Here is a 144,179-nt window from a genome sequence, read left to right on the forward strand (position 1 = left end):
GAGGGGAAAACCTCAGGTTGCTTGAGCCAACGTTTCGACAAGGGGACTTGTCTTCGTCTGGGCAAAGCGTTCATCATTGGCAGGGATTAAATAGGGCCTTCGCTCCGAGGAGGAAGGCCCCGGGGGTGGGGAAGGAAAGTGGTGTGAGAGGGGATATGTGTCAGGAAGGGGAGGGAGGTGAATCTTGATTCTTTAAGCTGCAATAGTGGAAAAACTTATATCCAGGGGGTGTGTAATGAACAAAGGCTTTTAAGGGGCTGCGACGGGGGGTTGGCGCTGGATGGACCTGAAAAACTCAGATAAGAGGATTAGTCAGCGTGGTACAGGGAAATGAGAACAAGGCAAACAAAATAGGCTGACCCTGGAAGGAGAAAGAAAAAGGGGGGGGGGGGGGGGGGGCATTTCCAAGGAAGGAAAAGGCAGGGGGGGGGGGGGGGGGGGCTACCAGTGGGTAGGCCTTCCTGCTTTAGCAGATATTTCCCGTTAATATTGCTGCCTGCGACGAACTTCTTTTTGAGGCGGTAGGGCAAAAAATATATAAGCATATAACGCAAGTAATGAGGCGTTAGGGCAAAAAATATATAAGCATATAACGCAAGTAATGAAAGAAGATCATCGCATACGCAAGGTTCACTCAAAATTGGTTAAATGTGTAACGTTTATAAGGAACTTCAAGTATAAACAAAGGCGAGAAACCTTACGTGCGATCGATGAACATGAACACAACATTGTCCGTGACGACCTCTTTCGGGACAGTTGGCCGGCCTCCTGACTTGGCGACTACGATGCTTGAACTCGCTATTAATTTATGTGTATACTTCATCCTTATCATCATCACTGAAGGACAGAGACCTCCAGATTCTATATGCCCTCCGTCAGCTGCGGACACCCAATCCACGCAACTTTCTTGACCCATCTGCCCGCCTCACTGTGGCTTCCTGCTACTTTTTGCCTTCTTTTGAAGTCCACCCTCCGGCTTTGTATAGCCGTGCTCACAATTCCCGTAGAGATAATTACAGGAACAAGTAAGTGATAGTCAAGTTCGCTGTGAGCTCTTAGTCGCACGTAACAATAAGGTTGTGTTACTCCAGGCTTTAAATACACTAGTCAAGCTCGGCTATTGAGCCCTCATGTGGTCCCAGTTCTGACTTCGGTGTTACGTGTGTGGAAGCTCACAGTACTTTGTGGAATACTAGACAGACTGATGCTCAATTAGCGAAACAAAACAAGTACATAGTGTTCAACTGCCCAATAGTCCTACCATATCACTCCGACATTTCACTTGCAGTAAATGAGAACCTTTAACTGTGAACCTTCATTACCACCATTTTTTTTTTGCACATTCCTGTCCTTAAATTCCCCGAGGCTTATTTCGCAGGGTTTTCTGTGCTAACCCGTCTCCTACTCGTCGCGGTGGCTTAGTAGCACGTCGTTAGCCTGATAACACATTTGCGGTTGTGATCCTGGTCAAAGGAGCTGCGTGTTGCTGGAGACAAAATGGAAAACACGCCTGTCGACTGAGATCTGATTGTATGTTGAAGAAACCTACGGCGCAGAAATTATTTCGGCACCCACACCGTCTGCTTCGCTACTCGCGGTGTTGCTCCGTTGTGCTAAATAATAAATGATAAATCGTTACCTCCTAAAAACCTTCTCTACAACTTTGCGCAGCTCGTCGGGGAGCATGTCGACTATTTTCCCAGTCAAGCGAAAGTTTCTGTCCTTTCCTTTTCATGTGCCTCCTAGCTCTGTTTGTTTCTGTTTCCGCTCCTGGCCATAACTGGTCGGGGACAGCGCATATCGAGCAGCTTTCCTTAGCGGAGATAGCGTGGTGGCGCTGGAAGCGTACAGGACAAGGAAAAGCAATCCCCGCAACTCAAACAACGAGCCGTGACTGGCACGCCTGGGCTTTGCGTGTCACCGTGGCTCTAACCATAGGCCTTCAGTCAGGGTGATTGAGGTTGACACGGGGCCAGAGAGACGCGAACCAGTTATTGTCTTCTGCCTCTTTTTTTCGTCTACCTCCCCCATTTCTCTCGTTGCCAGAACGAGGCATACTTGGGCACCCACGGAAGACGGGGAAAGCGGAGAGGGGAGGGGGCGGATAGAGAAGGGCAGGCTGTTCTTTTGGTTCTTCCTTGTAGGCAAATGAAGCGGCGTGCACGGAGCACGCAAAGCGATTTTCATACAATGCGAGGCAAGAACTGCTTCCCTGAGCGTGTGCTCGCCCTTCTTAAAGGAAACGGAAAGGCACAATGATGAAAGCGTGAAGAAAACTACGGTACATGTGGGCGGGAAAAAATACCGTTGGCGCGGGCAGACGGAAATGCGTTCGCAACGCATTCCGCGTGAACGCATCAGTCATTCCATGCTTACAACGTATTGCGGAAAATGATCCAGTGCACACTTAATCGGGCGAGGGCAATTGGAAACCCCGAGTGCGGAACGAAAGGTAGTTAGAGATGATTTCATCAAGAAGCTTATAACTAGTTCTAATGAAACTAAGTGTCAAAGGTGTACTTTATTTCTCAGATCGCCAACGAGAATGGCCGGTTGTGCAGCAGGTTACTCGAGCACTGCAGGACGACATGGCGACGATGTTTCACCCAACGATTCTGCCAGGAAATCTTGCCTCTATTCAAATCTATATTGGCACTAAACGCTATCCCGACGTCATGCTTCACGGCTGTATACTCCAGCAATAGCGGAAGTATTGAACGGTGAACGATGCTGCGATCCATAGAGTCGATATGCCGGTCAGGACGCATGCGCTAACCACAAGCACGGATAAAAAAAATGAACAACGCTATGGTTAAGTATACAATCAAGGCTATTATTAACAGGTCGTTAACATTATCAAAATACATGATTAAGCCATCCTATATGAGAGAAATTAAAGATGTTAGGTCAATGTCCAGGAGCGACCAGTTTTCTTCAAGGTGAAAAGGAGCACCTCGATGTCTTATGAAATCGACAACGTCAAGTCACCGCCGGAAATATTCATTACAGTAACAACAGCAGGATAAAAAATACGCGTAGAAGAAAGAGCGGGGGTATAACCAGCATCCAGGCATGCGAAAAAGTTTTCCCAGCCTGCTCTTATACGGCTGGGAAAGGAAGCATCCTCGTACATCGAAGAATGGACACAATGAGGACACGTGCCAGCTATGAGAGAAATACGGTAGCCGTTCTCGGAAGGAAGAGACTGCCAATATAAAAGCATAAAGCGCCGCGCGAAGGAAGGGGAAATGAGAAGGTCTCTGCCCACCTACACAAGTAAAAATGCGCCACTGTGTCACAGTTGGCTGCTCAGGGCCTGGTGGCTTGGGGAACTGGAGCAGTGCCTACGCTGCTTTTCCCGCTGGTTACGAGTGAGGTCAGCGTCCGTAGATCTTTTTTTAGAAGAGCGGGTGATCGGCGAACTCAGCTTTGTGCGTCCGCCGGCACATGCAGCTTCGCGCCCGCGGCCGTCACTGGACGCCGCCGTCTGTTGCTCGAGGAGCCAGAAGGAACGGCGTGCGACATGGCCACCGCCAGCCTCAGGTGAGTACCGCGCCTCACAAAGCCAGCGGTTTATGCTTCATTAGCAATATGGGTATCCTAGAAACAACGCCCAAGCCTTCTTGAAGTCCTCGTCCGATGCGACATTCTCCTTTCACCACTGTTCTAGGGAGCGTAAGGTAAACAAAGTGCCTATCGGAAATTCTCGGCCGGTGCATGAATAAGAACTCAATCATTCCGTGTTTTTTTTTTTTGTCACGCCGAAGAGCTGGAATGCGCCAGTATATAGCATTTTTCTTCATCAAGAGCAGCAACATGTCCGCTGAAAAGACACCTTAGAAGTTCACTATTCGAAAAGCTCTTAACACCTAATTTCTTCATGCCCCGCCGCGGTGGCTCAATGGTTATGGCGCTCGGCTGCTGACCCGAAAGACGCGGGTTCGATCCCGGCCGCGGCGGCTGAATTTCGATGAAGGCGAAATTCTAGAGACCTGTGTACTGTGCGATGTCAGTGCACGTTAAAGAACCCCAGATGGTCGAAATTTCCGGAGCCCTTCACTACGGCGTCTCTCATAGCCTGAGTTGCTTTGGGACGTTAAACCCCAATAAACCAAACCAAACCTAATGTCTTCAGTTCTCCAACGTGTACCAGTGTTAAAATTTTCGATGTCGCAGGACAGTAGCTTTGGAGCTTGTTACGACGTTCAGAAGTGTGGTGTTGCGCATCATGCAGGTTTTAAGAGGTACAAGGTTAAGGTTGCGTCGAGAGATGATGATAGCCACCAGAGAACTGCATCGTCGTGTTTACAGAGCAAGTGCAATAAAAAGCCCTAATCCGCTGAAGTGAATACGGGGTGTTCGCAGAAAGGCTAAGTAATTTTCAAAAACTGCCTTCTTGCGATACAATTATCTATCCTTTGCGATCATAGTGGCCGCGTTTGGTCAACAACCGAAGTATAGTGACCTTTTTAACCAAGGCACTCGAGCCCGAGGGCAACAGCGAGGGAAGTGTGAAACGTCAGCTCATACGTCTGCCCATAGGCGCGGCTACGCGCGTTCCGTACCTGGCACCAAGGACAATTACATTTGTGCGCATCTAATAAAGTCGAACCTCGTTATAACAAAACTATTTATAACGACGTAATCCATATAACGAAGAAACGCCTATTCCCTTTAGAATCTCCAGAAGCAGACCACGTATCTTATACCTCGTTTTTAAGAAGTAAATTTTCGCCACGAATAAATATAACGAACCCAAAATGACCCTCATTGGCCACTGCGCGCTAAATATGTCAATGTTTAGCGTGACTCAAAACTTTCGCTGCGGTGTGATGCGGCAGATGGAAATTACTGCGCATAACTTCCCTTAAACCGGGGCCCTCATAGAGCGTTTATTCGTACTGTTCGTCGGGGATGGCTTCGCTGGTACAAGATCTTTATGCTGGCACACTCACCTTCACCAAAGCGAGGCTACGCGCCGCCGGCTCCACGATGTCACGCAGCACGATGCGACTGGCGACTTACGTCTCAGTAAATTTAATTGCCAAGAGTTCTCCCGCTCGTCAAACTCCTCGCTGCACACGGGTACCTGCGAACTCGCTAAGCTTCGCAGGGGCCGTGTGCAATTTAGTTTCTGTTTTGACGATGTGATCGCGTGGTTTGACAGTTCCGCAGTCCGCTTAGTACGCTCGACAATATCAACACTTCGCTCGTTTCAAAAGTCCGAGATGAGTGGCTGCGGTGGAGAACGAAAGAGCAAGGCGACTTAGATTTGTCAAATTGTGGTAATCATCAATAGTGGCAGCCTTGGTGCTCGTATTGAGCGCTCCCTTCGAGGAATATTGTTGTAAAAGATAAGAAAGACATCATCCGAAGTGTTACGGCGATTCCTTTTAGGAGAACGCGTATCAGATGGCTTCGGATAAGCACTCAGTTAGGACGCATAAGAACGCTGGCCACAACCGGGGCAGAAAAAATGGTATGTTGTACTTGGAATACACGCTAGAATGCAAGACCACCGGCATGCGGCAGTTGGGGAAAAGATTACCTACGGCCATAACGAAATAATGGCTATAACGAAAACGAAACGGAGCCCCTTCGACTTCTTTGTAAACTGTTTCAGCTCTAATTGATGTTGGCTGTACAGATAAACCGCTACAATTAACAAATTATTTACAATGCTTAAGTGCAAAAATATCAAATTTAATTAACATCTGTTAGTTTTATTACGCTAGCGCTGTACTCATCTCACCCGTTTTATGACAACTGCCAACTACACCAGCTCGATATCGAAGGAGCGAAAATTACTTCCCTCGGCCCACATTTTCGAAGAATCTGCGGTTCAAGAATCTTGTTTTTACCAAATAAGTTCTTTTTGCCCTAATAGGGAATATTTATATATAACGTACTTAAGTGTCGAACAAGCAAAGTGAATATTTTCGCAGTTTTGGGGGTGTGCTTGTTAACGCCCAATGAAGCAATAGCGACTTTTACAGCGATACTTTCTCCGGTTGCTGCTGACCACACACAGAAAAATTTCAGTAGCCAGGAAGCGTAATTCCGTAACAGTTTCAGCCGATAACCGTGAAACTTACGTCATTGTAATTATTTCGCGGTAGAGGGAGGACAGGATGTATGGGACTCTTACAACACAAAACAAAGTGAAAAAGCATTGAGAGAGCGACTCAGTCGAATAAGCAATGTTTCTATAAAAGGACTTCTCATCGCCTGGGCAATGCGTTCATCATTGGCAGAGGTCAAGCAGGGTCTGCGCTCCGAAGAGGAAGCATCGGTGAGGGGGAAGAGGGCGGGAAGTGGAAAGGGCTCAGAGATGACGAACCAAGAGAGGAATTCGACGGGCCAGTTGGTACTTGACAGATAACTAACAGCGCTACGGATGGGACATAGAGGAAGAAGAAGTAGTTCTGTGTGTAGTGAAGCCATTGGTAGCGAGAGAATTTTTTTTATATATATCCTGTGGGAAACAAAAGGAACGCAGTTACAGGAACCTAATTCGCTGAAAAATTCATTCCCAGGTTCGTATGTTCCGGAACGTCTGCAACAGACATAATAAAAGAATGAATCCGTTTCTTTGAATAGCGACGTAACCTTACGGATAAGGTTTCGACGAATGGTGTTAAGGGGGAAGCTGGTGTTGGGGAAAAAAATTTTTGTTAATGAAGTCACAATAATGGAAACTTCACTGAACATCCAGTTTTACGCGCTGATTCCAAAGGTGTAGTTTAATTTCATGTAAAACAGGACCCTATGCAGTTATGTAATTTGTTATTTAACTTTTTGCCGAGAGCTTTCAATAAATTTTGCAGCAGGAAACTTGCTAGGACGCATGCCATTGGCTTGTCTTGACATCAAACTATGCAATAAGGGCAGAATTGTTATCCTGCCTATCATAGAAGTTCAGTTACAGGGTTTTTAATTTGCCACTTCACAGATGGGAAGAAACTGATAATTTCAGAATCCTTTATCTCACCCTCTATAACAGGCAAAATGAAAATTTTACCCTTATTGCATAGCTTGATGCCAAGAGAAACCAATGGCATGCAGTCGAACAAGTTCCCCGCAGTAGAATTTCTTTCAAACTCTCGGCAAAACATATCTAACATATTGTATAAGTGCACAAGGACTTGTTGTACATAAAATTAAATTTGATATTTGAAATCAGCACCCAAAAATGCGTGTTCTCTGAAGATTTCATTATTGTGACTTCATTAAAAAACATTTATTGCGAAGACCCTCTTCCCCCCTTAAGTAACTAAAGGAAGAACCACCGACGTGAATTGTAAGCGCAAGGCTACGTGTATGGGGCCACATAAACCAGTCATATAGCTCCACTGCCAGGCCTCTAACTAGATCTTCAGCGTCAGCTATGAACGGGAGAGGCTACCCGCTCGACCATATGCGCTTCCAGCCGCACTCTCATTGTTCTACGCGGCCAACGCGCTTAAGAAAATTATGGGTCTTAAGTTTTCCTCAAACTGCTCGCATGATTCGGGCCACGTTCCGTGCTGCCCCGTGACGTTTTGTGGGAGTGATATCAGATACGGAGAGAGGGCTCGTTGCTTAGTTTTCACACAATGTCGACAGCCTTCATGCTCTTCGCGACCTCTGCCAGCGACGACAAAGGAAGAGAGAGGCGGTGACGTTTCTTTTCGCGCATACTTTGTGGGGTTTTTTGATGCCGACAGCGCACAACCAAGCATGTAGCACAATGCCGAGAGCATTCATCTGTCTTCAGAGAGCCAAGTCACGCTGAGAAAGTTTATAAATTGGCTAGCTCTTTTTTCAGTGCTTTCTTTTCAAGTGAAGATCACACTGGGGACGCATGTAGTCCAGTAGCTGAGTTTCGTGCGACGGAATTAGAGCAACTTGTTCAGAAGCAACGAAGTTTCAAGTAAGTTTCCTCGTTTCTTTTGCATAGAAGGTTTCCTGTTGGTTGCGAATTTGAATTCTGTTATTAGAACGATAATAGTATAGGTCATTAATTAGGCTCGCAGGCCAGCGCGAACTGAGGATGGATAAGGGCGCTGACATATACACTTAGCGTGATTACAGGTAATAGTCTCCGGAGCGTGCTTAAGATCTGTCTTAAAAATCTGCACACCAATTAACCGATTTTTCGGTTATAAAAGCGGCAACAATTACTATGCCACAGTCTCGTCCCCTCTCCCGACCACGACAGCCATTCCTGATCGTAAGTACCATTCCACCTATGGCCCAGTCCCGAGAGGTTCGACTTTGCAGTGTAGGGGTGTCTTTAATATGATCTGGACAACGCGATATTTTCTTTTTTTCTGAGAAGGAGAGCGCGTCAGATTTCTGCTAGGACTAACGAGGTCCAGCGTGACGTGGTTTACTCTGAAGGCAGCCCTCTGAGAACTAAAAAAAAAGAACGATTTTACCTGGTCAAGTTTTCAACTTTCAATGAAGTCTTGTAATATTTTTTAGGGTCCTTATTTGAGCTGTGAAAAACAAAATTCGATTTGACGATGATTTTATTTTTTGACCTGATAAAGAAGAAAGCTACAAGAAAGATTGGAGGTTACGCGCGTGCCAGTGAAGCAGAAGAGGCGAAATTCGAAAAATTCATTCTCATCACTCTAATTTTGCCTTCACGTGTTTCGCACGTATATTTAAAAACGTTCCCTTTTTCCTGCAAAAGAGGTTTGCATTTTGTGCATATTTTTGATTGTTCTGACGTTTTTCTGGAGCTTCACTTGTATATACGTTCACTTTGAGGCAGCGCAATCCATACTTCCTACAACTTTATTTGGGGCGGGTTTGTAGGTAAATTTGGAACGCCTCGTGTGTGCGGCGCGCAGCGTAAGCGGTCTTTTTTTAAACGGCGTAATTCCTATGCGGCCGAGAGTCCAAGCGGCCATGCAATTAAGCGCCACACTTTTATGCGGTGGAAGAGGTCAATTGTTTCCTCTTTACTAAGCCGTGCGCTCATTCAGCGGCATCACGTTTATGCTGCCCACTAGCGAATTTTTTTAATGAAGAAAATGCAATTTTTTTGCATTTCTGGAACCTCCCGTGGCGAAACATCGCTGTTTAGAGACACAATGCCCATATGCACTCATAAGTAAACAATATCAGCGACATCAAAAACATCAATGCACACAACTCAGATTCGAATCCGAGGCCACACTGTGAGAAGCGACACTTACCACTACACGACAGACCTACACGCCGAAGGAGGGCGTTACTGGTTTTAAATATGCACTCTATGGCAGACAGAGAAATGACACGAATGTGTGAAATAAAAAGTATGAGCACCTCTGATGCGCTAGCCATCATCTGATCCCATGACGCCAATGCCGTAATATACTGCACGCCAGGCTCCATCCGTCGGAATATTTGATTGTATACCCTAGAGTGAAATAGCCTTTCAAGCTCGACGTGCTGCAGTAATGTGCAGGTACACTCTTAGAAAAAAGGGGCGAATAGGGGGCGAGAGGTTAGTCTTTTTGGGGACTAACTGACCTGCCACTGGCAATCGTCCTTTCCGGGACTAACTGCAAAGGGTGTAACTGTTGGTCCCCTTCCAAAGGGTGCAACCGTTAGTCCCCGGGAGCAGACATTAATGAAAAAATGCAAACGACGCGTGATTTCCAGCGTAATTTATAGCGGGATAGTTTCCGACAGAACTTCACACATATAACAACGATAAAGGAAACCGAAATAAACATACATGTAAACACCAGGATTCGAACCGACAACCTTTGGATTATGAGCCGAGCGCGGATATGACTACGCCACCACCGAGGACAGTCCACGGTAGAAAATAAAAGCCTTGTATGCGAAACACACACACGGTCTGTCTGTACCGCTCAAATTGTTATCACAGTGTGGTGGTTTTGGTGTCATATGCTTTTAAAAAACCTGCGGTAAGCTTTAATGCGCACGCACAACGGTCTAAATCACGTTTTTGCCAAAAAAGAAGTGCTGAACTGTGTATACATTACGGCCGGTACTTCACAACCACAACAGTGGTTTTCTGTTTGTTTCTTTTTTTGCGTATAAGGTGGTCTTCTTCCTTGCAATTGGCAGCTGCACATTACAACCTGTTGAAAACAAAGGTAGAAGGCGATGGTTCACTTCGTTTTTTGTTACCGGCGGAGAGCGGTGACAGGGAATTGACTGCTAAGTGTCGCCGATACTTACACAGCATCACATAAGCTCGTAAACAACGGCAACGGTATGAAACTACGTGTACTTGCTCAACCCTAACTTTTACAACTCACATTTGACACGCATTGAAGTTCGTAGTAATTGTTTATGCACTTGCACAGCTGCCAGCCGTTTCGGTGGCACGAAGCCTATTTCTCACGGAAAAGGGTATCTGCCTCGTCACAGGCAGCGGCAGTGCCCTCACTGGCCTTAGACGACATCCATGCGCTTCAAAAATCTAGTACTATTGCAGTCAGGGTCTTCTCGCGCAATTTTCGCGTGCTGCTGTGCTGCGATTCGCCTCCCGTTAGTCTCTTTCTCGGCAGTTAGTCCGTTGAGTTTGCGCACGGCGCGCATTTTTGGCAAGGAGTGTGTCGTGTGCAAATTAAGGGACTAAAGAGCCCTTTTTAGGACTAAAGTTGTCTTTACTCCCCCCTGGGCCGGTTTTTTTCTGAGAGTGTATGGTGGTTTCCACACCCACCATACACACCCAACCTGCAGCCTGCCGTACACAGAAAAAATGATGCGCATAATGCATTGATGCACGTACTGTTCTGCGGCTGTTATGGTTCGCTGTATATCTTGATTAGTAATGCTCCCCATTTCATTGGCTCCGAAGCTCAAAACTACACTTAGTACCCACCGACATTACACCGCCTTGAGGAAGCAGTGCCATTCTATCATATGTAGACTTTTTCCACTGTTTACCCGATGAAACACACGCCTCATTCAGATACGTGGGGTTTCGTTAGAAATATTTTAGTTCAATATACTGTCACCTGTAATTCGTTATGAAAACCCATCCATGTTGAAACACTTGCCCTTTATGCAACTACTGGAATATTTCAGGACATTATCGTGGGTGCCTCCATATTAAAAATGGCGCAACGCTGGATCTGGATTTTAAACTCTGTAGTAAGAATGTATACACAATCTCAGAGAACACTCCATAGAGTTCAAAGCGTAACCTTACTGCTGTCACCGGTGTACACGTATGGAAGCGCAGTTGTGATTAACCGGAGGCACTGCAGGCTTCAATAAATATATTATAATCAGCGTATGGTGGAGGTAGTTTCAGGAGATGCCTTAGTTTATTTATTTTGATCCTTGAAGATAGGTGGAGATGGACAGGATTTTACAACACGCCTCTAATATGAGAAAAACACAAAACCAAGGCGCCAACAAACAGAAATCAATGGGGTTATTCAATGAAGAACTCAGCTGGCTACAAAGTACTGGTAAATGTATTAAATGAACGAAAAGAAGAAAAAAAATCCTGAAAGAAAAAATCCAGGGGGGGGGGGGGGGGGGGGGGGCACTTTGTTGACCTAAGGTGCGGTGAGGCGAAAGCCTTAAGCGCAGTGTTGCTGCTTGTGTCACTGATGAGTGGTTAAGATGTTAAGCTTCGCCTCTAAGAGTGGAATGCGACAGCGTCTTGCAAAGCTGCCAGGGAGTCCACAGAAAGCCGTCGCCCGTTCGGCTCTACGCCTTGCTCGTCGGTAAATTGGTTTTTGAGGAAAGAAAATGTATCTGCCTGGCATATCTCGGCATCAAAGCATGTGGTGCTCAAAATCACATAGGCAACACAATAAAACTAAGCCCCATACAGGTGTACACAAACAACATTGATATCTAAGGCGGCATGAACGTAAAAAATAAATATTTGAGGCGTATTGTCTTCCTATACAAACATTTTGCCGTATAGCTGAAAGGTTAATGGCACATCTCTGGCAACCACATCCCCACTCACCAACAACGCAACAGTACTATCAAATATGATGACATTCTGAGCTTTAAATAAAAACTCAGGCAGCTTGTTTTCCTCAGACGAGCATAGATCTGAATGTGCTTCCTATGTTCGCGTCTTCTTTCAGTAAAAACTCTTGCATATCAAAGGAAGAAAAAACTTCAGTTTTGTGTTGGTATCAGGTGCGTCCTGCGAAGTCAGCTGGTCGCTCCTTCTCCGAACTGCATCAGGAAATGAATCAGTCGTTCTGTCAAGATGTTGCCCAGCAGGAAGATCAGGCGCCTCCGATGCTGCTATTTCTGCACTTTGACAAGGCATCAGCACAATTACGTGTGCAGTGCCAGGCGCTCGTCATGACAACCCAACAGACTTTAAGAAGCTGATATCTATTACACCATAATTTCGCATCAGATCTATTCACTTGGAAGCAAAAAAAAATTTGAAAAATACGTGACTTTAAGAACGCTGGCGGGTAGTTCGTCCTCTCGGGGGCTAAAAAGCGACGACAGCTTTACTACATCCTGCACCCCGTTGACCAGACTGCGCACATGTCAAAGCTCACCTGGAGCAACTAAGAATAGGTAAAAAAACATGCTTGAAGCACCCATCGCTCTACCAGCATGTCTCATATGGCTCAAGCCCACATGGCAAAACATCTCATGCCTGAAATATTTATCTGTGCTCAGGAGGTGAACGCCGGAGTTCTTGCTGCCGACAGAATACGACGTCGTTTAAACCTAGAGAAAGCCTCTCCCGGCCCAACACCGTGAAAAACGCAGAAAAATATAATTAATAAATAAATCACGATGAGATATGGTTCAAGTGATGACTAAAATTTTGGTTATTTGAGCTCCTTTAGAGGCCGTCTGTCAGTAGGAATCTAAAAAAATGGGTGAGGTTCAAAAGCTTGTTAGACAAAACGAAAGCTCCCTTAGCCATTGTCTACAACTCGGCCCCACACACGGTAGACAGCAAATACTCTGACGGCTACAAACACGTTTCTGTGGTCGCTGTAGTAGTTAGTCAATGTATCTCGGCCACACACATGGTAGACCGCATGGACCGCAAGAGTGCAAGGTTCTCGCAGGCGTTCTGGCCTCACTACCTGCCGTGTTCTCATCCATGGCGAAACTAAATGTGAACAGCGGCTTCGTCTTATTAAGCGAGGGGCGAGTCATGTGGTTATTCACGTGGTCGCAGCTGGCGAGGTGGTGATCGATGCCGGTGGTCGACGCAGCGGCGATCGGCGCGGCGTCGGTCACGAGGTATGACGTCATAGTCGCACCTCCGGCGCTCCTCTAGCTTGAAGGTCAAGCGGCAGCACCCGATGACCTTGGCGAAACATGGCGGACCGGAGCTTTCGCTCCAAAATGCCCGTTGCTCGCTTTGCCAGAACACGCCACAAGCATAAGTTTGTGTGGTTGACTGATCTCTCCTTACCAGCGATATATTTAGACATCGATGAGTTTTGGTCGAGTTGGTTGCTCATAGTGGATGGAAATTTTGCGCACACAACAAGCATGTCCCCTTTCTTTTGTTCATGTTTGTTGTGTGCGCAAAATTTCCATCCACTATTTAAACAGGAGTGATCATACATTGAACGCATATGTTCATCTGGTATAAGCTTTCTGTCACGGCTTGAAACCATGCATGGTTTCATTGAAACCTGATGCCCAGCTACCAAGATCATACTCTGGAACGCTACGGGCAACCTTTCAACACATCTTAGTCCAGCAATGTAAGAATATTTGCTGTAAGTGTGAAAGTGAGAGGACATAATGGCACCAGAAGGAAAGAAACCTGCAGCGTTCCCCAATTGTCTATTCATAAAAATAGCAAAAATAAGAAGTTCCTGCCTTAGCACGTTAATGATAACGCAATAAAAGGTTCCCCAGTTGGTTCTAGCTAGCAGAGCCCTCCCCCTTTGTTGCACAGACAGCTGGCCATCCCGGCAGATTACGAAAACTCAGTGCGACTTTTCGTGAAACAGAAACGCTATATCTTTGGAATCTCAGTGGCGTCTGTGACTCCCAGAGGCATTCTATGCACGCGCTCTGGCTCCGGCAAACATACAACAAAGTGCTTGGAAGTAAAGGTTTGGTTTGGTTTAAGGGGTTTAACGTGCCAAAGCGACTAAGGCTATGAGAGACGCCGTAGTGGAGGGATCCGGAAATTTCGACCACCTGGGGTTCTTTAACGTGGACTGACATCGCACAGCACACGAGCCTCTAGAATTTCTCCTCCAAAGAAATTCAACCACCGCGGCCGGGATCGAAGCCGCGTCTTTCGGGTCAGCAGCCGAGCACCATAACCACTGAGCCACCGCGGCGGCTCGCTTGGAAGTAAAATCGAACATCACGAAGAAAATTACGAGGAACTTTAGCAGCTAAAGTGGTGAAAGGCGAAAGCCTGAGTGCTGCATACTGCTACGCGATTGTTCACTTCACATGCCGCCGCGGTGGCTCAGTGGCTATGGTGCTCGGCTGCTGACCCAAAAGACGCGGGTTCGATCCCGGCCGCGGCGGCTAGAATTTCTTTGGAGGAGAAATTCTAGAGGCCCGTGTGCTGTGCGATGTCAGTGCACGTTAAAGAACCCCAGGTGGTCGAAATTTCCGGAGCCCTTCACTACGGCGTCCCCATAGCCTTAGTCGCTTTGGGACGTTAAACCCCACAAAACCAAACCACAAAACCAAACATTCTGTTGGTGCATTAATTAACTGCCAGTTAATGACGCTTAAGCTTCGCCTTTAGGAGTGGAACGCGACAGCGTGTTGTAGCGCTGCCAGGCTGTCCACGGAACGCCACCACCCGTTCGGCGCGATGCGTTGCCCTTTGAATGCAACGCTTTTTGAGGAGAGGTTCTACGCCTTGCTCGTCGGTAAATTGGTTTTTGAGGAAAGGAAGTGTATCTGTCTCTCATATCTCGGTGGACACCTAAACCTCGCCGTAACGGGAAGGGAGGAAGATGGGAGTGAACGAAGACACCGTATTCACTAGACGCGCCTTTGTTCATTCCGAACCATCGAGCTGGCATGTCGGAGTGGTAGCGTGCTCGTCTCGCACACCAGAGACCGGGGTTCGATTCCCGAGCTCGGCCAATTTCCTGCTCGGTTTTATTTATTTATCTGGTCTGACTAGAAAGGTTAATTAGGCTAATTGGTTAAGTAAGTCCAACTAACTTGGAGCATCACTATACGATCCCTTTAATTGGTTGCATGGTTAGTAGACAAAGTATAATTGGCCCCGTTTGAAATTCTCGCACTGTGACGTCACGACCGTTTCGACCAATTGAAAAGCGTGACATTTCTGTCGACAACTTCTGCTTACAACGATGACGCATTAAAGGCTTCCGCCTTAAAACACCCTCACCAGCGTATCTGTGATGCAGAGAGCTCTTTACAATACGCGCACTTTTGTCCGTTGACACGACGATGGTTCAACCGTGTCGCCAGGTCTCACTTTCCCTTGAAATTCTCCGTACCACATACCATCCTTTTGATGTCAAGATAGGAGCACAACGAAGAGGCAGCAGTAATCATAAAAACAGTGACTTAATACCGGCATGCTTTACAAATTCTTAAGCATCGCCGGATCAGCTGTCATGCAACCATCCTCTGCCTCGTGATGAGCACGCGAAGTGTATTCTCCTTGTGCTCACACGATCTTGGAAGCGGAAGGGGAACTGAGGCCGGCCAGCCGTTGCCTCGGCAACCGTCGAGCTCTCCCCCCCCCCCCCCCCAAAAAAAAAAAAAAATGTGTGTTGAAACGACGAGAAAGAAGGAAAAGGCGTCGGCACTGATCGCGCAGCCACAGGTGTCCTGCCGCCAGTGTGGCGCCTTGCCTCCTTCTACTCAACGCTTTCAAAGAACAGCAAAGCGTCAATACGCGCCTAGGCTCGCGGAGCCACGCCGCGTTCTTTCTAGGCGCCGAAGGATAATTACGGCCGGTTAACAGAACGGGTCGTTTATACAGGACGAACGTCAGGCAGTGCTGACGCTTAGCTTCTCGCTCGTAGCCACTTCTAAGCGGGGCTGTAAGCAGGCCGCCGCAGGGAGCTTCCTATATCCACGATGTTAACCAGGAGCACTCCGTGACCAGGACATTACTAAGAGTGCCGTGAGACCGAAATCGCATAATAATAAGAAAAGAGATATGAAGTCACGGCGTTTTTGAATCTCCAGAAAACTCGGCGCTAACCTTGCTAAGCATCGCACCTCCAGCTATAGCTCACCAGAAGTTCTAATTGTAACAAGTTTTCTGTTTCGTATTGAGAAGAATGTTCAAGATGCACCTAGACTCATTTGCTTTCTAGAAAAGAGGTAGCAAGGTATATTCTGTACGTTACGGAGCTGCATTCCCGTATTTCATTCATCACTCGCTTTAAACTTAGCTGTTTGCACTCCTTGGGCATTAATTTCTGGATTGAAACTGGCTTTATCGAAAGTTTTGAAGACACGTACGTACGCGTTGCTGATGTCAGAAGTAAAATCACTCACATGAAATTGGACTGCTTTCACCTATCATAAAAATCGCCCGACTAATGAAGCAAGGCACAAGCAACTGAGGCACGCGACATAGTTCCGCTGTTTATATATATAGCTTTTAGAGGGTGATGGTTTGGTTCACTGCGTCGACATAATTGTTGCTTGTTAAAAGCACCTCCATTTTGTTCGCGCCATTACTGCAATAATGCGCTGCCAATCTCCAGCTTCTGTATTCCCTTGACGATGCCATTTGATGTGTTTTAATAGCGTTGAGAATTTCACAATGAAAATAAAAGCGCAAGAAAAACGCTCCACGAAAGGCCACCTTTCTTACAGGAAGTGTTACAGTGAAAACAATTTTGCACAACTGAACACTCTGTTCATGTTCGCAGGTTGCACCGAACGAGCATGGCGCTCAGCCTGCATCCCAAGCATCTCTTAGAAAGGCTGCACTCGATTTCGGATCCCAGGACCCGTGACTATCCCGTAGTGCTGAACCCTTTCTTCGTGTCCCTGATGCTGCTCGTGTACCTCTACTTCGTCAAGGTGGCCGGGCCGCGGTGGATGAAGAACAGAGAACCATTCCAAATCACGAATATAATTCGCGTCTATAACGTCGCCATGGTAGTCGTGAACATCATAGCCCTTTTCGTGATCCTCATCCCCACGTACCTTCCTGGAGGAACATATAGCCTGTTATGTCAGGGCCTGACCGGTCACTCTCCGGAGCACCACCTCAAGTACTATCGCTACGGCTGGATCCTGGTCGCATGGCGCTACGCCGACCTCCTGGACACCGTCTTCTTCGTCCTCCGCAAGAAGTTCAACCAGGTGACCCAGCTGCACGTCATCCATCACACCATCGTGGTCATCAACATCTGGTTCTACACTCGCTTCGCCCCCGAGGGCCAGCCGGCACTCGGTTTGGCGCTCAACATCTTCGTGCACATCATCATGTACACCTACTACTTCCTGGCTAGCTTCGGAGCCCGGATGCAGAAGTACCTGTGGTGGAAAAAGTACTTGACGACGCTGCAGATCGTGCAGTTCCTCATCATCATCGTGCACATGTCCGTTCCGCTGTTCGTAGAGTGCGGCTTTCCTAGGCGTGTGGTGCACATCGCAAATGCGCAGACGTTCCTCATTCTATGCTTGTTCATAAACTTTTACCTTCGCTCCTATACGCGCTATAGCAGCAATACTACAAATGACTCTAAAGCTACAAAAAACGAAGAGAAAAGCAACAACGCACATGCAAAGAATGGCAAGGTAGAATGATCAGAAACGATGAGGTGCTACGGTTGCTGTTGACAATCAGTACGGAGAGAACTAATTTGAGCAATAAAAACATACAACCACAATTTGTTTCCTACATTTTTCTGATCGGAATGGTCATGAACTACTTGTTTTTGAAGTGTATTGATATTACACCGCGGTCTTTGGGAACCAGCATGTCCCATCTTTGCGGCAATTCAAATATAAAAGTGGGAACAAGAAGGCAATGAAAGGTGAGTAAGCATACATAGCAACATTTCAGTCCTGCAACTTCCTGATAAGCCTTGAAATGATTTGCACTGTTTGAATTATGGAATATCCACTAGAATCTAAACCACGATCACGAATAGAAGGTTAACCTATCTTTGCTGATTTCTATTAATTGGTTTTAAGTTTATAGGTCCATGCTGATCACTCCGATCTTTCGTTCATGACCTTTTGCAAGGAAACTGTTTCAAAACGAATAAGAGGCGCGTCCATGACGCCCTACTCCTTGTTTTTTTGGTCGCTAAAATCCACCTGGTTAATATTCAAGAACTAAAAGCTATAGCAACCAAATGCAGCTAGCAGCGTGCACTCCTCAAGAAATTATCATTCTATCGGTACAACTGCATTTTTTTTCGTTTCCTGTTGCAAGTCAATGAGTAGCTGAGATAGTCCAATATCAAGAACACCTAAGATCCTGCGCTCGCCTTTGCATTTTTTCAGGTGTGAGCCTGTGTGCGGAGATATGAAATGTGCCGGAGTCCATCGTACAGCTCCGCTATAGTTCATGCCGCGCGCCACAGCCCGAGAAGGCCCCCTACTTATTCCCAAGCGTAACACGTTCCACACGACCTGTTTTGGAAGCGACACCCCAAAAATCTTTCACCTCAGCGTTAAGAATGGCACACGGTCCATCACAATTTCATAATGCAGTTGCATGGGCACCGTGTGCTAAGCGCGGCGTAAACAGGAACCCGATCTAAAAAATATACCCGCACCAATATTTCAGACGCAACTGAACCTGACCTGTGGTATTATTCTTGCAAACGCGTATACAGGAACCGACAAAAAATAAATATAATAATCATGTTTGCCTTCCCAAAAAAGAGCTCTCACGGTATATAGAGCGGCTACAAAAATCAAGGAAAGTCTGAGTGCTCTTATATTAACATTTTTTTTTTTTTTTAACAGCGACACAGCGGTTTCCCTGTTTTGCGGCGTTGACGTAACACGACAGTGTGCGAGTGTGAAAGAGAAGAGGGGGAGAAAAAGGAGGTGGAATTCGCCACGCTGAGTGGTCAGCATTCGCTGACGCCATTCATGATGTCACGGCGGCACGCCACGCTGTCTGTCACGCTTGTGCCTGACACGCCATGCGCCTGCCACGCCATACGCCAATCTTATATGGGCCGATGCGCGACAAAGGGTGACAGTATGTGACGCTTGGCTGCAAGCGGACACGTGGCCGTGTGTTAGGCATGCCCGTCATACACCCCAGAATTACCAGAATTATTCAAAATTATCAAATATTCCAAATGGCGCCAGCATTTTTCACCGAAACAGCAGGCGCTGATATTCGCGCTACCGCAAGGGTAAACATCCGATAATTTTCACTTGGTATGATGCGGTCTTTTAGTTAGTGCCGCCTGGTAGCATGTTCACATTTATTTCCTGACCTGGTGCCCCGGTTATGCTGAGTGTTTCTGCTGACTGCTCCTGCGTTCACCTGTTCGTAAGTGAGGTTGTTACCAAGATTGGCTGGAGTGTAGTCACCCTCTGAAATGGGCCCTATGTTCATGGTCACGTGATACAGCTGAGATTTTTAGTCAGCGTTCTCTCGTGACTGAGTTAGAAGGGGAGGGGGGGCAAGGCGACCATTTGAGATTCTTCTCTTTCTGCGTACACCTTGTTTGGAAACCCAGCACCTTGAGCGAGCTCCAAAGCCCCGTTTTGGACGGACGGATGGAATTTGCTTACATGTTATATGACTACTTCTGATGCTTTTAACAACGCTTCCGTGCTGTTTGAACTAAGTTCGTTAATTATCTTATCGGAATTTGCGCTATCCCTGCTGGCTAGAAGAATTTATGCTAAGGACTTCCGAAGAAAAAGAAGTAAAGAAAGGCTTCTGATGAACGAAACCGCATTGATGCGCAAAAGTGCCACAAAGTAACATTCAAGCACAGTTGCTCACGACCGTATATTCATATAGTTGAACAGATAGGCCGACGGAGGTATCGACTTCTGGTGGCCATTAAGTGTGCTTGTGTATCCTTCCTAGACCACAGTGACGTCGAGGCCGCAATGCACTTGCTTAGACTTTGCCTGGGCGAAAGTCATGCAGTTGTGCATAAGATTTCGGTCTCATTGTTAAAACCTACCCAGAGAAGAAAGCTGTTCGTGCAGTTATGTACTGCATATTGCGTCCTTGTTCTGGCGCGGGAAAATTTTAGGTATTCAACGTGGGCATTTGTCCGCTGCATGTATAATTCGTCTGGCTGCCGCCGTAGGCACGCACAGGCTCTGTACCACGGACCCATCCTGTTGGCTCACTCTGCAACCCGAAAAGAAAGCACAGCGAAATGCAATTTCAAGCCCCGAAGAAGATGGGGAAATCTTTTTGCTCAGAGAGCCTTTTCAGATTCTAGAACCATCAAACCCCCTTCCCTAGGCACACACGGCACTGAACTGCAATAGCTGCCCCACTTTTTTTTTTCGCATAGCACGTCTCAAGTTGATTGTTACTTTTAAAACTCCTCTGTCCTTTTTTTTTTGTGAACTACGCTCAGAGAAAACAAAATATAGTGCATTCGTGACACGAAGGCGCCTGAGTTATTTTAGTTGTTCGCATTGTCTCTATAGTCCTTGGTGATGTTTGCGTAAGCAGAGGTGCCTTTTGTGTGAACACCCTTGTATGGAGGCAGGGGTCTAGGTACTTGTATAATGTTGGGACGTCACCCAAATCCTTCAAACCGCCAGCAGAACATAACGTGGGATTGCGGAGAAAGCACGAAGTCAAGGTCGGAAGATAACTTTTTTGTTTACCCTTCGTAAACTGCTGTCTGCGCAAAACAAAGAGCCTGGAGTGAACAAGGAGAGATTTAAACTTCACGAGAGCACACGCTGCGTCTCCTTCCCCTTTGGGCGTTCTCAAAGTTCGCTTCTTGCGCGGCTGACAGAGCTCCGCGTTGCCGTCAGCTTTGGCTACCCATACGCTGGAATCAAGAAGGAGGCATTGAGACAGGTACGTCTTAACGTATAGCCTATCATTTCATTTCCGTTCCATAATGTTTGAGTACCCAGAGTACTCCTTATTCGAAACATCAGCCGAAACTTCTGCCCAGCTTTTGACAGATAAATATTTTTTGATTCCGGTTCACGATAGCTTATCCTAGACAAGAGGCTAGCAAGTTTACACAGATGAACTAGATTACCTGTAGCAGTTGCGACTTGATATTGCTGAAACCAGATGTGAGAAATCGTGGTTATTCCTTAATCAAAGTAAAAAAATCGATCGCTTTGAACTCTTGGCGTTGTTTTCTGATGCAGCGCTCAAATTCGAGAGTGATCAATGTATCTATTCCTCTCGTACGGGCACCAGTTACCTTTCGAAGAATGTGTAGCCTCAGTGAAGGGGTGATTTGTGCCGCTTAGAAGTGCCGCGGAAAAAAAAAACAGCGCCGGGAAGGCATTTAAAACGCGCCCTCACACCAGCGTGCGGAACTCCCCATGGAGCGAAATGCCTTCGAATAACGCGAGAACTTCGCCAAGCGATGCGAACTTCGCGCACGCTTCGCGACAACCGGCTGTTTGCTCCCAGTATAGCTTTGTTAGATATTTTCGCCTGGCTTCCGCCGCTGGCTCGCGCGGCGAGGGTATTTGTTAATCGGCGCGTAGAACTGATTGTCCCCGCACTCCGCAATGAACGCCCCACCGGCCTTCGCACTGATTCGCGCCTAATTTTGCGCACAACTGCTATCAAAACAAGCGGTTTGTTAATCATGAATCTCCTCATTTCTGATAGAACATAACCAGACCAATGAACGAAATGCCGCACTTATTTTTGCAGTGCCATATAGGCGTTGTTTGGAAAAACTGTCGACGCCGAGAGCAGCGTGGCGGCTTCTCACGAGAAGTGAATGCAAGTTTTTTCTCTCTTCAAGTACTCTGGGGCTCGCTAGCTGGAATGCAAATAGAGCAAATAATCCTTACAAAAACTCTTCTCACATTAGTTGCGATGCGGAACCATTTCCAGTATTCAGAAGCAAGGAAATGCGCTCCGACAACCTACGTTACCACGTCTGTTCGCAGTGTCTCGTCTCTCGTAGAAGACGTTTTCTGCCACTGGAGTGGAAACAATATAAAAAAAAGTTTATTTTCTATATATATGTTCCTTCGAGGTGGAGCCTGTAGTCCAAGGCCGCATAGGTGCCGGCCACCAAATCTGTCTGTGCCATCAGCCATTTCTGGCCAGCAGTGATGGGGTCAGTTAGCCGCTCTGCCCAAGAGATTTCAAGTACAGTCTTTGCCAAAAGTAACCAGGCAGAACGGTTTGCTTCTCAGTCGTATATGAGAGCTATTATGCCAGCCCTCAAGCTCTAAATATCTGTATGGTAAGGAGAACCACTGCCCTTGCTTTCAAAAACTTTTTGATCTTTAGGAAAGCCGTAAGGACTCTACTATACGAATGAGAAGAAAACCATGGTTACTTTTGGCGGACTGTACTTCCTAGTTACGTGAAATTGGAGGATGTGGAGAGGGTGTTGGCTGAGCCATCACCGAAGGCCCAGTCGTAGAGTTCTCAGGCCAACGCATGAGCGCGCTCATTACCGGGGATGCCTGCGTGACCAGGCACCCAAAAATGTTTGTAAGTACTGGAAGTGGTGAGAAGAGCACGGTCAAGGAGTGTTGCAGTATGAGAGTGTACGGCGTTGAGAGCATAGTTTCGACAAGCCGACTGTGAATCTGCGACAACATAAATGCGCGTGGTCGAGGTGCTATGTGGCCAGAATGGCAGGGCTATTGCCAGTTTTGCTAACTGAGTGGCTGCGTGAAGGCACAGATCAAAGGAGCAGCGAAGGCGTTCCGGGTCAGGGCTTATTATCGTAAAAACGACACCCCGCCCCATGGCAAGACTTGCATCTGTTTATGAGACAGGCACGTTCTCGGGAGTGATAAGATAGGTGTGACTTAGGTAGCGGACCCGGTGGTCTCGGCGATAATGATGGCGTATGTGTGTATAAATAACATTACGAACCATGCCAGGTACATGGCTCATGGGAAATGATGCCTTGTGAGGCTTACGACAGATACACAAACAAACTCCTGTGACAACAGCCAAGATAGTTAGCGGCTGGTCAGTGCAGTACTTTGTCTCGGCTGATACTCAAACACGCAGGGTACGATCCCGGTGCCCGCCGCGCTTTCTCGTTTTTACTCAGTTTTGTCTCCTATTTAGTCGTATGCTGTAGCCACTACTTTCGCACCCAGCAGTCACTGCGAGTAATAAATGCACCGCTGCAATGGCTGCACACTTCGTCTGGCCCGATGGTAGTGTGCGGCGGCGGCTTTCGCTCCTTCCTCTCCTGGAGAATTCTGCGACAAATTCACGGCAGCGCGCTGCGCAAGACTTTTCGCCGCAAGAATCTCGCAGTGCAACTTCGCCCTTTCGAGCTCGGCTTTTAGAGTGGTGCGCCACAGATGTTATCGTACTTTTATTTGCACCCGCTGAGTAGTGGCTCATCGGCTTTGGCGCATTCGGCTGCTGATCCCAAGGCCGTGGATTCGATTCAGACGCGTCGATCGATTGAGGTGAATGCAAAAACTCCGCACGTAGTCTAAATTAATCCTGAGGCCTCTCCTACGGCGCCCCTCCTAGCTCACGTGTAGCTTCAGGACGTTATACCCAAAAGTTTTACTTTTATGCAGCCAAGACTGTCTTCGCGGGTATGCTGATTTTTTAAACACGAAAGTTAATAAAAAACGTACCTCAGAGCACTCTAGATTTCGCCTGCTTCCCGCAAAACAAGCAATGTTTAAGATTTTAATGTTGATTAAGTAAAGGCCCCGATTTTAAGCCTTGAAACCAGGTTTAGTGCGAGAGAGAGAGACAGAGAGAGGCACCTTTAGATTATTCCGAGGTCTGGTTCACACTGAAAACTACGAAAGGAACACAACTGAAGATTTTGTTCATAATCAACAAACGCAATTCTTTTTAAAGCACTGATATGCTGGTATTGCATCCAGATGTCTCTGCTGCATAAAATGAGATAATAACTTCTATGCAAGTTACCGTATTCTACTGCAGCATCTAACAATACAGGTGTTTATTAATTAATCCTAATTATTCTTTGCGCAGTGCTTGCACCTTCGAGGCTGCCAGACTCAATACATTGCGCCATATGAAGGCAAACACATCAACATACTAACTAAAGAGACTTAAGGGGGATATGAACGTTTACTCAACAATATGAACATTCATAAGTAGTAATTTCAGGTACCACAAGAAATCTTAACGTCTTTAACCCTAACAACTGATTCAGTGCAACGATCTGTTCAGACTGCACGCCTGTTGCTAATGGGACGTCCCAGTAGTAAAAACGTGGTTCCGGACGAGGGTTCCCGGTTTCGTTGATGCACCTTCAACAAAAATTTTGATGAAGAAACTAAACTTGTCGTGTTCGCCTTTTAACTTTGCTGTGTCCGGCGGCAACTTAAAAGCCCTAACAGTGACAGTTCGAACGAACGGGAACAAAAACAAAATGTTTCGTTACGTCCTGCAATTCTACGCTACTTAATACATCCGGTTAGGCATACATGACCATGTAGGCGATTACATATTTTGCTCTCAGTGCATCACCTTCGAAGCGGCTTCTGCAGTTTGAGCACGGTATAGGCATTTTCATGAGCTGCTCGCAAAATGTAAGTAAACTTCTCGCCTGAAAAAACAATAATCCTTCAAGCTATGAATGCAAGGTAAACAGTACTAACGAGAAAGTGCTAGAAATATGTCGCGCTACACGTAGTATACACAAATCTTCCTATGACCATACATTTAGCACTGAGGTCTTTAACATGTATTCCATTCCACGTCATTTGTAAGACCTTCCAGAAGGCTTGTCGGACTCCTTAAAATATAGCTTTCTGTCAGTATTCCGCTATAAGCCCGTCCGTATCTAGCGAAACGAAAAAGCCCTCGCAGATGCTGAAATGGCACCTAGAGCTCGCTGGCTTTGCGACAGTTCGAATCAGAAGCACCCATAAATTAATTCTGGACACCGTTCCGATCATATTTTTACTCTTTCTTTTCAGCCACAAATACTGGTGGTACTATCGTATCTGTAGCCTTTGCAAAAACATGTGGATCAAGACGAGAAAAAAAGAAAAGGCATATGGATTGTTTTGAAGCAACATGACAACCTTGACTAACAGTTTTCGCCTCAAGATGACAAAATAAATGTGTATAATGGCAGGCTCACACGCATAGAAATCCCTGGCTCACTAACCTATAATCGGTGCGAAATCCTTGTAAGAAGCAAATAAAGACGTTTCTATTCTGATGAAGAAAAAAGAAACTTTCACCTGAATGAAAACTGCTCAGTTTTTTTCCTGTGGATGACTGCACGAAATTCATTTATTCGTAGGATCATTGGCAGATTGTTTCCAAAGCAATGCTCAAGAAACGAAGCAAGGTGAAGGTCATTCGACAGTTGAACATCATACACTGAAGTCTGTGCGCCGCAGCCAAAACACTTTTACCGCACTGTCATGCAAATATTTTCCCTCTGAAGTGGCCGCCCAACATATAGAGAACCGGGCGCACGCGTCCGTTAGGTTTCAGTTTAAGGTTGGTATGCTTAATTCACATGCTAAAGCCATACTGCGGGCTCTGCGGGACGCCGTATTGGAGGACTCTGTATTTATTTCGAACATATGGGGTTCTTTATCCTGCGTTGGCACACCGCACGTACAGCACACAGGCGTTTTTCTGCTTTGTCTCCATCGAAATGCGGCCGCTGCGGCCGATCTTATAGACCACGCGTAGATAATTGAGCACAACAGCCAAATGGCAGGCATCGGACCAGTTCTCTCAGAGCTGGTCATCTGTTTCAGCATTGTTACGTTCGTTCAGCAGCTGATTTCAAGTTAATTGGCCTTACTTCACTGAAAACAACTTCTCATTTGGTCGGACGACGTAACAGACTTGCGTTTTCAAAGAACGGTCTAAATTCCTGCGGAGCCCTCCACTTCTGTGCCCGTCGCAGCTCATGTGTCGCTTCGGACCGTTAAATCCTGCCATTTACCACCTACAATTTTTTGGTGAATCCCGAAGGTGATATGCGTAACAGATTTAGATAGAACAAGACGAATTAAGGACCTGCGGTTCTTTAACGTGCACTGACATCGCTCATGCCCGTGTACTGTGCGATGCCAGTGCACGTTAAAGAACCCCAGGCGGTTGAAATTTCCGGAGCCCTCCAATACGGCGTCCCTCATAGCCTGAGTCGCTTTGGGACATTAAACTCCCGTAAACCATAACCAACTCTGGCTTCTTCGATTACCATGTTTGGAAAAATATTCTTGCGTTGAAAAAGCGCGCAAAAATTGCCAGATACATACATCCTAGGGCTCTGCAATAGTTTTAAAAAATTATAATACTCGTGTGTGACGGCTACCAAGTTTCTCTCTTGTCTACCGTAAACATTTTGCTAGCCCTGCAAAAGAACAGACACTGCTTCAGGCTGCATGTCGTTGCTTTATGTGCTCTTAAGCATTGCAGGAATCATCTTCGGATCGGCCGCAAAACATTTAACACGGCCGATATTATTTGCTTTTTCTTCTCTTTCTGCAGGGACAGACCCACAACAAAGCCAAAGATAATGAAGATGACGTTGAACCCCGTCATGCTATCAAAGCAGATCGTCCAAATGGGGGATCCCCGAACGCGTGATTACCCCCTGGTCACCAACCCACTCTTCGTGTTCCCGCTTGTGGCCTTCTACCTCTACTTTGTTAAGGTTGCTGGACCACGCTGGATGAAAAACAGGAAGCCCTTCGAAATCGTTAACGTCGTTCGCGCTTACAACTTGTTCATGGTGGTAATGTCGCTCAGGTTCCTTTACCTGATGCTCAGGTTCACGTACCTGCCTGGAGGCCACTACAACCTGTGGTGTCAGGGCATAACAGGCTACATGGACGAACAAATGCGGCAATACTACAAGCAAGGTTGGATCTTCACCGCCGTGCGCTACGCTGACCTATTGGACACCGTGTTCTTCGTTCTGCGCAAGAAGTTCTCCCACATATCTCACCTGCACGTGATCCACCACACACTGGTCACCGTGAACGTCTGGTTCTACACACTTTTCGCGCCAGAGGGTCAGCCAGCGCTGGGGCTGGCGTTAAACGTGGCCGTCCATGTGGTCATGTACTCGTACTACTTCCTCAGTACCTTTGGGCCGAAGGTGCGCAAATACCTCTGGTGGAAGAAGTACCTCACGGCAGTGCAAATTGTGCAGTTCGTCATCATGATCCTCCATTTTTCTGTCCCTCTGTTCGTTGACTGTGGCTTTCCTAGGCACCTCATCCTGATAGGGAACGCACAAACCTTTCTTGTGCTTTGCCTGTTCGTAAATTTTTACGTCAAGAACTATTCCGAAAGTGAATCCCCGTCTAGCAGAGGGCCTTCCAAACAGCACGAAGAGAAGAAACTGGCCGCAGGCGGGAAAGCGCAGTAGATATTATGTCACGATCGTTCAGAAGAGCGCTACGGCAGCAGGCAGGGCAAAAAAAAAATGAAGAAGCGAAGTGCTTAAAACTACAGTTAAGTGCGATTTGAAGGTTACCACGCTCGTTCCGGCTAAAATTGACCAAATGTTTCCTGGCTCAAAGGTTACTTAGTCCACAAGAAACATGACGATGGAGGATAGAGCAACTCTTGGGCCAGTTAAGCTCGCGTATTTGTCGCAGTCTTGTCGCGAAAAAAAACCGTGGTAAGCAGTTTAGTCCGAGTAGGTTAATAGCGAAATGATCATCTGCAAATCGCGTTAGACCGTGAACACGTAACCTGAAGACGTATGTAGTCGTAATTGCTGCCGGATGCATCACGTCCGAAAATCACGGATATAGCAAGGCCGCCGAAAACGAGATACGTTCACGCATTTTAACACAGACAGATTTGAGGGAAGCTTCCATCGCTGTAGGTGTTACGATCTCAGCACTGGTCCTAACGAAGAAGCCAAGTATACCACATATTCTGGACTTGATTCGTAGATAGCGATGCTACAGCAGGCTTGATTATTTCCGTCCCCTTGCCATCCCAAATGATTAAGACCACCTGCTCCGAAAACACCATTTCTTTTGTCCTCTCGAAGTGATGATCCTTGTTATTGCGATAGCTGGTTCGTTGTTTGAGACTAAAGCAAGAGCCCTAGCGAGACAAAAACATTAAGGACACATACCTATGCAGAAACAGGCGCTGAACTTTCAACGGTTTTCTTCGGAAATTTTCAAACCAAAGAAATGTATTCCAGCACATTATGCTGGCTCTGTCTTCTCGGTCGATGAAGAGCAGCTAACTTTCTACGTTATCTTTCTAAAGCCAACGCATCTTAAATTTGCATCAACATTTATACTTTTCACACACACGCGGGGCACATATTGCCTTGGGCATTCCATTTGAGGCGCTCAGGAGTGAATTCGCGGCAAGAAGAGCGAGAATGTCTGGCTCACGCTGCGTTACAATGAGCACAAAAGTAAAGCTAAAAAACGTGCATGTTCTGTCCTCTAGAATCTTCTTTGCACAAATTTGAACTGTAGTAGAAAAGCCCGTTCTAGTTGCACATCCTACACTGCAGCCAGTTGCACATGCCAAGAGCCCGCCGACCACAGCGGCACAAAAAAATTCCAGGGCCCCACTCGCGCACAGCAAGTCGATCAGCAGGCGTGTGCCCTCGCGACAACGTATGGGTGAAGTGCACACGTGTGGAACGCTATTTATCATTCAGTACTGGTGTACGATAATATCGCAAGAATGATAAACTGCACCCGAAGAAGCAAGACGCAGGAAGCCCGTCGGACCTTCCCTTGTTCAGATCCGCACGCGTTGCATGTTATCTAGATATTTCTAAAGCTAACATATAAATTCATTGGCTTCTTTTTTTCTTATAATCCAAACACAAGCAGAAATAGAAGCCGTCTCACTTGAATGCGACATTCATATTGTGTGCGGAATTCGGTTGCAAACAATTAAGGATCCAAGTCCAGAGGCCGTTTTTATGTTTTATCATAATAAGCCAACACTAGCATTTTTACTGAGCTCTAATCCCAATGAGTACAAACAGGCTAGTCTTGAACGCCAAATACGGAAGCATTTTTGATTGTGTTGGCTTGTCCTTACTTGAACGCCGCACCGCTTATGATTCATAGGTGCGGTAGCCGTCTCTGATCCTTGAAGTGAAACCCTCTTCTTTTACACGTGAGATCAAGGCCACAGAGCAGTCGAAAGAACGTGTTGTGGCATTATATGTAACGATAACTGAATTGCAAGAAACTCAAATCTCAAGCTCTTTTTGAGCAAGAGCCAATTTGCACTGCCGTCAGTGGCAAAAAATACTACGTAAACTCTCATGTTCAGTGCTTTTATATATTTCCTTGTGTTTTGCTATCTAAAGGTAAATTTTTGTATAACTGTCCAGACAGGCAGTACGTCATAACCTGCCTGTCCCCAATTGCTTTCAAATTGATCAAGCGAATAATATCGATAGCTATGTGTTTTTGTTCGGCGCAATTAATACATGCTGTACAAACGCTTTTTTCACTTTATATGCACTGTATGTTGGAAAACAATGCTCATACTGTAATTACCATCACAGCCACCTCCACAACCGTCGTCAGACATGTTTCAACCATCATCGTCATCATCATCGCCAAATACTAATAAAGCATAAATGCAATACATTCAGTGGGCGGCATGCACCTTTACGCAAATCGTTCCCCTTATTGGTATGTTCGTGGGCGTTAGTCGGAATCCCATTACGAGCGGCGCTAGTTTCATGAGCTTGACAGCTGCTTGCAATTCGCTGCGCACACGTGAGCGGCCAACTTGCATCTTTCAATATTTAGACTGAGTGAATTTCCACTGCAAGAACACTTAAACAAAAAGCGACATAACCGAATGAGTATGCGGAAGTACCAAAGACCGGGTTCGAAAGATAAGTTTCTCGAATGAAAAACACTGCCAAAGGAACACCATAACAGTACAACGTGGCACAAAAAGAAAAAAAAAACAAAACAAGGAGAGCTAGTCGTAGAAGCTGACACCACGGAGTATATCCTTTTTGCGTAATTTCTTCAACTATGTACCAGCACGCCCAGATGACTCCACGCTCGAATTCATCTCTTCCCTGCTCCTCTGGCCCTTATCATGCCTCTGTGGGGCACGTTGAAAAAGAACCCCAGCCATTACAGTGGCTTATCAAACCGCTGAGCACGACATATAACGTCGCAGCTTTGGCCGTGCCAGTCCAGCATTCTCATTCATGCGAACAGATCAACCGTGAAAGATAAGTGCCTGTAATTTTAATTAGTAACAACTGGCTTATACATTGGCTCAAGTATGCTAAACACACCTTTAAGTTGTGACGTACACAATATTTACGGGCCGCCGCGGTGGCACAGCGGTTATGGCGCTCGGCTGCTGACCAGAAAGACGCTGGTTCGGTCCCAGCAGCGGCGGTAGAATTTCGATGGAGGCGAAATTCTAGAGGACCGTGTACTATGCGATGTCAGTTAAAAAACTCCCGGTGGTCCATATTTGCGGAACCCTTCACTACGGCGTCCCTCATAGCCTGAGTCGCTTTAGGACCTTAAACCCCTAAAACCAATAAATAAACCCATAATATTTAGGGATCTACTTCAGCGGTCTGTTCGATTTTATACAATTAACTTCTTTGTGCTTTCTGGCACGCAACCCGATATGGTGGCACAATACGACTGCAGGTCGTTCTCAGTAGGAGATACAGTAGGTTCGATTCCCTTCCGGAAATGCTGCTTTTCAGTAGATATGAAGTGAAATCCCGCAGTCGTACACCGACTTTGGTGTGTGCAAAAGAACCCGCAACAGCAGTATATGATCCGAAGTGCTGAACTGTATAGTACATCTTAACCAATCCGCAAGTTTTAGAGCAAGCAAGTTTTAGAGGTCATCAAAATGTTTTCACCGCCGGTTTGGTTTCATTGAGTGCATGCAGATTAGTTGCAAATTAACATTCTGCTCTATACTCCATCTCAAAAGTTGTTCGCAATGGATCGAGTGGAAGCTATGGGCGAGAGGTGACGGCTTCCAGAGTGTGTTTTTTTTATGCATGTATGCGCGAGCCAGTTTAACGAGTCTGAAAGACACCGCCTAACGCTCTTAGCTTACACTCCACTGGAAACAACCTGTGATATGGAGTACAGATCACAAACATTTCTAAGGCTCGAAATGCTTCTAGCCCTTAAAATTTACCCCATGCAGACTGATCTGCTACCTAGCGCATCGTCGTAGAACTTCGAACAAAACGGAGTCCGAAAATTTCCTTAGACTGACGTCACTGAGATGGGCGCCCATTCAAGTTCTTGCGAGATGACGCTCGCTACACGCGTGGGCTCTAGAGCACCGTGCTCTAGAGTTACTATATGCCTACGGGAGCCAGAGGTGGGCGTACGTTCTCTTGGTTTCCACCGAAAGCCTGAAAGTTATGAGGGAAAGGCACTAGTGCAGGACGTTGGAGGTACTTAAGGGCACAGCGGTTATACAGCAGTTGCTCGGTCATGCCGCTCATCTTGCTTTCTTCTTTCACTCTCTCCTTTATCACTCTGCCTTTACGGCTCGGTTAGAGCGTCCACCGAGATGTGAGAGAGTTACTGCGCCATTTCTTTCCCTCAAAAACAAATTTTCAATTTTTGCCTGGCGAACTAATTTTATTCCGAGAAAAATGCTGTTAAAGCCGTGTGAGGTACCGTCTTTGTAGTACGTGGGCTGCACGAAAACTAATCTCAAGAAGCTGTCAGCAAAACACCCGATGCTTTAGCGACGCTGGGTGGGTGGCGCCCTCTGTTGCAGACGGACAAAGTTACAAACGCTGTCTGCAAAAATAAGAGGAAAGGTGTCACTAAACTTGCTGTTCTAGATACAAAAGCAACTTTTCAACGAATATATGCGCGTGGACAGAACAGAAAGCCTTCGAAAGGTGACAATGGTATGCAAACTCTTCGGTTTATGTGTGCAATAGCGAGCCGAATGGAACCGCCACGGTGGCTGAGTGGTTGTGGCTCTCGGCTGCTGATCCGTAAGACGCGGGTTTGACCCCGGCCGCGGCGGTCGAATTTCGATGGAGGCGCAAGCCTAGAGATCCTTGTACTGTGCGATGTCATTGCACGTTAGAGAACCGCAGGTGGTCTAAATTTCCGCAGCCCTTCACAACGGCGCCCCTCATAGCTTAGGTCGCTTTGGTACGTTAAACCGCCATAAACGAAATCATACAAAGCGCGGAAGCTTTGGAGTCGCGCGGTCACGAGCGGTTCAGGGAAAACAAACGCTAAACTCTGACTCCGATAGGGAGCCTACACAGTAACTCCAGTAGGCTCCCCACTGCAAATTGCACAGCTACAGTTGCATCCACAGTTTTGCGCTTGACTACCTAAGTGTTGCTTGAAGGAAAATGGTAAAATTGTGCCGCAATCAGGGAGCTGCTTATTGTTTCCTTATCTGCCGAGAATTATATATGTAATGTACTATCGGGGACAAAAGTGGTATACTCCACGCGGCGGGAGCCGGAGCAACGGAAAACTTCGGCATTTTGGCAAGCTAAAGCACGAAACTTTGAAACGAGCCAAGCTACATGCCTTATGATAATAAAGGTCACACATTGGCTGTCTCGATCCCAGATGCCTCCTTTAGATGGTGCTGCAACGCAGTTTTCAGTTGCTCCTGCTCCCGCCGCGTGGAGTATACCACTTTTGTCCCCGCGAGTACATACTTAAGTTTTTTTCTGAGTGCAGTGCGGAGAAGTATTTCTTCTCTTTTATTTAAAATGCATTAGTATGGAACGCAAAACAGAGAAATCGGCTTTAAGTAATGAAGGGGAGGAGCATGTTTCTTTCCATTTGGCAATGTCAGCTGAGCTGAATGACTTGAGCTGCGACTCCAGTCCGCTCAAACCCCACTTGTTACGCCCGCTTTTGTGGTCGCCAAAAATAATAATAAAGGCATTTGTGCTCAAACATACTGCAGTCGAATACTGCAGCATACACGCGTGACGTTGCACCGAGCTGAAAGTGAGCAGTGTGCCTTGACTTATAGCCGCCATTATGCAAAGGATAAAAGCACACATTCTTAAATCGCGCTGCCACGCTGCCGTGAATAACAGGGCACCCTGAAGCAAGAAGAGTCCAACAAATCAGCCAAGCTTGTATCTGTGCCTCATCCGCGCCTGCATGCATAATATAACGAGTCGCGTGTGCGGAGGCCCACAAGTGTAGAGCGGTGAAGGTGCCGCTCTGTACGTTTACGGGTTCTGTGATACCAAACAAATAAGCAAAAATTATCTAAAATTTGCTGGAACCTCGACAGAGAGGAAGACCATCGAAAGCCTTGCAAAAATCAGTATCGAAAAAACCTTAAAACACAATATTTACAGCAATAAATGTCTTTCGAAGTCCGTCATGTTTATGAGTAAGAGCAGACCTTCAGCAACCTGTAGGGGAGCATGAACTGCCATACTGCGTTAGACTGCACCCTCATCATCAGCCTGACTACGCCCACTGCATGAAAAAGGCCGCTTTTATATCTTTCCAATTTACCCGGTCCTAACGCGCATGAAGCTGGGCTAATTGATTTTCCATTGAAGTTAATTTAGCGCAAAGACCGGAGACAAGAAAGAACAACAAACAACCCGAGCGAAGTGCTTATTCTGCAGAAAAAGTGAACACAACAAATTTCTCGTGTTGGCTCTCTACCTTCTACTTTCCCGTTCTAGCGCTAAACTCCCGTCAATAGTAACCCTGTCCTGTTTAAAATGCTCAGCTGCAGCTAGAGATTAAGGGACGAGGGTGAATTTGTGTATTCATACAGTACGTAGTGGCCAAGTGCTACACTATGGCGGCCAAGTCATGTTCCGATGAAGCAGTGCGTTGTCGGGCCGCATGTTCTGTCGAAGTTCGTTAGTAAAGGCCATTTCCACTCTCGTCACTGTATCCTAGCTTACTTGCGACAACTCCTTGTTTGAATGAGCCGTATACGCAAGCACGCAGGTTGGGAGCATTATTTCCAGAAGATAATGTGTTCTTTCGAATATCCAAAAATGCGAATATTCTTACTTTATCTGTTTCAATAGCTAGGCTGTGCGTAATTGCATCCTGCTGCGTGAAGTACAATAAAAGCAAGAATATTTATTTTGCAGAAAAAAAATGAACCCAACAACGCAATGAAAAACGCATCTGATTCCTCTGCCTAGGAGTAACTTCTGGATTCATTCTTTGAATGCATTTACTGTAATTTACTCTCAGGCTCTCAGAACAAGAAAGCCCCGAACCATAAGTAAATTAAAACTTGGATTTCCGACTTGGCATTTAATATTATTTAGAAAGTCCATTAGATTCACAAAAGATGTCCTTGAGGATGGACAGCCGCATTAGCGAAGCGGACTACTACGGAGTGTCACGCGTCTGAGAGCGCTTGAGGAAAGCTGTTGTTTATGACGCGACATGGCTGAAAAAAAGAGTCCGCTCTGTATTTCCCTTACTTCCCTCTCGTGCGACTGCACGCGGGGAGGAGAGAGTTTGGACAACGCGGCTGCAGACAAATTACACGCACTTACAAAGTGTTTAGGGCGGAGGAAAATAATTAGGCGGTGACAGATGGAGTGGCGTTAATGTAGGACGGTCGACTTTGACAGCACTGACTTGAGCACATATCCTACTCCATGCAGACGCTTTCCGCAGAGCGGAGTATCTTGGTTTAAGACATTATTTCAAACCACACGTTTAACAACATTGAGTACGGCGTTTTCAAACAAATGTGAGCACCGAAGTGTAAAGAGGGTACGGATAGCGTACACACCCAAAAATGTCTTGCGTCGTAAATTACGAGCACGCATGGCCACGTGTATTCCCTTCCATCGTGCAGGCCAATCCAAGCCAGAGCGTACAGTCTTTGTCAAAAGCAACCAGGCTGCACGTTTTTCTTCCCAATCGTATATTAAAGCTATTATGCCAGCACTCAAACTCTGAATCTCTGTAAGGTAAGAAGAATGCGTGTTCTCACCTTCAAAAAACTTTTTGATCTTTAGGGAAGCCGTGAGGGCTCTGTTATACGAATGAGAAGCAAACCATGGAGCCTGGTTGCTTTTGACAAAGACTGTACATCACGGCCCTGCAACGTCGCATGCCGTGGGGTCGCTTCTCGTAACTTGCTACGCTTGCCACCCGATTGTGAAGCCTGACATTGCACATCGAGTGTAGTCGCACTTGATCCTCGTCACACTGAGCTTCGAACAATGCGCGGCGAGGGTTTACTCCGACGGAGGGATTCGTCTACAGAGTAGACGAAAAGAGACCTTAGACTCGACGTGCAGCTTCGTTTCGGAGGCCTCCACAACGAGGCATTATTGAGCCCACATCGTTCTCTAACCCCATGCGGCATCGAGCCATCACCGTTGCATAAAGTCAATTCCTTCCTTCCTTCCTTCCTTCCTTCCTTCCTTCCTTCCTTCCTTCCTTCCTTCCTTCCTTCCTTCCTTCCTTCCTTCCTTCCTTCCTTCCTTCCTTCCTTCCTTCCTTCCTTCCTTCCTTCCTTCCTTCCTTCCTTCCTTCCTTCCTTCCTTCCTTCCTTCCTTCCTTCCTTCCTTCCTTCCTTCCTTCCTTCCTTCCTTCCTTCCTTCCTTCCTTCCTTCCTTCCTTCCTTCCTTCCTTCCTTCCTTCCTTCCTTCCTTCCTTCCTTCCTTCCTTCCTTCCTTCCTTCATTCATTCATTCTTTCCCTCTTTTCTTCTCTCTTTCTCTCCCTTTTCGTTCGTTCCTTCTTCTCTCTTTCTCCCTTTCATCCTTCCGTCACCCTCCCTACCCTGTCCCTCCCAACGTGAGTGTGAATTTGGGAGGAAAACTCACCCTCTGCTAGCCCATTTGCAGGCTATTCGCAGGCACTGCTTCAAAGAACGCATGCCTGGAGCCTTAGCCGGCTTTGCACAGGTCTCGTTGCCTCCTGTCGCACCTGCAGCTGCTACAGTACCGTTTGCCGAGGAGATTTTTCATTAGCAGCGCTTACACCGCCGACTTCTGCTCGTCCGGTGGACGGCTCGGACGGTGGACGGCAGGCCAACCCCGCCCGCCGAGGACGTTTTAACCCATTCGAACGAGTTTTAACACGACAGCGCTAAAGAGCTCGTGTCACAGTAAAGTCGGCGTCGTTCCCCGTGAGCGAAAACTTCACAAACAATTTCCAGAGAAGCAACTTAGGGGGCAGGTGGGCCACCTAGGTCACGTGACCTAGTGGCGTCATCATAACCTGCCCGCCGAATTGTGATGGGTTATAAGGCGAGACGAGATCATGCTCTAAGATGAGAATGATTTCTTTGCTCTTATTGCGTGGATCCATAAGTAGCCTTCGGCTAAGGGTCCAGACAGTAATGTATATTGCCACGCGCCTAACGCGCCGCGCGGCCTCCGCGCTGAGTCGAAGACGACGACGAAGTGGCGGTGGGCTCTCGTGGCGCTGTTCTGTTCTGTGTCGTGGAAGCTGGCTCCATAATTAAAAGAAGGCTCCCGGTCTTGGGTTCTTCTCGACGTCTACCTTCACGGCTCTTCTGGTCGTGACACTGGTGGAGGTGCGGGGCACTGCTGCCGAAGTTGCCCACTTCTTTATGCACGACATCGTGCTTAGACACGGCGCCCCATCGGCCATCATTACTGACCGGGGCAAGGCGTTTACAGCCCGACTCCTACGTGACATCTTAGCGCTTAGCCATACAGCTCATCGACCAACAACTGCGTATCATCCCCAAACCAATGGTCTAACGGAACGGCTCAACAAAACATTGGCGGACATGATCTCGATGTACGTCGACGTTGAACACAAAACCTGGGATGAGGTCTTGCCGTACGTCACCTTCGCATATAATACCGCGACGCAGGAAACCACCCAGTTCACCCCGTTCCGTCTCGTGTATGGCAGAGAGGTCCGCATGATGCTAGACGCCATGCTGCCGTACGGCGACGCAGAGCTTCCCCCTGAAGCAGGCCACTTCGTGGAGCAAGCAGAGCAGGCCCGTCAGCTGGCCCGCTTGCACATCAAGGACCAGCAATCCGCCGATGCCCGACACTATAACATTCGGCACAGGGACGTGCACTACGAGCCGGGCGACCACGTGTGGGTGTGGACACCAGTGCGTCGCAAGGGATTGTGCGAAAAGCTTTTAAATAGGTATTTTGGCCCGTACAAAGTCCTGCGCCGCCTGAACAGCGTCAACTACGAAGTTGTCCCCCATGGAACTGTGGTCGTCGGCCCTCAGCGTCAACGGCCTGAAATCGTGCATGTAGTGCGCTTAAAGCCGTACTTTTCGCGTGACTGAGCGCTGTGTTCACGCTGTTTCGTACCTTTTCCCCTTACCCCACGTGTGAACTTGACTCTCCCTGCATGTCATCTAGCGCGCACTGTATAGTTCACCTCACCCCCAGTCTTTTTTTTTTTGTTCCTCCTCCCCTCACTGTACATATCCCATTCCACATCGAGACGATGTTTCCTTTCGCGGGGGGGAATAATGCCACGCGCCTAACGCGCCGCGCGGCCTCCGCGCTGAGTCGAAGACGACGACGAAGTGGCGGTGGGCTCTCGTGGCGCTGTTCTGTTCTGTGTCGTGGAAGCTGGCTCCATAATTAAAAGAAGGCTCCCGGTCTTGGGTTCTTCTCTACCTTCACGGCTCTTCTGGTCGTGACAATATGTATTGTTGTAAGAACGAACGCAATAAATAAAATCGAATTGAATTTGAATCACGCTCAAGATCTACCCTGCTCTCCGGCATCGTGGCCTTCTACTCCTTCGAGCGGCATGGCAAAGTATCCCTGCGCCTCTCAGGCTCGGGCAAACCACTGGCAGCCCGCCAAAGCGCCAAGCACACCCTGTTACGGGTCGGCGTTTTGTGGTCCTCACCCAGACGCTGAATTTCCGATGCCTTCTGTGAAACTTCGTGCTCCGAGTACACGTCTTCTATGGCAAGCTAACAATAAGAAGGGCGCCACCATTGTGCTCACTGCGAGAGAGGTCGCCGTGTTGGGTGGCGAGACAGCAGTTACTCAAGGGATACGTCCATTGTCGGCCGGTCTGTCACGTACACCACGTCTCGACTCCTTGCGCACCAAGCATTTTCATTGCTACCTTGCACCCCCCCCCCCCCCCCCCATTCTCCTCTTGGCAGTCGTTTTAAGTCCAGCCAGTCCGCACTTATTCGAACTGAGCAAGACACAAGTTTCTCTACAAATACGTAAATGACTCTTACATGAATCCTTACGCATGCCGCTGTGTTTCTCCAATTAAAGATCTGTTTCAATTATAGTGCACGTCGTCCATCTTTCTGTGCCCGTCAATTCTCTTTGCGCAGTTTAGAAGCTGTGATAGAGGTCTTTAAGCAGGCAACCATTAACTACAAATTGTGCCATCTTTCAGTTCGACTGTAGCTTTCATTAGCGCATAGATGGTAAAAGGCTGCAGAAGGTGATAGCGATCCCAACTGTGGATATACATATGAGCAAAGCCATTTTCTTTAATGGATCATGCTATACACTTCAAATCCGCCACTGTACTATCATGTCAAATAAACGCGAACTGTAAAACTCAGATATTACATTAGGGAGCAGAATAACACAGTGGTTCATTTTCGCATCGAAGAGACTGCTCTTCGGAAGTTCTAATGCCTGTATTTACTCTCACCCGGCTAATAAATTTGGGCTCATGTTTCGGTAGTTTCATCCGCGTTTTGTTTGTCACTGATGGTACTTACCTTTATTAGCCCCATCAATTCTGATAGAGTTCAAACAATGTTATACGACAAAAAAGGTAAGCCTCAAGTGCTTGTAGATTATAGGCTTGTGTATTGGTCTCTACCGGAAGCATCGGCTAATGCGGTGTGAGATCTTGGTTGTGCTATCTAATGCATTAGTTGAGATAAATGGGAAGACTTAATCTGGATGAAAGTGATGATCTTCGCAATCTTGGTACTCACACAATTCTATGGATGCGTCTGCTTCGAGGAATCATGCTTACTATATCTAGATGAAAGGCCTAACGGGGCATGAATTTTTCGAAAACCATGAAGATGTAACACTGCATGGCTAGGAACGTTTCTCTAAGAGCTAAATTTCGCGTTTTTCGAGAATCGCATACAATTCGTAAAAAATTGGTGCCTCGAATAATTTTGGTGAGCTGTCGTCATAAAATTACGTAAAATAGGTGGGTCTGAGATCACCATGTTGTCTTTATGAGCAGCTAGAAGTGGAAGATGCGCAGCAACCTCGCGCGGGCGGGTTCTCATCCCGAAGAGAATGCTGTGTCGTTTCTAGAAACGGCTGTCTTCGTTCCTAGGGGCGCGGAATGCACCCTGATGCTGAAAAGAATCTGTAACATGACGCCTATTATCTGTTACTTCGCTCATTACTTCTTTCGGTTTTTTGTTTGGTTTGCATCAGCGGTGGAGGGGGGGGGGGGGGGGTGTAATGGGTGAGCTTACGAAAAAAAGCAATGTCAGGTCCTGTCCTAATTCTAACTGCGTGCAGCCTTGGAATGACTCCAAAAAAATGTCTTCGTTCAGAGATATCAGTAATTAGTGTGTTTTATATTTATCTGCTGCTGAGTTCCTAATGCAGTGAATGCCGTAAGAGTGGGTCGTGATGCATAGCCCTGAGCTGTTGTTGTGGCTAATCCCGGACGAAAAACTAAGGGACCTGCTAACTTTGTGAAATATTCCGTAACTTCCAGTTTATCTTGATGCGCGAATTATTCACCTGGCGAAAAGCAAGTTATTTACAATATATAAGCTTCCGGTCAAACTAATTGGCCCCAAGTTCAATAGAATTTGCGTGTGGTGGTTCGTATATGATTCCTGCAATAGCAACGTGGAGCACCTCAGCAAAAATTTTTCAGCAATTTTCCGTAAAGTGGCAATTCCGTAAGCTCATCTGGCAATAGCAAGATACCTCGTAACCAGCGTTGCCGTTTTTGTTGCGAAAGCAACACTACGCCAGTCGCCGAGCCATCTCGCGGAGCTGACGAAAGGCCATGCTGCGCATGCGCGAGGAGCAGTGACGTCACACGGCGCACAGCTGGCGCGCCGACGCCGTCGCAGCGCGGGTGACTCAGAGGTGCCGCCGCCGCGCTCGCCAGTTGCGGATGCGCAGTAGCGGTGCATAGCTAGCGTGCCGGGGCCGCTGCCGCTGCCGCGCGCTCTCCATCGCCTCTCTCTCTCTCCGCGATGCTTCCGCAATCCTCCAGGTGCAACCAGAGTTAAACCGCTGCCAATATTCTCACTGCCTCAAAACACGGGGGCCTTCTTAACCACATTCTTAAGAAAATGCGACGGCACTTAGTTAAATGCTCTCTTATGTCTAACGGGTGTCTAATGTTCTTATTGCAATTTCCCCCCAAGAACTGCCTCTCTGTGGTGCGCATGAGTCATCACCTTCTACAATTTTCGAGCGCCTTTTATTGCATTATACCACTCTGACCTACTAACCCACCTAAATTGATTTTCACGGGCGGGCCTACTTCCAACATTTTGGTGGTCGTTAGGAATTTTGGTGAGTGCGCCAACTTCCAAATTTTTGAGGGTCCTCCCTTTTTCAAATCTGGCGGTGCCCTATGATTGATCTCCTGGTGGTCACGCGGTGGTCATGATCCTCTCAATCGTACTCATATATCTCAGGCAGTCCACATACCCCTACTGGCGTAGTGGCACCGCTGTTAAGCACCGGAGATGTTCGTGGGACCCAGTTTACTCTTTCCGAGCTCCCAAAAGGCTCACGCGCAGAGCCCTGGTGGGCAGGTGACAACTGGATTAGATTTGGCAATGGTGGGCAGTTTCCCCGCTATCCCGTGGGAAGGTTGCCACCTTCCACGGTGGGCAGGTTGTGAGACGTCACAGGGGCACGAGATCTCTTTCAACCGATCAGGGAATTCTGTGAGAAATTTCAAATTTCACGATGCTTTCTGATTGGTCAGCTGGGTTCACGTGACCCCGTTGACGTCATAAGCGACCTGACCAATCAAGAAACTTCGTTACGGAGAAGACGGAAATTTTCTATGAGTATAATTTAATACAACACGTTGCAGAGCTAGTTGGTGTTGCATTTTCTTTTTTTTTTGACATTAAACAGCCTTACATATCTAGACGAATGCATAGAAAGATATGACAGGACGGGCGCTGTCCTGTCATATCGACAGCCTCAATGCTATCGCAATAACAAGAAAAAAAAATGCGTTTTTTTTTTCTCTTCAGGAGCACCCTTAAAGCACAGGAAAGGCAACAGCACGAAAAAAAAGCGAGTGGGCATTCTTCGTCGAGCTGTTTTAGATGACGTTTATCCTGACTGTCTGCGTTTATGGGGCCGCTCGCATGCAGATGCCAAAAACTGTTTTTACAGCTCTCGCTCTGGCGTATTTTAAATACTTTACGTCACCTTCCAGCGGGATCTGGACACGGCCCAAACGTGAATTATTCCACAGTAGCATAATCACCTGCTCTGCACGTGACAGGCGACCAAAACAACAATACCTTAGTCTTGCCTCGTGTTCCTGTTTCTAGTTTATAAATTCCGCATGACCTTCTCCGCTTCCCATGTAGGAGTAATTTCTCGTCTCCACGTGTGGTAATTGGGGACAAGTCATTAGATTTTCTTCCTTTCGGCAAGTGCCGCACGTGACTGGGCACTCAAATTTCTCAGAAAAAAGAACCTGTGGAGGAAGCATTTTTTTTGGCACAAAGCTAGTGGTCCGTTTGAACATGATCATAACGAAACCGCAACTTTTGAGACAACTTTTGGCAATCTATAGAAACCAGGAGGGGGGACCGAGAGGGGGAGCTTTCAGCCACTGCAGACAGTGGGCTGGGCAGCCAAAGTGATCTGAAATTGAAACGTTCCTCAATTGCAAGAGTTTCCACGTGAGTTGTCAACAGACCCGCGGTCTTGCTAGGTTAGATGCCTGCACAAAAAAAAAAACACCTAGTGATGGTAAAACGCTAGTGTACAAGGTTCCCAGTGGTGCTTTAAGCTATTATAGAGGAGGGAGCCCATGTTAACTGTCGCAAATCTATGCAAAAGATTGGCCAATTACTTTGATGTAGGAAGCATTGCTAACATGTGCAGTCAGCGAAAGCTCCGTTGTGGGTGCTGAAAGTAAGGTTTTGATGTGTTGCAACTACGCCTAAAGGCGTACGTAATTGTGCAATGGCACAAATATCACTTATTTCACCGTTCTGATTTTTTTTTCTTGCGTACAGCTATTCCTTTAAAAACTTCATTTCTCTCCTTCAGTAAGCCTATGACACCCATGTCAGAAGTGGTCCGAGAGATTAGTAAAACCCGGTGGCTGCTGGCTGTCTAAGCCAATGATCTAAATTGGAATAAATGGATTAGGCACAGTATCACTAATTAGTTCAGGAACACCATTAAAGTCACTATCTTGAGCGCAATTCGAAGGTTCAAGTATTTTATCCCCCAGGCAAGCAGTTCCCTAGAAAACCCGCTCACAGCGACGTTTCACACTCAGCTCCCACCTAGGGCAATTAAAAGAATATGGCAAATTTCTTGTCAGCAGTGACAACATGCCCAACAGTGGATATTTTTTCCAGTGGTACTACAGGCAGTGCTGGCCGTTCATGCAACAGTTATTCACAGGCGATGGGAAACAGAGCTAATGCGCTTTCAGCTTGCTTGGTTCTGCAGCAATGACAACTGTTTCGAACCACATCAATGTTCAGTACCACGGTGAAAATAATTTCCTCATCTTTGTATTCAGGCAGCAGGAGAGTTCTGTTGAAACTGCCAGGAGACACTTTTGTGTGTTGTTCAAGGGAACGAAAAAGTGATCGTTTAATTGCTATCAGCAGTGTCGGTCAAATATTTAGGGGTACCCCCAAGGAGGAGTAGACTTGTAATAAGGGAGTAATTAGTCATTGGGATCCACCCAAGCGCAGCAATACAGCCACAAAGGAAAGCTGTGCAGCTTTCTAAGAAACTTCGTAGTTAAAGAAAAATTTTTTCTGGTCCGGGGCTCGAACCCGGGACCACCACTTCACAGGGGGCAGTCGTTCTACCAACTGAGCTAACCCGGACGGTAAGTGGGAACACTGCTCGGTCAAATGTTTAGGGGAATCCTCCAATGTGGAATAGATTTATAGCCCTATGGCTACAAATTGTAGATTTGTAGAAGTGTTGTTGTTGATCGATTCGCTCTCGCCCTACCTTAAGCTTACCGTCCTGGTTAGCTCAGTTGGTTGAGGTGCTGTTCCGGTGAAGCGGTGGATCCCGTACCAGGAAGAATTGTTCTTTAACTACGAAGTTTTTGAGAACGTGTCTAGCTTATCTTTGTAGCCGTAAGGTTGCGCTCCGGTGGAGAAAAAAAGAGTAATTACTCTCTGATTGCCGTCAGCAGCATACAAGCAGCTTCTACCAAAAAAACAGTTGCCAGACATGAAGGTAAGCAACCAAATAAAGCCCTAAATGAACAAGAACGCTCAGGTACTTCGCAGGAAATACTATTGACCAATTAACCCGCCGCAGTGGCAGTGGCTGTGGTATTCGGCCGCTGACCATAGCTTCACGGAACCAGATTGCGACTGTGACAGCCGCATTTTGATGGGGACTAATTGCAGAAACCCCCGTTTGTGGCGCAATGCGAGAGCACATTACACGACCGCAGCAGGAATGAATTTATCTGGAGCCGTAGTCTGCGTCTTCCCTCATTGCCGACATGCAGCTTTGGGACGTTAAATCCCTCCACTCCCCTCCACGCCTCATGTTTTCATTTAAGTGCCACACTTGAGCTTAAATCAGACCACACTGCGAAGTGAAACTCCCCAATTTATTCAAAATTTACAGGTTGTTTCACGTTTAGAGGGAACATGCGAGTATATATGTGTCCGCACTCTTCGAAGCGCCAGTGCGTCCGATGCGGCCACACATCAAAGTAAAATGCTGCCACTTTGCTTCCACGCGTGGCTCCGTCGGACGCACTAGCGATCAGCGGAGCGCGCCGACGCGCTTCCGTGTTCCCTCCAAGTGTGAAAGCACCTCAAGATGTTTCACTGCGCTGTGCATATTGAAGGCACAGAACCGTGACTGCTTCAACACAATTATGGGTTGAAGCAAGGTGATTCTAGTTTTGCGAAACCCCTCTGAATTAGAGGCGTCTTACAATTCTGGTCATGCATGAGGCCTAGTCTATCCCGACATGCCATGACAATTACCATGCTAGTACAGTTTTGATAGCTAAAAAGGTGCTCGACAGCCCCGCAAAACGTCTTGTTGCCAAAAGATTTGCGAATGTAATTTCGGGCATCTTGTTCTAAACAAGAACAAAGGGCAATAGCGGAGTTGCGGCTAGCAACTTCTCATTGATTGTCACAACTGTCATAAGAACACTAATGTTAAGTAATATGTAACGCAGGGAAGCAAACGCACAGAATTTCCTGGGAAACGCTAAGGGGCAGTTTACCTTTGGTTGCATGATTATCGCACACACGTTTTTCGTCGCAAAATTATCATGTTTAACTGCAAGAAAAGAAAACAGGAACATGTAAGCCGGGTAACTCAACTCAAAGAATGTAAGGTTATTCCATTAACGAACGGACATACCTCGTGGTCAGCATATATATACAAACATCTGCACAAGGCTGTACAGCAGTCGCAACTAAATGACACTAGGCATGAATCAAGTGTAACCACTATACCACACGCTCGAATGAGGAGAGTTCACTAGCGTCCCTTTGCCCCTCTTCCTTTTTTCTGCATATGTACGAACTTGCACCTAAAGACGGCCATTTCAATTGAAAAGGGATCGATCATCTAACATATTGTTCATTTATTCCAGTAATTCCCGTAATTGTGAAACAGCGCCGATAGTTTCACAGCCTCTTTGCTTGAACATCACTCAGGCAACCTAGGCTGGAACGTGCTTGGTGATAAACGGGCACTTCCAGAATGCATAAAACCGTAGCAGGGAGTCTGTAAATAGCGCTCAAGGACTTCTTGCTTGCTGCTTATTGCTTGTTTGCTTGTTGACTTGTTGCTTCTGTGGAAGGATCATTGAACGAGAAAAAACCTTGAAACAGCACGTTCTCGTAGGCCAAGTTTTCAGCGCATTGACACGCAGAAGTTATCGAATTGCGTCAAAAAATCATTGAGTTCTCTTCGTGACGCAAGCAGGGGTGCTCCTACCAACACACGCAGAGGCGTCATGGGGATTACGTGCTGACGAAAATCTCGTGCAAGCAACCTGCGCGTACGTCTACCCCTGCCATTTTCATATTTGTTGGGCGATACTGACCGCGCTTTACGGAATGGGTGCCCCCACATAGTGACGTCATAAAAGCGGCTCTTGGTCGCTGAGGTGCGACATTCCGGTCTACGTGTGTCCTTCAGCAGAACCCCGGAGAGAGATCTAGCTTCAAGTTCACACGAAGGGGGCATGGGCAAGCGTTATCAACCAGCGCGACATTTAAGCGATCTCCTTGAATAGGACTTTCCGGGAGTCCACAGCCAGCTATCCGTGTCAAGGCACAGAGAATGTGGGCGCCTTTCTTCCATTGTCTCTAGTGCCTGCCCATTGTAATCTTCGAGAACAAGGAGCAGCAAGGCCACGGGCGCGACGAAACGTGAGCAAGTGCCCGTTGGTAATTGCTTAACACGTCACACGTGCCTAACAAGGCCCAGCTAGAGTCGTTTTAACTGGTTCCTGGAAAAGAATGGGGGGCTGGAACCTTTTTGTGACGTACTTGGATCCCTCTCCAAAGAACCCAAGTTGCAGTTCAGCGGAAAGATGAAAATAAAAAAGTATGAGCGAGAAAGAAAGCGCCAGGGAAAGCTACATACGTCACCCGGTTCAGACTGCTTCTAAGCAGACCACAAACCTGTTCTGATATTAAGAGGAGGCGCAGGAACCGCCACGCATTTCAGCTACTCAGTCGCAGCGCTGCGAATACTAGTGGACCGTGAAAAGAGCCCCGCTTGAGAACTCTGCAACGGTGAGTTAACGGCCACCATTAACTTCGCCGCGAAAGTGAAGGTAGACAAGTGCTCGCGGCAGTACTTTTTGATCACGTAAAAGAGTTGGACAGTTCGATGGGAGACCTCTTCTATGCAAGATACTAAAATAGGATATTTGCTTTGTCTCCTAAAGAGGTAATATCATATGGAACTTTTAATTGAAAATAACGCGCAAGATGTTCGAAAGGACTTATTACCTGAGTCAGGCGCATGCTGGTGCTTATGAATAGCGTCGTTTATTGACTGAACTGAGTAACCAGTCCGGTACTGATGAACTGTGAGAGTTTTAAGTGCAGCGTTTGCAATAAAAATAGACTGAACATTGTTAAGCTGCTTTCTATGGATGCATGAATGACGCACGTGCCAGAAAGACACTTCGAAATAGCTCCAAATCAGAGACTGCGCTTAGTCAAAATCGAAAACTTAGCAGAAATTTCTTCTCTTCCTACATGCCCCCATTCTCTCAACAGAAATAGTATGGCTTTACGCATTGACCTCTTCTTGTTTTTTCGCAGATGACGACATTACTGAACCCGATCAAGCTGCTCGACGACATGGAGCGGCACTGGGACCCTCGAACCCGTCACTACGGCCTAGTCCTCAATCCGTGGTTTGTGTTCCCGCTTATCTTCGTCTACGTGTACTTCGTGCGCTTTGCCGGACCCCGGTGGATGAAGAAACGCGATCCTTTCCCCATCACCAACCTGGTGCGCGCCTACAACATCGCTATGGTAGTGCTGAACGCCACTTTCCTCTACCAGGTACTGCGCATCACGTACCTCCCAGGCGGAAGCTATAGCCTTTGGTGCCAGGGCGTCACCGGCCGCGCGGACGGCGCGTCGGCGGCCGTCTACAACTCCGGCTGGTGGTATCTGCTGGTGCGCTACGCCGACTTTCTGGACACAGTATTTTTCGTGCTTCGCAAGAAGTTCAACCAGGTCTCCCACCTGCACGTGATTCATCACGTCCTGGTGGTGTTCAACGCCTGGTTCTGGGCCATGTTCGCCCCCGAGGGTCAGCCGGCTCTGGGCCTCTGCATCAACACCTTCGTCCATGTTGTCATGTACTCGTACTATTTTCTCTCTACGTTTGGACCCGAAGTCCGCAAGTACCTGTGGTGGAAGCGCTACCTGACCCAACTGCAGATCATCCAGTTTGTTGTCTTCATAATCCACATGTCGATCCCTCTGTTCGTCGACTGCGGATTCCCCAACATGCTGGCGCCGTTCGCCATTGCGCAGGCAGCGTTTGTGTTGGGGATGTTCATCAACTTTTACTACCAGACGTACATAAAGCCAAAACATGCGACAGCGGCGAAGGGCAGTGCGGCTCCCAGCGACAAACCGGTCACGAACGGGTCGACGCACACGCTAAAGACTGACTAGAGACTCATAGTTCTTCAAAACAAGGTGTTACAAGGTTCTCCAGACATGTTTGGGGAACATGAAAAGGGCTAGATTACTTCTTGCGCCTAGGTAAATATTTAAGCATTCTGAGAGCACGATCCGCTAGATTAACAGAACATGCAAGTGCCATTGGAGTTCTACTGCTGGCTTTGTTCTATATCTAAATTACGTTTAAATTTTTATGAGGGGGGGAGGGGTGTAACCTCTGTAGCTGTGTTAATATAGTTCTGTTGTATCCGTGTATGCCGAAAAGCAGTGCTTCAGAGCAAGCTCGTAGACAAAGTGGCAGAGGAATGAGTGCCTGTTACATCCAAATTGTGAAAACTTGGCATAATATATTCAACCGCAGCTGTAGCTCAACAGCGTCTGTTTAGGCATGACAGTATGTCGTAACCAGTATGTGAGTATGTCTTTGATTCTCTATTTTTTAAGACCCTATGTCAATAGACTCTGCCCCATTTTTTTTTTCAGAGATAATGTTTCGTTGCTTTTTTTTAGATATCAGTTTAATGCATTCACGCGTGTTCGAAACCCCCAGCAGTGTTTCTGAGTGTTAAGTCGACGACGTACTGTTACTGTCTCTGTTACTTGTCTTTGTTCGTAAAGCCTTGCTTTAAAAGCAAGAATACAATGAATGAATTCACTTGGTCAGGCACTGCGACGTCTGAATGGGACTTCAATGGCGTTTACGAGGCCAGCATGCACTAAGCGTGCAAGCATACAAAACATCTATCATTGTGTCTCTGTGCATATATCATCATGACATGTCAAAACAAATTTTGGTGGTGTGTTTTCGCGCTTAAAATATATACTTTCTTATTTATGTCTTTGAGTACGCACTAATACTGTGGCAAGCAGCAACTCTTGCGATGCTGAGCAGCATGTCAGGCTTGATGCTCAACGGCTCGCGCCGTGCACGAACCTCAGATTTTCTACACTGCGTTACGTTTCTCGGGCATATATACACGTAATGTGCTAGTCATGATCTTCTGACAAAGAACATGCTCTCCGGCAGCGCTCGCGTAAACCACTGATTTACTTGCGAACAACAGCGGTCAGCTGTCGTCTCTTCTCAATCCGCAAGTGTCATATAGTATTTCGTGGAAAGCAGCCAGGTTTTATATTTAAAAGCAAAGATAAAGCTGTATTAGAAGTTGTAATCCGTGAAACTGTATTAGATTCTACTCAAGTTGCATGTACGTGACATTTCTTTCGTTGTGTGATTTTGTGAACCTGTCTGCGATATTGTCAAAAAATAAATGATGTCATAAGTGTCTCCAGTGTCATTCTTACTAGACTTGAGCCGAGATATAGCTAGGTGGTGCGATGCTAGCTAACTGCAGCGTCAACTAGGTCATTTTAGAACGGCACAAATTGCTAGTCAGTGACTGACTGATGCCGCTGACGCCGCTAGTGAGTCAAGTGAACGTGGCTCTGCGTTTCGGCCTGGGATTCACGCACCGTGATCCGCTGATGCCGAGCCGGCAACCTGAGAACACCGTGCGCTATCGCAGGGTCTCCGCCACGGAGGAAGAGGGCGGGAGGAGGGCGAACGGCGGCGGCTATGCGTTTCGACTTGTGCGTGCGGGAGATATGGCGCCAGGAGCGCGCGCAGCTAGAGCAGCGCGCTGCCCCGGCTGCGGAGCTGCTTATGAGAGACAACGGCGACGCCGCGAAACGCAAGAACAGGCGCCAAAGAGCTGCGCTCTAAAATACAAGATTTACTCTCGAGCTACTCATAAGAGCGAAGTATAGACCCACTTAATTGACGGCAAAATCCAGGTAACTATTGAAGACTTAGACTCTTGAAGTGCCGTATTGTTCAGTCTTCTGACGCCAGATTTTGGTCGCAGAGAGGTGTCCTGATCAGAATCTTTGTGTAATCTCACTGGAGCTTAATAAGCTCTTCTTGAAACAGTAGCAGACGATTACAAAAACGTAATAGACATGCATTGATTGTCAGAGGTATTTTGTACAAGGGCTGAGCTGTTCCTAAGAAATGACAAAAAATTGTTCCACAACGTTCCGCCAAAATACCAGATGCTCTGAGAAATGTCCGCATCGCACTATAAGTAAATGCGTTCCTAAGAAATCTAAACTAAGATTTATCTCGAGGAAAGTTGAAAGTGTTTTCAGGACAGCGTTGACGCGATACATAGGCTTAGAAATGCTCGAACTTGAGCGCAAGAGCGGTGTTTCCCGTAGTACGTTGCCGACACCTGCTTTTAACCTTTGACCACCAGTTGCTGCGCCCTCCACACGATGCCAGAGGCGTGCCGCCGCGGTGGCTCAGTGGTTATGGTGCTCGGCTGCTGACCCGAAAGACGCGGGTTCGATCCCGGCCGCGGCGGTTGAATTTCTTTGGAGGAGAAATTCCAGAGGCCCGTGTACTGTGCGATGTCAGTGCACGTTAAAGAACCCCAGAGGGTCGCAATTTCCGGAGCCTGGGATTCAGCCTCTACGGCGTCTCTCATAGCCTTGCTTTGGGACGTTAAATCCGATAAACCAAAACGAAACCAACGATGCCAGAGGCGCCCTTTGAGAGACAGGCGACGTCCATGCATTCAATTCAGCTCAATTTATTTAGCATTTCTTTCATCACAGAAACAAACGAATGGGCAAGAAAAAAAAGCTTCTGTAGAAGCAGCTCTACTAGGGTTTTTACCTCGTTTCGCGGCAACGGATAGCCCCTGCCTAGAGTAAAAACACAGCTGTAATAAGAACTATTGTAGAACTAGTGCACCCGTCTTGACAACGCGGAAGCTACAAGCGAGCACTAATACGCGCTCATAGGAAGAGCTGCTCTGGATGCGAACAGACAGTGCAGCAACTAGAAGCAACTGGCATGGGGAAAGATAATGCAGAACACTCCGCACGCGCTTATGGCGTATTCCAATCGGCAAACTAGAGTGAGTTTTCTTGCTGTTCGAACCCGAATGGCGTTTAAATGGGCGACTTGGTCTCAGATCCTGATTTCTTAATGGACCACGACGGTACGGTTCCTAGACTCCCTAGACATATTGCTTCTTCACGGATTCGGAGAGCTCCTCCGGAACGCCGATTGGAATCGGCTGTTAGAGACAGCTTATCTTGAACACACAGGCCAATGGGAGATATCGCTAACACGCCGCTCGAGAGCTCTAGTGAATGGATATTTGGACGCCTCTAACACTAGAAACAAAGTTTGAGTAATTATACGTGATGCCCATGTTAAAGCAGTAAACGCGAGCAGTGTCGTTACTCAGGTTAATAGTAACAACATCATGATGATAAAAGCATCAAAAAATAATTGTACAAACATGCCTGACTCCAGCGCTGGTCTGATTTCAGAGCATGCTTTTCGTTTGTGGCAGATGCTTGGTTACAACCGACCATCTCGTTCGGCCATCGACCAATGTTAAATCACAAGCAATGCGACAGGTTCCATGCGAGTGCTTATCGATCGATGCGGGTTGACTGCGCGTAGTGGCGCTTTCATATCGCCAACGCTACAAAGCTGACTGACACAGGCAACTCCGAGAGCTGCTTCGGCACCTACTGCATTTCTTGCGCAACCTGAGGAACATTTCTTGTAGTTTTAGCCCTCTTTAGGATAACAGACACGCACACAGACATGCATGAGGAGTAATTTTAGAAACGTACTTTGTGCACGTTCAGCCCCTGTCGGCGCGAACTCAGGCGTTGAGTTTGACATGGTATGAACTTGTGCACCGATTTAGAACGGGAACAGAAACGGCTAACTTTGTTGACTGGAGCGATGTGCAATAGTTGAGTATCGCTTTGCACAAAAAAAGTGCTGTTTTCGAGCATCGGGCCGTGCTGCTTGACGTGATGAATTCACACTTCAAGACGGATTTAAGCCGCTCACCCGCGAGATGAATCACTGACCTGTCGGCAGAACTTATCGGCCAGCAAGTACTAGTAGTAGTATTGCATGCACTACTACTAATGTGCCAGGAACTTTGGGAATTATGTGAAAGTGACCCCACTTTTTAAGAAGTCTCATGACAGGTGACAAGTCCTGGTTGTTTGAATACCTCTGCGACCCGAAAACATGCAGCACGCTAAACAGCAAAGTGTCGAGTTGCACACCTCGGCGTCCCATCTCCCCAAGAAGGCCAGAATGAGCAAATCAGAGGCCAATAAAATGCTCACTGCGTTGTTTGACACCAGGGGCCTAGGCCACCATGAGCTTGTACCACATGGTAATTCGTCAACCCCATATTCTATGTGGCAGGACTCAACAGACTCAAACCAAGGGCTCATAGCGTACGCCTGACATCGAAGGGGACTGGAAACCACCATGATAACGCGCCAGTGTCCACCGCCTTCCTCTTGGCCCGCTTCTTGGCCCGATACAAACGTGCCAACAGTTCTCCAGCCGCTGTAGAGTTCTGGCATGGCTCCGCCAAACTTTTTTGTTTCCGCGCTTGAAAACTCCCATAAAAGACATCATTTCGGGGCAGCTGTCAAAATCAAAGAGGCTTGCACGACGGCTCTAAAGGACGTTCCGAAGGAAGCTTAAAGTGAGGCCTTCTATGCCCGGAAATGTCGCTGAAAGCGATATACCGACGCAGGAGGAGCCCACTTTCAAAAATTTTAATGTGTTGTGTCAACCTGATTAATAATTTTTTTAATCGACTAATTCAATTTTCGGACTTATATTCTATTTAAGGATTCTCGTGTTATCGCATTACACAATAAGGTGACTTAGTCGTCCTAACAGTATTTTTTTAGTTTGTCTTCCCCTTCTTCATTACCTTAAGCGACACCTCACTTCGCAAAATGCACATGACGGGAATACAGTAAAGTACTTAAATCAGTTAATCAATTTATAAACCATTCAAAAATCAATCAATCAACTGATCAATCAGTGGCTTCTCTGAGCGTGAGCCAATAACAGACAGTGAAATAGGGGCGTGGCGGTGCTTCATGCAATGTCAAATGGCCGGAAATACAAAAATACAATGGAGTTCACCATCGTTATGATGCATCAGCCATGGCTCTTGTCCGCGTAACCCAGGCTGTACTTCAGTACAGCTTAGGTGGGTTTGTGCGCACGTGTAGGCTTTTTAGCTTTTCAGATGGTTCTGAAGACGAAAAACATGCCTGTATAGAATGAGTCAGCAAGTTGGAGGCAAGAAAAACGTGCCTGAACAAATGACACATGCAGTGAGGCAAATGTCAAGTCTTCAAAGAAGTTTTCCTACCTTGGAGTGGTGCTACGTCGATCCGGTGTAGGCCGTTCGAAAAAAGTATCTGCATTGGCCGCCAAACCCATCACCTGGACGAAGTTTTGCCCTGTTTTGATCCAGGGCAGCCTGAGTTGCGGTGCAACTTGGGCGCTCAAGACGGCCGCGTAACTTCCTGTTCCGAACACCACTCGAGGGGCGGGGGCGAAAAAAAAATTTAGTAAACTCTGTACCACCCTCGCACATAGTTGTCGTAGACTTGAAACACGCCTTCGTGAAGGGACTGTCCTTCGTGAAGCGACCGTCCTTCGTGAAGCGACGCCTGGAAGCTCACAACACACATATCTTAAGAAAAGAATGCTGCCCTTCGTTAAAGCTTACGTAGAAACGCGATTAGAAAACGATAATCCTGCACATGCAGTTCAGGAGAGTCACAGAAGCCTTGCAAGGAGCTATAATATCATTGTTGGCTCCGCCGCGGTGACTCAGTGGTTATGGTGCTCGGCTGCTGGCCCGAAAGACGCGGGTTCGATCCCGGCCGCGGAGGTTGAATTTCTTTGGAGGAGAAATTCTAGAGGCCCGTGTACTGTGCGATGTCAGTGCACGTTAAAGATCGCCAGGTGGTCGAAATTTCCGTAGCCCTCCACTACGGCGTCTCTCATAGCCTTAGTCGCTTTGGGACGTTAAACCCCATAAACCAACCAAACCAACCAATATCATCGTTGATGTTGAATGCCTATATACTAGCGTCGCCGAGAAAACTAAAGACAAAAAGTTCTGCCGACCGAATCACAATGTGCGCCGATGATGTTGCACTATATAACGATGTAACGAATTTCCTTGGCACAAAATCATAGGCCGGACTCGTGCAGAGGCCCTCTGGGTGTTCTAACGGAATACTCCAGGGCGGAACAAGTGGTAAAAAATACCTCAAGGAAAACTCAATACATTACCTTTGGAAGGAGTAAAAGCTACTCTTCATTTACCATGAGAGCGTGGCTCACCCTCATTCACGCGGCTCGTTATACTGGCCAACCGACGGCTTCGAATAAAAAGAATTCAAGTACGTAAAATCAGCAATTCAGGACAAAGAATAGATAAAACAGCTGGCACCTAAACGGAAAAAGGCGGTTCGGTTCTCTGGGCGGATGGGACCTCCCTCTGAAGGGGGGTATCAGCGAGATAACCCACACACTCATACTAGCCAGGCTAACGTTAAGGGTCATATACGTACAACCTGCTTCGAACCTACAAAAGCACGGAAAAACAGGAGACTTTGAACCTTGTAAAAATAGCAATGATGAGCGGATTACTGTGGTAAACACCGCTAGAGGAGCTCCTTATATCAGACTGCCTTCCTGGAAGAACATTCTGAAACATAGAATTCAGAACGCAAAGGAACAACGCCTCTGCATTGTGTAGCAGCAGCGACGCCGACGTATGCATGACAGATGCATCCGCAATTTTCTTACATTGTTTACTACCACAGAGGTCCCCACCGTTCTCTCTCGAAATTATGCACAGAGAACTACAGACAAGGTAATTACCCAAGCAGCATCGGTAATCGGCCCAATATTGCGAATGGATGGTTTCTCTCTGTAGTACCGGCCATTGCCAATACGTTTCCAATACTGGGCCGATTACCGGTGGTGCTGAGGTAGGGAACAAAGTACGTTCATCAGCAATGGTCACCAAAGCCTCCGCACTAAACAACAAGCCGGAGCTAGGGAAATCCAGGATCTTTACAAACCCTACGTGGTACACATCGATCAAAACATCAATCGGTCCGCACACAGCGGAACGCACCGAGCACATAAGAAAAAGATAGCTGCGGCGTGAGGAGCCAACCCACGACCGACATCGAACTCGGAGCATCAAGACGAGCTGAGCTTACCCAGTCATTTTGCAGAAGCAAAAGGAACGCAAAGAATATTGCTCCACTCCAATAACACGGATGTCATTGGGAAGCAAAGCAATCCTTCTCTAGTCGCCCCGACCGAAGACGTCGTTGAGCAGTGTTTTAAATCCACCAACGACCTAAACATTCGAATACCAGCTTTCTCCAATTAATTTTCCCTCCACTTTCTTTTCGCCGCAACAGTTCTTTCTGCTGAAACACGAACCGAACGCAAAGCTTTAAAGCTTTTTACAAATGAGAATGAATGCATTTTTTACACATCTGACCGACAATAATCTAGTCCGACCGCGCGTACCTTGTAGTGGACGGGAATTCAACAAACACTCACGGGATTTGACATCACTGATGGAATTCGTCACAAAAGACACCAATTTAACGCTTGAAGATTCAAAACAAGACATACGCTGCACGAACATAAGCCACAGCGAAACGATTGCCTGTCTTGAACGCGACCATTATTCAACTCCGGATTTCTTGGCCATCATATGTGCATCACTTGTACATCAGGCAACCGCCTAATTTTGTAAAATGCTGTTGTAAACATATTGATGGGAATGGTCTAACCTTCCAACGCGTAGCAAAATCTCGGTGTTAAAGTTTGTCCCAGCGCTGGCACAGAGTACTCAAGACTGACATAGAATACCTATGGAGTGCATATTTAACAAAGAATAGGAGAAAACTGCAAGCGTCAGAGGAGGGATGTGAGGATTTATTTATTCTCATGGTGCAATCTTAAGGTATGGGAAAAATTGCCTTGATAACCACCTTCCCTTTGAAAAATTCGTTTGTATAGAATATGTGGGTATTGAGCCATTTAACGTGGGTGTGAAGGGCGCTTCAGTCGGCGCGCGAAAGACACTACCCGCTAAGCAAGTGAAGTGCTTCGAATAGTGGGCTTAGTTTTTCAACAGAAAAAAGGTAATTCTCCTCTGACTACCGGAACGCGGTTTTGAAACGGGTGCAGCGTTACTTGTTTAGTCCTCCCACTTTCTTCCCTCCTCTAGCAGGCTTTCTGAATGGGTTTGCTTATTCATTAAAATTCAACACAGAATGTAGTGTTTCCTTTCAGGGGGAGCGTATCACGCGGCCCTCTGTACCTCAAAAGACACGATGAAAGGCAAACTCAACGCAAAATCAGGACACAAGAAACTCAGTGACATGACCCGTTTTATTACAACAAGGCATAGACTACGGACAAACATAAAACATAACAATCAATCACACATCGAAAACAACATGGTGCTGCAGTCTGGCCTCTTATCACATTTTAATGCAAGAGTAACAAACCAAACCTGCTTAGGTAACTTGTTATAAAGCAAAGAACAATGGTCAGAATATTGCCTAGTAGTTTTCTTTTCAACATTGGCAGGAGGGTCTGACAGTTATCTCTGCCAAATTTCACTGAGGTAGCCACCAGCGTAATTTTGTCATCAGCAGAACCCCATGCTCTGTAAGAATTTAGCAGACAGACATATACAGTGGAAATGAGGAATAGAAAAAGAGAAAGTTCAAAGTAGAAAGCTCTGACGTTGTTCTAGTCTAAAAATGGCTGTAATGACTATAAAAGTATAGAAAAGCGTCGACGACGCGGTACTCACGAGGTTGTGACACTAAGCTAGTCTTCTACAAAATATCCTCGACTGAATGTTTATCCCGACTTCTCACGCCTTCTTAGGCCTGTCGCCTGCAGACCGTGCGCTTGTTTGAGTCTGGCCCGAAGCATCGTTTACGGCCTTAGCAGCGTTCTTGAGTCCTTTTCTCTTGATATACTCGTGGACGTAGAAATTTATGAACAGCACCAAGCCCAGCAGTCCCTGTGCGAAGGCCAAGCCGATCATGATGCGCGGGTAGCCGCAGTCGTAGACGAGCGGGATGCAGATGTGAATAAGCAGCACGACGAACTGCGTGATCTGCATCGTGGTGAGGTATTTCTTCCACCACAGATACGGCTGCAACGCTGGACCCAGACAGGCCAGGAAGTAATAGGAGTACATGATGACGTGCATACCGGCGTTGACGCACATACCCAGCAGCACTTGGCCGTCGCCTCCGAAGGCCATCCAGAGCCAACCACTCCAGACAACAAGGGCGTGATGCGAGACGTGCAGCGCGGAGAGGTGGGAGTACTTCTTGCGGAGCAAGAAGAAGAATGTGTCCAGGAAGTCTCCGATCCTCACGAAAAGGTACCACCACGAATAGTGCAGTAGCATGAGCGAGTGATAGTCCGTCGAGTGCGTCATTCCCTGGCAAAATACACTGTAGCCGCCGTACCAGAAGGAGTGCTGGAAGAATTTGAGCATGAAGAACACGTTCAGCACCACCATCGCAAAGTTGTAGGCCATGATGGCCGGCTTCAGGTTGTATGGCTGCCGGTTTCGCATGAACCGGGGTCCTCCGTGATACACGATATACAGGTAGAGCCCCAGCACGACGACGATGAAGCGGAGGTCACCGATAAAGAGCATGTCCTTGGTCCTGGGGTCCCTCTTGGACATCAGGTAGCGCCATGCCTCGGTGAGAGACGCTGTCACGCCGCTCGGCTCCATGTCTGTGCGCGACAGCTGCCGCCGGTGCTGCACGTCTTCTGCTCCGTACCGCGGAGTGAGCCCGTGTGCGGGGGAGCTAGCTCCGCGAGAGAGAGCGTCGATTCGAGTCGTGTGAGCCACGGCTGAGCAGGAACGACCGACTTCCACGCCGACCACGATTGGGGTCGCGCCAGTCAGGAGACACGGAGAGGAGGAAAAAGGAAGTGAGAGTGCGTTTCCTGACAGATCGGACGTAGCTTCCATGTCGTATGCCTCGCCGCCTAGCAGTCTTGCCCTCTAGACGACAGCTCGGAGAAAGCACGCCAAGAACCGGTTCCGTGTTCCGCGGCGGTGACCACAGAATGCAAAGGAAGCTAGCGGTGGGTGTTAGCTCTCGGTGAACCATGTCGCCTACGTTGAAGCGTCGTCACCTGGAGCATTATTATTCATGTCGATAAAGTGAAGTAAACAAATATGCGGCCAAATCTGTGCTACGCTTGGATTGGCCCACTGCAGGAATACATGCGAGCTTTTCCGTAGTTGCCAAGCATATGCAGCGGGCGCAATCTTACTAAGAAAACTTCATGCATTCGTTCCGTTACGTGAGTAGTGAGCACTCCCGACTCAGCAGCAGTGACGTTTATCTGCGTCTTGTATATTTACAGTCCTAGTCTGCACTCGACTCTTTGGCGCAAACAGTTCATTTTTTTTTTTCCTTTTCAGTGGTGTCACGTGTTCCAGGTGAAACTAGTCAAGCGTATAAGGCAGCTTCAAATCGTGATGTTTTCCACTGAGTGTAATAAGTCAGAGTATCTTTACATTTTGATCATAGGCATGCGCAGAGGAAGCACCCCCCTTCCCCCCCCCCCCCCCCCCCACCCGGCCTTTATCGAGGGATCTGTGCACAACTATAATTATGATCCACCGAATAATATATAAACTTTTACTTTCTAGCCATTCCGTTTTGGCTGCAAATTCTAGAGCCATGTTTTAGAGCGTCCCAAGAAAAGTCTAATTAATGAGTTTTATTTGGCTGTGATATGTATTATTTTGATGCGAATAAAGACCAGCTTATTGCAAGTGCTCTCATGAGTGGAGTTCGTGAGCGCCGCCGCGTTCTAGGGTGCCGGGAATATGATAGGACGAAAAAAATTAAGTGCACGCGGGCGGCAAAATTCCAAGTAAGATACGTGACCTGGTCACTTACAGTGCGGAAAACAGCGGGCGCTGCAGGCCGGAATACCAAAACTGCGCTCCTAGTGGTCGGTCTGGCGTTTCGTCTGTAGGGATGAGAAAATATCGCCAATTCCAAACGACTCCAAAGACGTCAGATGCGACAGACCAGAAGCGAAAAACTGTCCGGCGTGGATTCAAATCCTATTTAAGCTAACACATTTCTACACTGCATTTAATTTGTGGAGCTTTTTGTGATACGTGCGGATAAAAACTTGCGGACAGGAATGGTGAAAATGTCGCCTTAAATCCACTCCTGCATTTAAAAAAAAAAGCTTGCTCGTTCAGCATTCCTTCCTTAACATTCCTTACCCGCGCAGTCAGTGCCGCATCTATGATGCCATTTCTGACTTTTACTCTTTCTTTGTGCACGCAAAGTGAAGGGGGCTCTGTGGTAACCGTGACTTTATGTGAACAGTCAAGAGGAAATCGACGCATTAAAATCTAGCTGCTTTGTCATGTGGAAGCAGCCATGAGTAATACACTAAAATAGTAAGAACGTATTACGTTAACTGTGTCTCATATTGTCACTTGTTTCACATGTTTCATACTATAATATTGTCACTCTGTGGAAAAGCAAACCACATTCTCTGTTTCTGATTTTTTTTTTTGTTACAGAGTATTTTCTTGCTTTAATGGGGCAACTTTAAAGTGGAAGACCACTTTCTAAATCGTCTGGGAGCTCGTAATGCTCGGAAGTTGGCGCATGCGGTTACTTCTTCCTTATCTGAGTTCCTTTCCGCATAAGCGATGTGCAGTGAGGTAAAAAGAAAGAAAGTAAGCAATAGCGTAACAGGAAGCGTTCACGAAGGCGGCGCCAGACAAGGAAGTTCGCCGCCGTTGTGGTCCCACTTCGGGAAGCTGTTGCGGCAGCGGGCTGGGTTTTTGGGTCGTGGTGTTATGCCAGCGGTCGGTAGATAGCCTGCTGATACGTTGCGTAAGAAGATCGGGCAGTGGCCATTGAGCCCAGGGCAAACACGCCTCGGTTCTGGTCGTTGAAGTATTCGTCCTTTTCGCCTCCTAGGCAGGACTTATCTTCCTCGCCATCCCGCTTATCGCCATACGACGAGGGACAAGCCGTAGGCTAATCTGATTGCATATTCAGGTTCAGGGCCATCAGATTTACCGAACCCGCCTTGTCTCTTCATCTCATCGAATAGAGCGGCAGTGAAGTTCCGTGTACGATGCAAATAAGAAGAGTGTTGCTTGTTCAGCGGACAAGCAGGAGCGAATTTTAGAGCACGTCTTCTCAAGGTAGTGCCTGCCGGAGACTTATCAAAGCCTGCGCAAAAACTTTTGGACTAATTTGTTCCTTGCATATAACTTTTCAGCCCGCTTAATAAAGACAAACGTAATATAGCTCTATGAATGCTTTATTTTTCAGGCTACAGCTCGCTCATGACTTACTTTTAAGGGCTAAATTTTTAGTGCGGACTATATACAGGATCAAGACAGAATTTCAATTTCCAAAGCTCTAGGCTAGGTATATGCCTTTTAACATCCCGAAACTGTCCATGGGCTTTGAGAGACGGCGTATGGAGGGTTCTGGAATAGTTTCGGCTCCCGGGTTTCTTTGACGTGCACTGACCCTGCAGTGAGCATTGGCGTTCTTGCATTTCGCCTCCATTAAAATAGGAAGTCTGTATGCGCTTCTAGGGCCCAGCCTTTCCTCAAATACATGCGGATGACAAAGTGGCTTTCAGTACAAGCGTAATTCTTTACTCCCACTTTCCTCGGCAAAAGGGCGTGGACCAGAAAGAGTGGCGCGACGCAGCTAAAAGTTTCGTCAAAGTGCAGGACATCTTATACGATAACTTAAACAGCAAAGTAAACAGCGATGGCAATCTGGGCATGTCGGTGATTCACGATGGAAATGTACAGCGCAAATATAGACGAGGACACAAGGAAGACACACACAACACACAGCGTTCCTGTGTTCTGTGTGTCTTCCCTGTGTGCTCATTTGCGCTGTATAATTCCATCACGAATCGCCAACATGCCCAGACTGCCACCTTAGTGTACTATATTTCTTTTACATTGGGCCAGCGCTCGTGTTCTATGTGTCTTCCTTTTATCCTTGTCTGTATTTGAGCTGTACATTTCCATCGTAAACAGAGAGAGCCCCGCCGCGGTGGCTCAGTGGTTACGGCGCTCGGCTGCTGACCCGAAAGACGCGGGTTCGATCCCAGCCGCGGCGGCTGAATTTCGATGGAGGCGAAATTCTAGAGGCCCGTGTACTGTGCGATGTCAGTGCACGTTAAAGAACCCCAGGTATTCGAAATTTCCGGAGCCCTTCACTACGGCGTCCCTCATAGTCTGAGTTGCTTTGGGACGTTAAACCCCAATAAACCAAACCAAACAGAGAGAAAGTAAAATGAGAGCACGTGCATGAGAGCATGCGTAGAATCCCACGCAGATGCGCATATGCGTTTATGAATTTTCAAGGAATAGCGGCTTATTTTTTTCATGGTAATAGGAGCCTGTCTTACACAATCTTCGGTGCGGATTTGGACATAAAGCTTGCCCTACGCCAAGGATGCGTTGGTTCCTATTCCTCGTGAGAAAGCATGCATTTGCAAACTCAGCGCATGCGTCGTTCCAACTGTGGTCAGGGGAGTAATTACTCATTGACATCCACCCGAGCGCAGCCATACGGCTACAAAGGAAAGCTATACAGCTTTCTCAGAAACTTCGTAGTTAAAGAAAAATTCGTCCTGGTCCGGGGTTCGAACCCGGAACCACTGCTTCACCGGAGCAGTCGCTCTACCAATTGAGCTAACGGGGACGGCAAGCTTATGGTAGGGCGAGAGCGAATTGATCAATAACTCGAAGTGGGAACAGTGTTGGCCAAATGTTTTGGGGAATCCCCCAAGGTGGAGTAGATTTGTAATAAGGGAGTAATTACTCATTGACATCCACCCGAGCGCAGCCATACGGCTACAAAGGAAAGCTATACAGCTTTCTCAGAAACTTCGTAGTTAAAGAAAAATTCGTCCTGGTCCGGGGTTCGAACCCGGAACCACACAAAGGATTTTTCTTTGACTACGAAATTCAAATGGTTGTTCTCCTTACGCACGTATCCTGTTCGCAAGAAGGGTAAGAAGTACGACACAAAATCATCGTAACTGTGACTGCTATTCAGCCAGGATATATTTCCCACACTTTCCTCAGCCTCTTCTTTCCTTTTCCTGTGTTGAAGCAATCTGTCGAGATGTCAATGAATTTTCCTTGTACTACCTGTACAGTCCCCTCTCATTCATTCATTCATTCATTCATTCATTCATTCATTCATTCATTCATTCATTCATTCATTCATTCATTCATTCATTACAGACGCTACCAACTTCAAAAAGATGACCGCGCCAGCTTCTTTCTCGCGTGCGTAACCCCAAATCAAAATACAATGTCACCCGTGCAATCACTAGACAACACGATGCCATCGCCGCCGCCGAGTCCCTGCGCCTCAGGTCATCGTCACTCTCTCTATGCTTATCCCATCACGACCTCGATAGCAGGTCAGTGGCTGTGCAACAGGCCAAGATAAGCGTCTAACTAGTTCTCCGTGTCACTGGCGCCGCGGCCGAGAAAGCGCCGAGGCCGCAGACAAAGCCTGCACCCCACGTGTGCATTGAGATCCATGCCACCTCGATACTCAATACAAGGCAGGCCTCGTGAAGTCCTCGTGGTTGCTGGCTGAACGCCCCCAAGCGTCTCGGCAGTGAAAGCCCTCCGCCGCCGCCGTTCGCGTGCCGGTAACGATGCCAGGCAGTGAAGCAGTGAAGCCTTTCGCTCTCCTCGGACCCGTCCGGGCCTCCTTCCTTCCCGGCGGCTGCCGGCGCGGAGAGGTGCACCCGGAAGTGTGTTGCGCCCTGGAGGAAATTCAGAGCAGTGGCGCAAGGCCTCGAATGGGGACGCCAGAAGGCCGGTGGCCGGAGGTAGCCGGCGCATTACGCAAAGAAAGGACGGCGCGACCTGGAAATTTGCGGCACCAGACACAATGCGGAGGGTAGTGTCTTCGTGAGCTCAGCACCTCGGGAAGGAAGAAACAGTCGTGTTCGTGCTGCGGTTTGCGGAGCCGCGGAGAACGCTGCAGTATTTAAAGCAGGGACTCAAAGCAGCTAGCGAGGGCCATTTTGTAGGTTCGCTGCAGCACGCGGCGACAACGCGCGACAGGAAACGGAAGACGGAAACGACGTTGCGATGTTGTGCGTCGTTGGAGTTGAAAACTCAATCATTTCTCTCGAGACAAAGATTTTCAGAGGTGCTAACGCAAACGCTTTCGCGTGACTGCACATTTTCTCTCAGTATACATTTGCTTGCTCGCTCCCTCGTTCACATTCAGTGACATGCTCAGAGGGCCAGTTATTTGCTGAGACTTTAGAATGTTGTAGCATGGAGAAATATCTCTTGCCACAAAAAAGAAGCAAGCGCGTGGAAGCATACGCCATTAACCTTCAAATGTGTGTCAGCAAATTTTCTACTTTTGACTGCAGTTTCTTTTTTAGTTTGAGTTTGCTTTATTTTATCACAATAAAAAATTTTGCACGCGAGAAACACATGCGACAAAAACGGTGTATAACAAACTGTGAAAAGGAAGGCGAAAAAAAAGCCACGGTTTTGTGGGTTGGCAAGCCCCACCTCGCATAAAACAAAAAAATCTACATCGACAGCATTGAAAGAGGAATATCACCCAAAGCACATCATCATCAAACAGAAATCACTAACGAAATAATATGTAATGGTAGGAAACAAAAAGTCAAGAAAAACAAAATAAAACTTTGGCGTGTGATATGAAAAATTACACTCTCAAAGAAATATCAACCGCACTCTAAGAAAAAAGGGTGTAAGAAGGGTGCATCTTCACGACTTATGCTATCTGAAGGCGCATGGACTAAAGAAGCACTTTGCAGAGTGCATCGTTACACCCGTGTGGAGGTGGTGGAGGCCGTTAGTCTCTTTCAGAAAACTTACCCTCTTTTTTACTCTTCAAACCAGCTGTGTTCCCTCTGCGCGAAGACGCTGTACAGCAAAGTATGCAGCCCTCACCGCCTCCTCTCCCTCTCGAAGATGGCCCTCTCCCGAAAGCGGGGTGGCGGGGTTATTTTGAGGACAATCGTTAAAAGCTATGCTGGCTCACGCTCCCCCACTGCATTGATCCTTTCACCCGCACTGGCGACACTGACCGCGCCTCCTCGCTTCTTCAAGGGACCAGAAGCTATTTCTTCGAAGAACACGTACAGCGATCTTCTGCCCATCTCCGCCTGACATGGTCGGCAATAATGGCGGACGAAGCGGCTTGGCGGATGCACAGAACGTTACTGAAAAAAGGTGTATTGGCCGCGATCGGCCACGACAACCATCACGCATGCAAACATGCTCTTGGTTGCTAACGACCAAAATAATCACTAATATTCGGTGCATGTGCTTTCATACTCATGATTGGATATCATTTTAAAAAAGAAGTAAGTCAGCAAAGACAGACGGCATGATCGGTGCTGTGTTACTCCTCTGACCAATCGCAGCTCTGAACGAAATCAACAGTTTAGCGCTTCAACACACCAGAGGCATGAAAATTATTGCGCTTATAATTTCGGCTTGTGGTTAAGCTTTTATTAAAGAGGTAATAAAAGCTTTAAAAGGAACAGTTTTGCTTCACAGCCAGCGTAAGCTCTATTAGTCCGCGCTGTTCTTCATTTTCTAATAGCGTACGTAAGTACCAGGGCGGTTAATTCCCTCCGTACAATTTCGAATAACGTGCACTGCTTTTCGAATAACCCCTCGTTGTGGCACATGTTCCTGAGCAAATAACAGACGAATAACAGAAAGGGTTCAGGTTAACATGCATACAAGTTAATAAATCAAAATCAGACGAACGAGCGAGATTGTTGACGCTGTAATTTTATGTTAGCTGAAGATGCAATGTAACCCAAATCCCGAATAAATTACACTCTCATATTTCTGCTCCATTTCAACAACAAAAAAGAGCCCTACTCGCTGATAAACGCGTGATCTTCACCACTAATACTGACAACGCTGAAAAACAAAAATGCAAGAAACTAGGGAAGGAATAATTCTGCATCTGAACTGAGTTGTGAACGTGGCCTGACCATTCCATATATATCGGTACATTTTTGTTTAGAGCACTTTTACCAAGACACGAGCCAGGCCTCAGAGTCGCACTTTTGCTGGTCTACTATGAGATCACCAGCATTTGTACATCTGCTCGGAAACTCCTCAACGCAGTGTAAAAGACATTTCTGCGTTTCCTTTCCAACAAGTGTACCGATCCTTTCTCTCGGCACAAGATAGCGAAGCCCATAGTAATCAGTTTTCGAGATAGCTGCATTTCCTGATCATGTTTTGGCGCGTACAAGTGTTTCACATAGAAGCAATTCAATTTCAGCTTATTTTAAATTGATAAACAGGGAGCGAGGTGACCAACGCGATTTAAGTCTATTCGAACTTCTCTTGCGTATGAAATTGTGCTGCACGCCTACAAGAGCAGAAATTAGCTTAAACTCAGTGTACGTGTGCGTAACTTTTAGCTTTTAGGTTGTTCCGCGCAGCTTTAATGCAGTCAAGTATAGTACTGATATTCAGAAATGAAGTTGACTGCCTCCAATTTTTTTTTTTCGAACTGTAGCGCTATGGAAGCATCGAATTCCGCAACAAACCGGGTGCCAGAGGAAACAGTAATCAAGGCGCTTATATTGAGGCAGTGCATTGTGAATTCTTATGGAATGGTTCATGCGTCAGGAAATAACTCTTTCTTTTAGAGGCTAATGATAAGCACTAAACAGTACATTGCACTAGATAGACGCTGCCCGAAGACCCAAGCTCGAAAATAAATGAAACTACGGCGTATAAACCGGCAGGTTTTCCTTCATCATCGTAAGTTGCTTCGAATGACTGAGACTTTTGTCTTGTATGCACAAATAAAACTGAGCTAAAGGACACATTGTATCGCACTGACGAACCAATCTTTAACAAAAGCATAAATTCAGCGGTGGCAACTGCCTATATTGAATAAAATGAAAGCGCGTATAATAGACGGAATCGCCCGAATAACCAGTCGGTTGAAGCGTCTTAACGAATGCTTGCTGGCATAGCGCTGGCAGTGCTCCATTTCTGCTCTGTTGACCCATTTTGAAAATATTTTGAGAACTTCGCGAACACTGGAACGATGAGAGGTGAGAACTGCTGCATCAGCAGTTGTCGACTGTCGTTTGAAGCCCTCTTCTGCGCCATCTTCCTCAAATGTTCAAATGTTGTGAATCCCCTTTGTTTGCCTGACGCTTCTGATCACTCGATGCGGCTTTATTAAATCAATATTTCTACAGCTGTATCTATTTCGATTGAGTTAAACTATTTTTGAACAGAGCGGTTTTTCTTTCTTCGGATTCTCCTCACACGTGCGGCCCCATAAGCACAAAAGAAAGTTGAAATTTCTCGCAGCAATATCACGCGGCAATATCAGTATTTAAAACTGTTACTGTGCCTGACATTGAATCAATAATGCTGCAGCATTTACATCGCTTTTTTAGCCGGTTCTATGACTGATTTAGAAGTACAGGAAGGGCAGTTTATTGATATATATTTCGCAGTGCCTTCTGTACGCGGTAGTAAATGAGAGCTGACGAGAACTTCCGAATGATGCTCGTAACTTTAAGCTGCAGCTGCTCTGAAAACTATTCTGTTGCATACGCCACACATTTACGGCAGCATCTGCGTAATTCATACTGCGTAATAGCTGGCTGCATTAAAAGCTTCAAAGGGATACTGCAAGGACTGACAAGACGAGTCTCGCCGCGCTCGTTGTCTCCGATAACGGAAGAGTTGTGCGCACGCCGAAAGCGCGGAAAAATACGTGCCACAAGGGCAGAGAGGCGCATGCAAAAATAATAAGCTACCAGCACATTGCAACGACCAAAGGTTGTCGCCCGCACGCGGGCGGCTTGACCTTGGGACACTACTGGGAACGCAGACGTTCTTTCAGTCAGCGGAGAAAAGGAAAAGAGGGGAAGCGCGGGGTCCGGCGGAACGAAAGAAAGGCACAAAGCATGGAGGAAGGAAAACCTCCTCTGTAATTCCTCTATGGTGCGAAGCAAGCTTTGGAAGCGATGGCTGGCGATGGGTTGTAGTTTCTCGCGGTTTCTCCCTTCTCTCTCTTCAGGTCACGTGCCTGTCTATTTGGATTGGCCGCTCGCGTAGAGTCGAAGACGAAGCCGCTGTTTACCGCGCCTGGGTCAGGGCTGTGGCATGTTGGAAGTTGCGCGTCCGCGCCGAGGGTGGCGCCACGGTCGAAACGATTGCAGCGATCCTGGTATCGGCGGTAAACGCGGCTGCAGTTAAGCCTAATAAAAGTGAAATTTTTCGACCACTATCAATAATAAAAACATACCTATGAACTAAATTATAACCAGCCATAGGTATTAAAAATAAGATATCAAAGAAATTAGTTCCGAAGATGACGACGTTGATAACGCGGAAGCAGACGACCAGCAGACGACGACCGGTCAGCCGCACAAGCGAAAACGGCGACGTCGGCAACATTCGCACTGCAGCAGCGTCATTGGCGTCATGTCGAGTCACACAGTGAGCTTTTCTTGGAGTCTTTATACGAAGAACTAACACTGCAGCATATTATGTTGTCCCTAGCCCAACGCACTGTGATTTCTTTTACACGAGTCAAAGGTTGAAAATTTTCGCTGCCTTTCTCTGCGTGTGTTCATTCATAGCCACAGACTGATGCGTTTCAATACATATCAGATGTTTTACTTCCCTGCTATTCACCTAAATCTCTTACAAAATCGCGTACAAACCTATATTCAGTCATGTAGCATTTTATTATGTGTACTGTACCTGCCTCGATACCTTTTTTTTATCCCCTATACATTCCCTGTGCGCTCATGTCTTCTAGGTTTACATAATGGCGTTTTTTTATTTTGATTTTTAGGATGCCTGTTACTGATACTGCAATGTCACTGATGTCTAAAATCACTTTTTGAACATCGACTGTCACTGCTGATGTTCTTTTAATAAATTGTTCTTTGTACAAAACCATTTACGCTTTTCGTTCTCGAGCGAGCGCAGCTGCTTAAAAGCAGTCGCGCCGCTCGCCACCATGCACCATGCTACATCAACAGACACATCGAAATACAAAAGCGAGTGAGCAGATTCCGTAAGTACTTAGCAAATCAAGCGTGAATGCAGCGCGGGATCAGTTAATCACTAGTATTTACAAAGCTTGGATCGAGCTAGCGGCCGCCAGCACTAGGAACGCGCGAGTACAGTGCACTGTAGCGCGAGCAACCGGCCACAACCAGCATCCTAAACGCTCGCCGCCATATTGGATTTTTGATGCGTTTACCGCCTCTCCCAGGTGCCGCCACCATCGCCTTCGAAAAAAAACGTCCCCATTGGCTCTATGAGTGTGTCACTCCCTTGCCTGGGTGCCGTCGTGCAAGTCGCGACGCGCATTCCTCTTTTCATCTTGTAGTACGGGCCTGTGTGCGTTTAGGTTCTGTTCAGCGATTACTTCATCGTGCAAGCTTCATCGATGTGTGACGCTGCAGTGGGCGACATCTTCGCGAAAGAGTCAACGTCTGAAAGAAACAGCGCACGCCAGATCGTCGCGGCGCCCTCATCGTACAGATTCTTTGCGCCCAATTTCAACCGTACAAGTAAGTGACATTTTCGTTTGGTCATACGGGTTGTTTCCTGCCATCAAGTTATGGTGTGTTCAGTACAGATTTTTTTATCATGGATTGTGTGCGCGAGCCGCTGCTTGTTGCTATTTTCTTGTTTTGAGCCGGTCGCGTGCGGCCGGAGTACAGTGAACTGTAGCCGGAGGGAGCCTATCGTGTACAACGCACGATCGCAGCGGCGCAATCTGTCTGTACAACACACGATCGCAGCGGCGCAATCTGCCGGCGTCTTTCTCATGCTTTCTTTCGCTGCAGGCCCTGATCCTTCGTCTGCCGTGCGAAAGAACATTGCCGGTCGTCTCTTCAACGCCAAGTATTTGTCCCTGCTCACGACCATTCAGTAAGGTAAGTCCAAGCCGCAGTCTCCGTTCAGAAAGCGGCGAGTAAATTAGGGTGCGCGCTTCTGTGGCACGTACTGCGCGCAGTGCTCACATCTACTGCAGCACTATATATGTGGTTCTTATTGGACCATAATCCCTTTATAATTTTAGCGCTGCAAGGCAACTCCTTCTGCCAGGCCGCTTTTTTTTTTTTTTTTTGCGAATGGACGGCGTCAATTTTTTTTTTCTTTATCACGGACTAGCAAGCAAACGATAAAACAGTAAACGTGAAATTTATTTATGCATAGGCACGAAATTAGCAGCTCATTTGTGCTCTGCGCGTCCTGGCATGCGGCCGTTTTCGCTTACACCTTGCAATATTTTTGCTAACCCAGAATGTGACTTATCATGCCAGCAGTTTTACTGCATTCGAATGGCAAGATGTGCTTGCTAATGGTGTTAAGTTGATATGTAACTGGCTCTTCACTCAGGCTGAGAACTAATAGAGAAAAGTGAACTTGTTTAGTTCTTTTTACTAGTGAAAAGGTGGGGGCTAGTTGGTGGCCAAACATTAGCTCACAAAAGCGTACAGTCTATGTCACCTCTTTTTGTGCTCTTGTATTCTCTTGTGAAAGAGGGAGACTTTAGGTTTGATGTCGCTCTAAGAGGTTGAATAGAAGAATACGCTAGTATCTAAGCTTTTCTGTTTAGAACAATAAGGATTTTGGTTGCACTGCTGTAATCTGTCAACGAAAAAAAAATTCTGTAATGAATACTGTCAATCTCGTAAGCAGTAGCAGTATAGTTCTTTCTTTTTTCTGCAGTGGCTGTTAGAAAATATGTTAATTATGTTAGGCACTTAGTGGCAATTCACTGGTAATAGGCCATTGTGCTGTGGAAGTTTGTGTAGGCTTACTGTGCCAGTGCATTGCGTCAATTATGCCTCTTATAAATATGTGGCAAGTGCTGTAATGGATAAAATTTGGAATAAAAAGTTGTTTGTTATTTTCAAAATATTCCTGTAGTTTTTTGAGCATGTGTGCTGCCATTACGTGGTTTAATGAACATATAAGTTATCACTAACCATTACACTAACGCTATAAATGACGCCTCTATTGCAGTGCACCTGGGAGAAGGAGGGATGCAAAGGTGCACAACCATTGTCACTCCTAGCACCGAAGTTCAGCCTGGATTCTTCAAAACCGTACAAGTGGCCGGGACTAGATGTGTGTGGTATGTATGTTTTTATGTAATTGGGACATTGTTGCAAGTTCATCATCACTTGATGTCCATCCGTGAACATAGTATGCTATGTTGCACAGCTGCAGCCATTCTATTACAGAGATTTTAGAGCTTTTCAATGTTTTCGAGGACTTAGTTCTGGAAGAATTTCTGAATAATGGTTTGATTAATTGTGACCACTTTTTATGGCATGAAGTATAAATGCAGTTTTTTTTCTGCAAAAGTAGGCTGGACTTCAGCAAAGATTTCATATTGAATTAGTTTGAGAGGCGCTGCCTACAATCCATGTTGCTGACGTCAGAAAAAAATGACACAATTATGGTAATGCTTGGCAGGGTGTCATGCTACCAAGCTAATATGACTAGTACCGTTTATGCATGTGAAGCTTAATGTGATATGCAGCTACGTGAGGCTGTTAATCTTTGCACTGTTCACACTTTCTTTTTGAGTAGGAAGGTGCTGTTCACTGATGTGAATAATTTCCAACAACTCACATGAATCCATATTAGTTTTATTTCACATCGGAGTGAACTTAAAATTTAATTAAGCTCACGTTCCCTGCATGTGACAGCAGATATGGAAGGCAACTGTTTTAATAGCCATTCTTGAATGCTGTCAGTCAGTGTTTACAATTTCATTATGCTAAGCATCTGAAAAGATGTGTAAAGGTAACATTCTATTGTGCCAGCAAAATGTAATTCATGAGAATTACTGCTGCTGCATATGCTGCAAGCATTGGATGAAGCAGCACTGTCTAAATAAAAAGACGAGATTTGTAATTTCCTCAAGCAAAAATAGTGCTTTAGAAGGAGACTGTTCTATGCTGCTTGTGTAGTTAATGTAGTCTGTCAGTGAAGGCCAGTCCATAACCAAAGCTTTTTGCACAGGCATAATGTAGAGGTGTAGTATGAAACAGGCTATGAACGTGAATAAAAAGTATCTGTATTATAATGTGGTCCAAATAATTTTTTGGGTATGACGTTACCTCATGCATGGAGACAATTCTTTAGATGTGTAAGTTGCCCTTGCTATTATTTCACATTTAGCCGAAAGCTTTTCTTTGTTTTCCAGGAGTGGTACACTAAGATTTATAGTGCATAGCCTTTGTGCATAGGCCTTTCACCAGGTATTTAAACTGTATCGAAAGGCTGTGACAATGGAATGCACCCAAAAATGCCATCACAGGGACAAGCTTCCTGCTGTTTGCTAATTGGAAACGAATTCACAGGTAATATATGCAGGGAAAATTACAGTTGGAAGTATCACTCATTGATGCTCAGATAATCACCTACACTTCCCTTTTAGGAAGAAAATTCACTGTATGGGCAACAAAACATATATTGGCATCAGAGACCAGAGACATATTGTTAGCAAGGGCTGCATGAAACCTTAACCACTCTAGATACGGAGAAATAAAAACACGAGAATGGAGGGAAGGGTTTGTTAAACGGCATTTCATTTTAGTATCACCTTTTAGTAGCTTCCATTTCATGCACATGTTTTTCTGTTTCTCGATATGACCCTCTTCTTAGTCTGACATCCGGGATGCCTACAGCCTGACCGTGCAGCTGGGCACAATAGTCTGGATTTTTCCTGAGAAGCCAGTGTGCTTGTGATAATGTCAGCATATGTGAGTGATTAAGTAGCTGCCATTTAGGACATGTTTTGTTTTTCCTGCATATCTTTTCTGATTTTGGTTCTCAATAATAAACAGAAGCCTGCACTTGTGGCATTGTTTTCATGCATTTCCATTTATCCCTGCCTTTTGTGTGGTTTACACTTTTAGACCTGAATTAACTAAGCCCATGGTCACGTCGTCTGAGCTTTGTGGTTGCAAAATTCATTATATGTTTTCTTCTCTGTGCAGGTCAAATACATGGTACATACTGCCTCCACCTGTATGAAGAAGACTGCCAGGGTCATTGCTGTAATATGGTGTAGCATGTGGCAAAATAAATATGACGGTATGTTTCTTTCTCCCATTCGTTTATGAATTCTTTGTGTACACTCTGCAGTAGTACCTGCACCTGAACACACAATTACACAGACCATCTCACATGAAAGATTCGTCGCAACATTTTGACACTGCCTGCACTTCCAGAAAGACTCGGGCTTCTACCATATGGGTCAACTTTAGTTCTGCATTCAGTGGGCAGGTTTACGCTACAGAAGGGTAATAATGCTCTCGTGTGGACAGTATAAATACACCACCGAGTAGTGCATAGATACCCCTCGCAGTAGGGCATTACTTTGTACCACTAGAAGGGTAACTTTATCCATCATGTAAGGGTATAAGCTTGCACCACAGGGGTGCAAACTTTGCTCTGTTTATGACGGTATAAGTTTAGTCTTTGACAAAGTAACTTTGCACTTCTATACGTAGCATAAATTTACCTGCTAAAGGTGCAAACTTGCACCTTGCATGCTAGGATATGTTTATGCTTTCCTCAGGCTAACATTTACCCCTTTTAGAAAGGCGTAATGTTATACCTAACTGGTTTAAAGTTACTCTTCTTATGTCAGTGCAAGTTTAGGCTATTAGAGCGTAACATTACTCTATGTGCGAGAGCATAAATACTTAGTCTCCAAGAAACAGCGTAACCTTACCCCCAAAAAGGTGTCAGCTCAGCGACAAGTGTTTTACCCCTCAAAAAGACTAAGATCACACCTTTTTTTCTTAGAGTGCGCAGTTGAAGGCCTTGCGACGCGCGCATGCGCAGTGGCGTCTGCGCTCGTCCGCTCCTCTCCGCTGGCCGTAAAAACGCTCAGCTAAAGCTGTCTAGCATTCGCTGCCGTATAAATGTGGCACTCGCTTGCGGGCATGTCCAGGAATATTTTTGTAGTTGAGTGTTAAAACACTCACGAAGCGCACCGGAGGCGCAATGGTACTTTCTGCCAGCTCGGCCGATAACGCGGCCGCGAATGCAGTCTGGTCGCCATTCTCTGAATTTGCCCTTTATTAGCGCTTTTTATTTTTTCTAATAACCTGAACCCACCATCTCGCACCTATCAATCACGGCAGCATGATACGCGACATGGTGTGGTCCCTGTGTTGCAAAAATAGTCGTTGAAGAAAAATACGGCCGGGCTGGATTCTTTGTGAATAATTTTGAGCATACAGAAATTGAACTCAGATATTCGATTCGCTATACGGCATTCTGAATACTCGCACACTCGTAGGAACAGCGTCAAATGTCTCTGCCGCGTAACCCATGCCTTGAAGGCACTATCTTTTCAAGTTATTTCAATTGTAAGGCCAGTAATCCGGTCATATCTGGCGGCAACATGTGTGGCCGATGGAATACGAAGGGTTAGTACCCTGCAAAATGCATTCTTATGCTTCAAAAGGCAAATTTCTAAACATTACTGGCGGGAGTCGCTGAAACGCCCCCTTTTAAAATTTTAGGTATTGTGAAATGTTAGCTTTTGCCCATTTCATTAATTTATCTTTAATTTATTTGGTTGCGTTCAGGTGCCTAACAGGGTATTATTGTAGGGCGTTTAATTACATAAAAAACAACACAAAAATAATTAATCGAATCAACGAGGGAGAAAACACTGAAAATGCCATTTTAACTGCAGTAATGGTTTATATTAATCGAATGCAAGAAGAAACTTTGAGAACATGAAAAGTCACCAGCAGGGACAAATGGTAACAAACATACAATACTTGCTTTTAGAGCATTATTACATATACAGGTTGTTTCACCTAAGACTTCACACAATTTTTAAGTATAGGCTTTTTGAGTTAGAAGACCGCCTTTTTCGGCATAGCATTGTCAGCGGTGTAGTACATCAGAATACAGCTAAGATGTGCTAACTAGCAGGATGGTTAATTAATATTGAATACCTAATTTTTTAACTATTACAGTTAGGCTTCTTTATTACTGAGAGGCGTATAGCCGACCTTATGTAATATCTATATCCGTTTTTATAATTTCGAAAAAGTGCTCACCCTTGGCGCTGAAGACCAACAAATTTTGGCTATTAGGACGACTTACGTGCACTGCAGAGGTTTCTTTGCCTGCAACCTTCTGGAAAGCGCATGTGCTCTGTCGCGATGTAGGCCAAAGTTGTTGGACCTTAGCGCCGAGGGCAGCCGACTGTTTGCAATTATAAAAAAATCTCTGCCTCTCCCGTAACCGAGAGTAGAGTAAGCATGAAATGTTTACGGGCCTAATGTCATCTCGGTGGACACCCGAACCGCACCGTACAGGAAGGGAGGAACGCCACCCCCCGTTCAGCGCGATGCCTTGCCATTTGAACGAGAGGTTTTTTGAGGAAAGGAAATGGCGCAGTAATTCTCTGCCATCTCAGTGGGCACCCGAACCGCACCGTAATGGAAGGGAGGAACGCCACCACCCGTTCGGCGCGATGCCTTGCCCTTTGAACGCAGCGCTTCTCCTTCTGGCCCCTGTGCGCCTGCGCGGCTTTGCTTCTATGCGCGAAGCCCCTAAGAGATCACGTATGACAACGAAGTGTATCGTGGCATTTATGTGCTTTTTGCACGCGTTATTAGAAATCGGAAATTATAATTTCGTGCATTATCAAACGCACAGCGACTGATATCTTGATAAACATTGAGAAGGCACTGGCAGCAGTTATTTTTTGTGACTCCTTTGGAGACCAACCGGCGCTTGCATGCCGGTCGCGCAGGAGGGCTTAGAGAGTCTCGTTAAATCTCGTTAAACTTACTGAGTGGGAGTATCTGTTCTCGCTTCGGCGAGAACGGCTTCGGCCGCTTCTTTTTGAGCAGCGTCCGCTCCGGCGGACGCAGTTGTTGCTGCGACGCGCGTCTTTTCTTTCCTTTTTCTCTTTCCTCTGATCTTTTAACTCTCCTCTATCTGCACGTGGCAGCGGTGGTGGCTTGGCACGAGCCAGTAGCAGGCCCGTGCAATTTCCTCTTCATCCTTCTCTCAGTCACAACAACAACAACAACAACAAATCTCGTTAAGTCTCGTACGGTGCCCGGATGTTCTCGTTTCAGAGCCCGGATGATGGCTCTCGGTCTCGGCGTGACGTCACCACACTGCCGACAGCGGGGGCTAAAAGCATTTCATGCTTAAAACTGATGCAGATATTACTTATGGTGGGATCCACGCCTATCAGTAATTAAGGAGCCTAACAGTAATAGCTAGAAAGTTAACTATTCAGTATTAGCTAGCACGTCTTAGCTGTATTATGATGTACTACACCGCTAACAATTCTGTGCAGAAAAAGCACACCTCTAACTCAAAAAGCCTATTTTTAAAAATTGTGCATAGTGTTAGGTGAAACACCCTGTATAACTGCAAAGTGGTCTTACACTCTCAGAATAACATATATCAAATTGATACAACACTTTCTGTAGCAACCTGCTGGTCCTGTCTGGCAAATATTTCATTTTTGAAAATTATTTGATTTCTTTACTGTGTTTTTGCCGATGCGTTTACTCTAACTGAATTACTATTTTCCAGACTGATACATTCGTAATTTATTTTTCTCTAGAGCGTACTGGTAATAAAAATCGATGCAATTTACCTATAGGCCAGATCTCACAGCCCAAGCTGATAAACGTACTCACATGGCAAGGACGGAATAGTGCTTTTGTGTCTTGGGCTTCCTATGTGTTATGTGTTAATAGTGTGACAATGAGCATTCTGAACTTCTATATCATTACGTGCGCTGGAACTTAACAATGAAGGCAGCAACCATGCAGGAACTGAACTGAAATTCTCATTGAAGGAATGGTTCTAAAAAAACCTTTCTTGGTATGGCAAATGTCACGTGCGTTGACTTATATTCTTCTGGATTTTATTTTTTATCCCTTGAATATATATATATATATATATATATATATATATTGTAAGCAAGAGAGTTAGGGTTTGATGCCCCAGCAGCTAGCGCCGACGAAGAGGAAGAAGGAAGCCGACGCAGACGAAGTTCGGGTTTTGCGCTTCCGAACGCTGGCCTGCTGAAACAAGGACTATGGCCGCCCGTACTGACTGTGTCGCCCCATTACAATAGATATATATATATATATATATATATATATATATATATATATATATATATATATATGCCGGGTGTTTTTTTTAGAAGGTCCAAAATTTTTAAAAAAGGTAAATTGCTTTAGATTTATTTTAGCACTGGGGCTATACTGGAGGCTACGGCGGGCGCCAGGCAAGAGGAAAACTGCTTTAATTAGTTCGCTGATTAGCTAAATATGTTAATTAACTTTTCTAATTTTTTTAGGGGATATGTTGTATTCGCAGAATATTTGACAGCCGTCGCCGTAGCTCAGAGGTAGAGCACCGGACGCGTAATTCGGAGGTCGTGGGTTCGGATCCCACCGGTGGCATGTGGTTGTTTTTTCTTCTGTTTTTCTAATCAATTAGCATTAAGCGATCACATATTCAGTAATATTATAAATTGATCAACACCACAAATAAATAAATTAATTAAAAAAGAAATCCCCTGTGCCCCTTGGTTTCTGTGGCTGTTGGCTTCTGTCATATTTATAACGAGCCCCTCATTCCCCTTCCCTTGTTTGCTTAATTGCTTAGCGAGGGCCTCGGTTCTGGCAGCCTTGACGCCATAGGAAGCATAAGAGGGTTCTCACGCAGCTTCCACCCTCTTCGTTCCATGACGTTCTACGTCACACCTGCGGTAACTCAGGGCGTTCCACGTCCGCCGCTTATGAACGTGGGTGGCGCTGATGAACACTCTCAAGGTTAGGTTACTTGTAAACATAAATACCCCCGAAAGCAGAAGATTTGACAGCCGTCGCCGTAGCGCAGAGGTAGAGCACCGGACGCGTAATTCGGAGGTCGTGGGTTCGGATCCCACCGGCGGCATGTGGTTGTTTTTTCTTCTGTTTTTCTAATCAATTAGCATTAAGCGATCACATATTCAGTAATATTCTAAATTGATTAACACCACAAATAAATAAAATAAATAAATTAATTAAAAAAGAAATCCCTTGTGCCCCTTGGTTTCTGTGGCTGTTGGCTTCTGTCATATTTATAACGAGCCCCTCATTCCCCTTCCCTTGTTTGTTTAATTGCTTAGCGAGGGCCTGGGTTCTGGCAGCCTTGACGCTATAGGAAGCATAAGAGGGTTCTCACGCAGCTTCCACCCTCTTCGTTCCATGACGTTCTACGTCACACCTGCGGTAACTCAGGGCGTTCCACGTCCGCCGCTTATGAACGTGGGTGGCGCTGATGAACACTCTCAAGGTTAGGTTACTTGTAAACATAAATACCCCCGAAAGCAGATTTGACAGCCGTCGCCGTAGCTCAGAGGTAGAGCACCGGACGCGTAATTCGGAGGTCGTGGGTTCGGATCCCACCGGCGGCATGTGGTTGTTTTTTCTTCTGTTTTTCTAATCAATTAGCATTAAGCGATCACATATTCAGTAATATTCTAAATTGATCAACACCACAAATAAATAAAATAAATAAATTAATTAAAAAAGAAATCCCTTGTGCCCCTTGGTTTCTGTGGCTGTTGGCTTCTGTCATATTTATAACGAGCCCCTCATTCCCCTTCCCTTGTTTGCTTAATTGCTTAGCGAGGGCCTCGGTTCTGGCAGCCTTGACGCCATAGGAAGCATAAGAGGGTTCTCACGCAGCTTCCACCCTCTTCGTTCCATAACGTTCTACGTCACAGCTGCGGTAACTCAGGGCGTTCCACGTCCGCCGCTTATGAACGTGGGTGGCGCTGATGAACACTCTCAAGGTTAGGTTACTTGTAAACATAAATACCCCCGAAAGCAGAAGATTTGACAGCCGTCGCTGTAGCTCAGAGGTAGAGCACCGGACGCGTAATTCGGAGGTCGTGGGTTCGGATCCCACCGGCGGCATGTGGTTGTTTTTTCTTCTGTTTTTCTAATCAATTAGCATTAAGCGATCACATATTCAGTAATATTCTAAATTGATCAACACCACAAATAAATAAATTAATTAAAAAGAAATCCCCTGTGCCCCTTGGTTTCTGTGGCTGTTGGCTTCTGTCATATTTATAACGAGCCCCTCATTCCCCTTCCCTTGTTTGCTATATATATATATATATATATATATATATATATATATATATATATATATATATATATATATATATATATATATATATATATATATACCATCAGTTTATCTGCTACTTGTGCCCGTTTACGGAGAAGAGCTTGAAAGAAATTACTGAAGCATGAAAAGTAAAGCGTCAAACGTGCCGAAGGCCTTAAAAACCCGCCGGAGCAGCTAGAGGCGCATTAACGCAAGCTGGAGCGACCTCCGCGAACAACGAAGGTTGGCCAGTTGCGGCCTCTATGAGCCAAGTGGTGATAGGAGGAAAACTTGGTCAGGTATGCGCTCAAGAGATGGCGCATAACTGTACACAGGGGCTTTGCACGCTAGTTGAGTTGTTTCTTTTTTTCAGAGCTTCGCTCGAGCACGTACAAAACCTTATTCATTCCATACCTCGTATTGAAACAGCAGCGCTAGTTTTTCTTTCTTAAATTGCTATGGCGGAATTTTGCGATTGTAGGAGGCCTCAGCTACTTCTTTTTGCGTGAGTCGAAACTTACAATGCCATCCGACATCAAACTAGCGAGATAAGCTCGCTAGGCTTAAGCGGAAACGCGAAGCCGAGAAGAGGAAGCATGCAGCAGAGAGCGACGAGTCGAAGCTTCGCTTACACACCAAGTTTAAGCCAAGTTAAACCATCAGAAATTTTTTTCATCAGCAGTAAGTGGTATGCGGCGTGCGTGGGCGTGTAAAATTGATATATGGTTGTGCCTAGCAGCGAAAGAAATGCCTAAAAGACAAGAAATAATTTTGACACTAATGAAAGAGGAATGAGAAAGGCTCAGCGGGGGACTCTTTTTCTTTCCCTTTTTGTTGTATGTGTGCGCGACTATGTGTAGGTGTATTGCTTTTCCTAGAAATTTGCGCTGCATTCACTGAGCTACACGAGGGCGATGAGGAGGTTTACCTGGCAGTTATAAGTAAACTCCGGTGCCTACTGGCACTATAATTCACCTTGTGAGGTGAAAACTTTATCAAAAAATGTAGCCCTGAGCTTCGCAAATGCATTTCTTGTGTACACTTTAGCTGAGATATATTAACCCGGAGTATTACTGGTAACTGCACCAACCGTTGCACTAATAGAGTGTATTATGCTGTTGTGGACGATAATTGAGTCGAATTGCTATTTCCGAATCCGCCTTCAGAAGACCCCGATATGTTAATGTAGTGGCAGGTGTGGCTGGCCTGAAGCATAGATTACAGTCTGACTAGGTCGCAGGGTATTTCTCAGAGATCAAGCAAAAATTGAGGTTGCGAAGGTATGATAGATCGCACCACAATTTCCTTCTGTGCAGAGTGTCCTCCACGAACACTACAAAGAAATATCACTAGTAGTAATTTCACCCCATCATCATTTCTTTACAAAAGAGCTATGTCCTCGCTTTTTTTTTTAAACTCCATCCTATTTTTCTCTACATCGCACAGTTACTATACTTCAGAGAGATGCCTGACAAGCTAAAGAATGAAATGACTCCGTGACTCCTGGCCACACAAAAATTTCCGCACATCCGCTCATGTGCGCTTTAAAAACACAAACACTTGCATTACAGTCAAGTACTAATGACAGGTTGTAGGACAGCTGTATTGTTCACATTTTACACGCGTGAAAAAATTTTATCGCGAAGAAGACTTTGCAACATTACCGGTGGAAAAGGCTTCCTTTTGCATGCTACTTTAAAAGGTGGTGAATTAAACGTGCCAAAAAATGCACAGCATAGCGCCTGCACGCAATATTCCATGTTGCGCAACAGATATGACTTGCTAGGCGTAAAGCAGTTGACATATTGCACTGCGTTCAAAACTTTATGCCGTCCGTGCTGTCATGTGCCACGGTGTATTCCGTTCTTGTCAACGTCGCATCGTATCTTTAATTTGAGCAATTGCAACGATTACATTCATAGTTAACTATACAGTTGCTGTAAATTGCACAACTATGTTCCGTAACCTAGTGTCTAGCAAGTGCTCTCGACTCAAAGTGCCGGGACGTCCACACGTTCCATGTTATCATGTCGGATATCAGGAGCCGGGCGGAAAGCATTGCTGGATTACCGGCTTGATTTCGATAAGCGCTGCATGTTGTTTTGCCACCATTACTTCACTTCGCTCCGCTGTTGCCCGCCACTTTCGTTTTGCTATTTTTGAAGCGTGTCGTAGCCATGGCAAAGATATGGCGCCCCCTACGTGTTTCTACCTCATTGTCTAGGGGAAGCACCGCCTGGTTGACTGCGTTCCCACTGATACGAAGTTTCCTAGCCTTGCTTGTAGCGTCACATGAATGTCATAATTTGCTTTACATCGTTGCGGACACTGCAAGGCCCATTACCTCTTGAAGTAAGAAGCAGTCGGTAGTGTTACAAATGACATGCGCCATGTCTGGAGAGTCGAGGCCAATCTCGCAGACGTGCGCAGACTTTAAGGCTGTTAAGACCATCGAGAATGAATTATTTATTTCCCCACGTTTTCTCCCAAGCGGAGCGCGATTCCCACGCAACATTCTGTTCTCAGACAGATCGTTTCCTTCCGGAGTCACACTTCTACCACATCTATGGGAGCCATGCGAGCGATCACATAGCCCCTGCGGCGGATAAATGGTTCTCTTTTACGGACGACCCCTGATATCAATTCTCCCGGCCGTCAGCTGGTAGGATTGTAAAGCGTATCTTCATCGCCAGCACAAGTCGAGAGCAAGCACGTGAGCAAGCACGTGAACAAACACGTGACTGAAAGGATATCCCGACAGACTGTAGAGGAAGTGTCGTCCGCTTTTGAACGTTGGAACGTGGTTGCTGGCTTACGTACACACGCGTGGGCTTGCAGCGAAATGAGCCGTGCAGCCATCCCAATCTTCCGGACGAAGAGTAAGGAACGAGTCTCGTTGGTGTTTGATCGTTAGGGTTTCATAGGAGGTCCCAGTACAGTCACTGGTTATGGGACCCTCTTCTGTATAAATTTGTGCACCTCATATTTTCCTTTCTTTTATTACAATAAACTCATTCTGATTCTTATCTCTGAAACACTTAACGCTGTGCATTAAAATGTACAGGGACGGGGTAATAACGGAATTGCTATTGAGAGGAAAAGGTGCGGATGAATGGAAAGTTGCCAATATTGTACCTATCACGAAAAGAGAATCCAAGTTTGCAGCGCTAAGCTACTGGACAAATTCGCTGATTGCGGTTTCTTGTGAAAACCATGGACATTTTCTATACTGACGCAAGCATGAAACCCGGTACGATTGCATTTTTGAACGAGAAGCAGCACGGGATCAGAAGACGCTTTCAACGTGCGTCGCATTTGATAGAGTTTTATCATATCTCTTCTGAAATCAATGTGAAAGGTCGAGCACACTGTATAAATTAATGCATCAGTGCTCCTCGAACACGGCAAATGGTGTGCGAACTACGCGTAATTATATTGGCGCTATTCTTTTCAGAGCCGGCACATGTTCGGCGCATACTGACTGTGGGATGCGTGTAGAAGGTAGATGATATGGTTTTCTTCAGCGCAAGGGCCTTCTTAGCATAAGCAAAATGAAGAGAGTGTTTATGCCGTTGAACTTCTATTTATTCTTTGGCACCATGACCGCCTTCTTGGCATAAGCAAACTGAAGAATTGAACTAGGCGCCACTGGGTGAGCGCCGTAAGGCTGTCCACGGCAAGACACCTCACTCAACTTATTAAATCGAAAAAGGGTCGGTTCTTACCCACCCACCTTGCATCCAACACATCACGTATAGTTACAAGAGTTGAAGGTTGCTCTATTGTCCTTTTGTATGGTTCTAGGTCATTTTCATCACTCTTTCTTTGCCATCAGCATCATCAGCCAACTTCGCTGCTAACGTACTCTATGACTAGCACGTTATTCGATTTCCTGCAAACATATTCAATCATACACTCGCACTGCCGTGACCTGAACACGTAGAAAAAACAGCCACGCGGTCAGTGCAGTGCGAAACCAAACAAGCGTAGTGTATAAGTGCGCGCAAAAAACAATAACCTAGCTCCCTACACGCTGGTCAAGCTCTCCCGCCGCTAAGCCAGTGCTTAGCGGGTAACTATAATATCACGCTACAAATGACACCTCAATAGGAGCGCAGCGTTAGGCTGTCACGAAGACGTGCATTAGGCCCTGCCGACCGCTATGCTACGCCCTTGATCGCTTCAGGAAGATGTGACATGATCCATTACGGAGCCATCACGAAATATGTGTACCCCATTATAATGAAAGAAATAGCTCTACCAGCCCATCCATCAAATTGGGCAAGAGAATCGGAAATGAGTATATAGCTTTCAGGTGGAATATCATGATCTTTGAGCAGGTCGCAATAGTAAACAACAGAACAAAGTAAACACGAGAAACGCGGATACCGGCGAGAGATCGAGCTACCTTAAAACCGTTTTTCACGCGATGGCGCGTATATAAAGCTGAAAGAAAGAGCAGTCAAGCTACACGACGACGAACCATTTAGCATGAGTTAGTTACAAAGACGCCACCTAGGACTAATTCTTTAGTGGGACTAAGAAAAAGAATTGAAAAAACTAAGAGGTGTCCCAGTCCGCGCCAGCCAACTGGGAGTGTGAGACGTCACTTCCTCAGAACGGGAACACTTTAGCGTTTCGCGGGTTGTGCGCTGGGCCCTATCAATTGAATTTATTTGCATCTTGAGCCGAACAGCGCAGAATTGAAAAAGATCGAGGGACGAGTGAAGGTACACATGAGGAGCGCTAGCTTTCAACAGCCAATCTAGGAAGTTTAGTCCTACACGCGTCTACTTAGGGCCACGGCCATACCATGCTGAATACGTCGGTTTTGTCCGATCCTGAACACACTGTAGTGCGGAAAATATGGGGCGCTTTAGCGCACATATACGAATGAAACGTGTCTTGATTTAAGAGATTGTTCTCTCCTATCGTGCTCACCACATGTTTAGACAGGGCAAAAGACATAAACAAGTCAGAAAAAGGCTGAGGGACGAAGGGCGCTTTATGAGAAGAACGCCGAATAGTTCCAAAGTTTACCGAGACAGGAAAATGTCACGACGCACCATTGGCTGCTGGGAGGAGGAGGAGGAAAACTTTTATTTCTATTTACAGCGAGAGGTCGATGGGGCGAGCCGGAAGGGCCCGCCCCTTACAAACACTAGGAGGGATCCCTAGACCGGGATCCCTGTAGCTTCCGCAGCGGCCCGAGCTCTAGGTACCAATGCCTGTTGGGCTTGGAGTTCGGAGAAGCCGCGCAGGGCAGCTTCCTTGGAGCATCGTAGTGCTCCAGGCTTCGGCTGTCATCGCTTTCATTCCTCTCTCACGACAAGCGTAGTGACATTTGACAGAACCGTAATTAGAGCGAAAAAACGACGCTGGAAAAAGAAACCTGCAAGACAAGTGCTAACTTTCAGCAATTCTTTTGCCGAAACAAACACAAAAGATTTCGCGGTAATTTCGTCAATCATGCCCTGCACAGCGGCCTTAATTGCAACACTTCATTAGTAGGATGCAAAAATTCAGGGGGCACTTTGTTGACCTAAAGTGCGGTGAGGCGAAAGCCTTAAGCGTGGTGTTGCTGCTTGTGTCACTGATGTGTGGTTAAGGCGTTAAGCTTCGCCTCTAAGAGTGGAACGCGACAGCATCTTGCAACGCTGCCCGTTCATTGAACGCCATCGCCCGTTCGGCTCTACGCCTTGCTCATCGGTAAATTGGTTTTTGAGGAAAAGAAATGTATCTGTCTACTCGGTGGACACCTAAACCTCGTCGTAACAGGAAGGGAGGAAGAGGATGAACGAAGACACCGTATTCACCAGAGGCGCCCTTGTTCATTCCAAACCATTGAGTGGTAGCGTGCTCGTCTCGCACTCCGGAGACCGGGGTTCGATTCCCGAGCTCGGCCAATTTCCTACTCGGTTTTATTTATTTATCTGGTCTGACTAGAAAGGTTAATTAGGTTCGTTGGTAAAGTAAGCAATTAAGTAAACTCAGTCCCAGTTACTTGGAGCATAACTGTACGATCCCTTGAATTGGTTGCAGGGTTACTAGCCAAAGTACGATTGGCCCCGTTTGAAATTCGCGCACTGTGACATCACGACCATTTCGACCAATTGAAAGACATTTCTGTCGACAGCCCCTGCTTACAGCGATGAGGCATTAAAGGCTTCCGCCTTAATATATTTCTTTTCAACCATGCTCGCGTTCGGAGATCAGCGCTTTATTATCGCCGGCTGCTTCACAATGTTGAATTGTGAATGAAGAGACAGGAATAGCGGCCTGGGGGTCCAATATTGCCAACGAAGTTCACTAAAAGCTGTGTTAGATTGCGCGCATGAAGGAGGGACTGTTTTTTCGGTGAAAATTCTTTGCCACCTTACCCCGGCCTTCTTCGCTTTGTTCTGATGATATTGTTTCAAAAAAAGTGCCTTGCTGATTCAGATTTTAATAACTACCAGAAGATTCATAATCATATGCAGCATTGTGTTCTCTGGCTTTTTCTCCGGCGTTTGAATGCTGGATGTCGCCATCACTTTAGACAGCTTGTTTGAAGTCTTGTACTTCACACTATACACACGTCCCAAGTCACACGTGGCATCTTGTAAGCAGGCAACGAAAGCTGCGCGAAAATATTTTAGATGAGAAAAAAAAATTTAGAATGAAATCCCGAAACTCGGGTTAAACCACGTATTCGTCCCGTGTTTGTATATGCATGCAATTTTAGTGCATGTAAATATTAGCAAATGGGGAACTTCTTGTATGCGTGTGTATCGGAGATATGCTTGGTTGCTGGCCTGCGATGAATACCAGCAGAAGTGTGCTGGAGCCACCGTCGCTCGTAACTGCCTCTGGCGCCTTTTCTCCTTTGTTTTTACGCCTTTATAACACCTTGTGTTTTGCGTTGCCCACGTCGAGGAAATTCTACCCTGAATACAGTCCAATTTTGCGAACTGCCATTCTTTCTTTTACAGCCAGCTGATATTGTATCAGAAGGAGAGAAATACGTCAAGCGTGCAAGTTTGGACGCTGTTGAGCACTTGCTTAACTATAGTTTTCATTTCAAAACTTTCCATTTTTTTATAGCGAGCTGATTTTGTTTAAGACATAGACAATAACACCACGCGTGTTCTAGTTAACTGTGACAGCTGTTGTATCAGTGTTTTGCGGGCACCTCACGCGTTGCTTATGGCAGCAACGATGCGCGCGTGCATAATCTATCCAACTATAGCCTTCATTTGAAAACGGCCTCTGTTTATTTTTGACTCCGAGTAGGTCTTGTTTCTAGCACATGGAACTGCACCATGCGTTTCGGGGTCAAGAGTGACCGCTCCTGTGGTGCTGTCCGCAACAGTTCACATGTTGCACACCGAAGTACGGCAATGGTTCTTGAACTATAAAGACAGCATGGTCACTTATTCCGTTTCACTGTTCGCCAGTTGATGCTTGGCAGTCAATCATTTTGTGCTATGGTGAGTGCTATATCCCGCCAAGTGGCACCATCGGCTCCTGGAGGCGTGATCGTGGTCCCGGGTCAGGCTATGGGCAGCAGCCCCATGTTTCCAAATAAGCCCAACTCGGCCCCTGCTGTGCCATTATAACAGTGAGCAGTGCAGGGCTGATCCGCTCGAGCTAAAAAAAAAGTGAATGATTCCTCAAAGCGGCACCACCCGAGTAATGCCTACTACTGTCAGCCTCGTCCACGAGTGACCTACTTCGGCGACACGCTCGGAACGGCGCGACCGCCGTACTCGTAGCAAACAAAGAAAGAAAAGAAAATTGGAATACCAAAAATAGGCTGGCTGTGTCCGCACTAATATCAGGATGAGCACCGATCCGTTCTCGCCTTCTAGCCCACAGGTGCCACAGTCCTTATCAGTGACGCTCGTATAGGTGGTGGGAAATCGCTTCTTCCCTTCAGGCTGTCCGGAAGGCTTCCCACGGTTCGGGGTCAACTCAAAAGACAGGATGACCAATGAGCTGAATGCTGGCACAAAGAAACCCACCGAAGATTGCATCACATTCGATAGCCTCGGTGAGTTCGAGCAATCCTTTAGTTTGAGCCGGAATACAAGCATCAAAAAAAGAAAAAGAGCAGCACATGCCACCAGCAGAAGATAACGTGCGTGTGGTCATGTAGGCTCACAAAACGTCCTTCTTCGCAAACGCAGCTCTCCGCCACTTTCCAGGGTCTAACTTATTAGTCGCGAAGATTGGGCCTCGGCTAGTACTTGTTAAATAATACAACGGGAATTGCGGAAGACGGACGCTAACTAGCGGAAATTAGTTGCCAAGTTGCATTGAAGGAAACAGCAGCAAACTTAGTTCATGATCGGCGAATGCACATAGTGTATAATCACACAGTTGAGAAGGGTCTTTCGAAGCCTAAATCTCTTATGAATATGGATGAAACCACATCGCAATGCCGCGTCAAGCAATGGAAACACCCCGGAACTTTTTGCCGTAACTGCAATTCGTCTTTTCCTAGAAAAGGTCGATGGTCACCGCCATATTGTGTAATAGGCTATGCTTCAAGCTCAGGTAATTAGAGTTGAGGATTAAGCTTCCCCACGTTTTCCGCACAGCCCAGGAACCCGGTTTCACCGATGGTAGTGAAAAGGTCTTAACCGGTCATGCCCATTTAGGTTGAGAGTTATTTCCCCAGGGGTCTCCATTAAACAAGAAAAATGTTAGTGCAAAGGAAACTCGGCGCTGAACTACGTGGTGAATTTTCAATGACACCAGGCTGCAATTTATACACCAGCGTAGACATTTGGACTACTTGCTGTCAGTTCACCTTTATGTATCCTAGAGCATCACTTGGCTAGCTATCAGGAACAAACCTGCTTGCACATCCGGCAACATCACAGCACTAAATATTTCATCGTCGTACCAGGTAAACAGCTCAACAGACACGTGCGACCTGCGGGGAGGCCGAGGGTGGGGCTTCGAAAACGCGGATGAGAGGTTTAAACAGCCGATTGAACGCCAGGTCGCGTCTGTTTCCTCAAAGCAAAAGCAGAGTCACCATACCGTAGCAAGGGCAGAGTCAATGAAAAGTGTCACGTGTTTGTTCAGCAGTTCGAACTGGTACGTTGATATTGTCGTGTGGCTGGATGTGCAATCAATTTCGTTCCTGATAGCTAGCTATGTCATGTCTTAGCGTGTGTGAAATGCGGCCTGGTATTCAACAATTGAGTTGGGAGTTGAGCACTTGTCCTATGGTCTATGTTTCTTCTATGTCGTCTTCGTTTCCCCTGAGGTGCCATTTTCAAGGATGAATGACCGACTAGCCCCACTCGAAGATATTAATCGATATAATTACTTCATTAGTTCTACGTAGCCAAGCAGGTTGTAGTACCGACTATTCTTATCTTCACAGACATAACTTGGATTCTGCAATTCTGGCTGCCCTGTTCACCAAGCAGTCAGTGTTGTTTCGCACCTTTTTTTTATGCTCCTTTAGCAAGTGAAGTTCCTCACTTTTTCCAACAGCGTGCGAAATAAAACTGTCTTTATACCTGTATTCGTGGTGTGTGGAGTGCGCTGAGAAGTGTCCTAGACACGCAGTACATACTACGCGACGGCAGACTAAGGACAGACGGCCAGATTCATTCCCAACTTATTACATTATACGATTAACAGTACCTTTTGCTGGGCTAGTTGGTGTGCCATTGTGTTCAGGAAAGTAAAAACAGCGCTAAAGTCTACACAAACCACACAGAAAGACGGACAAGACGGGCGCTGACGTCTTCACTTAAGCAAACAAAGTTTAACCAATCATGGAACAATCGCACCTGCTTCCATATCGTGAGCGCCATCGCCTTTTCGACCAGCAGAGCAAGATTAATCGTATTTAGTTTCATGAAAGGACTTGTACCATCGGAAGTGAGTGCCCTTTTTGGATTAGTTAAGCCTTCTTTAGGACACGCAAGACGAGTTAGCAAAGTTTTAAGGGCGGAAATGTGGAGGCAGGTGCGATTGTTGCATGATTGGTTAAACTTGGTTTGCTTAAGTGAAGACGTCAGCGCCCGTCCTGTCCGTCTTTCTGTGTGGTTTGCGTAGAATTTAGCGCCGCTGTTTTTACCTTCCTGAACACAATACATTATATGACCGCGCCAACTGGTTCGGGCACAGGCAATCACTGCTGGACTAGAGCTTCGCATTTCGCACAAAATCTCACAAGTAATAAATATACAAAATTAGCACAAAAAGTATCTAAAAAATGAAATTTTAAACATTTTTGTGTTAAAGAAAAGTTCCACACGCTAAAAGCAGTTTTCTGATGACGTCCAAGGAATACATATTTCTTCGCGTCATTTTATTTTCTGTTCGTCAAACGCATCAGTACCGTTTCTAGCTCCGTGGCCACTGCGAAGGGCAAGGTCTGATCGAGGAAGCACACAAATGCCCTGGAGGAGAGCCGGACACAGCCGGAAAAAGTAGAAAACAGCTCCAGGGGGTGAAGGGAATACATCATCAGTCAATTGAGGACATGTTGTGTCACTGAAGGACAGACGCTTATTTACCCGCATACACCGGCTCTCAACGTCCGAACAACCGCTCTCAGATTATAAGCTTTTGAGAATAAACGGTCGCTGCTCAAATGGAGGATTGGACACACTATGCGCTGAATACATTGGACATTACTTACATATTTATTTTAATTGGACTGTTCCTGGCATCTTTTGGGATTGTCTAGCACCATTTAGTTGATGAATCACGCAGTACAATGCAGAAATAAGTAACAACAAAAACTACTGAGAATGTTTACTACATTCGTGTCGGAGCGAAAGCACGGATTTGTGCTACCTAGAATACGACGGTGGGCAGGCAGTGCCGCGGGACGGAGCAGATGGAAGTTGATGAAGACTTCTCTTTCCAGTGCACTGCGCGACAGTGTGTTACAGTTCAAGACAGGCGTGTTGGCTGCGGCGATAGCCTAGTGGTCTTTCATGGTATTTATTCTTCATGGTTATGTACAGAAAGAATATATATGTATATGCATATATTATGTACGCGTCTATACACACAAAAAGAAACTATATACAGAGCACCTGGGTAGGTACTACGTGGCACAAACTTGATAGAAAACATAACAGAACAGAAAGTCCGGCAAGGATATACAGCGCGTCAGGAGAGGAAACCAAGCCGGTAAAAAGCCCAGTCCTTCGTAAATGTACGTTACCTGCAGCAACATTCGCAGAAAATGGATTCTGGGCGAAACAACTGGTTCAACGTTGCGGTCTTGCATGCGCGTTTTCCAAAGGCTATGAAGTGCAGTCAGAAGAATATTACCATAGGGTTTCGATTCATGTTGGGAAATAACAAGGTAGCGCACAATGCAGGAATTTAGGATAAAATCTTTCTGTACCGTCCTCTGCAGCACATCCCAAAACAAAATCGCGGCTTCGCAGTGTATAAAACAATGTTCAATTGTTTCGGGGAAACTGCACGAGCGGCAGTTTACAGAAGACACAAAAATGTTTTTCCTATCGAGCGACGTGTTGACAGGTAGAGTTTCGGTGTGTATTTATAGAAAAATATTTTGGTTCAAGGAGAAATTGGCATTTTACGCACTGGCTTTAAAACATCATGACCCGTGAGCCCAAAGTAGACGGAACGATATAGTGGGGGCGAATATCGCTGGACGGCCCTTAAAGGAGATCTGTTCACGTAGCCGCGGGTTCGACTCCTAGTCTTGCATATTGATTCAATTTATTTTTCTCTTTTACATGATTGTGCCTCTAGCTCACCTCAAGGTCAAATTTACACGGTCTACGATTGAAGTCCGAGGTCTCGTAGTGAAGCATTGGTTTCAAAATGATTGTGCAGGCATCTTAATCCACGCATTACTACCTTCAATGGGTTTCGTCGCTAAAAGATCTGAAAATGGCTCGCGCACATTTCTGTCCTTGTCTACGGTTACAATTTAAGCAATTTTTTTTCTTCGTTCACAGCGTTTGTGCACGTTGTCGACTTTAAGCCTTTGGGACGGACTTATATCCACCGCCAAATTTACCGCGAAAATTTGCTCACTCTCGAGACAAAAATATTATAGTAATGATACAATATCGCGACGCCAAAAATGCCTTGGGTAAACGCGTGCCACCTAATGCCCGCGATGTAGCTTTGAATTGATGAGATAGATTTAACACTCTCACAAATAAACAGTCCTGGAAATGACTGAAATTATTTGACTCGGTGCATGTATGTGGGACTGAACTTAGTGGCAAGGAACTGGTGAGCTCTATAAATGAATCCTTCCTTGTTGATTGCCCACCCTCGTCTAGTGTGGATGCTGCGCAGTTTATTGACTTTAGCAATACTTCTAGCGATTTCTTGGCTCAGTGACGGCAGAAGAAATCATTACTTTCTTCCGTAATCTTAACTCTACTTAGTGTGATGGAAGTCGTATACAGGTGGTAGGTCAAGTAGGTTATCGAAAAGTTGGGCAATCATTGTCCACATATTCAGCCTTTGTCAGTCATATGTTATTTCGTCCTCCTAGATGCAAATAGCGAAGGCAATTGCAGAATTCAAAATGACAGACAGAAACATATAGTAAATAACAGGCGAACTTCTCTGTTGCCTGTGTTTTCCTAATGCTTTGAGAAAGTAATTCATATGCGATTGTCTGCCTTTTAAGAGAGACACAATATTATCACAGATTCTCAGTACGGCTTAACAGCAATTTCCATTTTGTTGACTTTACCCGAACATTTGATTCTATAAATCATGACGTTCTTCTACCAACAAGCTCGCAGTACGGATTCTGTGGAACTGTTACAGCACTCCTGCGTTTTTATTCGTCAGAGCGTCGCCAGTTTGTGCCGGGTAATAGTTTTTCTTTAACCACGCGATATACCCTATGTGAGTACCACACGGGAGTGTTTTAAACCCTTTTTATCGAAAATGCACTGTAGTGACATTCTTTACATAACAAAGGATCCTTATTTCAGCATATATGCCGATGATGAATCAACACTATTGTTTATAGGAGATGACCCCGGAAAAAATTATCAATAAGGTGAATGATATACTCTTACTGCTTGCCCGCTGGAGTCATTGTAATGCGCTAAAAGTAAAAGTGAACAAAACAAAAGATATGTATTTTTATAAAGAAAGGTAAGGTAATAAACATGAGTCGCAAAATTAGCTTGAACTCTGACTCGGACAATTTACTTCAACTCTAAACCCGCTGAAATTGTACGTATAAAACACACGCAGTGTGTATCACAAGCAAGCTGCTCTGAGACACACACATAAACCATGTTGCCTTAAATGCTTCCCGCGTCATTGGCCTATTGTACCGGCATCATCATATCCTTCCAGTTCCAGCCAAACTGCTGCTATTTCAATCTCTCTTGATGTCCCACCTACATTATTTCCAGATTGTACGAGGCACGTTGACGTCCACTAACCTGCAGATACCTTACTGCCTGCAAAGAAAAGCTCTTCGAGAAGTCTTTAATCAGCCCTGGGATTGCCCCTCAAGAGAGTCCTTCGACATCGATAATGTTTAGACATTCTTCAGTTTCACTACTAACGCCTAGCTCTACGCTAAGATCAAGAAATCAAACAGAACGTTTCCTTTCTACCTAATGCTGCGGAATCTGCGACGGTCGTACCAACGCCCTCACTGCGTCGGTCTAAATTGTACTACATCTACCTACAGCCCGCAAAAGGTGTGTTATCTGCTACTGTTACTCCTGAATCGAGTAGCAGACAGCGCACTTGAAATTTTCTGCCTTTCTATAGCTGATTTACTGAATTCCCTCAAAGGCTAACTGTATTTTCTTTGTTTGCTGTGTTCCTGGCGCCTTGTCACATGAAGTGATCTCTTCTGGGCCATGACTTTGCTGGTCAACACAGGTCCTGCGGAAACTGTGGCCACTCGTTTCTTCTCCACCTTCAAACTTGCGCTTTAATACCTACACTGCTGAATTTTGTTTGCTTCATGCCACAATCTGTTTTGAGCTGATGTGACCAGTTATTGTGAACAAATATTCTTCATTACCATTGACTGATTGTGTTGATCTCGGTGAATTCTTTTGCCTTTCCTATAAGTTCCTTGGTTTTGCTTTTTGTATTATTTTCCCGACCGCGGCGGTCGAATTTCGATGGAGGCGTAATTCTAGAGGCTCATGTACTGTGCGATGTCAGTGCACGTTAAAGAACTCCAGGTGGTCGAATTTTCGGAGCTCTTCACTACGGCGTCTCTCATAGCCTGAGTCGATTTGGGACGTTAAACCCTAATAAACTAACCTAAACTAATCTTTGCATTGTTTGAGCCGCTGCAGTTTTGCCTTTTTTGCAATGGGCTGAGAAGCCGGTCAAACTTCGGCCAAAAGTCGGTTCTCTGCCTTTTGTTCAGCCAAAATAAAATTCATTGGTTAATTGATTGATTGTAATTGCCACCAGCATGCTTGAGGAACGACTGGAAAATTTTTCTATGACCATGTTTTCTGGATAAGTACAATGTTCTTGAAAGAAATCATTAATGGGCGAAAAAACATAAATCCTACGAAAACTGAAAACAACACTGCACCCGTGCCAAAAATCTATAGAAGATTGAGCAATTAGTCAAGAGAACTCAGGTCACTAAATGAATTTAATAAAAAAAGTTTGGGTACCAAGAACGAATACATAGCCGAAGAAAATTCGCGCTGTGTAGAGTGTAATTAGTGCTTACTGGCTAGCGTTTCTTTTTTCTTCTCTTATGCGTTTTGAACAACCTTAAGAAGGAGATGAGAGGACTGGTTGTTTTTTGATGACATTGTTCCTTAACTAGGAGTAGTGTAAAAAAATGCGCAGGCCAGCTCACACTTGTGACAGGTGCCTTTTTTAACGCTACAGCAATAAGGCGCCCGTTGTGCAGAAAATCCGACGTCGTCGTCGGCGTTGCGAGCGAAAAATCCCCAGAGAAGAGATCTAGGAGGGCCACTTAGGTCACGTGACCATGTGGCGGAATCACAACGTGCCCACAGGATTGTGAGCAAACTGACCACTGTGGCAGGTGGCATAGTTAAAGTAATGACAGTTCGCGAAAGTAAGTTGTTCGAGTAGAGCACCCTGTTTCACTCAAACCCCACCGGTGGCAGCAGCTGCCACTGCTGCGCCACTATTCCAGCAGTACTATAAGGAGTCTAAGGGACCTACGAATGTAAAGTCGAGAATGACCAATTCCATATATATGGGCATTAATCCATCAACGCCGTTGCGTCATTCCCTTATGGCGGAGCTGAAGTGTAAACTCCAATTTTTTTATGTCCACAGTTAACAAGCATGCTGTTGTGCTTTTTTATAATTTCACTGAGTGGTACCCGGTTAATGCAGCTCTAAAATAACTACTAACCTTAGAAGTACCTGCGTAATTTCGTCGCAACGTCATCGACTTTAATGTCACAATTTTTTAACGTCTTTAATGTCGCAACGTCATCGACTTTAATGTGACAAATGAGGCGGTTTTCATTCCAGGCTCTAGATCCACATTGGCCCTCGAAAACCAAAGCCCAAACTCGGAAATTTGACCTCCAATATTCAGTTCAAGAAATAAATTGACGGGGCAGCATAGTCAGGCGTCTACAGGCTCTGAACTTTATTATTTATTTATTTCATAAAGCCCAAATGGTCCCAGTGTTAGGGTGTTTGCTTTTGGTTTTATTGGGGTTTATCGTCCCAAAGCGACTCTGGCTATGAGGGACGCCGTGTTGAAGGGCTCCTAAAATTTTATCCACCTGGCGTTATTTAACGTACAGTGAGATCGCCCAGTACACGGGCCTCTAGCATTTCGCCTCGACTGAAATGCAGCCGTCGCGGCCGGAATCGAACCCGCATTTTTCGGGTTAGCGGCCGAGCACCATAACCACTGAGGCACCATGGTGGCTTCGTTCGAGGGTGTTAAATAGGGAAAGAAGGGCGACACAAGCTCTTGGAACCAGGATAAGTTTTCTTCAGTGGAAATTGCTGATGTTAGGCTGTTCATTATTGTACGAAGAATGAAATATCTTGCGAGATGCGATGAGCGGCACGTTATGCGTTTTACTTTGTTGTCGTAGTCACAGCACGAGAAGATTTTAGGGGGTGTCAGAAAGAATTCACCGCGGAACCTGGAATTGCGATACGGCTTGGTGAATAATGTTAGACAAGCGCCCTGTCGTCTACGTGATAGTGGCCCCAGTTCCGCGCGATGCTTTAACGCTGTGGTGCTGGTGAAACGTGAGTAATAAGAAAGGATGAAATGAACAGCCCGGTCCTGCAGGCATTAAGCATTAAATATTTTTTATGACGTATGCTTGATGACGATTCTGTGTAGCCGCAACACATTCGATTTTCTGGTAGATTACGGTGACGTAGGCAACTTCTTTTAGATATGTGTACCCATGCTTAAGGTTGCGCCTAAGAAGACTGAGTGCGCTTAGCTGGCGCTAAAACGGTGTTGATATGAATGCTTGGATTAGCCAGACTGAAAATGAACTCCAAGGTACTTGCAAGTTGTCGTAAGCTATATGCTTGTGTTATTAAGGAAATAGGTTGAAGGATTACAAGTTTACAACGATTGATGAAAGACATGACCTTTGTTTCAGATGCATTAAGAAGATTTCAAGCAAGTGGAATGTCAAACATTCACCGCATCAAGAACAGTTTGCAAGGAGAGGCGATTAGCGCCGTTCGTAATGTTACAATCATCTGCAAATAATCTAATCCATGACGAGACACACTATATTAAATCATTACAAAAAATGAAAAAAGACTAGGACACCTAGTGAGCTGCCCTGATGGACTCCACATGTTACGCTAACATAAGGGACAGAGTTATTGACACGGATAAGTTGTTTTCGACTCTACCACGGATAACTTGTATTCTCTGTGTGAGGAGTTGTCTGATCCAGGAGATAACATTGGTGTTAATATTCAACTTTATTATTCAGTGTTCAGAGAAATCAAGAAACACTGCCTCAGCCTGTAATCCTACATCATCGAGAAAGAGTAGCGCTACACAAACAAAGATAGAAGGAAGGCATCTTCTCGTGGAATGGAACGCACGCTGGATATAACTATGACGTTGTTTACAACTTTTGTATACCGTGAACCGAGGCTAAGCAACGCCTGAGGAGACCTTGGATTACACCATGTAAAACTTCAGCCTTGAAATGAAACCATAGAAAATGGGGCTCATTACACTTCAGTGATTCACTCAAAAAAGAAGTCCACGTGCGGTGGCTCTCTCTGACTGCATAAGAAAATTTATTACCTTCCCAGAAGTTCTAGTCCTGTCAATAAATGCCAAGTAGAAGTCTACATGCGTTTCGGAATACTAGAAGATTGCGGAAGCACATTATGGAAGCACCTAAAAATTAGGTTTGGTTTGGTTTGTGGGGTTTAACGTCCCAAAGCGACTAAGGCTATGAGAGACGCCGTAGTGAAGGGCTCCGGAAATTTCGACCACCTGGGCTTCTTTAACGTGCACTGACATCGCACAGTACACGGGCCTCTACAATTTCTCCTCCAAAGAAATTCCAGCCGCCACGGCCGGGACCTAAAAATTAATAGCTGAATTGTGTGCTAGGTTAATATGACCGGCAGGGTCTTTCACCGCACAATCCGTTAGTCACGGACGAGGGCCACACAAGGGAATTTCTTAGCACGAGAAGTGATCTGGAAAAATGGAAGAATTGCCTGACGTTTCTACAGAAGTACTGGCAGGTATCCGCAGAGGCTGAAAGAAAGTATCACCTCTCGGGAACGTTCGTGCTAAATGTGACTTAAATCACGCAGCGAGTTCAGACCGCCTGCTGTACCCGAAGCAACTCAACATGTGCCACTTCCTTTTGGTAACGCCCAGCCAACTTAAAAGTCGTAGGTTATTGGGTTAAGTTAAAACTTCAGAGCTATTACCGGCAACTTAGGTAGTACGAAAACATCCTCGCTGGCATATAAGCTACCATTACATTTGTAGCAGCGCCTTCATGTTGAATACGTTACAGTCCATGTCTACAGATAATTTTTTTTAGTGTTGGGGGATCATTCCAAAGCCTAATCTCTGCTAGTGGAGCAAATTAGCATGCGCAAGAATGTGGACAGCAGCGTAATAGGATTCTGGAGAGTGGTTACCAGCCGGAAGATTTCGGGCTGCATTTAAGCTCTATCCAGGAAGGGCAGAAAAAAAGTAGGCTTATTAGAAAAAAAAAAAAGAAAATGTTGCTAAACCATTCACGCGAGACCGCAGTGTCTCAATGAGGCACAGAATCGACCTCTCCCGAGCACGATGCTTCGTTAGCCTGCTTTTATTCGGCACAATGGAAACGCCAAAAAAAAAAAAGATGTTGACACCAATCATGCGAGCGGATTAGCATAACGAACAAAAGAGACGTCTCGGCCAGCTCATCATCATCATCATCACCAGCCTGATTACGCCCACTGCAGGGCAAAGGCCTCTCCAATGTCTCTCTAAATTAACCCTGTCCTTTGCCAGTTGCGGCGACCGTTTCCCCGCAAACTTCTTAATCTCATCCTCCCACCTAACTTTCTGCCGCCCCCTGCTACGCTTGCCTTCTCTTGGAATTTACTCCGTTACCCTTAAGGACCAGCGGTTATCTTGCCTTCGCATTACAAGCCCCGCCCAAGCCAATTTCTTCCTCTTGATTTCGACTATAATGACATTAACACGCATTGGTTCCCTCACTCACTTCACCCGCTTCCGAACTCTTAGCGTTACACCTATCATTTTTCTTTCTATAGCTAGCTGCGTTGTCCTTAACCCTCTTCGTTAGCCTCCACGTTTCTGTCCCATAGGTGAGTACCGGTGAGATACTTCTGTTGTATACTTTTCTCTTGAGAGATATTGGTTGCGCATGTTGCCGCAATTAAAGAGAGCCACCTGCATGCCGTGATTAGCCCAGATACGTGAATCGACTCACTTAGGAGGAAACGTGCCGCTCGAGTCTGCTAGTGGTGTGCGTACGCGCGACCTCCTCGCTCCCGTGACGTCATCGCCGCCAATGACTATACCGCGCTTCCTTCGAGAGTCCGCAATATTCCCGTAGACTAGCGGCGGGTTCTCATCGGATGGCATCTCTGCTCCTGGACGCGTATTTGTAACGGGCACCGAGGCGAAAGGACTCACGACTTGTCACGGCCTTGTTAAGTTCGCTCAACAACCGACACTTGGCCTCGAGGAAAAGCAGAAAGGTAAGAATAGCGCCGTTTAGTCAGGTGACAAAACGGTGTTTAACCAAGCCCATACTTAGGCGTAGAGTTTATTTGCTCACCCATGACTTCGTACAGAGCTTAGTCACATCTTCTTAAACATTGTCACAGGCATTTGGTGAGCCGCCACGAGTTTCTGGTGCCGCTCGCAAGAACTCAGGTTTGGTACCTGTCTCTTACAGCAACAGTTAGTGGGTTATGAACTTGAAAAAACTCTGGGGCGAGGGTTTCTAAATGCGTCAATCTGTTTTGTTTGGTCAACTGGATAAACCTTTCATTATCCTGTCAATCTTTGTAGAGCCGTTGGGGAACCTTTTCATACGACTTACTATTAATTAAAGGAAGAAAAAGACCAACATGCTACCACCGTCAGCCACATTGTAGCCATTCAACCAGCCATTATTAACGATGTTCTATGCACCACGAGTGTCGACTCTCATTATCCTGTACAATGAGAAGACGCTGTGTGGCTTTCCTATGACCCAGCCATATGGTATGTAAGACTCGGGAGTTATTCGCCAAGGCCTTAGTCGATGAGTACTAGTAGAGTGCAAATATAGCCCACAATACGGCACTATCGTCGAGGAACTAGTTGTAAAATGATATGAAATTGCTTTTCCTACTGTCGCGCTATGTTATAATTTCCTTCCTATGGTTCTATTTTTGCGGGCTACTGTCTCTCTCATTAACGCTCTGATTACATTGGCTACAGAACAGATTTGTATAGAACTCTTTAACTATGCTATGCATAGTTGCTAATAACATTGCCCTCTTTTTCTCTTGACGCACACGTCTGGATTTTACCTGTGCCTAGTTGCGTCTTCACTGCTTTTAGGCTATCTCTCTTTAAAGCGTGCTCGATTCTCTCCATATTAAACTTCATTATGTCAACTACATTGCGCTTATTTTTTAACTTTGATAGCACTGCTAGTTCTATTCTGCCTGTAGGGTTATAAGCCCTCATGCTTAGGCATTTCTTAATGAGATCCTTCGTCTTCTGAGATAATAATAAATATCAATTGATTTTTGAGGAAAGGAAATGGCGCAGTTTCTGTCTCGCATATCTCGACGGACACCTGAACCGCGCAGTATGGAAAGAGAAGAAGATGGGAGTGAAAGAAGAAACAGAGAAAAAGGTTCCGTAGTGGAGATATCCGGTCTCCGGCATAATTTCGACCACCTGGGGATCTTTAACGTGCACTGACATCGCACAGCACACAGGCGCCTTTTGCGTTCCGCCTCCATCGAAACGCGGCCGCTGCGGTAGGGTTTGAACCCGGGTACTCCGGCTCCGTAGACGATCGCTTTAACCACTGAGCCACCACAGCGGGTTCTCCTGAGATAGCTTGCTGGTATTCTGTCGAGCCATCCTACCGCCTACTTCTACGGCGCACTCCGTACTGATAGCTGTGAGATTATCGTTCAACGTTCATGTCTTGTATTCGAGGATGGCAAATTTCATTGAAAAACATAATCTGTTCACACCACACCAGTTCGGTTTCCGTAAAAACAAATCAGCTGAATTAGCGTTGCTAGAGTAGAAAGAATATATATTAACGGCGTTTGAAAACAAAGCAATAGTTGTTGGCATTTTAGTGGACTTTTCTAAAGCCTTCCATTTAGTTAACCATAACATTTTGCTGGAAAACTTAAGTATAGCATGTTAGGACAGGCACTAGCTCTTATGAAATCCTACCTATCCAATAAAACTCAAATTGTGAAAATAAGTACCTTTCCATCGAAGGCTAAAACTGTCCATTGTGGAGTGCCGCAGGACCTTTACATTTTAATCTCTATCTGAATTATATCGTCAGTATTACCCCAAAGAAAAATTTATTACCTATACAGATGAGAGCAGCATTTTTTTTTGCTGGCAATATTAACCTTCTTGTTGAACAATGTAAAAGTGCAATGAAATCCTTAGAGGAATGGTCGAGAGTAAATGCAATGAAAATAAATGAATGCAAAACAAAAGCGATTATATTCATGCAGAAAAACAAGTACATACCTCCACATCAGGATATTATAATAAACTCACGATGCATCAATTTAGTCGAGAATTTCAAATGCCTGGGTGTCACCTTTTCCGCTAATATGCCCTGGGATAATCACGTCAAGCATGTTCTACGCAAAATAAGTCAAATAACTGGTGTAATATATCGTTTAAGATATTTCCTCCCCACACGAATCAAACGTTTGATTTATCATTCACTCTTTCAATCACACTTGAACTATTGTCAATTAGTATGGGGAAACACAACATCCGCTAATATAGAACACATCCACCTGTTACAGGAAAAAGTATCTCCGACACACATATAATACTTCTTATACTGCTTCCACGTCAACTTTCTTCGACAACTCTGGTGTAATAGCAGCTCACAATCTCTATAGATATCGCTCAAGTCATGTATATAAACAGGAAATCCACAGGAAAATCAGCAATATACGTAACCTATCCCAATTACAGGACAGAACTCCAAGTTACATTACAAGACACTTCGAGGATCGGTCAGTACCAATGTCACGTTAAAGTTACGGGAAACAGTGCCTTAAGTACACTATACCAACGCTTTTGAATTATGATAATTCGGTCCGTTTTGACCTCTTCACGGCAACCTAATAGGACCTCCGGCAGATGTATTTGGTTTCTATGTAATGTTGTCTAGCCTTGCTGTTGTTTTCTTTTGCATTTGTAGCAGTGAGTTCTGCTGTTGTTTTCTTTTTTTTTTGGTTTTCTGTTGTTTTCGTATACTATGAGCACTATATACGCCTCATATTAAATATGTACGTATATGCTTGGGTATCAAGAATATGTTTGCTTATGTGATGCTGCCACTGTGCCGAAATAAGAGATTGTTGACCCGTTAAGGACAGCTTTTTCTCTACAATCCGCCCATCTGTATTTGATGGCAAATAAAGATTACATTTCATTATTTACACATTAAGATGGTCTTCCTCAGTTGATGCCGAATATCTTTCCTGCAGCGAAATCTCGAATTCCCCTACTTTCCCTCTTACCACAAACTCGTTAATGGGCTTCCACTTCAATAGTTTTCTCCGTTCCTTCTTCAAATCTAAGCTGATTCGGGACCTTACCACTCTGTGGTCACTACAACGGACCTTTCCGAGGACCTCCACATACTGCATGATGCCAGGGTGAGCGCATAGTATGAAGTTGTTTTCATTTTTAGTCTCACCATTGGGGCTCTTCCACGTCCACTTCCTGTTCTCTCGTTTGCGGAACAAGGTTCCACACGTTTAGTGAGTTAAATATAGAAGTGTCTTTTAAGATATTTATCAAAACGGTGCCGTTATTTTTGACGAATATTGTCATTACGGGAAATATATTCTGGTGATTCAACATACACAATTTGATCAGTTTGCTTTTCTTGCGCACAAAAATCAATTGTTTTTTTTTTCTTTTTACCACGGCTGATGTTGGAGGCTTTCGCCAAAAATTTCGCCGGTTGGTACTATATATCTTGCCCTCACTTAAATCGATGGTCAAGCTGCTGCGTAGGCCATCTTAAGGCTCAAGTGGGCTCTTGGATGCCAGCAACACTTTGCCCCGCATGATCTCAGTGCAACAATTAAAATCAAATCAGACAGGACGCAGCTGCTGCAAAGCTGATACTGCGCTGAACCAAGCTATGAAGAATGAGCCTTGTCGCTCTTATCGCTAGAAACGCGGTGGAGAATTTGTAACATTGGCAAATCAGCTTCAATGAGGTCCAAAAATCCCCATTCGCGAGCGGCACACGTAAAAACGTAGGTGAGAATCATTTCTATACTCGCAGGCCAGAGTCTTCATATCTTTTTTTGACCTAAGGGAGCGATTACTTGTTACGTCCACCCAAGCGGGGCCCCACGGCTACAAAGAAATGGTATACAGCTTTCATATAAACTTCGCAGTTGAAGAAAAATTCGTCTTAGTCCGAGGCTCGAACTCAGGACCATGAACTATCAAAGGGCAGTTGCTCTACAGACTGAGCTATCGAAGAAGGCTAGCAGGTCACAGGGCAAGGCGGGATTGATCAATAACTCGAAGCGGAAACGGTGTCAGTCCAATGTTGTTTTAGTGAAATCCACAGAGGAGGAGCAAATTTTGGAATATTGGAGCAATTACTTTTAAAGCAACTGAAACTGTACACTTTGCCTTTGTAGTCCTATGGTAGCGCTTGGGTAGATACTAATGAATAGTGTCTCCTTTATTACAAATCTAATCAATGAGAGATTCTGCAAAAACACATTTGACCATTTTATGAAGTGTCGCAAACATGACGCTGATGCTATTGCTCCGGACAGACCAGACATCAGTGATTGTACAGCTTGACCATGAAGAGAGCTCAGGAAGCTATCGTTTTGGAAGAACACAGAGGTGAAATCGAAATTCGCCTCTGTCGGTAGATACTGCGTTCTAACTACAGAGATGTCGGTTTCACAGAGAACGGAGTTTTTATAGGACACAGAAAGGTAGAAAACGAAATACAGATGTCGCAGCCACCGGCTTCTTAAAAAAAAAGAAATACTGCAGTGAGCCAAAGCATTTTCTTGCGCACAGATCACTGAGGCTTGGCTCACCTGCCATACCCTTCTAAGCGGTGAGCAGGTCTTGATGTCACAAGTTTGAATAAACTAGCGAGAAATTTTTTAATCCAATTTGTCAGGAATAGACGCATCTTCTGCTACCAAACGAACGTCGGCTTCCCAACAGAGAACCGTATAACTTATTTTCACTAAGAACAAAAGTTGGATTGAAAAATTTTATTTTATTTACTACATTTACACTATACTGCAGACCTTTTTCTTCGGTCCAAGCAAGGAGGGCAAAACCATATAGCATGCGATAGAAGAGTAATCAGTCAGGGATGAAAAAACATCCGCGACAAATAAAAACGAAGAATACGCGCATACAGTAACTAAAATACAGCAAGAAGTGCCTTCAAAAAGTCACCGCGGATATCACACTCTCGGGCAGGGCATTCCATTCGGTAGCCGTTCTTAGAAAAAAGAAAACTTGCTAGCGTTACATATCGCGAAGTATGGCGCTAACCTATGATTGCGGTGATGACGAGTTCGACGCGTTTCTGAAAACTCTACACAAAAGGCTGAAAAAATACGTACTTTCCCATGAATTAGTTGGTAAAGGAAAGACAGGCGGAGAGAGAGAGAGAGAGAAAACTTTATGTTGTGTCCCCTTATTGCTTTTGTGTGTGTGCGCCCCCGCATCCTCCTCCTAACGACCACTCGCATCCTCCTCCTAACGACCACTCGCATCCTCCTCCTAACGACCACTTGCCCCTCGTCGCACGCTGTCGCCAGATGCCCCCCCATGGTGCGCCCCCGCACCCTCCTCCTGTTTTGGGAAGCCACTCCCTCCCGTGGACGCTTCTCCGCTCCCTCCTTTCTTCGGGCGGCCAGTTCGGCTCCTGCCTCGGTCGACGCTGGTCGCACCCTCATCGGCTTTAAATAAACGAAGTCTTAAAGTACCGTGTGCGTCTTTCGCTGCATTCAACACAGCGACCGGACACGACAGTGGCGACGAGAAAGTGGATTCGACCCGCGCTACGCAACGCTATTGACAAGCCATGGCTACGCGAGGGTTTCCCAATCAGATACCAGAGTTCAACGGCTCATCGTGGTCATCGTGGGTTGGACGCCTTCAGTTCTACTTTGAAGCTAACAACATCACAGACCCAGCCTTGAAGAGGGCCAACCTGCTGACGCTGTGCGGGGAGCAGACCTACGATACTGTCTGCGCCCTTATTCAGCCAAGCACACCAGCGGCAGTGTCTTACGACGACATCGTAAAAGCGCTGCAAAAGCACTACGACCCAAGGCCATCCGAGGTCTACAGCCGGGCTCGCTTCCAACGACGAGATCAACTGGGAGGAGAAACTGTGAGCGCCTACGTAGCCGCGCTCAAGAAGCTCGCTGCCGACTGCAATTTTGGAACGCTGTCGACAACAGCTACCGGGCAGGAGGGAGACGCAGCTTCTTCTGCTAACACCACCATGCTTCCCTTGGACGTGATGTTACGCGACAGATTTGTGTGCGGACTGAGTGACGAGTCACTGCAGCAGCGCCTGTTCGCTGAGAAGGACCTCACATTCAGCAAAGCTTACGACATCGCCGTTCGAGCGGAGAGCGCCGGTCACCAGCAGAGAGGGATTCGCCGGAACACCGAGCCGGTACACCAGACAAGCAACCAGGTGCGCAAGCCTTCTGTTGTTGTAAAATCGGTCAAAAAGGCACAACGCTGCTGGCGGTGTGACGACCAACACAACCCCCAGGGATGTCGATTCCAGTCAGCCACGTGTAATTTTTGCCACAAGCGAGGGCATATCGAAAGAGCATGCATTACGAAACGGAGACTTGCCAAGATAAAGTCACCTTCCCAGCCTAATCACAGCGTCAACGCCTCAGAGAATACGCCGCTATCTGATCTCCATGGAACAACATCAGCAACACCATCTGTGTTGTACGACCTGAACACCATGAATATCGGCACGCGACCGAAGATTTTTACAGAAGTAAGCGTACATCACCAGCTGATTAAGTTCGAGGTGGACTCCGGCGCAGCCTGTACTCTGATCAGTGAGGACACGTTCCGAACTTCATGGCCATCTGACGCACCCGCCCTGCAACAAGACGACACGCACCTGCGAACGTGGTCAGGACAGAATCTGCCACTATTGGGCTCTGCCAACGTGCAGGTTAACTACAACGGCCAGACCCATACGCTACCTCTGCTTGTTGTGAAGGGCACAGGATCAAGCCTTCTAGGGAGAAACTGGTTTTCTCCACTAGGCGTGATGATATGCGGCATACACCAGACGCCGAGCCAGAACATGGTTGAGCAACTGCAAGAGAAATACGAAAGAGTATTCTCGGAAGAGATTCCAGGAAACGAAGGGCCCCCGGTCACACTGGAGTTGTTGGACAACGCGCAACCCAAATTTCTGAAGGCCAGGCCGGTGCCGTTTGCTCTCCGAGATTCAGTTGAAAAAGAGTTGGACAAACTGGAGCAGCAAGGTGTCATCGAGCCGACGCAGCATTCAGAATGGGCCACACCACTTGTCGTAGTTCGCAAGAAGAACGGAACCATACGCCTCTGCGGAGACTACCGGAGCACCGTCAATCTTGCGACTAAAGCGTCCTCTTACCCGCTACCGACACCTGAAGAAGTATTCAGTGTACTACGTGGCGCAAGAGTCTTCAGCACATTGGACCTCACCCAGGCGTATCAGCAGCTGAAGGTGAGCGAGTCAACTGCTGAATTATTAGCAATTAACACACTGAAAGGCTTGTACATAGTCAAGCGACTGCCTTTTGGCGTAGCTGCAGCCCCGGCCATATTTCAAAAATTCATGGAGACAGTGCTTCAGGGCATCCCAGGAGTTTGTGTCTACCTTGACGATGTCATCATCAGTGGCACTTCCACTGAAGAGCATGCAGTGCGCCTAGAGCTCGTTCTCGAAAGGCTAGCAAACGCTAATTTGTGCATAAGCAAATCGAAGTGCTGTTTTGCGGTGCCAGAGGTGCAATTTCTGGGACACCGAATTGATGCGGAAGGCATTCACCCTACCGAGGACAAAGTGCGAGCGATCACAGAAGCACGAGCTCCAACAAACAAGCAGGAGCTACAGGCTTTTCTCGGACTCTTGACGTTCTACGACCGGTTCTTGGAACAAAGAGCTACCGTGGCCAACGACTTATACCAACTCCTTCGGAAAGATGTGACATGGACATGGTCGCCACGCCATCAGCAGTCATTCGATGCCCTGAAAGACCTGATTCGAAGATGTACAGTCCTCCGCCACTACGACGAAAGGAAGCCTCTGCTTTTGGCTTGCGACGCATCACCGTACGGAGTCGGCGCGGTTCTATCGCAAACTGACGAGCAAGGAAGGGAAGCTCCCATCGCCTTCGCCTCACGTACGTTGTCGCAAGCAGAACGCAACTACGCGCAACTTGACAAAGAAGGGCTAGCCATCGTCTACGCGGCGACACATTTTCACCAGTACATTGCCGGCCGGAAGGTGACCTTTATAGCCGATCACCGACCGCTATTGGGCATTCTGGGACCACAAAGGCCTATGCCACCAACTTTGTCTCCGCGAATGACACGTTGGTGCATCAAACTCTCAGCGTACGACTACGCTCTGGTCTACCGCAATGGGAGTAAACATCAAAACGCCGATGCGCTAAGCCGTCTGCCATTAGACGCAACTGTTGACGAACCATTTCCACCAGGAGACGTTCTGATGTTCGAAGCACTGCCAGAACCTCCGCTTACAGCAGGCACAGTTGCAGCATCTACGCAGAAGTGCGCAGCTCTCCGGCTAGTTTACACAGCTGTTCAACAAGGCAACGTGCATAAACTCAAAGGGGACAACTTCGACGCTTACCGCAGGCGAGCTACAGAGTTGAGCACCCATCGCGGCTGCATCATATTTGGGTCCCGAGTTGTGATGCCGAGAGAACTACGCGCACAAGCTATGTCTCTCATCCACGCCGGACATCGGGGCATCGTTGCAATGAAAAAGTGTGCCAGAAGCTACATGTGGTGGCCTGGCATTGACAACGACATCGAAACAGTGGTGCGAGAATGCAAGCCTTGCCAGAGCAGCCGGAGCGCCCCGCCGAAAGCTCCTGTCCCAGAATGGGAAAAGCCAGACACACCATGGCACACACTGCACATTGATTTTGCAGGACCAATTGAGGGCTGCACTTTCTTTGTGGTCGTAGATGCCTACACAAAGTGGCTTGAGATAAGGCAAATGGGACAGACGACTTCGGCAGCAGTCATTGACAACCTCCGATCACTATTTGCAACGTTCGGCCTGCCGCGCAAGGTAGTGTCGGACAACGGAACACCGTTTGTGTCTGCGGAGATCCTCAAGTTTTATCGCGACAACGGGATCTCATCAGTTACATCGGCCCCCTACCACCCAGCGACAAACGGACAAGCCGAGCGCTACGTAGCCGAGCTAAAACGCGCCCTTGAAAGAGATCAGACAGGCTCGCTGCAGCGCCGCCTTGCGCGCTTTCTCTTCAAGCAGCACACGACGGTTCAGAGCACAACAGGCGAGACCCCCTCGAAAATGATGTTCGAGCGTGAAATGCGAACCCAGCTCACAGCCATCCTCCCCGAGCCAAAGGCAGAGACGTTCCGGGAAGAAAAAGCAATTCCGCGCTGCGGCACGCTTAATGAGGGGCAGCGCGTCCTCGCCCGACAGTTTCTGAAAAAGCCACGCTGGGAGGAAGCTACAATTGTCAGACGCATAGGCCTGCGCTCTTGGCTCGTCAACATACATGGCACAGTAGCACGCCGACATCTCAACCAGCTGCGTAGATTTACGACGCCGTCTGAGAGCTGTCCGCCAGCGGAGAGAACACGTGCACCATCTTCCCACATAGCCTGGCACCTCTTCCCGGAAGAAGAGATTTCGCCCAGGACAGACCTAGGAGACACAGCGAACAACAGCCAGCCTACAAGTGTTTCTCCCCCGAGCGCACAAAGCCAGCGCGCCTCCACGCGTGAGCGCCGACCCCCTGCACGATACCAGGCAACTTTCTAAGGGGGAAGGAAGTGTTGTGTCCCCTTATTGCTTTTGTGTGTGTGCGCCCCCGCATCCTCCTCCTAACGACCACTCGCATCCTCCTCCTAACGACCACTCGCATCCTCCTCCTAACGACCACTTGCCCCTCGTCGCACGCTGTCGCCAGATGCCCCCCCATGGTGCGCCCCCGCACCCTCCTCCTGTTTTGGGAAGCCACTCCCTCCCGTGGACGCTTCTCCGCTCCCTCCTTTCTTCGGGCGGCCAGTTCGGCTCCTGCCTCGGTCGACGCTGGTCGCACCCTCATCGGCTTTAAATAAACGAAGTCTTAAAGTACCGTGTGCGTCTTTCGCTGCATTCAACACAGCGACCGGACACGACACTTTATTACAACAGGAATTCGGGGCACGCCCCAGGGTCCCCGCACGATCCCGCTGCACTTAAGTGTTTATGTTCCTGAGGTCCAAAACACTGGCAGCCCGGCCGGTGGCGATGGCCTGCAGGGCCGGGTCCTCCGAGCGCAGCAGGGTCTCCCAGTCCTCCCAGGTCTTGAGGTTATCTAGGTCCCGCGGGGGACGGTACGCCGGTCAGAGGGAAAGGATGTGGAGGGAAGATGCGAAGGGGTTTGGGCATAGGGCGCATGCCGGATTGGGGAAAGAGGGATGATAGTGGGCTAGGGTAAGGGGTCAGGGTAGAGAGTGTGTCTGTAGTCTATTTTTTTTTTGAAAGTATTTGAAAGTATTTATTTAGCATAAAAAAAAGAAATACAAACACAGAACTTCAGGGACCCAACAAAATTTGTTTAAGGGTCCCGACCACTATAAGCTGTTACACATGATGTAGACGACAGCAACAAATAACAAATAAGGCAACTATATAGCAATAAGCATGTTACAGCAGTAGGCACTGAATACTAGTGAAAACATGGAATAAACATATTATAAGTAGAAAAAAAATACAAAAAAAGCACTTAAGAATGTACACTAGGTTGAGCTTAGTAGAAAATGTTTTAATTGTTTTTGAAAGGCATGAAGTGTAGGTGAAATTTGAATGTTATAATCAAGACTGTTCCACAAATGAGGACCCGTAAATTGCAACGTTTGCCGGCCATAATTTGTGTGTATGGTAGGAAGCAAGAGCCGATGTCTTGTAGTAGACGTGTTGGTGCGTAGTGAGCGATGAAGACGTACTGTAGTTAAATTGAGTGTGTTGTGAAATATCTGATAAATTAAGGAAGCGGTATTGTAAGTTACTAGGTCGTATACACTTAGGATACCAAGAACGGCAAATAATTCATCTAGATGAGTAGGCTGAATGTTTTGCGCGACAATTCGAAGAGCTCTTTTTTGAAAAACATATAAGGGGGCGATGTGAGATGAATATGTGCATCCCCAAACAGATATACAGTAATTAATATGTGAATGGACAAAGGCGTAATAAAGGTTAACAAGTACATCAACGGGGAAAAAATTTCGGCATTTGGAAAGTGCATGCATGCCGTATGAGGCTTTTTTAATCACTGAACGGACGTGTAAATCAAACTTGAGATAATTATCTATCACAATACCCAAAAATTTTGTGTTGTTAGCATGGTGAATAGGCCGGTTATTGTAAATTACTTCTGTATGCTGAGAAACAATTCTTCTGCCAGAGTGAAAAAGGATAAAGACGGTTTTATTAGGATTAAGGTTGATTGCATTCGCCATGCACCATTTATGTACATTTTGTAATTCTTTATTTACTTTTCTAATCAGGGCACTTTCATCGCGATCTGCTAATACTAAAGTCGTGTCATCAGCATATAATACAGTTTGGGCATAAGTTAATTGGGAAGGCAAGTCATTGATATAAAGTAAAAAAAATAAAGGTCCCAACACGGAGCCTTGGGGAACCCCGACATTAATCACCTTTGCACTCGACTGTGAATTTCCGAAGAAAACAACCTGATGACGGTCCGTTAGGTAACTTTCAATGAGTGTTAGGGGTGTGCCGTTGACGCCGTAACCAATTAACTTTTCTTTAAGAATACTGTGATTTAGAGAATCAAAGGCTTTGGCGAAATCGATAAATATGCCTGCTGCTAGGGAACCTGAATCAATAAACTTCCTAACTATGTCAACAAAGGTCGAAACGGCAGTTGTTGTGGAATATCCTTTTCTGAACCCAAATTGGTAGGGTGACAGAATACTATGTTTTTCTAGGTAGCTGTTAAGTCTTGCTGCTAACAGTTTTTCAGCGACCTTGCTGAAAAACGGTAATATTGATATTGGCCTGTAATTCTGGATGTTATCTTTTTCTTTTGACTTGTATAATGGAAGAACTTTCGCTACTTTCATTTTTCCCGGAAAAACTCCTGTCGAGAAAATTAAATTGACAATATGGGCTAGCACTGGAGATATTATTTCTATCACTAGTTTAGCACTTTGGGCTGAAATGTTATCAATGCCACAAGAAGCATTACGCATGCCGGTTATTGCTGACTTTACCTCATCATGATCTGTGGGAAAAAGATAAAATGAGCGAGTTGGTCGAACGAGGCATGTGGCACGGGGTTCCGTGGGATTTACATTTTCTATTGATGAAAAGTAATCGCTAAAAGCTGCACAGATATCCTCTGGTGACGTATGCGTTGTGCCATTATATGCTACTTTATCAGGAAGTTGTTGCTTTCTTTCTCTGCCAAGGTATTTGTTCACGATGCTCCAGTTTTTCTTTGAATCCTTTCCATTAAAACGGACCTGGGTAGAGAGTGTGTCTGTAGTCTGCGCCAGAGTGTTGCTTGTTTGTTATCTAGGGAGGGGTCAGGCGGGGGGTAGAGCTGGCGTGAGACTCTGTAGGCCTGCGTCAGCTCGCTGAATCAGTGCATGCGCTCCTTCGTGAATCCTCGATCCGAGGCCACCTGAGCCCGGTTTAAAGAACCTCGGGCTAAAAGGTTGGCAGCTTCGTTTCCGGGATTCCCGGAGTGCGCAGGCACCCATATCAGCTCCACTTGGCGGGGTGGGGGTGCATCGGGCGAGTGCAGTATGCCAAAAGCAGGGACATGGAGTCGGCCTCGAGCAAAATTTAGAATCGCCGTTTTAGAGACACTTCAAATGTAGCGGGCTTCCGTGCGCCTAACAGCAAGTGCAATGGCGGCTTCCTCTGCAGCCTCTGGGGAGGTGTCTGGAGGGAGAGGTAGTGTGAGGAAGAGTGGATAAAGAGGAGTCCACCACAGCTGCTGTCGCTTCATCACCCGTGCAGGCAGCGTCCACCCATACAGCGTCCGGCACGGAGCCGTACGCTCGATGGAGTGCCTTCGCACGGGCTCTGCGGCGCTGCTCATGGTGGGACGGGTGCATATTCCTCTGGAGCGGCCTGACGAGGAGCTCCCGGTGAAGGGGTCGTGGGATGGCGAGGAGGGTTGGGTCGTTGGCCGGTATTCTGATTCCGAGGTAGTCCAGGATATACCGACCTGTGGAGGTTTGTGTGAGCCTGATATATTGGGCCTGTCGGCGGGCGTCCACCAGTTCCCCGATCGTGTTGTGGAGGCCCAGGTCTAATAATCGTGGGTGTGTTGAGGGGAAGATGAAGTGCTACTTTGAATGCCTTCAGAATCAAAGCATACAAAGCGTTTATGTCATGTTTGCATAGCTGTTAGTATGGTGTATTGTACAGCACACGGCTGAGGACAAAGGCATGAATGAGGCGACATAGGTGGCGCTCTTTCATGCCTCTATGATGTCCCAAAACCCTGCGGATGAGGAGCGATATCGCGCCTACAACCTGCTTGAGTTTCTTGAGGATTGTGGTGTTTTTGCCACCGTTCTGGATGTGCAGGCCCAATACACGGAGGGTGCACACCTCAGGTACCGGGTCACCATTCAGTTCAATGGCAATGGGGGAGCGGGGACAGCGGCGGTTCTTAGGCCGAATGACGAGCAGTTCGGACTTCTCTAGGGAGCAAGATAGACCGATGGTGCGTGCGTAATTTTTGGTGAGTGTGGCTGCTTCCTGTAAGGTGTTTTCTATGCCGTCGTCACTGCCGTGGGTGGTCCACAGGGGGATATTGTCGGCATAAAGAGTGTGCTTCAGGTGGGGAATAGCTGCTAGATTTCGGGCAAGGGGGGTGAGGGTAATGTTAAAGAGAAAGGGGGAAAGGACGGACCCTTGAGGGGTGCCGATACTCTGAAGCGTGTAGGAGGGGGAAGACAGAGGGCCGAAGTGTATTTCAGCCGTACGGTCAGTGAGCAATGCTTGAATGTAGGCATACGTGCGCACACCCACATTCAATGGGGATAGGGCAGTCATGATCGCCTGATATTCAATGCGATCAAAAGCTTTGGAAAGATCCAAAGCTAAGACTGCCTTGGTGTGACCTGGAAGAAGCGGGTCAAAAAGGTCGTGTGTGAGTTGCAGCATGGCGTCCTGTGCGGATAGATGGGGGCGGTATCCCACCATGCTATGCGGGTAAAGATTGTTGTTCGCCATGTGACTTGTGAGTCTCGCTAACACAACATGCTCGAGGTGCTTCCCGAGGCATGAGGTTAGTGAAATCGGGCGAAAGTTTTGGATGGTAAGTGGTTTGTTGGGTTTGGGTATGAATATTACCTTCGCGTGGCGCCACGACTGCGGGAGGTTTCCCTCCCTCCAGCCCTGGTTGAAGTATTTCGTAATCTGGGTGATCGATCGGTCGTCCAGATTACGGAGCATGGAGTTTATGATTTGGTCTGCACCAGGTGCGGATTTGGCGCGGAGAATCAGGAGGGCCGCTCTGACTTCCGTCTCCGTGATGTCGGTGTCGAGTGTATGATTTGCTTGTCCTGTGTAGTGGGGTAGAGGTGCTAGGGCGCCTGGAGAGGTGTACATGGTATGATATGATGATACATGGTGTACATGGTATGATGGTGTGATTTATTTGCCGTTATTAATAAAGATGGGGAACCAGTTTACTTAATATTTGCAAACCGTACGGCGCATTCCTCTACTTCTTCCAGTTCTGTTAAATCCTTTTCTGTATGGGAATCTGAATTGATAGCGGCATATTCAAGTTTTGATCTTATGAGAGTGTTATAGGCTAGAAATTTCCAGCTCCTAGCTGCACCTCGGACTTCATGACGAACAAAGCACAGTTTGCGCAGGCTGATGATCTAATGTGTTCGTTGTGGTCGTGCCGTTTAAGTTGAGAGCTTAACAGAACACCGAGATATCTTAAATGTATTTGTATATGATTTCAGTCTCCCTTTCGATTTCAAGGGGTGCATACAAGCAGTCTCCTCTTCCCAATGCGAAGGCGACGCTCATCGTACACAGCGAAGCACGCTCCTTTTGACCTCGCAAATCCTTTATTTTCTTAAGAAATTGCATTTTGTAGCCAATAGAGTGTCTTCAAGCTGCAGCAAAGGGACAGCATGGGAACGCACTGCCCGTTCCACTCCATTTCAGAGGGCAGCAAAATCAACGTGTTAGATTCTGTTCGGAACCTATCGTACTGAGGCGTGAGATACATATTTTCATAGCGTGCTTGTGTTTTTGACAGCAAGTTTCCGTAATTTTGCTGCGCCTCTTGAAGTGCCTTTTTTTCTTGCTCACCTCAAGAGTACACCTCGATCAGTTGTTATTCTGTCACTGATCTTTTTCTTGCCTTCCCTTCCACTACCCTATCTTCTTCAGGAACTACCTACGGCACAATGGAAGCCCTGTCTACAGCCCCGGAAAACAGGTCCTTGACCACCGATTCAATATACAAGACTTTCACCGACAATCCCGTCTACTTTCTGGCCAACCTACAGCAGCTCGGTGACCCACGTACTCGGGACTATCCCGTCGTGATGAACCCTCTCTTCGTCTTTCCGCTCGTGTTGTCCTACATATACTTCGTCAAGGTGGCAGGGCCTCGCTGGATGAAAGACCGTAAGCCCTTCCGCATCGATGGCTTAGTGCGTGTGTACAACCTCATCATGGTGCTTCTCAATGCCAAGCTCACCTACCTCCTCTTGTCATCCCTCTACCTTCCCGGCGGGAGATACAGCCTCTGGTGCCAAGGAATATCTGGTCTTTTGGACGACGGTTTATTGGAGCTGTACAGGACAGGCTGGATCTATGTGTTGATGCGCTACGCAGACTTCCTGGATACGGTTTTCTTCGTGCTTCGCAAGAAGTTCAACCAGATTACGCATCTTCACGTCATACACCACGTCTTAGTGGCACTAAATTGCTGGTTCTGGGTACTGTTTGCGCCAGAGGGGCAAACGGCCTTCAGCCTGGCGCTTAATAGCTTCGTGCACGTCGTGATGTACTCTTACTACCTGCTGGCTAACATGGGACCCACGGTACGAAAGTACCTGTGGTGGAAGAAGTACCTAACTACGTTTCAGATAATTCAGTTTGTGATCATCTGTACGCACATGTCAATACCACTTTTCGTGGACTGTGGGTTTCCCCATTATCTCATATACATGGGAGTCGCGCAAACAATGCTGGTGTTAGTGCTCTTCCTGAATTTCTACAAAAAGTCCTATATTGAGCCAGAACGTCGCAAGACGGAGGCTAAACTAACGGCTAGCTTCACCAATGGCAAAGCCGTCGGTGAGACATCGGAAGGCAAAAAGAGCATCTAGCCTGCCAGCACTTCTTTATACTTGTGTGTAAACGAGAATTTCCTAGCTTCGATAGAGACCTGGACTGGTCTATGCGTGTTTGGTTTTGTTTCCTTGTTGGGGAATCGGATCGTGAGGAAGAGGGTTAATTAGATCACGGTGCTGCTTTGCAGAGAACTGGAAAGAATGAAACCTGGGATTGCAAGGAAATCTAAAGTGTCGTGTCGAGAGCAAGTTTCATGAAGGTGTTGCGACTTTATGGAAAGGCAGCACTTGCAGAAGAGGGTAGCGAAGGAAGAGCGACACACAACTGTGCTGAAGTTATAAATTTATTCCTGAAGAAGTCGATCTGCGCCTTTTATGTGCCAGAGAGATAAATACGCGCACGCGCATCTCCTACCAGAGGCATCAGAAGGAGGTCTACAAGAACAACCAAAAAACAGCTTCTCGTGAAACGATAGTGTGAAAAGCTTATCACCTCAAAAAAACATAAGCAAAAAATGCGACACCATAATCCAGAGAAACCGTGGCCACAGCCGAGTCAATGAAGGCCAACAACTAGCACGGGTGTGTCAAAGAAAAATGTACAAACAAATAAATATCGATTAAGAATAGTGTATGAGGAGCCAAAACAAAAGGTAAAACACTGCGACAAAAACACGATTAAAAACGTATCCAAGGCCGAGGTAATAAGTGCCAACAACTAACACGGATGTGACGATAACAAAGCTAAGAACACGACTCATGAAGGATCAAAACGGCTAAAAGCAATCAAGATGGCATTGGTGAGAACAATTAACAAGGCCAAAAAAAAAGGGTGAGATGAAAGGTAAAAGATGCTTATGGAATGACAATTAAGAGGAACGTCGAGAAATCTCGTCCAAGGTCAATAATAAAAAATGTATTGATCCAGAGAGATGATATTTTTTTTTTAGCGAAAGGGCTATTGAAGACGTACTAACGCAGCCATCTCTTAGGTTCCCCACAGTAGATGCCTCAACTGCTTCACGAGTCCGCTGCTTCTTGCCATTATTCTTGTGCCCGCGAAGTTCGCAGGTGGGCGCCTGCAGGGTGAGCAGTCGCGGCAGCGGACAGCTGAGTTCTATTTTTGGGTATGCTCCTGCAATCACTTTTTCATGGGTTGCCGTGTCTGACCGAGGGATGAAATACACGACTCCTGTGGTGCATGAAACAAAGGGATCTCTATACGTAATTGTGCATTCTTGACTTTGTTCACCCTTTCACAAAGCCTCGAAAGGAGGCTAGGGGCAGAAAAAAATAAAGTCAACTCCTGCTCTCCTCCCAGATCTTTTGAAATTGTGCGAAACATTGTGCATATAGGGTATGACAGCCAATCTTTTGTCGCGGTTGTTTCGATTCGGCGAAGTACGCTTTTTTCCCTGCATGGCGTTCATTATTTATCGGCTACCCAGAAAGGAAGCAATGAAGGATACCCGGAAAGAAGTATTTTACGAGCTTGATTTTGGACGCTGCCCTCAAGGGAGCGCTCACATGACTTTGTTAACACGATGTTGAAGGCAGATTGAAAAGTCTTTCTTTTCAATAACTTTTGAGTGCGCTAGGTTCAGTTGCTACTCTCTAGCGTTTTCGGTTATGCCGTCTATAAGGATGCGTTGGAAATTATCCGACTCACTTACCATTTATTCACCGTTATTTTCACTATACAATTCACAGACTATATGTGTTCAAATGTTAAAACGTTCTTTTGCAGGCTATATACCAGTGCGTACTAAACAGCATTTTTGTTTCTGAAATTTACCATCAAAACGACTTTCATCGAACGTCACTTATATTCACGGTGTTTTCCTTTTATGCAGTCAGGTATTCACGGTGCTTCTTTCACAGTCGCACACCTGACTGGGGCTTGCAACCCCTGTGGTCCGAGGGCTTGCGAGGTGATACAGTTCTGAGCGGCTGCATCCAGCGTGCAACCAATCTTAATGCGTAAAACAAAGGCTCCTGCTAGTTTTGTTTTTATCTGCGAGCGATAAGGCTCATCACGTGTAGTTGTAAAAGAATTGTACTATTAAGAGCTTGTAAAGGAACTCCCAACAGGATTTAGGCACAAAATTAGTTGTGTCCACCGTTTATTGCCGACGTTTTTTCTTTTTCTCCATAATGCACTGAAAATCAGTTATAAGTAGCAAGGCCCATTGTAATGTGCGTAATTCTACTAAACTGAGTAGTCCACTAAGTTTTCCGGAAGTTTGGCCTAGCTGCTTATTGTCATACTGACTTTATATCACCCATTGCACCTACATTTTGAGCACCCAGGAGGTTTAGTACTGAGGAAATCACTTCTGGGTAGGGTCCTTGTCGTTTATTGTTCTAAATTCGTAGCAGCCATGCTTAGAAAGAGCAACAAAATCTGTGTTACTATAAGATGAACAAAACCGGCTGCGATTCATCATCACATCAACTACATCATCCGAGTGGAATCACTTGCCAGCAGATGTGGCACTCACCGACGATCTCGAGCATTTTAAGAAAAAGTTAAGTGCCTGCTTTTCTTGCTCATGATATGTGTGCCCTTCGGTTAGTAGTGCCACATGAACTCTGTGTTGCTGATTTCTAGTTTATTTTGTTGGTGTTTTCTCTTTTCTTTTTTTTTCTTCTTCGTCGACGTTTCCATGAATTGTTGAAATATATAATACTCAGTGCAGTGAGCAATGTGTAGTGCTGTAACCCGTGAATGTATTCTTATTTTTTGTCATTATTGCTTGTTCCTGTCCCCTCAATAATGCCCGCAGGGCCATGAGGGTATTTGAAATAAATAAATAAATAAATAAAAACTTCCTCTATGACTGACAGCCAAAAGCAAACGCTTGATGCAGTGTATGTCACAATGTCGCAGAAAAACTCTGAACAGCGATGCAAGCTAGCAAGCAGTCAAGCAGCCAGCAAGCAGCATTACACTCGAGTATTAGAAGTGAGCTCTTGCGCTACAAATAAAAACACATATTGCGAACAACAAGTAGTCACATATTCATAATATAAACAGTAGCCATGATTCAGTATTTCAACGAAAGAAGAACGGTATCTTCTGGGGTTGACTGGGTCATTTACTTCGTTTACAGAAGTCGCATTTTTGCCGTGAGTCACACAAAGAAAATAAATTTAACTGTGACCATTTCGTGATCGTAGTGTTTTCATAACTCGAATTACTTTTCTTCGATTAGGTCCAATAAAACGCATTACACTCTTTTTCTTGGGGCGATCAAATTTTCACTTAAAGTCTATTTTTAACGATGCGAGAAGAAACGATCATGGTTGTAAACAGCCAGGAGACCTTGAAAATGTCAAATCTGCTGAAGTCCTCAATGCGAATACCGATGGAAATGATCAGACTAGTATCTATACTCCTACAATAAACGGTCATCAAGACTGCGTAGCTCGTAGATGGGGCGCACATGTGACCACCGAGTGCAAGAGGCGCACTGTTGTGGTTCTGTGCATCCAGTAGTGCACTGTGCGCACACTAGATCTACTTTCGGGTTGAGTGCGATTGCGGGAGAATACGCAAGAATGCTGGCTTATTGCTCGTTTTTAGTTCCACATTTTGAATGAGATTGCATTACAAGGGCCATGAAGGCGAAAGCTATCCGATCGCCCCGCCGTCAGCGTGTAAGTGAAACCTCCACATGCTATGCTCCATCTCATAAGTTCCTTGCAGCGCTATGAAAGGTAGATACCTCCTCAGCCGATCAAGAGAGCTACTTAAACGTGTTCCTCCGCCACACGTCACGAGCTCGCGGCATACACTTATATGGTTAGAAAAAGAGCCTAAATAGACGCTGTCTATGTACCATAAGCACATGCATCTTACGTATGCTAAATACAAGCATTTTGTGGAATATTACACCATTTCCCACATTCGTCTTATTAGTTCAGCATATGCAAATGGACGCAAGGACAAGCTCATCCCAGTGGCGCCATCTCACTTTTAAAAGGGAAATTATTTTGTCAATAAAACAAGGCTCCACTTAGGACTAGAAGGGCAGAATCGCCCCTCTAAAAGAAAAATAAAGCGAATTTATCGCTAATATGTTTTGAAATATACGATATGAGACGATGCGACCGCCCAGTGGCTCATTTACAGACAGTGAACGTGCTGAAAACGCTGTAACAAGGCCGAATTCAGTCCGAGTCGCGTAATTCTACTTCGAAGGGGGCGGCCATTTTTAAAACGAAGTTTGGACGTACGCAAGAGTCGCGCATGCTAAACATGTGAAATTGCGTACCTGACTTGATCGTACGTTAATGCTGCATAAGAAACAGCGTTTGGCTCACTTTAAAGCCCACTATCCCACACACCCATATTCCTATTTTATGGTGGCAGTATACATTCTGCAGCGTAGGAATCTCGCATGTGCACTCATTGCAGCCATGGTAGTGCTGCAAGGGACTAGTGAGATGAAGCATCGGTTGTGCTACAGGGGAATTTGCCTCTTTCCATATGCCATCTGTCACCGTCCCTCTCTCCCCCGACTCGCTACCAACCCCCCTCCATTTCTACGAGAGAGATGGGAGATCCGCACGGAGAATGACTAAACAAAAACGAAATCGACAGAGAAGGCTCGCATAACGGCAGGCCTATGTGCAATATAGGCAACCCGGGAAGAGGAACCTAGGTCTCGCAAGCCCCACCGATGGGTGGGTTTGAAACAGCCACCTATCAGTGCAGTGGCGCATGGCTAAACCGCTGCGCTGGTAGCGCCCCCATATATATATGTGCGTGCGCGTGCGCGTGCGTGTGCGTGTGTGCGCGTGTGCGCGTGTGCGCGTGCGTGTGCGTGTGCGCGTGCGTGTGCGTGTGCGTGTGCGTGTGCGTGTGTGTGTGTGTGTGTGTGTGTGTGTGTGTGTGTGTGTGTGTGTGTGTGTGTGTGTGTGTGTGTGTGTGTGTGTGTGTGTGTGTGTTATTTACAAGGTTTAATCCCAGGGAAATCGGCTTGAGGAGAGCTAGCAAAAATGGCACTCTAAGCTCCAACAGCCAAGGCAACAATCTCGCGCTGTACGCTCGCGGTGTGGCTGCCGCCGCGGCCACATCTTCGTATTTAAAATTTACAGCGTAAAGTCCAACCATCAATTTATCTGCTCCTTGATGACGATAGTGAAGATAATAGAGCGATTTTGCGAACGAGAGCTCGGAAGAAACTACTCAAGCGTGAAGTGGAAAACAGAAAAATGCTGAGGGCCGTAAAAACCCGCCGGAAATGCTAGATAATGCCCTCATTTAGGGGCTTTAAAGCTAGAGGCGTATTAACGCCAGCTGGAGCGAGCAACGCGAACGACGAAGGTTAAAGCCCCTAGAAATTTTTCAAGTAACGACAACTTTGCAGAACGCCGCCTCTCCCTCTCCTGCGCCCGTCGCCTCTTCCCATTGGTCGATGGTTTCGCGCGCAAAAGTCCTTTAAACCCGGGCTTTTCGCGGCCACAGACGCCATATTGTCCGCTCCAACCGCGCACTGTGGGTTCGGCAGGCGTCGTTGCGGACACTGCGCTTTTGCTTGTTGTGAAGAATAGCGGCGTTTGTTTTGCTCGGAACGTGTGTCAGTCACCTAACTTCAAGCCGACTATCTGTGCGGCATGACGGGCTGCTGCGCCTTCGGGTGCAAGAATCGTCACGACAGTGGAAAGCGGCTCTTCGCGACCCCTTAATCGAAAACCGACGCGGGCCGGAGGAAGGTTTGGTTGCACAGAATTGGCCGGGCGAATTTTAACGCAACGCCAGAAACCAGACTTTGCGAGGTCAGTAACGTGCTTTCAATAGCTGCTGAGTTTTCCTTTTTTTTTTTTAAGCTACGCTGTGCAGTGGTTTGTTCGCAATCGAGCGTATGGCCGCAGTAAGCTCGACATAAGGGCGCTTGCGTTGAGCGCATCGTGATTGCACGCACGCAAACGTGTAACTGACGCGAGGCACACGTCTAACTGTAGAGTGACGTTCCTTAAATTTGAGCGCATTCCGCAGTTAGACCTACATGCGTACTATAAGCGCAGATCAAACTGCGCTCTGACATGGTGAAGCGCACGCGTTACATTCTGCAGTCGCGCGCGTGCGCGCGTGCGTGCGTGTATATTATATATAGATATATTACAGAAAAAGACAAAAAGAGAATTATCGCTCCGATATGCATCGTCAAGGCACCGTAGGCACCATTGGTGGAAACACCAGCTAGCGCGCGCTGGCTTGCGTTTACTCTCGAAATATGACCAGTGGCTGTGGGTATGCGTGATAGTGCCAATCGTAAGTGGGTCGCGCGTTTCCAGTCACATTGTAACATCACTTCCGCGTTCTCGCTTCCCCTTGACGCCTAACTATTTAGGCGGAGGCTACGAATTCGAGCAAATCTGTGATAACCTCTTTTATTAATGCTAAAACGTTTTTTTTCTTTGTTAACGTTGCTCACAGTGAGGCCTCCATTATCTCCATTTTTTTTTTTTAGTTTTGTAGCCGCTTTTTTTTTTTTAATGCGATCCGTATAACAAAAGGCTTTGGCTTTACCGATGTGCATTTAGTACTCGGGCTGTTTCCGAGCCTTAGCCGGGCATGTCTACCTCGCGGGCCGGGCCGGGTTCGGGCCTATATCGAAAAAATCGGGCCGGGCTGGGGCGGGTAACGAAAAAGGTTACGGGCTCGGGACGCGTGAATAATTAAGGCCCGTGCAGTGCTCTAATAGCGACTATACGAATATGGAAGATTATCGGACAGATGTGTAAAAAGCGAGGTAGGTTTTGCTTCTCACTAAATGACTGATGCCGATGAAACATTTACGTAGAACTTTATTATCCCTTTGCTGGCAGGCGAAGGATATTTGCGCGGTAGGTTTTCTCCTTACTAAGTAACTATTCCAAAGAAAATTTTAATGCGGGAGTCTATATCGTTACAGTTCATGCACGCGAGAGAACATTAGGGGAGGCACAGATAAGTACACACGTAGCGTGGCCTTCATACCGTATTTCGAGCACTCCCTAAAGCGTCTTACCTGGTTCGCGATACACTGCAGCAGACCAAAACCAAAAGCCACTAGGAGAGCGGATGAACTACGGGCATTTAGAATGCCTCACTTGCAGGTGCCTTTTCGAATGTCAAACCTGTGCATCCGTTGTAGCACGTCCAGCGTTCCGGCGGGGACGGTCGTTCTGTTTGCATACTCCTCTTCACCAAAACAGATCACCGCAAATTCATTACACGGTCTCGTGATTCACGGTCACGTTCAATGCACGCCCCCTTCTCGATATCAAAATTGGCACGCCGCATAAAGCCCGGCGCACCCGTACACGGTGCGCGTGCGGCTCTATACCAAAACAATCCATCTATGCGTGCTCATTTTTGCCTTTAGACGATTCAGTGAAGCATGCAAATGTTTCTCCTAAGTCACCGATGAATTTATGCAGCGGACCGCACGGTTAATGCGGAGGCATAGAGAAGAACTCGGCAACTACGGGAATCCAGCGCAACCAATTGAAAAGGGGCGTTAGTTCCTTCGGAGCGGGCTAGAGGTCGCCACCGCAGTCACATGAAACCACAAAGAAAACAAAAGTCGTTTGCCCGGCGCGCGGGGGAGGAGGAGAGAAGAGGGAGGGTCTTGTCGTTACTTTAGTTTTTTTAGGGGCTTTAACGAAGGTTGGCCAGTTGCGGCCTCTATGAGCCAAGTGTTGAAAGGAGGAAAACTTGGTCTGGTACGCGCTCGAGAGATGGCGCGTAGCTGTACGCTAGTTGAGTTGTTTTTTTTTGTTTTTTTTTTCAGTGCCTTGCTCAAGCGCGTACAAAATCTTGTTTACAATCCATTCCTCGTATTCAAACAGCAGCGGTAGATTTGCTTTTTTAAACTGTTATGGCGGAAGTTAGCGTATGTAGGAGGCGTCTGCTACTTCTTTTTGCGTGAATCGAAACTTACAATGCCACCTGACATCAAGGTTCGCAAAAGAAGTTTTCAAAGGCGCAACAGCGCGAAGCCTTAAAGCAGAAAAAAGCCCTTCGTGCCCAAGTTTGGTAGGGATGTTTTCTGCTTTTGTCGCGCACTGTAGATAAGTCACTCAGAAAGCGAAGACCAATTAATATAACGGTGAGAGAAGACGTGTTCTATTGAACACTATAGGGCATACTAGTATGCTAAATTTGCAGATTCTTCAATATACGGTTTAACGCATTTGCAGGAGGCTTTTGGACAGCAGGCGTTAGTCGTCCCCACTGAACAGAGTAGGTCTCAAAGGCGACTTTACTAAAAAGCTGCAACGAGCTATAATATCGCACTTTACACGAGAATTTTTTACTCGATGTTGAGACATTTTATCGTGAAGTGCATTTTAAATGTGCGACATACCGTCTATGTCGTCACCCACCTGTAAGAAATAAATGCAATATGCGACTTCGGGCTGCCTGGCAGGAATTCTAAACGAATATTCCTGACAGTTCTACACTGGCACTTATGTAAAATGCCTGTGTGGCGCGCATACAAGAATCTCTTCTATCCTTCAGTTTTTTAGAGTGCGCTAGAACTAAAACCCGCAATGCCATATTTCGCAGTCGTTTCTCTGTACAAAACCCCACTCCATCACCTTGAGGTTACTCGGGTATGAACCCCGTGGTTGGAGTCCCTATTTAAGGATTCCATTGCCCGAAGCTGGTATGGGGGTCCTACTTACAAACTATTTCTATCCTTCAGGGCTCGCATTTAACACGGCGGCCTCCCACTGGTTAGGGGTTGAGGAAGGGAAGGGAGATATAGCCTTGTTTTTCTGGCAGGCCTGTAGCATGTAGGCGGTGATCCGAAATTTCTCCACAGTGCCAACATTCTGGCATCTAAGGTTCTGGGTACCTGGCGTGCAGTGATTTGGTGATGAGGAAGGCGTTGGTTTGTATCCTTCTTAATGTTATATCTTCCTTCTTGCTTAATTATTTCGATGGATTGGGAAATTCTGATTGTTATAGCCTGTAGTTCTGTAAGTTTTCAGCAAAAATGTAGAGTGACATATGATATTTATGATGATTCTGTGATGGTGCGCGGGACGGTGATTCACGGGCGCGGTCGCGGGCAAGTTCTTTGCCCAGAACTCCTTTTTGTCCATGGGACCATAATATGAGCGACGTTTTCTACCCTTCAGGATTCGAGCGGCCTGCTCACCGACCCAGCCCTTGATGTGGTTTCTACATGCGGTTTGAGAGCCTGAGATCACGACGGCCTGAGGATGCGACTGGACGACGAGAGCTATTTACGTAGTTTTTACGAATGAACTAGAGTATACTGGATCTCAGAGATCATGGCGTTACTGACCGCTTCAGGCTGTGATTTATTGACACTCTACGAACTGAGCGCCCGCATTAAGCCAAAAAGCAGTAACATCACTTTCCTGCATTTGAAAGCCCAATCAGCACGTAACAAAATCGATGATATATGTGCCTTTCTTGCCAGTTTGAGCTTTACGTTTGTCGCTGTCGTGATCTCTGAGACATTGCACGAAAGCCACTGTGATCTTTTTAGCCTACCCGGATACTCCACATTTTTCCTTAACAGAAGCTCTAAGAAATTAGGGTGAGATGCGAAATAATCTAAAACTTTTTTACATTGCGAATTACTTGACAACTTCTCTATTGTGACCGACGACTTCGAAGTGCTTACCGTACAGTCTAACTGCTTGCTCTTTGCCGTCACATACTGCCCACCCAGCGGAAGCAGCTACAAATTTCTCGTCTTTGTAGACGAGTATTTAAGCTGGGTAAATGATCATACGTATGCATTTATATTGGTGGTGACTTCACCATAAACTTGCTTGAAGTGTGTAATTTCCAGCAAGAGTTATACACTATTATCGCGACTAACGCATTTGTTAATGTCATAAATCAACCACACGCATTACAACCCATGAACGTTACTAGACACCTTCATTACTAATGTATGCGATGAATCCCCAATATCCGGCGTATTGGCAGCTGAAGTTAGTGAACACCTGCCAATTTACTTAATTCTGAATATCTCAACACCTTATACCAAGCCGCCAAAAATGTACTCTATGCGTATTCACGACATAAACCAGACCTCATTACAAACATTTTATGACAATTTGTCGCAAGTAAACTGGAGCAGTTTGTATGAGGCAACTTATTTTGACGAAGCTTACGGTATTTTTATTTCCGCCTATAAACAGCTGTGCTTTGAGTGTTTTTCATATAAACAAAGAAGCGAGCTTCAAAGGCGCGTAAGCCGGAATAACTAAGAAATGCCCAATGGCGATACGAATTAAAAACATACTTTTTAAGCGCTTTCTAAAAACAAAAAAAAATATTGAAGATATCAAAAAGTTTAAGGCTGCAAGAAACAGTTCTAACAGCATGAAGCGGCAAGAGAAAAGAAACTACATGAGTAGCCTATTTAACGAGGAAGTAATCAAGTACTCTGATATTGTCTGGAAACGACTAAATAACCTCCTAAACTTAAAACAGAAAAATGTTGTAGAAGAATTAATTGCAGACGGGACTCATCTGTGCGGCTATCAGCTAGCCGACGCTTTCAATACTTTCTTCGTCTGCGTTTCAGGCGGTATGCACTCCAACTTATCTCCAAGCAGTACGAGTCAAGCAGTTAGCGAAAGCGCAATTTTGGCCCCTGTTACCACCAGTGAGGCTCTGGCGGTCTTGCGCTCTATGAAAAATAATAAAATTAAGGGCATTGACGACCTCCAAGTACTGCCGGCCAAATAGACATCTTGCAGACTCGCCCCAATATTAGAACACATTGTGAACTTGGCATTTTCCTCAGGAACCTTTCCGGAGAGGCTACAGATTGATAAGGTGACAGTAATTTTTAGAAAAGGCGACGAAAGTAAATTTTCCAATTACCGACCTATATCTATCCCTCCAGTTTTTTCGATATGTTTTGAAAAGTTCCCATCAATAGGTTTTATCAAAAAACAAAATTATTTCAGATTCACAGTTTCGTTTCGTCAAAGGAAAATCAACAGAAACAGCATTATTAACCAAGAAGGAAACTATTCTGGACTCCTTTGAGCAAAATAAACTTACTCTTGGTGTGCTTGTGGATTTTACAAAAGCCTTCAACTCCATTAATCACAAAATCTTATTCCTCAAACTTGAGCACTATGGTATTCGCGGCAACTTCGTTCAACTCATCAGAACGTATCTCGAGCACCGCCAGCAACCGGTTGTAATTAGCAATTCTTCATCGCGCTTAAAACCCATTCGTTCCGGCGTACCTCAAGGCAGTATTCTTGGGCCCACACTGATTAACATCTACAACAACGGCATCGTGAACATTGACAATAGTACTAAATATGTTATGTATGCAGATGATGTGAGCATATTTTGTAGCGATCGCTACACTACGCCAGCCGCTTCGCGAGGTCAGCGTGGCTGCGCTCTGAGCCGTGGCACCACCAATTTGTCCAACGGGCAAGGCGTCGCGCCGAACGGGCGATGGCGTTTCTTCGTAAAACTGAAAATTGGTTTTTGATTAAGGAGAACACGCGGTAACTGTCTCACATATCTATATGGACACCCGATCCGCGCCACAGAGCAAGGGATAAACATTGGGATGAAAGAAATGGTTTACGAGGGTTTAACGTCCTAAAGCGACTAAGGCTATGAGGGACACCGTTGAGAAGGTCTCCGGAAATTCGACCACCTGGGGTTCTTTAACGTGCACTCACATCGCACAGTACACGGGACTCTAGAATTTAGCCTCCATCGAAATTCTAGCCGTCCACCTCATCAGTTGTGCGCATGCGTGGAGTGCCGTCAGAAATGCGGCGGGTATATATATCACAACAATACGGAGCCTGTGGTAGAAATGGACAGCTCGGAGGAAGCTAGGGCTCGTCGTACGAACGAAGGCAAGAGGAGGCAGCGAGCCGAGGAGACCGAGGAAGAGCTCGCTTAAACCTCTCGATAAGTGACTCAAGGACGACACGGCTAGACGGGCCCGCTTAGCCGACGACAGTGCATCCACGACGACAGATGACGATGAATCGAGTTCTGCGCCTCTGAAAGAAGCTAGACATAGAAGGTGGAACGAATGCAAGAAGAAGCGGTGAGCTGATGAGAGTGAGGATCGAAGAACGTGCTAAGAGCGATATAGCTAGGAGCGCACGCCTAGCCGCCGATGGTGAATCCACGACGGCTGGGGACGAAGAAACGTCCAGTGAAACAGACCGCCAGCGAAAGACTGACTTTGCGATTCGACTGAGCCAGTTCCATTCGGCTACCCATGAGTTTCACCGACGGTTCACGAACGATCCGTTCTGCAGTGTGTGTGGGGTGTGCGAGAGATTGTGGCACAAGAAAGATTTGACTACGGTGAGTGAAACCATGCGTGCCACTCTTCGTGTGGCCTATTCCGAATGGGACGAGGTGGCGCTGCAGGGAGTTAAAGTGTGTAACACGTGCCGTAGCAGCCTTAGACAAAGAAAAGTTCCACTGTACAGTGTGTCAAACGGGTACTGCTATCCTCCTATGCCACCCGACTTCCCGCCCTTGAACAGCGTAGCGGAACGTCTGATTTCTCCGCGCATAACGTTTGTACTCCGTGAACATGGAGAAACTGCATGCGTCAAACTCTGTGAAAGTGGGATCATCATAACCGGCGTGTACATATCTCCACAGGCCACCACCGAACACGACCTAGACGTTGTGGCAAACGGGCTGCCTAGACGTACCGAACGGGAGTTTATAATCACCACATGCGATTTCAACAAAGCCCCAAAGAGCGACCCCACGTAGTTGAGCAAACTACAACCGACTACCACCACGCAATGGGGAAGCAGTCAAGACTTAATGACTGACCGAAACTGCTGATTCAAACCATGCTATTGACAAAGTGGAAGCAAAGTTTCACTACTTTACTGACCACCGGAGCGTCTTCATTGGTATAAACAGTAAAGTTCGAGCCGTTACGTAAACCGTGTGTCTTACTTTCAAGCGAAACCTAAGAGTAGCCAGGGGTGTGTACCTCTCGCTACTCTACCAGGTTTAACCAGAGCTAAACCACAGCCAATTTGTTCACGGCAAAAGCAGTACGCAAATTGACATTTAAAGGTAATCCCACATTGCGCAAATTGGTCGCATGGAGAACACGATCTTCGCTCGAAATCAATGCAACAAAAACTAAAGCCGTACTTTTTAGGCCTAAGGGCACGCCATTAGAATGTTTACCTAATCTTAAGATTGATTCACCATGTATTGAAATAGCTACTTCGGTTAAGTACCTCGATGTGATAATGCAAAGCAAATTGTCATGGGACCTAAATATTGATAACCTTGTTAACAAACTTGCTAGAAGCACAGGCAGGTTATGCAAGATTCATTCTTTATTAGCACTTACTCTCGGAGTTCCAGAAGAGGGCAAATACGGGCTGGTTGGTACATGTTTTACGAATTGTAAAAACAGTGCAATCAAAGACGAGACACAAGAAGGACAAAACACCACCGCTCTCAGAGTCTTAATCTATAATGCACTATTTCTATCAAACCTTTCCTATTCTCATCTGGTGTGGGGCTTGGCAACATGGTCAAACATTGATAGGTAAGAGAAAATACAAAAGAAAGCCGTTCGTATCATTTCAAATTCCCCATACAAAGCTCATACCCAACCACTCTTCACATCACTGAATATAACACCAGTCAAGGACTTCTATAAATTATTACCTAAGAAATGCTATGCAATAAAACAGAAAAATCATCGTACTTTTTCTGATGACCTAGCAAACCTACAGCTCTAAACTAATTATTATTCAACACGTACGTAACAACGACATCTGGTACGTCCCATCCTTTCGCACTAACTATGGCCGTCAAATGCTTGGGTATATAATTCCAAACCTTTTTAATTCGCAAAGGGGCTCTTGAACAACTAATTAAGCAGTTTCGCGTGTTGCCCACATTCTCTAAAGATTTTTGGTACTTAATACTTCGTTTTTGCACTTCCAGTGTTCGTTTATTTTTTCATGTTATGTTCACCGTTATGGCTTTTGTTGTAGTCATGTAAGTAAAGTGCATAATTAATAATTAAAGTCCATGTAATAAAGTGCTTGTTGTAAGTAAAGTGTATAATTTTGGGGTTGGGGATAGCGCGGATTTTGCCTGTGATAATTGGCTGTACATCCGCTGTACCCATTGCGCCCGGGAGTAATGGTATTCTGAGTTTCTCGAGAAACTTCCACCCAACTGCAGAGGTTGGAGGACCTTTTCTATGACAACCTTCTTACTCTTGTTCACGTGCATTTCCTAGCCTTTTATTCTAATTTTTTTCATCACCACGAAGCGCTATGTAGCGTGCGTGGTCGTGCAAGATAGATATATGGTTGTACCTAGCAGTGAAAGAAAAACCTAAAGACAAGGACTAATTTTCACACTAATGAAAGAGGAATCAGAAAGGCTCAGTCGGGGACTCTATAGGCATTGGTGTACTTTGTTTTTCTTTCCTTTTTTATTGTATGTGCGTGCGATTGTGTGTGCGTGTATGTTCTTTTCCTGTAAATTTCCGCTGCATTCACTTTTCGCTTCATTCACTGCCATTTATACATAAAATCCGGCGCTTACTGCCACTATAATGTTCCTTATGAGGTGAAAAATTTATCGAAAAATGTAGCCTAGGTCTTGGCAATGGTATTTCTTGTCTACACATCAGCAGGGATATATTAAGGCGCAACATTACTGATGACTGCACCAACCGTTGAGTAATAGAGTTTATTATGCTGTTGTGGACGGTAATTGAGTGGAATTACTCTTTCTTAATCTGCATCCAGAAAACTCCGACATGTTAATTTAGTGGAAGGTGTGACAGGTCCAAAACATTCATTACAGTCTGACTACGATTACAAGTTCACAGTGTGACAAGTTTTCAGTAAGATAGAGCGAAAAATGAGGGTGCGAGGGTATGATAGATCGCACCGCAATTTCCTTCTATGCAGAGTGTCCTCCACAAACGCTACAAAGAAATATTACGAGGAGTACTTATCCTCATCCCCATTTTCTTTACAAAACAGTTACATTTTCGCTTTTTTTTAAACTCCATTTTATTTTCCTCCACATGGCACGGCTGCTATACTTCAGAAAGATGCCTGACACACTTAAGAATGAAATGACTCCGTGACACCTGGTCGCATAAAAATGTCCACACCTCCACTGATGTGCGCTTTAAAAACACAAACACTTGCATTACAGTCAAGTACTAACGACAGTTTGTAGTACAGCTATATCTGTTAACACTTTACAAGCGTGTAAAAGTTTTATCACGCGTAAGATTTTGCAACAATACCTGCAGAAAGGCAGCGTTTTGAAGCTTTTTTGGTTTACCGGTTTATCGGGGGTTTAACGTCCCAAAGTTTTGAAGCTTTTTTAAGAGGTGATTAATTAAACGTGTCAAAAACATGCCGTGCATGGTGCCTGCACGCAATATTCTATGTTCCACAAAACATGTTGATTACTATAGAAATAAAATACTTGTCATACTGCACTGCGTTCACAGCTTTGTGCCATCCGTACTTTCATGTGCCGCGGTGTATTCCGTTCTTGGCAACGTCGCATCATATGTTTAATGAGATATTTATAGATAGATATTTATCATTTAATCAGATATTTATAGATAGATTTATCATGTCGGATATCAGGAGCCGGGCGAGAAGCACAAGTTGAATACCGGCTTGATTTTGATAAGCGCTGCATGTTCTCTTGCCACCACTATTTCACTGCGCTCCGATGTTGCCCGCCACTTTCGATTTGCTATTTTTGAAGCGTGCTGTAGCCATGGCAACGATATGGCGCCCCCTAGGTGTTTCTAAATCATCGTCTGGGAAAAGCACTGCCTGGTTGGCTGAGTTCCCACTGACACGAAAGTTCCTAGAATTGCTTGTAGCGTCACATGACTGTCCTCATTTGCTTTATATCGTTGCGAACACTGCAAGACCCATTACATCTTAAAGTAAGAGGCAGTCGGTAGCATTACAAATGGCATGCGCCACGTCTGAAGAGTCAAGGCCGGTCTCGACCACTGTGCTATGCAGACGTGCCTAGACTGTAAGGCTGTTAATACCATCGAGGATGAATTATTTATTTACCCACGTTTGCCCCCAAGCGAAGCGCAATTCCCACGGAGCATTAGTTCTCAGACAGATCGTCTCCTTTCGGAGTAGCCCTTCCACGGCATCTATGGGAGCCATGCGAGCGATCACGTAGCCCCTGTGGGCGGGTAAATGGCTCCCTTTAATACCCGACCCCCGATTTCAATTTTCCCAGCCGTCACCTGGTAGGATATTATCGTGTATCTTCATCGCCAGCACAAGTTGTGAGCAAACACATGGGCAAACACGTTAGCAAACATGTGACTGAAGGGTATCCCGACAGACTGTGGAGGAGGTGTCGTCTGCTTTTTAACGTTGGAAAATGGTTGCTCGCTTACGTATACACGCGTGGGCTTGCAGTGAAATGAGCCGTGCTGCCATCCCAATCTTCCGGACGAAGAGCAAGGCAAGACTCTCGTTGGTTTTTCATCTCTGAAACAGTCAAAACTGTGGATTAAGCTGCACAGAGACGGGGGAATAACGAAACTGAGATTCAGAGGACAGGATGCTGATGAATGAAAAGTTGCCAATATTCTATCTAGCATGGAAAGAGAATCCAAATTTCCCTTGCCAAAATACAGGCCAATTTCTCTGACTGTAATTTTTTGTGAAATTTTTCGACATTTACAACACTGAAGCACTATGAAAGGAAAAACTCAATGTGTTACATCACAGTGCCCAGTGAAACGATGTCCATACACCTTATGGCCGACCTCAGATTCACTGAGAGATGGTATTGCACAAAACAGAACTCCTTAAAAGATAAAAACTGCCTCCATGAATTCTTCACAAATAAAATAAATAAATCAATGCATCAGTGTTCCCCGAACACGGCAAATGGTCAGTACAAAGTGCGCGTAATTATATTCGTTGTTATTATTTTTGAGGGCACGGCACATGTTCGGCGCAGAACTGTGGGATGTGTGAAGAAGGTAGGTGCCAAGATTTTCTTCAGTGTGTTTTCTTCAGCATGGTATCATGGAGGTTATAGAGGACACGTATGGAAACTATGTCAGAGCCGTTTTGGAGTATGCCTGTCCTATGTGGGATCTCCTGTTTGCAGTGTTAATGTCGGCATGCTAAAGCGTGTTCATCCTGCTGAAGCTCCATTTATTCTTAGGCACTATGACCGCCTGCTTAGCATAAGCAAAATGAAGAAATAATTAGACTATGCGCCATTGGGTGAGCGCGGTAAGGGTGTCCTCGTTAAGACACCTTACTCAACTTATTAAAATCCAAAAAGGATCGGTTCTTGCCCACCCGCCTTGCATCCAACACATCACGTATAGTTACACGAGTTGAAGGTTGCTATATTCTCCTTGTGTATGGTTCTAGGACATTTCCATAAATTTTTCTTTGCCATCCAACTTTGCTGCAAACGTACTCTATATAGCTAGCACTTTACTCGATTCCTTGGAAACATACTCAGTCACACATTCCCTCTGCCGCGGCCTGGACACGTACAAACAGCCATGAGGTGAGAGCAGTGCGAAACCAAACAAGCGTAGTTTATATGTGCGTGCAAAAAACAATAACCCTAGTTCCCTACACGGCGGTCAAGCTCTCCCGCCGCTAAGCCAGAGCTGAGTGGGTCACTATAACATCACGCTACAAATGGCACCTCAATAGAAGCGCTGCGTTAGGCTGTAACGAAGACGAGCATTAGGCCCTGCCGACCGCTATGGTACGCCCTTGATCTCTTGAGGAAGTTATGACATGATCCATTACGGCGCCATCGCAGAATATTTCCGTCCCATAATGATGAAACAAATGGCTCCATCAGCCCAATCTATCAACCAGAAAGGAGCATCTAGCTTTCCGGTGAAGGATCGTGATCTTTGAGCAGGTCGCAATAATAAACAACGCATCAAGATAAACAAGAGGAACGGGATACCAGCCGAGAGATCGAGCGACCTTAAAACCGTTTTTCTCGTGATGACGCGTATATAAAGCCGAAGGAAAGAGCAGTTAGGCTGCACGACGACGAACCATTTAGCATTTTTTTTTCCTTCAACAGCGTTTCGGACAACGAAGCTATACATGAACGTTAGTTACAAAGACGCCATCTGGGACTAGTCCGATGGTGGGACTAAGAAAAAGAATCGGAAAATAAAAAGGTGTCCCGGCTCGTACCAGCCTCCTGGGAGTGTGAGACGCCCCTTCCTCAGAACGGAAACACTTAGGGAGCTTCGTGGGTGGCTTTATCAATAGAATTTATTTGCATCTTGAGCGGAACAGCGCAGAATTGAAAACGATCGAGGGACGAGTGAAGGCACACATGACGAGTGCTGACTTTCAACAGCCTATCTAGGAACTTTAGTCCTACCCGCTTCTACTGAGGACCATGTCGTTAAAATTCAACGCACGTTCTGAACACACTGTAGTGCGGAAAATATACGAATGAAACGTGTCTTGGTTTAAGAGATTGTTGTCTCCTATCGTATTCACCACATGTTTAGACAAGGCAAGAGTCGGAAACAAGTCAGAAAAGGGTTGAGGGATGAGGGGCAGTTTATGAGAAGACCGCCGAATGGTTTCAGAGTTTACCGCGACAGGAGAATGTCCCGACGCACCATTGGCAGCTGCGAGCATCGTAGCGCATCAGGCTTCGGCTGTCAACGCTTTCGTTCCCCGCTCACGACACGCGTACTGAGATTTGACAGAACCGTAATTAGAGCGAAAAGACGACGCTGGAAAAATAAACATGCAGGACGAGTGCGAACTTTCAACAATCCTTTCGCCGAAACAGACAAAAAGATTTCGCGGTAATTTCGTCTATCACGCCCTACCCAGAGGCCTTCATTTCAACGCTTCATTAGTTGTATGCAAATATATTTCTTTTAAACAACGCTCGTGGTCGGAGATGCGCGCTTTATCACTGCGAGCTGCTTCAAAATGTTGAATTGCGACCAAACGGATAGGCATAACGGCCGGGGGTCAAAATTTCCTGAAGAAGTTCACTAAAAGCAGTATTAGATTGCGCGCGTGAAGGAGGAACTGTTTTTTCGTTAAAATTCTTTGTCACCATACCCCCGCCTTCGCTTTGTTCCGGCGATATTCTTTAAAAAATATTGCCTTGCTGAGTGAGATTTTAATGACTACCAGAAGTGTCATAATCATATTCAACAATGTGCTCTCTGGCTTCTTTCTCCGGAGTATGAATTCTGGATGTCGCCATCACTTTAGACAGTTTTAGACCTCACACTATGCACACGTCCCAAGGCACACGTCACACCTTGTAAACCGGCAATGAAAACTACGCGAAAATATTTCGGGTGACAAAAAAAAAATTGTTTAGAGTGAAATCCCGACACCAGGGTTAAACCACAAATTCGTGCCGTATATATATGCATGCAGTTTTAGTGCAGGTAAGTGTTAGTCAATAGAGAACTTATTGTATGCTTGTGTATCGGAGATATTTTTGGTTGCTTGTGTGCGATGAATACCAACAGAAGTGTGCTGGGGGCACTGTCTCTCGTAGCTGCCTCTGGCGCCTTTTCTTCTTTGTTTTTATGCTTTTAGAACACCCTGTGTTTCGCGTTGTCCATGTCCAGTAAATAACATGCTGATTATAGTCATTATATTGTGAAGGTCTGGTATTATAGTCTGGTCGTGAAGGAAGGCAACAGCCGTTTCCTTGGCGAGGTGCCGCATCTCCTTAGCAAAATTCGTCAGGAGGACAGTAGCACAACCGTTATGGAGTTGAACGAGTCCTCGAGCAACGGCTATCTCCTTCTCGAGAAGTAGCGGGAGGTGCCCATCCGCGATGCCCTCGTAGTCGTGAAACAAGTCATGACGCACAAGAACAAGCACACTAGACCGTGCTGGCACCCTCACGTCATCGTCGACAATACGCAGAACGTTGAGTTCCGGATCCTCGATTTCAATGCGCTCCACGCCCCGTTTCGTCGAGAACGTCACACGCGCTTCTTTCAGGTCAATGACAGCGCCGTTAGTCTGCAGGAAGTCTAGGCCAAGGATCAAGTCTTTCGAACACTCGCGAAGTACGACGAATTCTCCGACATACACAAAACCCCGGATGCCGACACGCGCTGTGCACTTGCCTACAGGGGTAATCAAGTGACTCCCCGCTGTGCGAATTTTCGGGCCGGACCAGTGCGTCAAAACTTTCTTCAATTCGCCGGCGAGGCCGTGGCTCATTACCGAGTAATCAGCACCGGTGTCTAGTAACGCCGTTACATCGGCTCCATCAATCTTTACGCGCAAATCGCAGGTAGTGTGTCGGATGCTGTCGCCACTTGTCCCAAGCGGAATGTCGTCGTATCGGTCGAAGGTAGCCCGTCGGATGCTGTTGCTACCTGACCCCAGCGAAATCTCGTCGAGTCGGCGTGACGAGGACGGAGGATCTTCACATTTCGCGACATCAACGACCCTGCCTCCGAAGGCCGCTGACATTAGTTTTCCCGGCGAGGGCTGGGAGAGCGTCGTCGTCGGGGATAGCTCGGACTTGAGGAACGGTAGCTTGTCGGGGACGTAGACCGACGCTCTTGGTAGCCGGACGTAACAGGATGCTGTTGCGCAGCAAGGTGGCTTGCGATTTCAGTAGGCCGCTCGCCATTTTGAGGGCAGGGGTCGTCCGGTGCGAAACCCCGCAGGCCGACGTGGCGGTACGGGCACGCCCGGTAGAGGTGACCTGCTTCACCGCAATGGAAGCAGAGGGGCCGACGGTCGCGGGCCCGCCATACTTGACTCTTACGGGGTCGCTGATAGGTTGGCGGAGGGGTATAGCGAGGAGGACCCTGCGGCTCCATTGCTGGAGCTGCGGTGTTGATACTGTGGTCCTGCGTGGGAGCCCTACGTAGGACGGACGCGTAGGTGGGTCTCGCGTCGAGCTGGTAGGAAACGTCAGGAACTCGCTCAGCTGCCATACGCACCTCGTCCCGGACGACTTCAGCTAGTGATGGAAAGGACGGCGTGTTGCAAGGCATCCGGAGTGCTTGCAGTTCTTCTCGCACGACAGAACGGACGAGGTTGCGTAGTGCATCCATATCGCCACCGCCCTGCATAGGTAGTGCGTCGGACCCAATGATGTTCACGTCGCGATTGTATTGACGAGCCCGGTGTTGCAGCGTCGTCTCCATGGTGGTAGCCTCACTGAGGAACTCCGCAACAGTGCGCGGTGGGCTGCGCACTAGTCCTGCGAAAAGTTCTTGCTTCACACCCCGCATCAGGTGGCGCAGCTTCTTGTCTTCTGGCATCTGTGGGTCTGCGCGCTTGAAAAGGCGCGTCATGTCCTCATAAAACATGCGCACGCTCTCGTTTTGGCGCTGGTTCCGCGAGTGCAGCGCAGCTTCTGCTCGCTCCCGGCGGTCGGCGCTTGGAAAAGTGGCCTTCAAATCACGACAGAAGGCTTCCCAGGATGGAAAGGAAGCCTCATGGTTTTCAAACCATGTCCGCGCCGACTCTTCAAGAGCAAAGTAGACGTTGTGGAGCTTACGCTCATCGGTACACCCGTTATAACGTGCCACACGCTCGAAGGCCTCAAGCCAGTCCTCGGCGTCCTCGAACACGTCTCCATGGAAAGACGGTGGTGTTCGCGGCTGATGGCAGAGGATGTTTGCCGGAAGCCTACTCTCAGATGTCATTGCCGCCGGTGTTACAGGGGCCCGAGGCTGCGTCGTCCTGGTAGCGGCCGGAAGGGGTCCAAATTCCGGGGGCTCTCCACGTAGGCGGCGGCCGAGGCGCTGATGTACCGGAGTAAGCTCCGTAGTGAGAGGTAGATTATGCGCTGGAAGCGTACCCAGCACCTCCACCAGATTTGTAACGTAACGTTACAAAGAAGTCTCCTGCGCCGAGGAACACCGGCAGCCAGTCAGGTCAGCACGAGATGGAGCAGAGCCACTTCGTCTTTCTCCAATGGCCCGTTGCGTTCTTCCTCATCTTCTAAGGAAGGCATGTGTCAATATCATATAGAACTGTCATTCTTTGTTTTACAGCCAGCTGATATGGTTTCAGACGTAGAGAAGTAGACCAAGCGTGCAAGTGTGGCAGCTGTTGTGCACTTGCCTAACTTTGGTCTTCATTTGAAAACTTGTTTTTCTTATTTTATAGCGAGCTTATTTTGTTTCAAACAGAACTGCACCACGCGTATTGTAGTTAACTGTGACGGCTGTTGTATACAGTGGTTAGCGGCATACCTCACGCGTTGTGTACAGAAGGAGCGATGCGCGTGTGCATAATCAAGTCCAACTATGGCCTTCCTTTGAAAACTGCCGCCATTTATTTTTTACTGTGAGTAGATATTGTTTCTAGCACATAGAACTGAGCCATGCGTTCTGCAGTCAAGCGCAACAATTCACATTTTGCACACGGAACTGCAAGAAGGGTTCTCAAAATATACAGACAGCCTGTACAAAAATGGTCTATATACATTCTATAGACTTCTTATTGACTCTGTTTACTTCCTATAGATATTGCTTTTTGTCTATTCATACTCTATAGACTGTCTGTAGATAAATGTCTACTAAAAGTGTATGGCCATAAATCTATAGATTGTCTATAGACTGTCTATGGCATTTGTAATGCCTATATATTGTTCTCTAGGATTTGTCCATAGAGAGTCTAAAGACTTTATAGACAGAAGTCTATGGACACTCTATAGACTAAAACTTTTTTTGTAAGGGATCATGGCAACTTATATCGTTTCGATCTTCTCCAATTAATGCTCGGCAGTCTTTCATTTTGTGCTATGGGGAGTGTTATATACCGCCAGGTGACACACTTGGCACCTGGCGACGTGCTCGCGCTGCCGGGTACGGGAGCAGCCATACGTTTTCCAAACAAGCCCATTTCGGTCCCTGCTTTGCCGTTATAGACGCTTTACAGCGCGGGAGCATGGGCGCCGCCATATTTGGTCACGTGACCGTTCCGCCATCGCCGGCCTTCGGGCCTTCTCGTTTCGACGGTTGCCGGCGCGCTGGTGTCTGGCTGCAAGACGCTTCTCCGGCTCTCGCTGTGGATAACGAGCTGCCGGACGGCATAAAATCTTCGTGTGAGTCCGCGCAGAACGTGTGGGTGCTGAAAAATGTTTGCTTCAACCAGCTCGTCTACTTGTCTGCTTCAGACTGCCCGCATCGGCTCGAATGTGTCAACAGCTAGACCGCGGTCAGCTACCTGCGCGTTCATATTTATTCAGTCAATTCACCTTCTAACGCTACTGGCGGACTGCATAACTTGTCGTTGAACTGAGGATTAAAAGCGGGCTAATGCCTGAGAGCTTGCTTTTTAAAATTCGATATTTTTGCCGAATGGAGGAATATGTGTTCACAGCAATCAAGAACATTCGCTGCTCAGCATTGTGCACGCGACTTACAACCGACCGTCCGCGTGCGTGTGATCGTCGGCCGATTGTCCCGATATTCACTTTATTCACCGTTAACATGCCATCTTCTAAAGAAAGAGGATGTTCTTCAAGGACCCCTTCAGAAGCTCGGAGACCTTCGACCGTTCTCTCTTGCTAAGCAAAACTGAAAACTGTTCCGGAGTCCAGCCCCCGCAGATGTAGCCAGCCAGAATAAGCGGAAATATACAAAGCCCTGTCGTGATAAATTTCACCGCTGTCCCTTGCATTAGCGCACTTCTGTAGAGCTTTGCACTGGGCGACAACATTGCATGTCGAAGCGCCTCCTCTGAGTACTGTTGCAAGCGCTCAGTTGCCGCTTCCACCGTGTTAGCTTCAAGTACGCACGACAGTTTAGTGAGCACTGTGCCGACACCAAGGAAGCACTTTTTGCAAAGGTCTAAAAAAGCACCGATCATTCGATATATTAGATCAGTGTTTGTCGAAGGTGAGAAAGGTGACAGGCAGCTACTGCTGGCGCTGAAATAAACTGGCGCGCGGCGTTTGTGATATGTTTATTTTTTCGTGGAGCAGCACATTAACGTTCTGTTCTGCTTGGAATCAGCATGAACTCTCAAGACAGCCCCTCCAAATACGGCGCCAATTGTATAGCGGTTTCCTTCATGTATCAAGCGCGTCTAGTTTTTCCGGCAATACACCACAGGGATATTAGCTCTAGATATTAATTCAACAGTACCCATGGCATCCGTGTCAAAGCTGGGTTGTTTGGGAGTCACTTAACGTGCGTATACAAGCTGCGCAGCAGCATTTCGCAATGCGCGCCGATGCTGGTAACGCCGGCTTCGAAGGTTAGAAGTGGTGGGCCTTCTAATGGCGCCATCTGTAGTGAACAGAGCAAACTTCTCTCTGTAAACGGTCTATAACAGTGAGGAATGTACGGGTGATCCAATCGAGCTCAAAACAGCGACACCACCCGAGCAATGCCTACCACTCTCAACCTCCTCCATGAACGACCTACTTCAGCGACACGCTCGGAATGGTGCGACCGCCGTAGTCGTAGAAAAGAAATCAAAAGAAAAGAAAGAATAACAAAAACAGGCTGGCTGTGTCCGCGCTACTATCAGGATGAGCACAAGACGATCTCGCCTGCTCGCCCACAGGTGCCACAGTCCTTATCGGTGGGGCTCGTATAGGAAGCGGGAAAACGAGTCTTTCCTTCAGGCTGTCCGGAAGGCTTCCCACGGTTCACGGTCAACGCAAAAGACAGGATGACCAATGAGATGAACGCTGGCAGGAAGAAACCCACCCAAGATTGCATCACGTTCGAGAGCCTCGGTGTGTTTGAGCAATATCCACTAAGTTTCAGCCGGAACACAAGCATCAAAAAAAGAAAAAGAGCAGCACATGCCACCAGGAGAAGGTAACGAGCGTGTGGAAACGTAGGCTCACAAAACGTGCTTTTTCGCAAACACAGCTCTCCACCGCTTTCCAGGTTCTAACTTACTACTCGCGGAGATTGGGCCTCGGCTGGTACGTGTTAATACAGCGGGAAGTGCGGAAGACGGACGCTAACTAGCGGAAATTAGCTGCAAAGTTGCATTCAAGGGAACAGCAGAAAACTTAGTTCAGGATCGGCGAATGCACATGGTGTATAATCACACAGTTCAGAAGGGTCTTTCGAAGCCTAAAACTCTTATGAATATCGATGAAAAACCACATAGCAACGGCGCATCAACAGGGGAAACCACCCCGGAACTTTTTGCCGTAACTGCAATTCGTCTTTTCCTGGAAAAGGTCGACGGTCACCGCAATATTGAGCAATAGGCTATGCTTCTCGCACTGGAACGAGTTGATTACTAAGCTTCCCCACGTTCTCCGCAAAACCCAGCAACCCGGTTTCACCGAGGGTACTGAAAAGGTCTGAACCGGTCATGGCCATTTACGTTGACAGTCATTTCCCCAGGGGTCACAATTAAGCAAGAAAAATGGCTGTAAAAAGGAAACTCGGCGCTGAACTATGGGTGAATTTTCATTGACACCAGGACGCATTTTAGACACGAGCGTAGACATTTGGGCTAGTTGCTGTCAGTTCATCTTTATACAGGGTGTCCACGCTAACTTTAGCCAAGCGTTAAATAATAGAATATTTGAGATAGGCCAGGGGAGCCACTTACATACACCTACCAACCGAATTGCGCATCATAGGCAATAATTTGTTTTGCAACTAATTAATTAGGAATTTAGATCATTTTTATAAATGCGTAAATGTTGTCTTTAGACAACAAATGTGAATAGCAAAGTTCGAGAGCACCTTCAGAAAGCCCCATTCCATTTATTTGCGGTAAAGAAAACCTCACATGTATCTTTTTACCGAGCTCCAAAGAAAGCCCGCGAAATACAAAAAAAATCACGTGAATAGCGCATTCGCGCTCTACGATAGTGCTGCTCTCAACCGTGGCTTGAGTGAACGAAATCAACTGCTGGCAAGGCGCGACGACCACAATGCGCCGGCAGGCCGATATGTCAACGTGGTTTCGGCGCCCGCACGAGCCAGTCTGCAAGCGTGACGGTGCAAGTTGCAGCAAACGCACCGGGCATTGCGAGCTATGAAGTGGCCAAAGGGGACAAACACAAATGCGACGAGTTTTATTCACCGCTGAAAGGCAAAAGGTAACCAAGTATTTCGCTTGCCTTCTTTTGCCTCTCAGTGGTGAATAAAACTCGTCGCATTTGTCACCTTTGGCCACTTCATAGCTCAAAATGCCCGGCGCGTTCCCTGCAACGTGCACCGTCACGCTTGCAGACTGGCTCGCGCGGGCGCCGCAACCACCGTTGTCATATCGGCCTGCCGGCGCATTGAGGTCGTCGCGCTTTGCAAGCAGCTGATTTTGTGCACTCACGCCATGGTTGAGAGCAGCACTATCATGGCGCACGAATGCGCTAGTCACGTGATTTTTTTTGTGTTTCGCGGGCTTTCTTTGGCGCTCGGAAAAAAGATACACGTGAGGTTTTTTTTTACCGCAAATTAATGGAATGGAGGTTTCTAAAGGTGCTCTCCAACTTTTCTAACCACATTTGCTGCCTAAAGTCAATATTTACGGATCTAGAAAAATTATCTTAATTGCAAACTAATTAATTACAAAAAATTGCCTAAAATGCGCAAGCCGGTTGATAGACGTATGTAATTGGTCTCCCTGGCCTACCTCAAATATTTTATTTTTTAACCCTTGGCTAAAGTTACCGTGGACACCCTGTATATGCTAAGGCATCAGGCTAGCTATCAGGAACAAACTTGATTGCACATGCTGCAGCATCACAGCATTAAATATTTCATCGTCGTACAGAAAACAGCTGAACAGACACGTGAGTCCTGCGGAGGGGCCGAAGGCGTGGCTTCGAAAACGCGGATGAGATGGCTTAACAGCTTATTCAGCTTCAGGTCGCGTCTGTCACCTCAAAGCAAAAGCAGAGTCACCATATCGTAGCAAGGGCAGTCAAGCAAAAGTGTCACGTGTCTGTTCAGCAGTTCGAACTGGTACGTTGATATTGTGGTGCGGCCGGATGTGCTATCAATTTTATTCCTGATAGCTAGCTATGTCATGTCTTAGCGTGTGTGAAGTGCGGCCTGGTATTCAAAAATTCAGTTGGGAGTTGAGCACTTGTCCTACGGTCTATGTTTCTTCTATGTCGACTTCGTTTCCACTGCGCTACCATTTTCAATTATGAATGACCGACTAGCCTGCTCGAAGATATTAATCGATACAATTACTTCATTAAGTGCTACCTAGCCACGCAGGTTTTAGTGCCGATGGTTCTTATCTTCACAGACATAACTTGGATTCTGTAATTCTGGCTGCCCTGTTTCCCAAGCAGTCAGTGTTGTCTGGCACCATATTTTTATGCTGCTTTTGCCAGTTATGCAAGTTTTGCAAGTGGTGCTCCTTTTGCAAAACCAAATTTTAAACATTTCTGTGTTAAACAAAAGTTCCACACTCTAAAAGCGGTCTTCTGATGACGTCCAAAGAATACATATCTCTTCGCGTCATTTTATTTTCTATTCGTCAAACGCATCAGTACCTTTTCTAGCTCCGTGGCCGCTGCGAAGGGCAAGGTCTGATTGAGGAAGCACACAAATGCCTTGGAGCAGAGCCGGACACAGCCGGAAAAAGTAGAAAACAGCTCCAGGGGGTGAAGGAAATACATCATCAGTCAATTGAGGACATGTTGTGTCACTGAAGGACAGACGCTTATCTACTCGCATACACCGGCTTAAACGTCCAAACAACCGGTCTCAGATTTAGCTTCTCAGAATTAACGGTCTCCGCTCAAACGGAACATTGGACACACTGTGCGCTACATACATTGAACATTACTTATATATTTATTTTAATTGGACATTTCCTTGCACCCTTTGGGATTGTCTAGCACCATTTAGTTTGACGAATCAAGCAGTACAATGCAGAAAAAAACAACAAAATGTTTGTGCAGGCATCTAAAACTACACATTACTGAGCGCACATCATTTTAATATCATATGTGCGTCCTCCCTAAAATGACCGGAAAATGACTCGCGTATATTTTTTGTCTTTGAAGTCTACGGTTACAATTTAGGCAATTTTTTTCTTCATTCATAAAGTCTGTGCACGTTGGATGAACTGATATCTACCGCCAAATTTTCCGCGAAAATACGCTCACTCCCCAGACAAAAACATTCTAGTAGTGAGATAATATCGCGACGCCACACATGCCTTGTGTAAACGAATGCCACCTAATGCCCGCGATGTAGCTTTAAATTTATTAGAGAAATTTAACAACCTAACAAATTAACAGTCCTGGAAATGACGGAAATTCTTTGACTAGGTGCATGTATGTGGGACTGAACTACGTGGCAAGGAACTGGCCAGCTCTATAAACGAATCCTTTTTTGTTGATTACGCACCCTCGTCTAGTGTGGATGCTGCGCAGATTATTTACTTCAGCAATACTTCCAGCGTATTTTTAGTCGCAGTCATGCCTGAAGAAATCATTACTTTCTTTCGTAATCTTAACTGTACTTCTCCTTGTGATGGAGATATTATACAGGTGGTAGGTCAAGTATGTTATCGATGAGTTGCACAGTCATTGTTCACATATTCATTCTGTCTATCAAATATTATTTCCCCCTTATAGATGCAAACAGCGAAGGCAATTCCAGAATTCACAACGAGTGACAGGAACATATAGTAAATAACAGGCCGATTCCTCTGTTGGCCTTTCAGAAAATGATTCATACACGCCTGTCTGCTTTTTCTGAGCGACAGAGTATTATCAGAGGTTTTAAGGAAACACCTCTCAATTGAAATTGCCCTCGAAGCCCAATAACAGTTTATTCTGCGTAATTTCAAAGACCGCATTTTAGTACTGGCTCCTTGTGCTGACTTTGCCCGAACATTCGATTCTATAAATCATGGCGTTATTCTAGACAAAATCTCGAAGTATGAATTCTGCGCAACTGCTCTGACACTCATAAGTTCTTATTTCTCACATGAGGAGGAGGAGGATGTAGAAGAGGAAAGGCAGGGAGGTTAACCGAAAGAATAATCGGTTTGCTACCCTACACGGGGGGAAAGGAGTGAGGGGATAAAAAAAATGAAAGAGAAAGGAGCGTAACTGAAAATTGAAGTCACTCTAAAACGTCACTGTTCGTTAAAGTCACAGCCTATCTCACAGTCTCACAGCCTCGGCAGTTTGTAGAGGGTAGTAGATTTTCTTCAACCACACGGTCTACCACAATGTGGAGTACCACAATGGAGTGTTTGGACTCTTGTTATTCAATTTGTATTGTAGTGACACTGTTAACAGGTGAACACTAGGGATGACGCTCGGAAGTTGGCCTAGGCCGGACGCTGCCGCCACCGCTGCCCCTTCTCCGGCAGCCCTCTAATAAATGTGGCCGCGGTCACCTCCTGGGCGACCTTCACATTGACCTCTACATCGTGGTGACCCGGACGCGATCCACGATGCAGAGGTCAATGTGGAGGTCGCCCAGGAGGCGATTGCGGCCACATCTATTAGAGGGCTGCTGGAGGAGGGGCAGCGGCAGAGCGGCAGCGGCAGCGTCCGGCCGAGGTCAAGGTCCGAGCGCTCTCCCTAGTGCGTGCTCACCACTTCATCTGCATTGCGCGTGACGAAACGGTGTCGCTACACATCATATACGCCGATGATGATGGTTTGGTTTGCCTTGGTTTGGTTTATGGGGTTTAATGTCCAAAAGTGACTCAGGCTATGGGGACGCCGTATAGTGAAGGGCTCCGGAAATTTCGACCACCTGGGGTTCCTTAACGTGCACTGACATCGCATAGTACACGGGCCTCTAGAATTTCGCTTCCATCGAAATTCGGCCGCCGCGGCCTGGATCGAACCCGCGTCTTTCGGGTCAGCAGCCGAGCGCCGTAACCACTGAGCCACCGCGGCGGATCTGAAACGAGGATAAGTTTTCTTCAGTGGTAATGACTAATGTTAGGCTGTTCAAGTGTATTATTGTACGAAGAATGAACCATTTTGCGAAAAGCAATGAACAGCCAGTTATGCGTTTTACTTTGTTATCGTATTCACAGCACGAGAAGACTGTAGGGGGTGGCAGAAAGAATTCACCTCGGATCCTGGGATCGCGGTACGGCTTGGCGAATGATGCTAGACAAGCGTTCTGTCGTCGACGTGATAGTGGTCCCAGTTCCGCACGATGTTTTAACGCTGTGATGGTGGTGTAACGTGAGTTATCAGAAAAGATGAAATGAATAGCCCGGTTTTTCAGGCATAAAGTATTAAATATTTCTTATGGCGTATGCTTGATGACGATCCTGTGTAGCCGCAACACATTCGATTTTCGGGTAGATTAGGGTGACGTAGGCAACTTTATTTAGGTATGTGTATGCATGCTTAAGGTTTCGCCTAAGAAGACTGAGTGCGCGTTTAGCTGGTGCTAAAACGGTGTTGACATGATAATGCCTGCATTGGCCAGACTGAAAATGACCTCCAAGGTACTTGCAAGTTGTCGTAAGCTATATGCTTGTGTTATTAAAGGGAAGCTGGAACGGTTTTTTGAGAGTTCGTGATTATTCAAGAATTCGAATCTATCAAGCTTCCAGATAAACCGTGCATAGTATTTTTGCACTAGCATTTAAAGTGGTGACATAATCGTCGATTAAAACCGCCACGATGTTTAGGCTTCTCCTCACTACCTGAAGGATCGTGCGAGGAAACTCGGCATTGACGTCATTGTTGCCGAAATTTCAGATGTCCGCTGCTTACGCGTGCATGCTGCTGTGCGTCGTCAGATGGTGCCAAACAACGCATTGTGAACTGTGAAGTAATTGTGAAGTAATCGAGAAACGCCCCATGGAAAAGTGGGATTATAATCAGTTAGAACTGCTAATCGCTACAAAAATGAAGCAAGTGAAAGCAGTAAACCGCTGGAGAGGAAAGAGGAAGCCACGAAGCTGGTGGAATATGGAAATTAAGGAGGCCATCGAACAACGGCGGGTGGCTTCAAGGGAACACAGAGAAGCAAAAAGGGCGCAGTTATCTGAAGAGCAAATAGGCGAAAAATTGGAATCTTATCGACAAAATAAAAAGCAAGTTCAGGTCCTAGTCCAGGCTAAAATGAAGCAGTCCTCTGATAAATGGCTGGCTGAAGTACGCGAGGCAAATAAAGGGGGGCCAAGAAAATTCTGAAACCATATAAGCTGGTTAGGAAAAACAAATCAAAGAACGCAGGAACAGATTATAGATGCTGAGGAAAATGTTTAGAGGGACACGATGCTGTGAACTACATTACGTCATTTATAGCTGCGTCTTTTAGCAACGGCAATGGGGTAATCTC

At 46.4% G+C, this 144,179-nt stretch overlaps 1 long non-coding RNA gene and 5 pseudogenes across 6 annotated transcripts; 5 read left to right on the forward strand and 1 right to left on the reverse strand.

The window, feature by feature from the left end:
- The first annotated feature begins 7,704 nt into the window (after positions 1–7,704).
- LOC149372800 (very long chain fatty acid elongase AAEL008004 pseudogene) lies at positions 7,705–17,783 on the forward strand (annotated as a pseudogene). The gene is made up of 2 exons (XR_016292667.1): positions 7,705–7,912; positions 16,815–17,783. The product of XR_016292667.1 is annotated as a very long chain fatty acid elongase AAEL008004 pseudogene (transcript).
- Positions 17,784–20,817: 3,034 nt separating this feature from the next.
- On the forward strand, positions 20,818–29,640 carry LOC149372801 (very long chain fatty acid elongase AAEL008004 pseudogene; annotated as a pseudogene). 2 transcript variants are annotated; one of them, XR_016292671.1, is made up of 2 exons: positions 20,818–20,926; positions 21,752–21,824. The product of XR_016292671.1 is annotated as a very long chain fatty acid elongase AAEL008004 pseudogene, transcript variant X2 (transcript). The 2 variants fall into 2 exon arrangements; XR_016292668.1 differs by lacking the exon at positions 21,752–21,824 and adding an exon at positions 26,534–29,640 and having other exon boundaries at positions 20,828–20,926.
- A 16,181-nt stretch (positions 29,641–45,821) lies between these two features.
- LOC149372802 (very long chain fatty acid elongase AAEL008004 pseudogene) lies at positions 45,822–48,650 on the forward strand (annotated as a pseudogene). Its single transcript, XR_016292676.1, has 2 exons — positions 45,822–45,948; positions 46,486–48,650. The product of XR_016292676.1 is annotated as a very long chain fatty acid elongase AAEL008004 pseudogene (transcript).
- Positions 48,651–55,735: 7,085 nt separating this feature from the next.
- LOC149372803 (very long chain fatty acid elongase 7 pseudogene) lies at positions 55,736–57,354 on the reverse strand (annotated as a pseudogene).
- Positions 56,501–112,926, forward strand: LOC149372804 (very long chain fatty acid elongase AAEL008004 pseudogene; annotated as a pseudogene). The gene is made up of 2 exons (XR_016287042.1): positions 56,501–56,984; positions 111,980–112,926. The product of XR_016287042.1 is annotated as a very long chain fatty acid elongase AAEL008004 pseudogene (transcript).
- LOC149372805 (uncharacterized) lies at positions 67,697–71,495 on the forward strand. Its single transcript, XR_016287041.1, has 4 exons — positions 67,697–67,927; positions 68,207–68,296; positions 69,393–69,504; positions 71,381–71,495. It is a non-coding gene; the product is annotated as an uncharacterized LOC149372805 (long non-coding RNA).
- Positions 112,927–144,179: the final 31,253 nt, after the last annotated feature.

This window comes from Amblyomma mixtum, chromosome 1, assembly GCF_055824585.1.
Source record: "Amblyomma mixtum isolate Tamu chromosome 1, ASM5582458v1, whole genome shotgun sequence".
Classification (NCBI taxonomy): domain Eukaryota; kingdom Metazoa; phylum Arthropoda; class Arachnida; order Ixodida; family Ixodidae; genus Amblyomma; species Amblyomma mixtum.